This window comes from Myxocyprinus asiaticus, chromosome 36 (genome assembly GCF_019703515.2).
Source record: "Myxocyprinus asiaticus isolate MX2 ecotype Aquarium Trade chromosome 36, UBuf_Myxa_2, whole genome shotgun sequence".
NCBI lineage: Eukaryota > Metazoa > Chordata > Actinopteri > Cypriniformes > Catostomidae > Myxocyprinus > Myxocyprinus asiaticus.
Window position 1 is genome coordinate 34,526,692 of NC_059379.1, and position 144,179 is coordinate 34,670,870.

A 144,179-nucleotide genomic window follows, 5' to 3' on the forward strand; every position below is an offset into this window, starting at 1 on the left:
CAATTTCACTGTAAAAATAGGTGATATTGCATTTTTACAGTAGCTACTGTGTTTTACAGTACTGTAGAGTTACAGTAAAACTACAATTACTGGCTGCTGAGTTGTAGTATTTTTTTAACACTGCAAGCTGCTAGAACTTTGGAAGAGTACTGTAAGTAAGCATTATTTACTGGACCAAAGAATATTTTTACAGCACATTTCTTTACAATAGCAACAATAGCAGTTGCAAGCAACTCCACAAAATAAAGTGGCATATTGTGATGTGAAGTATGACCATATACATATTTGCATAGAGTCTAATCGCTGGAGAACACTAAGTTTGGAGAAGCACCATTGCTCTTTGCCCTTGACTGCTGTGTCGCAGGGAGAGATCAGCTCTGGATGGAGCCACCGTGACGATGTGCTGACGTGGCCATCAGCAGCAGCACACTGTGGAAACCCGTGGGAGAAAGAGAGAGCACCGAGAGAGAGAGAAGAAGAGGTGAAGATCTTTGTCCTGCGGCACTGCAGTTACACTCACTATCGGAATAGCGTTCATTAGAGGCTGAATGATGGAGGTTCCACGCGTGGGGAACAGTGTTATTAGCCCCACGAGCCCGTGTGAGGACATGATGAAGAATCTTAGTTTGGATGCAATCCAGCTTTGTAAGGGAGAAGGTAAGAAGTGTTAGTTTTGCTTTGTTACACTGTCATGGTTCTCCCCTCAAACTGCACATGCTGATTTGGAGAGCTAGTGTTTTATTTAAGTTTTTAGACGTAAATATTATTGAATGAAATGCAAAATGCATTTTTAAGGCGCATGCATTTAAAGACTGACTGATGTCAAATATAGATTTGAGATGCGCGTGAGATCGCTCTGTCATTCTGTCATTTTCCACAGACAGCTGAGCGCGCTGATGTAGAGGAGCAGTGTCAATGCATTTAAGCTCTCTAGACAGGGAACTAGTATTTCAATGCATGCAAAATCAACCACTCCCGTGTGGAGTTTCGTTTTTAAAACGACGATTTAGACTAGCTACTAATTTGACTAATTTGTCAATCAAATGCATTTTTAAAGCGCATGCATCTAAAGACTGCATAATTTAGATTTTAGGTGCGTGTGCGATTGCTTAGTTATTCTTTTCCCATACTGAACGTCATTGCATTTAGGCTTTTTAGACAGGGAAATGTTATTTTAATGCATGCAAACGAACTCATGTGCTGAGTTTCGTTTTTATAATCGACTAATTTGCTACTAGCCTACTCATTTATTGTCTTTGTCAGTCAAATGCGCATGATGCACACTATAGATTTTGGTTGCGCGTGAGATTTTTCCCTTTATTGTGTACCTTTGGATAATATAAAGAGATGCATATGTTGCCAGCGTTATAAGATGATGCTATTGCTTCAATATTCCATGCACTTGCATGCTTGTTTCAGTATGAAGCGCGCGGAATGTTCAGCACCATGGACACGGTCATTCCGCGTGCATCATAGAAACAATACCAGATTGCAGCTGCATGCAACGGAGGCTATACCAGTAAGCAATTCACTCACTCAGCTAGTAATGAAACAGCAAAAAACGTGTAGTCGATCAAGAATATGCAGATTCACCCGGGTGGCATTCTGCTTTTGTCCAACGCGAATGTGGTCTGGTGATTTACTTAATGAATCGTTAATGTTTATGGACAGGGTTTACATGGGTGTATCCCAATGCATGCATTTGTTTCTTTAATCATTAAATTTCAAGAGGAAGCTCTGTGGAGACCATTGTGCACTGTTATAATGTGTAATATCATATGATTAGCACTCTTATGTTGGATGACAAAGCATTTTATATTAAAGCACAAGAAAAAAAATCCAACCATGTTCTGTCCTTTGATATTTTAATGCTACACATACAGAAATCTGATTTATGAACATACAGTGTATATATATATATATATATATATATATATATACACACACACATTTGAACAAACTGTACTTATATGTACTAAAATTCCACTGTTTGGGAAAATATATGTTACATATATAAAAACAGCCTTTTTTGTGTATTTTTTTTTTTTTTTTTGCATGTATGTACAAGTAAGTGACTTTTTATATCAGTGAAAACAATTTCATGTATGCGTTTTGCATATATTGCCATGCAGGCAATCAGATTTCTGTAGAATATTTAGTAATCAGAGCAAAATATAAACCAGGCAGATGAACTGGCTGATATTTGGTCAATTTGAGATTATTGGCATTGTCTGATACTGGTACTGTGCCTGCTTGAGTGTTAAACAGAATTGGTCTTTCTGCCTAGTGTCATTTCCAAACTCTACCAACAACCTTGTTAAAAGATTTTATTTATTTATTTATTTATTTGAACATTATCTGTGTTCACTGTAGCCATATGGCAACACTTAATTTTCTTTCACTTTTCCACGTTTAAGATAAAACTACAACATAATGCATTGTTGGAAATGAAAGGGCAGTCTTTAACCTGTTGATGCTCACTGACCCCACCCATGGATTTGACTTTACTTTGCTTAAATGAGTTCACATTTACCATATAGTGTGCTGTTCAAAATTGTTCATAATGCTGACAAATTATACATCTTTATAATATGTCAACATTATTAACTCTTTTTTGACTAGACTATATAGTAAATGTGAACTAATTTAAGCAAAGTGACATCAGTTCTGGGGGGGGGGATCACTTCATTTGCTGAAGTGATCCACAAATCACATCTTTGATAAGTTAATTACACATTGTTATTAACTGATCAACTTTATCTAACAAAGTTTTACAGAAAATTGAGAAAATATGAACATTGACATATGGCAATGTTGTACCACAATAGAAAATAACTACCGTATGTTTGCTATATAACTCTGTGCTGCAATGGAATATCACTAATGCATTTATTTATTTATTTGAAAGTGTTTACCATGCTATAATTACATTTATGCATAAATAACAAAATTATTATTTGTATTTCTTCTTTTCAGACAAAGATGAACATGGCACTGTTTTATGAAAAGTGCAAGAAAAGTGCACAGTTAGTTCTTCCGAATGACAACAGTAGCGAAGAAGCATTTTATTGACAAGTACATTGCATGATAATGTTTAACTCACTTTAAGTTTATAGGAATTCCAAGTGTATAAATACATCAATTAATTAAATACATATAATTTAATTAAAGGAGAAATTTATTATTTTTAAGAAAAACTAGTTTTTGGACCATTTTCCATTGTGGTACAGAGTTGTCATGAGGCAATGTTTCCCATTTTCTTTTTCTTTTTTCTTTTTTTTGTAAACAGAACTGTCATCAAATCAAATTAGAAAAAAAAAAAAAAAAGAAAAAAAAAATACAACCGCAATTTTGTGTACATTTTATTTGCCATTTTATTATACAGTATATACAGTATACTGGCCATCAGCCACACTGTCTAGTTATCGATATTGGCATTGACCATTAAAAATCAAATCAATCAGCCTCTATTATTTAGTGTTAACAAATGTATCAAAAGGTGACATGAAGATAACAGCATTATATCAAGCCTATGCATTTGCATGAACTTGTTTAAGCAAAGTAAGAACACGCTTTGTGCAAGCTGAAAGAAATTTCCTAAGAGTTCTGTTTTGTATTCTATACCAGCACTGTGTAGAGGAACTTGAAGTCCCTTCAGCCATGCTGTCACAAGACACACACAGAGAGAGAGAGAGAGAGAGAGAGACACACACAAAGAGAGAGAATGTTTTACTGACACGGTTTGTGCAGTGTAGCATCGATGCTGTCACAGTCTTTTGAGTCATATAATGATTACTCACTCTATTGATTTGGTTTCTATTCTTATAAATGATTTACTCATTCAAACATTGTTTAGGAATTTACCATGTGAGATGAAAACATTTGCTGTAAAATACTTGCAAATTGTCTTATAAAATCCATTGAACAGAAAAGATTTCAATTATTAGAATTTCATTTAGATACATCTAATTGTTATTTACTGTATGTGGCAAAACAAATGGATACTACACAGCTTCTGCAGGCCACAGCAGAGAATCTAATCTGATTGGTTAATGGATTGTGGACAATAATTTGCATTCATGACAGTTCAGATCTAGGAGGGAGCGTGACGGGGATATGATACATACTGTATGACTGAGTCACAATGGGTACATTCTGTTCAGAGTCAGACCCATCTGTCCTCTGTGATCCATACACATATCTCACGTAATATAGACCAAAACATCTCTCTCCATTTCTGTTGAAACACAGTGATGGACATCTGTGCCAAGGTTTAGAGGAAAGGTTTACCAGTTCTTCAAAGTTGATGAAATATTCCCACTTTAGGTGGGTCATTCTCAGGAAACATTGCCATTTGTGCAAGAACATTTTTAGACCATTTTTTAATCATTTCATTTGAAAAGGTTAGTACTGCTGAACTTTCAAGTAATCATATTTTCCCATTTCACGTCTTAAAGGGATAGTTCACCCAAAAATGAAAATTCTCTCATGATTTACTCACCCTCCTGGCATCCCAGATATGTATTACTTTCTTTCTTCTGCAGAAAAAGATTTGTAAAAGAATATTTCAGCACAGTAGGTCCTCATAATGGAAATGAATGGGTGCCAACATTTTGAAGCTCCAAAATCCACATAAGGAAAACATAAATGTACTCCAGACAACTCCAGTGGTTAAATAAATGAGAGAATTTTCATTTTTGGGTGAACTGTTCCTATAAGTAGGCCCACAGCCATAGATGTTGGGGGACAACCATAGGGGGATGCATCCCCACAATAATAAAATTAGTTGTTAATAAAATGTATCAGTGTACCTTGTAACAAATCACACCTGCTGCCCTGTTACATTTTACATTACAAAGTTTTGGGGACACTTTGTGGACACAAACTGAAGATTTGTCTAAAAAAATGTAAATTAAGAAATATCATGGCAACACCATAAGGTTCTATTTATTAACGTAATACATTAATTTTCATGAACTAACAATGAACAATATTTTATTACAGCATTTATTAATCTTGATTAATGATAATTTATGGAAATACAATTGTTCACTCTTAGTTCCTGATCATTTATAATGCATTATATAATGTTTACATATACAATTTCTAATTCAAAAATGTTGTAGCATATGTTGCAATTAACATTAACCAAGATGGTGTAAAAATAGGGTTCATTGTTAGTTCATGTTAGCTAATGTAGTTTACTAATGTTAACAAATACAGCCTTAGTGTAGCCTAAGTGTTTAATATTTAGTGTTTAAAATATTTAAAGTCAATATTTCATTTTACCCAGAACAATTTTTTTTTCTGTTTAAAAAAAATAAAAAGGATCATCATGATTCTTTTCCTCATGACAGAGACTACTGAGCTGGACTTGACCAATAAAAGTGTACACATAATATAATACTTTTGTCTGTTTGAATCATCTGGTCAACATAATTTTAATGATAACAAATGGTGGTGATGAAGGCACATGATGACAGAAATTAAAGATTATTCTAAAAGGGGGAAATGTCAGAGCACAACAGAGCTGAACAGAAAATACAGGGGCAACAACAAATTCTGCATCTCATACATATCAGAAATTACACGAAACATGGAAGAGACAGAATAGGAAAACAGGACACATGGACATACTACAAAACTATTTACACCATTATAGTCCATAATTTATTGGTGTATATACTGTAAGTACATGTACTCTTATTCAGTATGTATTCTAGTATTTTAGAGGAAAAAAACACACAAGAAAGTAAGTGAAAGCATGATATTTTAATTCCAATAAAAGCCAAATTTAGTTATAATCAGATTTTTTAATTCTTTGTAACCCATTAATATGTTATGGTGATGAATGGAGACATTGATAAATTGATTCCAATAAAATTAACATTCATTTAAATATAACATACATTCATGGGGACACAAATAGCATCATTCATGAGAATGTCTATAGAAAAGTCTATTGAATATAGTCTATATTCTATAGGTCATGAATAATTAATTCATGACCTTGTTGTGAATACTTGGTACCAACATGGTCTTTGTTCAACTATAGGATTCATTAGAAATTAAATCAGGACCACATTTCCATTATTTAGTTGTTGGAGATTAACTCAAGGGAAGTTTTTGCTTCTGAAACAGAATAATCTAAGGGCATGCATGCATTTTTTAAATGCAAAAAAAAAAAAAAAATAATAATAATACAAAAAAAAAACATAATAATAATGGATGAGCCGCTTCTGTGCTTTGGCACTCTTAGAGAAGCATGCATGCATGGAGGGAGGCCATTCTTCACCCTTGGGGCCGACTCAGATGGGCCAGTCCTTTGTGTGAGCCTGACAGTGCTAGCTCACTACCTCTGTCTCTGAATATACGGCTTTGGCCAGCTGTGTGTGTGGGGACTGGCTCCAGTACAGGGGCCACCATCTGCCAAGCCTGCCTGCTAAATGAAAGAAATGATTTAGCATGGCCATCAATTTGCTAATTATGTCTACTATGCACACAGCGCAGCAAAAAGACAACAAACCAGACATGAATCAGACAGAAATAATAGAGTTGATTCATGATTATTAGCCCATTCTGAGCTCATAGAAACAGCTGTTTAAATGGGTGGAATTTAGAACTTAACTATTAAGGGTTACATCCAGGGTACACTTGTTCATATTCATTGGTATTCGTATAGTAAAGTGTATACATACATTTTCATATGTTTTGGAAGACATTGAAATGTACAGTATCAAATTGGCAGAAACTAAAATGTTGAGATTTTACATATGTACAGATCTGTCTATTAATTTTTACAAATCCCCTGAAGACTGGTTGTAACTGAAATTGCCAAAACCTTTGCAAGGGGTTCCACTGGATGCATAATGTTGTTCGTGCAAGACTTTTCTCTGTGTTTAGATAAAATTGTCTTCAACAAATTACACAAGGAATTACAACTTGGTGTCATGGCACTGAATTTGTAGGTATAAAACATACAGTATATGTGTTAAATGAGTTTGATTACAAATTATAATAGCACTGAGCAGGAATAAGGAAGATTGCAGATGATTATGGATAATAATGAAATGAACACATTAATAAAAATTACACAATTAATCATGCCCCCTGACTTACTATAATACCATAATAAATGTTTGTATTTTTCTACCATCTAAGCAATTCAAGCTTGAAGTATATTTAAAACTACACTATGGAACTTTGTGCTCTCTTGTGCCATCTGTGGTTGAAACTTAAAATTGCAAGCAGCTTACGGAAGAACACTACGTGAGTTGTTTCAACACTGCTACAACTGACAAAAACGAAACTTATAAACACATTGCGATCGGTACACATGAGTAATGTTCGATTCATTAAAGCATGACAACCAATATAAGCTTCAACAACCCTACCAGAAAACATATCGTCCTGGTTACTTTCGTAGCCTCCGTTCCCTGATGGAGGGAACGAGACGTTGTGTGGACGTAGTGACACTAGGGTCACCCTTGAGAGCACCGAAACCGCTGATCTTTGAAAAAAAAGCAATGGGAATTGGCGAGTGGAATTTGCATGCCACTCCCCCGGACATACGGGTGTAAAAGGAGCTGGCTTGCAACCACACATTCAGGTTTTGTGCTGAGGAGCCGAGACAAGGACCCGGCCATTTCAGCGGGTAGTTCAGTTTTGTGGCAAGAGGGACACAACGTCTCGTTCCCTCCATCAGGGAAACGCCACAACGACTGAACTGTTTTACATGGACTGGCAGTGCGAGACGGCCAGACCTCTGTGTGCTTCGTAGCCAGCACACCAGGCCATCACGTAACCTCCCCCGACACTCCTACGAGCATCGAACGGTCCCCTGTACTTTGGGGATAAGTCGACTGCCCAAAAAATGGGGACAGGCTAGCCAAGCCATGGCCTCTTCTCCTCTTTTTCTCCCCAAAAAGAGTGGAAATCCTTTACCGACTGGGGGCCATAAGCGTCCACATCGGGGGGGTGTCACTCCCAAGGGGAAGACACCGTGGAGACCACACCCCACCCGGGGGGAGGGGGGGATTTGAGTGGAAATACGTCACATGGTCTTACCGAGTTTTGTCGGAAGTATGTCATATGGAGAAGTTCCGTGGTAGGTCCTACCCGAGGGGGGAGGAGCTCTACAGATACGGTGACCAGGGGCAAAGGAACCTCTGCCCAAGGAAGACACAGTTTACCAACAGTTAAACCATTTTGCGGAAGATACATCACACGGGATTACCTACGGGGAACCAGCGCATGTGGAGCACCAACCCTAGTACAGGGCCTAGTCAGCACACGTACTGGGCCGGCGGCGAGTTTCTCCGCAAACCCGCCAGCCACAGGGCTAAGGAGGAAAGTCATCCAGGGTCCACAACTTTGTGGACACAACTGGAAGTCAAGGCACACATCTTCAATTGGGGGAGGGGAAAGGCACTATGCGCAAGCAGTACACCCGGCCAGCTGTCCTGGAACCTACCTGTTCCTACCTGAAAACACATGGGGTGAAACTGGCTCAACCCGGAGATTATAGAATCTCGCAAAGGTGTTGGGTGTTGCCCAACCCGCCGCTCTGCAGATGTCTGCTAAAGAGGCACCATTAGTCAGAGCCCAGGAGGCCGCCACACTCCTAGTAGATTGGAATCGTAGCCCCAAGGGGGGCAGCACGTCCTGGGCGTGATATGCCATAGCGATGGTGTCAATGACCCAGTGGGCGATCCTCTGTTTGGAGACAGCGCTCCCTTTCTGCTGTCTGCCAAAGCAGACAAAGTGCTGCTCAGAGCGTCTAGAGCTCTGCACATGATCCCAATAGATGCGCAAAGCACGCAACAATAAGGCTGGGTCTGCCTCCTCCCAGGGCAGCTTCGCTTGGCAGGTTCACCTCCTGATCCCTAAAGGGGGTCTTGGGAACCTTGGGCACATAGCCCGTTTGGGGTCTAAGGATCACATGAAAGCAACCCGGACCGAACTCCAGGCACGTTTTGCTGACAGAGAACACCTGCAGGTCCCCTACCCTCTTGATGGAGGTGAGCACCATCAGGAGGGTAGTCTTCAAAGAGAATGCCTTTAGCTCAGCTGACTCTAGGGGCTCAAATGGGGCTCCACGTTGGCCCAGAAGGACCACGGAGAGGTCCCACGAGGGATGAAACATGATCTGGGGGGGTTTAACCTCCTAGCACCTCTCAGGAACCTGACAATCAATTCGTGCTTCCCCAAATACTTACCGTCTACTGCATCATGATGTGCTGATATAGCAGCTACATATACCCTCAAGGTGGAGGGGTCCTCCAGCCCCTCCTGCAGGAAGGAAAGCACTGATCCAACTGCGCATCTCTGGAGGTCTTTGCGTCAGAAAGAACACCACTTAGCAAACAGACGTCACTCCAAGGCATACAGGCGCCTCGTAGAGGGAGCCCTAGCCTGAGTGATCGCATCTACCACCGCCAGTGGTAGGCCACTTAGGACTTCTGCGTCCCGTCCAAGAGCCAGACGTTGAGATTCCAGAGGTTTGGTGTGGGTGCCAGATGGTGCCCCATTCCTGAGAAAGAAGGTCCTTCCTCAGGGGAATTCAACGGGGGGGGGGGGGGTGGCTGTCGCAAGGAGGGTGAGGTCTGAGAACCAGGTCTGGGTAGGCCAGTAGGGCGCTACTAGGATGACCTGCTCCTTGTCCTCCCTGACCTTGCACAACGTCTGTGCAAGTAGGCTCACTGGGGGGAACGCATACTTGTGTAGCCCCAGGGGCCAGCTGTGTGCCAGCGCATCTGTGCCGAGGGGAGCTTCGGTCAGGAAATACCAGAGCGGGCAGTGGGAGGATTCCCAGGAAGCGAACAGGTTCACCCGCGCTTGACCGAATTGACTCCAGATCAGCTGGACAACCTGAGGGTGGAGTCTCCACTCTCCCCCGAGTGTGACCTGCCGTGACAGCACGTCCGCTGTGCTGTTGAGTTTGCCCGGGATGTGAGTGGCTCGCAACGACTTGAGTCGCTGGTGACTCCAGAGGAGGAGACGGCGGGCGAGTAGCAACATATGACGAGAGCGCACACCGCCTTGGTGGTTGATGTATGCTACCGTTGCCATGTTGTCCATCCGGACCAACACGTGCTTGCCCTGGATCAACGGCAAAAGCCTCCGCAGGGCGAGCAATAATGCTAGCAACTCGAGGCAGTTGATGTGCTAACACAGTCATGGGCCAGCCAAGGACTGGCAACTGCACACCCGTTGTACATGGTGCCCCAGCCATGCTTGGAGGCATCCATCGTAACCACGACGCGCCTGGAGACCTGCTCTAGGGGAACCCCTGCCAGTAGAAATGGCAGGTCGGTCCAAGGGCTGAACAAACGGCAGCAGACCGGTGTGACGAGCACGCGGTGTGTGCCGTGGCGCCATGCCCATCTCGGGACTCGAGTTTGAGGCCTGTGCTGAAGCGGTCTCATATGCATCAAACCGAGCGGCGTGACCACCGCTGAGGATGCCATATGCCCCAGGAGCCTCTGAAATAATTTCAGTGGGACTGACGTTTTCCGCCTGAACTTAGACAGTTCAGCACCGACTGCGCGTGCTCACTCGTGAGGCGCGCCATCATTGAGACTGAGTCTAACTCCATGCCGAGAAAAGAGATGCTCTGAACCGGGGAGAGCTTGCTCTTTTCCCAGTTGACCCGAAGCCCCAACCAGCTGAGGTACCTGAGCACCAGGTCCATGTGCACACACAAAAGTCCTGCAAGTGAACTAGAATCAGCCAGTCATCGAGATAGTTGAGGATGTGAATGCCCACTTCCCTTAACGGGGCAAGGGCTGCCTCTGCGACCTTCGTGAAGGCGCGAGGTGACTGGGACAGACCGAAGGGAAGGACCTTGTACTGGTATGCATGGCCCTCGAAAGCAAACCACAGGAAGAGTCTGTGTCGAGGTAGAACCGAGACGCGGAAGTACGCGTTCTTCAGGTCTACTGGCGCAAACCAATCTTGATGCCAGACGCTCGCCAAAATGCGCTTTGCATCAGCATCTTGAACGGGAGTCTGTGCAAGGCCTGGTTCAGAACTCGCAGGTCCAAGATTGGCCGCAACCCACTGCCTTTAATGGGTACGATGAAGTAGGGGCTGTAAAACCCCTTCTTCATCTCGGCTGGAGTAGCCATGTCGGACGGTCCTGATCAACCACTGCGATGGGTTGGGGAGTGCAAGCCACACCCCCAAGCTCCGAGCGAGGGGGACCAAGGGGACAATCGCATTGGACGTACCAGCAGGTAGGGCCTCGTGACAGGGCGGAGCCTGAGGCGCCACGTCGAGGGGGCTGGAGCTCCAACTTCGTGGCCATGCTGAGTCTGGGAACATCGAAGCACTTGCCTGGCTCCGAATACCCACCATAGGGCCGGTCAGGGAGGGGAGGAAAGTCATCCCCGCAGTCCGTCAGAACCGGCCTGGCATGGGCATGTTTGTGCCACAGCTGGGCGCGCAGGGTCGGGGGGGCCATACCTGTCATAAAGGAACGGTGGCCGGTGGTCATGAAAATGACGGCCGTGAGCACTGGATATGTGACCCAGGGAATGGTCCTTTTCTGAACGTGTAGAAAAGGCCAAGGATTCTCCTCCTGGCCCACCACCGGGGGATGGAGTGGTCTGCTTACCATCTCTAGGCCTGAAGCATGTCTCCACGTGCCTGGGTCACCCATCTCAGGTGCGCTTCAAAGCCTTCCTCGGGTTCTTGGCGGCCGGCCACGAGACAGGTGGCATCTGCTTCCTGATGGTGGATCCACGCCGGGGCCAGGCCACGGGGGTGGGCTGCGGCGGAGCTGGTGTTGTTGCGGCAGGGATACGCCCTTGGCGATGAGCAGACGAGGTGCAAGGTCTTGAACTGCACCGATGCAGGATATGCTGAATAGCCTCCATCTGCTGTTTCACCAGTGAGAACTGCTGGGCAATGTCCTCGATGGTGTCACTGAACAGGCTGACCTGGGAGACGGGGCATCAAGGAACCGTAACTTGTCAGTTTCCCACATCTCAACCAAGTTGAGCCATAGGTGGCGCTCCTGGACCATCAGGTTGGACATCGCCTGCCCGAGAGTCCGTGCCATGACCTTCATCGCCCGGAGAGCGAGGTCAGTCAACGAGCGCAGCTACTGCATCAATCCTGGGTCAGAACTACCTTCGTGCAGTTCTCTTAGCACCTTGGCTTGGTCCACTTGCAGGAGAGCCATGGCGTGCAGGGTGGAGGTGGCCTGTCCAGTGGCACTGCAGGCCTTAGTCACCAGAGAGGACGTAACCCTACAGGCGCTGGACGGGGGTCCCCAAATTGCCCCCAGTGCTAACCAACGTGGCCTCAAACCCGTAGGTAGAAGGACCGAGGCGGGGAGTCGCTGGGGTGGTCATTCCCTCTAACAAAGGAAAAACCGCAACCGCAACGTTGCCATGGTCAAGCTCTCGCAGTGAGAACATGGCCCGTCCATGAACGTAAGACCGCGATCGTGGTCATCGGAAGCGGAGAGATAACGACCGCAACCAGGAAATACACACAAATGGAGAGGCATCTTTAAAAAGATGCTCTCCATTAATGCCACTCTTTTAGAAGGGAAAATATAAAATATACTCTTTCAATAGGAAGAGTATACTCTTTTAGCTGCTGAAGCGCCCAGGGGCGTTCTCTGGACTTCACCAGTGCAAGAGGGGGAGAAGCTGCTGTAATGCGCCATAAATCCAACAGCTTTTCGAGGTGAATGGATCGGCAGAGTAATTCAGCTCGCTGAACACAACCGCTCGGCTCCGAAGAGAAAATCTGAATGAGTGGTTGGGAGCCAGCTCCTTTTATACCCGTATGTCCAGGGGATTGGCATGCAAATTCCACTCACCAATTCCCATTGGCCTTTTTTCAAAGATCAGATGTGTTTGGGGCTCCCAAGGGTGACCTCTAGTGTCACTACATTGACACAACATTGAGTGAGTGACAGATAGGGAACCAAGCATTATAACAGGTAACCACCTTCACCAATCAGTTATAAACATCCATCTAGATTGTTGCAATGCTGTCCTGGGGGTGTATTACAGAAAGATCCTAACTTTAGAATCCAATCTTATCTGTTTGGTAACCATGGCAATTTCAGTTAGGATCTCATTTAGAACAATTGTGTGTGTGTCTATTCCACAAGTGTTCTCCATGCGAGTGGCACATCACGTGGTCAGACGAACATGTGAGCTGCATTCGTTGCCTGGGCCGCGCCCACTCTGAAGCGTTCTGGGGGACGATCCAGCCTCCCGTGCTCTCCCGACTGCCTCCTCTGTGTTTGATCCTGAGGGTTCACACAGGGAGGCATGGCAGGGCCACAAGGTAGAGATGGAAGATTTCGAAGATTTCACGTAATGAGCTCTGGCCCTCAATTGAAGTGCACGGCCTCATTATGTTTGGCAGCTCTGACTATGGTGATGACAGCATCAGGTGAGTGGTCCATGGAGGATGTCGCCGCCCCTTCCCACAGAGAGGAGCGTGCACACCTCACTGATAAGGAGCTTCTTCGAGTCTTTCCGAGGGCGATTGAGGAGCTCGGTCTTGAGTGGTCCCCTTTGGAAAAACCACAAAAATCTCGCCTAGATGAATTGTTCCAGCAAACTGGCCATCACGGCCCGTAGGCATGTGCCATTCCTATGGAGGTCCACATGGAGCTCACGAAGTCCTGGCGTGCACCCTATTCGTCATACATCCAGGTCGGAGAGGCTGCTATCCTCACAACAGTGGATCATGCGGAGGAGCAGGGCTATGCAAAGCTCCCTCACTCCATCTCCTCTAGCAAGCAAATCAATAATCCCGCTGTCCCGCTATGCGGACGCATGACGAGCCCTCACGGGCGTGTCAGATTGGGTGTTAAATATGATCAAACACGGCTATTCAATTCAGTTCGTACGCCAGCCACCATGCTTCAACAGCATTTTATGGCCCATGGTTCTGTCATGGAACACGCCGGTATTGCACACAGAGATCATTCTGAACTGCGATGCCCACAGCGGGTTTTACAGACTTTATTTTATTATTCCAAAGAAAGACTGCAGGTTCCAGCCCATTCTAGATTTGAGACGCTTGAATCGTGTGCTCGCAAAGCACTCATTCAAGATGATAACTCAGAAGCAGACGTTTGAACCCCCTTCGTCCGGCTAAAGTGCCGACTTGGGACTTAAACCTGGTGATGAAAGCACTTACGGGACTGCCATTCGAGCCATTAGAATTAGCTGAGTTGCATGCTTTCTCGCTAAAGACTGCACTCCTGTTGGCTCTGGTGTAATTTAAACGGGTGGGTGACATGCAGGCGCTGTAGGTCAATAGTTCATGTCTGGAGTTCTGACCGGGTCTTTCAAAGGCCACCATTAAACCTAGAAAAGGCTATGTCCCTATGGTTTATCAACACCCTTCAGGGCTCAGGTTGTTCATTTACAAGCCTTTTTTCCCATACCGTTTAATTCAGATGATGAACAATCCATACACTTGTGGATTACACACGTATGTAGAGCATACCTGTCAGTTTAGGCTGTCGGATCAGCTCTTTATTTATTATGGAGGTCCCACAAAAGGCATGTCCATTGACATACAAAGGCTCTCACACTGGATTGTTGATGTGACTGCCCTCGCTTACGAATCACAGGGTGTGAATTGTCCTATGGCGTAAAAGTGCATTCAACTAGAGGCATGACCTCTTCATGGGCATGGACAGATGGTGTGTCCTTACAAGACATATGTCTGGCAGCAGGCTGGTCTTCGCAAAACACGTTCACAAGGTTTTACAACCTAGACATGGCATCTATTAATTCACAAGTCCTCTCAGTATAAAGCGCTCATCCACCTATGTCAGAAGTGAGCCCAAACATTTTTGGGAAGCCTACCTGATAAATATTCATATGGTCACCTGTAGGTAGGCTGTAATTAAATTACCCCAGTCACTAGCACTTCTATATATTTATATCTATATTTATGTTTATTTATATGGCTTGTATAAATCTCCAGATTAGTTTAATTTACATCTGGTATTCACCATGTGGGGTTTTTCTTTATACATGTTTAACAAGTCATCATCCAAGGGACTTGTGACTTCTTATGCACATGCTTTTTGAAGTGTTTTGTCTCTGGGGGTATAACGTCACGTAGTGCGGCATGATGGGACTCTATTCCCCTAGCGATTCACAATGTCAAAGTGAACTGATTTGATAGGAAACGTCTCTAGTTACACATGTAAACTCGGTTCCCTGAGATGAAGGGAACAAGACAATGCGAAAGCTAGCTGCACTACTACTTCAGAGTTTTGAGGTTGGAGCAATGTGCTCTTGTCCCTCAGTCAGAAAATTCTGAAGAAATGGTGTTTGCGCACCCGCTTATATAGGCCAACTGCACGACTAAAGGGCGGGGCTTTGACACCATTGCCAATCACAGGATTGCTATTATTGTACACAGGTTTCAACAAGATTGTTGGGGAAAGAATCCCCTTGCAATTCACAATGTCTTGTTCCCTTCATCTCAGGTAATCTAGAGGTTACATGTGTAACCGGAGACATTTTCTGTAAAACGCCCCTGAACTCTGTGACTGACTGAACAGCGTAGGTTCCCCAGCCAAATACACAAAAGCCAGTACTTCTTTTCATTGTTTACAGACATGACACATAGATGCAAGGAAGAATGACATAAGCATTCAATTTCACACCAAAGCATTGTGCAGCATTGTCAGCACTGGGCAGTCAGCACACCTCACAAGCAGTGCAGCCACAGAATGAGAGACGGTCACACAGGACATGTTCTTGACAGCTTAGTGAAGCACAACAGAATGCATGGGTCCCAAGATGTGATTTTCAAAGTTCCAAATTCAAAAAACAGAATGCAAGTGTGAGAACAGGACAGACTGATGAACTCATTTGTAAAATGGATTGCTGTTGTCTGTACTGTTCAATGTTATTGGATTAAAACAAACAATGTATTGACTTCTAATGCAACATTTTGTATTATCTAATAATCAATATTGCAATATATATTTTAATCTAAATATCTGAATTTTTATTTTTAATATAGGCCCTACATATTATATTTTTAATTATTTAAATTATTATGTATAATTTATATTGAATTTTCTTTATTTGGGGGCCTTTCTCAGCAAATATTGACATATGCAATTAATTGCAATTAATTCAATGAATTAATCGGCATGTCGTGTAATTAATCCGATTTAAAATTTGAATCGATTGACAGCCCTAGTTGTTATATCTACAAAAGCATTATCTAAGACTTCATAACTTGTCTACATAATATACTTGTAGTAAACGAATCTAAGCTGATGGGGTTTAGTACAGTGAAGGGATATATAACTTCTAATAAAAACTCAAGACTGTGCCCTCCCACTGTAAGTTTATGTTTTTCTGTCACCTCAAGTGCAAACATCAATGCAAAAGAAACACCATGCTAGACTTGTTTTTCTCAGATCACATCTCATCTCAGTGGTGTTATATAGCTGGGATCACAGTTCTACACTGTGCATGCGTACTGTGTGTGCTTCTCGCAACTTGTCTGTCTATAAACCAGAGTGTTAAGGCATTTACATGCCACATTGCTGCTCTATTAAGAGATTCGGTCATGTGATCATTCACTCTAAATTTTCCCTTGACAGGTCCATTTTTCACTCATGGATAAAGACTGAACATGAACTGAGTGTACTCAGCTATATACTGTCTATGATGTAGTTTGGAAAATCCTGGCTGTTTTGGGTATTGTTTGCATGTTTCCTTGAAATTGCCCTAGGGTACATTACACAAAACCGCACTTTCACTAGAGGACTCTCATCCAGGGAAAAAGTTTAGAAAATAATGAGAATTATGTATTTTCTCTCCAAACAGATAAAGCTGTTATGATGAGAATAGATGAATAAGTAGATGAATCAAAAAAATATGGCGGACATATTGTCATTGTTCTATAATAGTCAAAGCTGATAATACTAAATATAGTTGCTTGATGATACCATGTCTCAAGAAACATGTTTTAGCAAGTTTGCCATGAGGATTAGTGAAATAAATTAAAAGGCAGGCTGTACAACTTTCTGAAGTTGGCAAGTCAACAAGGAAAGGAATCATGCATCATAGCCTCTTCCTAAATTCATAATTAAAGAATTTAGACAAGAGGTTTTATGTTTCCCAATACAAACTGACAGGCTATCCAACAAGGACTGAAATAAATATGTGAGGATAACCTTTGTGTTGAAGAGACATGTATCAATGCCACTCTGTTAAGACCCCCATGTATAAATTCCCCATGTGTCAATCATGTGTCAGGAGACATGTATAAGTGCTACTTTGTTAACACCCTCATAAACTATAGGGCAAACATAAGTCGGAGAGCTATTGGTGTTTTTATTTTGTTAAATTGACTGTCGGCTCATTATGCAACTTATAACACCACTACTTGACAAATAAATACATAAATGGACATGAAGTATTGATTTGAGTTTAATTATTTTATTAGCCTATATGTAGAGATTGCGGAGTAATACGAGAAGTAGGAAAACCCTCCTTTGACCGCTCTGATATCACTTTATCCCCAGATGTGTGGTTAGAAATATCAGACCGCTTGATTGGATGATTGACCAATCAGAATTAAGTATTCCATAGAGATGTTTAGTAAAATCCATTATAATCCAAAATCCCACCAAACCACCATAGGTATTTATCCCCTCAGTATTCAGATTGGGGGTGGACAGAAATGGGTTTTTCAATGGTTTATCTTTAAATTATTAACCTCTTAAACCTGGACCAGCCGGTTCTGGCCCGAGAGGGGAGGTTTATTGCAACTGAATTTTTTAATGGTATTATTCAACAACCACTTGCATGATCTGCACACATTTCTTGTTTTTTAAACCATAGACTATTATGTTTACAATGAATTTAGCTGATCTAACCAATTTAAATTTGCTGACAAATTAGAACTGTTCCATTTTCATAATTTGCAAATGTACTATCACAACAATCATATTTAGAACCAGTAAAAAGATTACAAATATCACATAGAATGTATTTAATTAATTACATTAAATGTATTTCACCCATAATTTTAGATAAAACTAAACCAAATTGAATGGGCAAATTGAAAATCAAGTAGAAATAAAAACAAAATTAAAATTTGAAATAATAATAACTCTGGTTGTAATGACTTACGCAGCTTTCACTTTCTTTGGTGTATGTTTGAATGGAGGGGGAAAGCAACAAATAATTTAAATGTCAACAGAATGCAACAAGAAGTGTGTTGAAGGACAGTTTTGTCTTCATACACCTAAAGCATATGCTTTTACTCTGAAATCACTTTGAAATTTGTTCAGCAGGATACTAATCATTTGTTTTTTGCATTTATATTGACAAATTGTTTTTCTTAGTTGTGAAGGTTAAAATAAGCTCAAAATATTGATGTTGAGTTTACGGTTACCATTTTAATTCAGAATCTTGAACAGATTCAATCGGACTTGGACTCTGCCCCTTTTGGACTCGAACTCGACTCGGACTCGATTGTTTGAAGACTTGTACTTGACTCAGACTCGACTTAGGTGGACTCGAACCCAACACTACAAATGACATTGACGGGTGGTGTTAGACTACTGTGCATGCTAAAACTTTTTTAAACCATTAAGTTCTTCCTGCAACAACTTAATGACAATTAAACAGCGGTGCATAATGAACTGTATCAGAACAGCAACAAGGATATCAATTATTGGGGGGGACAATCTGGCCATATCTGATTATTGGGGGGGACTTGTCTGCACCCCTGAGTCTTCTCTTTACTGTTGTACATGAAACTAGTGTTGAGCGGGTAGAATTCAATGAAGCTGTCAGCTGAGGACATGTAAGTCATCTATTTCTCAAACTAGAGACCCTGATGTATTTATCCTCTTGTTTAGTTGTACATCTGGCCTTCCACATCTCTTTCTGTCCTTGTTAGAGCCAGTTGTCCTTTGTCTTTAAAGACTGTAGTGTACACCTTTGAAAGAAATCTTCAGTTCCCTATCTGTCACTCACCCGATGTTGTGTCGATGTAGTGACACTAGGGGTCACTCTTGGGAGCCCCAAACACCTCTGCTTTTTGACAATAAGAATTGGCGAGTGGAATTTGCATGCCACTCCCCCGGACATACGGGCATAAAAGGAGCTGGTATGCAAACACTCATTCAGATTTTCTCTTCGGAGCCAAGCGTTTGTATTCAGTGCACTGAATTCAATTGCCTCCAAAGATGCACCTCAAAACTGCTGGATTTACAGCGCATTTCAGCGGTTTCTCCCCCTCTGCACCCGCGGAGTGCAGAGAACACCCCTGGGCACTTCAGCAGAGCGAAAATAAGAGAGCATATTCTAAAAGAGTATACTTTCATTCACAAAAAGAGCGGCACACACGGAACGTCTTTTTAAAGATGGCTTTCCGTTCGTGTGTTATTCCTGGTTGCGGTAGTTATCTCTCCGATTCTGACGGCCACGATCGCCGTCTTACATGTCTGGGCACTGCCCACGTGGAGACATCATTCATAGATGAGTCATGTCCTCATTGCAAGAACATGACCATGGCAACGTTGCGGTCGCTGCTTGCTTTCATAAGAAACGCCCTCAGGTGGTCCAGCTGATTTGGAGTCGATTCGGTCGAGCACAGGTAGACCTGTTTGCTTCCCGGGAATCCTCCCACTGCCCGCTTTGGTACGCCCTGACTGAGGAACCCCTCAGTATAGATGCTCTGGCACACAGCTGGCCTCCTGGACTACGCAAATACGCATTTCCCCCAGTGAGCCTACTTGCACAGACCCTGTGCAAGGTCAGGGAGGACGAGGAGCAGATTGTCCTAGTAGCACCCTAGTTGCCCACCCAGACATGGTTCTCGGATCACAGGCTCCTCGCGACAGCCCCCCTGGCGAATTCCCCTGAGGAAGGACCATCTTTCTCAGGGACGGGACACCATCTGACACCCGCGACCAGACCTCTGGAATCTCCACATCTGGCCCACAAACGAGGTGCCTGTATGCCTTAAAGTGGCGTCTGTTCGCTAAGTGGTGTTCTTCCCGATGCAAAGACCCCAGAGATGCGCAGTCAGATTGGTGCTTTCTTTCCTGCAGGAGAGGCTGGAGGGGCGGCTGTCCCCCTCCACCTTGAAGGTGTATGTAGCTGCTATTTTGGCTCATCACAATGCAGTAGATGGTAAGTACTTGGGGAAGCACGACTTGATCATCAGGTTCCTGAGAGGTGCTAGGAGGTTGAATCCCTCCAGACCACGTCTCGTCCCCTCGTGGGACCTCTCTGTAGTCCTTCGGGGTCTACGGGGAGCTCCCTTTGAACCCTTGGAGTCAGCTGAGCTTAAGGCACTCTCTTTGAAGACTGCCCTCCTGACTGCACTCACTTCCATCAAGAGGGTAGGGGACCTGCAGGTGTTCTCTGTCAGCGAATTGTGCCTGGAGTTCGGTCCAGGTTACTCTCACGTGATCCTGAGACCCCGACCGGGCTATGTGACCAAGGTTCCCACGACCCCATTTAGGGATCAGGTGGTGAACCTGCAAGTGCTGCCCCAGGTGGAGGCAGACCCAGCCTTCGGGTTGCTGTGTCCGGTGCGAGCTTTTTGCATCTATATGGATCGCACGCAGAGTTTTAGTAGCTCCGAGCAGCTCTTTGTCTGCTTTGGTGTACTGCGGAAAGGAAGCGCTGTCTCCAAACAGAGGATCGCCCACTGGGTCATTGACACAATCACGTTGGCTTATCAGGCTCAGGACGTGCCACCCCCTCTGGGGTTACCAGCCCACTCTACCAGGAGTGTGGCGGCCTCCTGGGACCTGGCCAGTGGCGCCTCTTTGGTAGACATCTGCAGAGCAGCGGGCTGGGCAGCACCCAACACATTTGCGAGGTTCTACAATCTCTGGGTTGAGCCGGTCTCGTCCAGTGTATTGGCAGGCACGAGCAGGTAAGTTCCGGGACAGCTGGCCGGGTGTACCGCTTGTGCATAGCGCCTTTCCCCTCCCTTGAGGTGAAGACGTGCACTCTTGACTCCCAGTCGTGTTCACAGACTGTGATCCCTGGATGAATTTCCTCCTTAGCCCTCTGGCAGTTGAGTTTGTGGATAAACTTGCCGCCGGCCCAGTACGTGCGCTAAGGCCCTGTACCGAGGTAGGTGCTCCACATTTGCTGGTTCCCTGAAGGCGACCCCATGTGATATCTTCCGCAAAATCGTTTCCCTTTCGGTAAACTGTGTCTTCCTTGGGCAGAGGCACCTCTGCCCCCGGTCGCCATGCTTTGTAGAAACTCCTTCCCCTTCGGGTAGGACCTACCATGGGACCTCTCCACATGGCATACTTCCGACAAGTCTCGGTAAGACCATGTGGCATATTCCACTCAAAATACCCCCCCCCTTGGGTGGGGTGTGGTCTCCACGGTGTCTTCCCCTTGGGATGGACACCCCCCAACGTAGACACTTATGGCTCCCAGTCGGTTAACAAATTCCACTCTTTTTGGGAAGAAAAGAGAGGAAAGCATGCCTCGGCTGGGCTAGCCTGTCCCTATTGTTGGGCAGTCGACTTGTTCCTGAAGGACCATTCGACACTCATAAGAGCGTTGGGGAGTTTACGTGACGGCCTGGTGCACTGGCTATGAGGCACACAGCGGTCTGCCTGTCACGCACCGCCAGCTCACGTAACACAGTTCAGATAATTGTGCCGTTTTGTATAGGGACCCCTAGTGTCACTACATCGACACAACATCGAGTGAGTGACAGATAGGGAACGTCATGGTTACTTTCGTAACCTCTGTTCCCTGATGGAGGGAATGAGACATTGTGTCCCTCTTGCCACAATGCTGAACTACCCGCTGAAATGGCCGGGACCTGGTCTCGGCTCCTCAGCACAAAACCTGAATGAGTGGTTGCATACCAGCTCCTTTTATACCCGTATGTCCGGGGGAGTGGCATGCAAATTCCACTCGCCAATTCTCATTGGCCTTTTTTCAAAAAAGCAGAGGTGTTTGGGGCTCCCAAGAGTGACCCCTAGTGTCATTACATCGACACAACGTCTCGTTCCCTCCATCAGGGAACGGAGGTTACGAAAGTAACCATGATGTTTTTTTTAGCCTTCAGTCCTCAAGACAATGATTAACTGACGAGTTTCTAGAGAAAGCTGTTTCTTTTTTTTTGTGCCATTTTTGACTTAATATTGACCTTAAGACATGCCAGTCTATTGCATACTGTGGCAACTCAAAAACAAACACAAAGACAATGTTAAGCTTCATTTAATGAACCAAATAGCTTTCAGCTGTGTTTGATATAATGGCAAGTGATTTTCTAGTACCAAATTAGCAATTTAGCATGATTACTCAAGGATAAGGTGTTGGAGTAATGGCTGCTGGAAATGGGGCCTGTCTAGATTTGATCCAAAATTACTTTTTTCAAATAGTGATGGTGCGGTATTTTACATCAGTAATGTCCTGATTATACTTTGTGATCAGTTGAATGCCACTTTGGTGAATTAAAGTACCAATTTCCTTCCGAAACAGCAAAATCTGTACATTATTCCAAACTTTTGGCTGCCAGTGTATAAGACACATAGTATGTCATTTTAATCAAATTATTCAATAAATTAAAATATTTATAAATTGTCCATTACCTGTAGAATCAAATACATTCAACTCATATTTTATGTGATTTCCATTCAAATTGCCTCCATTGTTTAATTTTCTTGGACATTTTGGCCCTGAACCCATGTTACTGTAATTTCTGACCCTGATTCAGACCCATGTACATAGTAAAAAATTAAACTCACTTAAATTAAAAACGTAAGTTTATTTTATGCATTACATTTTTGTGAAATGTGTCTCAGTTGCATTTTCAAAATATTGCTGTGTATGTTTGAGCACCCCAGCCAGGCTGATAAAACAAGATTGGCTCAACTAATGGCATGAGTTTGGGGTATGACCATCTGTTTGTCCTGACAGAAGGGGAGAGTGTTCAGGGAACCTGTTTGAAAACAGTCATTATTTTTGCAAATGTGTTTGGTGATCCAGGTACACAGAAATGACACATTTTTACTAAGAAGTAGTATCAAAGTGGTGCCAAAGATAAAACCTGCAGTGCTAAGTTCATTGCACATTTTTGACCACTTTGAATTACATTACTGATGAAGAAAAATGTGTTTCTGAAGAAAATTCTGAAAACTGAATTATAAAATTTCAGTTGATACTGAACACACTGATAAAAGTTAAATGAATGAACATTTACAGTGTACAGTGTATAAACCAAGATAAATTTTAGCCTCATAATTATGTCTTCTAAACAAAAGATGCTTTCATAAATATCATGAAACTCTGACTAATATCATTACATCAGAGTGCTTTCAAAAATCCTTACAGTTGAGACAGCATTTCCTACAAGAACTATTTATGATTCTTTTGCACATCAAATATCAAAACAGCTCTGTAAAAACCAATATGTCTGCACATTTACCGCTTGTCATTATTTCAATGATGCCTTAGCTTTGGTCTAAAAGCACTGAGAAAAAAGCATGTGTCACCTCTTCTAACACGATGATCCATCTCCCCAGGGATTACTACAGTGGTAATAATCTTCAGGAGCTATTCAAGCAGTTCATTATTAAGTGTTTTGGTTAATTACCATAGCATGAGATCTTTTGAGTCTGGGCAGCTTTGAGAAAATGTGACTTTATGCATTAAACTCAAGGGAAGACAGGCTGCATTTAATGCTGTCATCACAGTTTCTTAATGTTTCAATCTGTCTCAAGAAAACAGCAAGTTCAAATCTATCTATCTATCTATCTATCTATCTATCTATCTATCTATCTATCTATCTATCTATCTATCTATCTGTCTGTCTGTATATCTATCTGTCTGTCTATCTGTCTGTATGTCTGTCTATCTGTCTGTCTGTCTGTCTGTGCCATTCCAGCTCCACCCATGCCAAAACTTCCTCCTCCAGAATGAGCAATATGTCATTAAATTTGCACTGTAAGAGAGTTTGATATTCTCATTTTCTGCAGCATCCCTCCCCTCTGATTCCACACATTAAAGAATGAAATACTGCTCTATTTCTAGTCTTTGGACCAAGAACTGATGAAATATTAATGCACTTCCTCAGACACAAGAGTGGTCCAGTAATACTCTCACCCTGGAGATATTAAACTCCATCATGCATGCATCTTCAGCAAGGAACTCAAACAGGGGAAGTTACATAAACATGGATAGCTACTGCATTGTGGTGAAGAGCTCTGTGTGTGTTTGATTATAGCTAGGTGTTGACTGTATCTTTAAGACATTGCCCATGAGACGCTGGCTTTTTGACTATAAATATAAATTTAAGGTGTTATAATGGATTTGAAATGTTGGTAGATTTGGTTTTGGCACACAAGAGTACATCTACTTGTGCTCAGTGTTTGAATTGAGTCCGAGCTCCCCGGTCCCCTTTCGCAGACTCATCGATGCATAGAGCATGAAAGAGCTATAAATAAGACGTAGCTCATACTGGTATATTACCAAATGCCTTATCAAAATGTTTATATTTTCAGTCATCACTACTATCATTCATCAGCATGGACTGCGTATTTAAAGGTATTAAAGGAGGACCGCTTGTCACAGGTGCAGCACAAAAAATGGATGTGCCGCCCCCGGCAAGACGATACGATATGCATCACAATACTATTGATTTTAAAATGAATTTAAGTCTGTAGTAAAATAGTTGTTTACAGTGAACTATAATTTTGCTCCATTTAAAACACAGTTAGGTTCATAAAGATAAGTGAAGCAAAATAAATAATTCTGTAACCAAAAAGCAAATTACTATTATTGGCATTCTCTTCTTTCTGCTTTTAAGTGTTTTATGCTGTGCTTCCCTTACTATAGATTAAAATATTCAGGTTTAAAAACCAAATCCTGTTTTAAAGTGTGCAACCGGTATGACAAAGCCTCTAGAAATAAATCACAAGTCAAACACATCTCACTTCTCAATGTCTTCACTGATCAATGTCTTCACTGAAGATCTTTGATATTTTCCACACCTCAGTAGAGAACAGGGTATAAAAAATGTTACCAGCCACTTTGATTATTTCTTTTATATTTAAGCAAATTGCACGTGTTTTGGCACATGTGTGCAAAAGCGTAAGTACAATTATCTATAATTTGCACAATAACTAAATGCACATGGCTTGCTGATCAAAACTGATGAGTTGATTCTCAGTGAAATTGACATATTCTTCACAGCTTCTAAACATTCTTTCATCGTTTGAGCCATCACATGCAAAATGATCCATTCAATTATCAAAATCTGTCAGACATACATGTATATTCCATAAATATCTATGACGTGGAATGTTTGTGACAGGATGTCCACCAAGAAGATGGGAACTTGTAGTGTTACGTACTGTGAGGAGGTACAATTTATTGTTTTTTACAGAACTACCAAAGGGGTTTTTTTTTTTTTTTTTTTCATGGATGTCATTTTGTGGCAATTTTCTGTTCACTATATATGACTTTACATGTAAGAAATGTGTAAAAATTGACATGCAAATGTGAATTTGCTGTTTACATTTTGCTACAAAAATAAATTTACTGTATACATACAAATGTGCATATCCTTTTTCTGTGTACTACAGTATTGTACAGTATTGACTTTTCCCAGTAAACTTTTACCTACTGTTGAAATCAGTATCTAAAAAGCTCAGTGTGATACACAATAACATTCAGCTAGACAAAACTGACATTCTTATATAGTACAGTAAGCAGTCAGTGTCAACAAAAAAGGATAACTAAAATTAAATTTGTATATAACAAACATTTCCAGGGTTGACTGCCATGGTGAAAAAACTTCTAAACATTTTGACCAGTACAGCTCACACGATGACAAAAATTATTTTCATTTTGGTGGCACTGGCCAATTTACTGACATAATAACTAGGTTTTGAAGCATGAATTAAATGTTTTGGTGAGTTACTACATTTTGCTCACATGCAATAGAGTTGTGATGTCCCACAAAACAGTTGTGACAATTGCACTTACAGTTTAGAGAATGTTAAGACTGTAAAACTGTAACATCCAACTCGGGAGATACGATCACAAGTGGAAAGCACTATACAGGTGCAAACGTGGTCTGAGATGCACAGGTCGGCAGGAAAATGTGCTTAATTACCTGCATCTGATCAAAAAGTGCCAGCCTTTTGGTTAAATTCATACTCTGGTTGAGAGTAAAAGAAGCACATATGGCCAGCTTTGTGTACAAGTAGATGAAGGTGCATCGTGTTATGAGAACCATACATTATAGCGACCACGAGGAGGTTACCCCATGTGACTCTACCCTCCCTAGCAACCGAGCCAATTTGGTTGCTTAGGAGACCTGGCTGGAGTCACTCAGCATGCCCTGGATTCGAACTCGCGACTCCAGGGGTGGTAGTCAGTGTCAATACTCGCTGAGCTACACAGGCCCCCAATGGGGGCAGTTTTAAATTTCGGTGAGCATATACAGATTTTTGCTAAATAAAAGTCGAGCTACTCTTTCTGATTTCACTGTGAGATCAGGCTGACATTAAAGCTTATACAGACACAGATATCTAGCGGCAGTAGTTAAACTGCTAACTTGTAGTTAGCCTCTAATAAAGCCTATATAAATAAAGCCTAATAAAGCTGCGAATAAGCTATATGCCATACTGATAACACTAAATAATATCATATGTGTAACAAGTTGTAGAGAATCTGATGTAATATGCAACTTACATGCACATTAAAAACATCCAATACGTCACAAAAATCGACTATGTAGTGGGTTAAATCTACTTCGTCATCGCACTACAGTCCGCAGCAAGGACTACTTGGCAAAACGATGTGCTTATTAACTGTGTGCATATTATTTAACCTTTAGCAACAGTTTAATTTTAAGTTAAAAGATGATTTATTGTTAGTAATTTAGGTGTTCCAACAATATGTCAAAGAAGAATTTTATCTCACCATTATTGTGAGGTGAAAATGATGATCCACTCTGCCAGTGTCACTTAGTCACCGTCTGTAAGTTCCTTTAGAAAACAGTGTGTGGCACACTCGGGCGTGTTTAGAATTTTCAGACATAAAAAAAATCTAATTTTGATTATTTACGAAGGCTGGGACAGATAACTGACAATATAGTTTTATGTTTCTAGTATTCTAGTTTTGATGAAACACCAGGGGACCCCCCAAGTTACATTATTTTGGCCTTATGGAGGGTCCCTTAACTCTTATGGATGGTCCAGGACCCCCCAAAACCCCCCTCAATTCGAACATGGCTTGTGCTGCTGCAGAGCAAGTACAAATACTTGCAATTGCTAGAACAAATGCAGACATGCTGTACTGAGCATGTGAAACATAATGCTGCTGCTGCACAATTAGATATACAGTACATACAATCCCCTTGATGAAGATCTAGACAGGTGTTGCTGGGGAGGAGGAGGGTTTCAGAGAAAAAGCTCTCGTAGAGTGATTCAGTGAAACTGTCTTACATTCAAATAATTGAGCAATTTCAGTGAGATTAAATTGGCTAACAGATTACATGTCAAAGGACCTAACAGCTTGGGAAATAGAGTGTGCAAAGTAATAGGCAGTAATGGATAATTTGCAAACTGGCATGATCCAGAGAGATGGTCTAGTTCTGTTGTTCACTGTATTGTAATATCATGTTGTAATTCAATCATCATAAATTTTGTTTTGCATATGTTTTAAGATAATCCACCAATCACCGGCCTTCATGCACCAGCATTGCATAAAGTATGTTACCAAAAACAAGTACTCATAATAAAGAAATTTAATTTTAATCCATGTGCATCTGTAAGGGAATAATGGGGAATAACACATCAATTTCACAATGAAAAATATCAATCATGCAGTTCAACTTTGGCTTTGGATTTCATCCACAAGTGTCTGATGAAAGGTTCTATTTCTGCATCATGTTTCCTGTGTATTATTCATTAGGGTGAATGTAACAAAGCAGCCCCTCTCTGTGTTCATGCTCCAGAGCAGTGGAGAGCTGCTGAGGGTGTTGTTCAGCTCAATGATGGTGTTGTAGGGCTCATAGAGTGGCCCACCAGAGAATGTTGAGCATGAAGATAACCATTGTCTGCAGTCTCATGCGTTCATTGTTGTCTGATCATGTGAGGATTTCAATGGATATCGACATTGTGTGGCCTAATTTTGTATAAGGGCAGAGTCCCTAACTATGCTATATTTGGGTAAATAACATATTAAGTAGTTTTATGCATTATCATCTTCATCTAATATGAATATAGCAAGAATTAACAAGATGCTATTTTGTTGTGGGTTGTTGTGCAGTTGCTGAGGTATTCTAAACAGTTGTAAGCACATTGCTGCAGTATGCGATTGCTAAGGCATTCTGGTTTGTTGCTTGGAGGTTCTGGGGTGTGACAGTTTGAGTCATCATTTATGTCCAAAGCACAAACATGTGGGACAAGTTACATGCTAATGTTTAATCTAGCAACCACCTAGTAATGCCCTAGCAAGGAGCCAGAAGAATTTAGCAACCAATGAGAAAAATTTTGTTTTGAAAACTCATTTTGTGTTTGGTTTCTTTTTTTTTTTTTTTTTTTTTTTTGCAGTATCTTTCACTTAAAACTGTGAGCATGTGTGTCACATTCACAAAACAGATGGATTCCTCTATTCTACTACCCCAACAAAAAAAAAAAAAAAACTCTAATACGCTAAACTCTGACCTACGTTAGACAGTATAAGAATAATGTCATCTTTTGGAAATGTGACAGACAGTACAAAGGAAGGGAGAGGATGGGGGCAGAACTTCACAGAGAGACAGGATATTTTTCCCCTTTCCTAATGGTAATTGTGTTTTGAATTTGGAGACTTGATTACCCAACCAAGACTCATGTCATCCCAGCTCTCACTATCTTTCTCTCTCTCGCTCTCTAATTTCAGTACAGCACTGACCCGCTGTCAGTTACCAAGTCTGTCCACAGCAGGGACTGATGACTTAATCTGGGCTCCTCCTATGGGAGTGTGCTAGGCTTGTAAAACAAACACTAAAGCTGCTCTAAGCCAATAGCGTGCAGCTTGGGCTCAGGGTGCACTGGAGACAGGTCAGTGCCCTTGGGCTGAACAGAAGACCATGTCTCCTAGCCTGAGATCTTGTAGCTACTGCAATACACTCAAAATTGCTGTTTCTGTGTGCGAGACTCCAAGAGAGGACGTGTTCATCTGGCTGGTAAGTGAAGTGGTTTCTCTCTTCGGCTATTTAATCTCCTCCAGGCTTAGCCTCTAGTGTCATCAGTTGTTTTGTATGCTGGTGTGGAGTAAAGATTACATGGAACCGGATGCTGTGAGCAGATGAAAGCCAAAGAGAGTTCTCTGTTTATTAGTGAAATAAATGCTATGACCTTCACTGCAAAACCTCACTTTCTCAATCAGTATTTTTGTTGTTTTCCATAAAAATATCAAAATATCCTTAAAACAAGGACACATTTACTTGAGAAGCAAAACTGTGTAAAATATTAGGACTTGTTTTCAAAAATTATCTTTTGAATTAAGTTTTTTTTTTTTTTTTTTTTTTTTACACTGGCAAGTCAATGTACAGTATCTTGTTTCTCAAGTAAATTTAACTAGATGTTTTTTTTTTTTTAGGATTTTTCTGGATTTTCCCTAGAAAGCAAAAATACTGATTAAGATTTTTTTATTTTAATCAATTTTGCGGTTGTGACTGATCAATAATGAGTCAGTATTAACATATATATTTATACACACACACACACACACACACACACACACACATATATAGTAATCCTCCATTATCATCAAGACCTCAATAATAACATTTTTCGCAAAGTACTGGCAATGGCAGAAAAATGCATATAGGATTATCCTATATGCATTTTTCTGCCATTGCCAGTACATTGTGTAAAATTTATTTATTGAGGTCTTGATGAAAATTGAGTATTAATTTGGGTATTCATTTATGATTATTCATGTCCCCTTATTATAATGTTTTAACTGGATTTTTCATATCATCTTTATGAGCAGTTTATTCATTAAAGGATCATCAATCTACAGATGATATTATTGATGTAACAATAATGGAAAGGGTTAGAGTATAATGAATCATATAGATGGGTAGAATTTTTTTATTTATCACCACACAGGATCATTTACAATAAAGTGAAGGCTGAAAAGGTGGTTAATAATGGTGAAAAAGTTCAAAGAAATAGTGACCAGTCACATAACCTTAGACATTTTTTTAGATAAGATATTTTTTAGATATTTACCTTCCCTCAGACATACAGTGTATGTACATTTTAACCTAAAAAACAAAAAACTAAATGGATATCTTATATGTCAATAACCCAGATGTTTGCTGAGGATTTTATTTACTAAGATAAGCTTCTTAAATTAAGTTAGACTTATGTTACAGAAAGCATCATAAGAACTGATTACCCACAGTCATTCAAGGAGTCTAATCAAGGATGGAGATTTATAGCACACTCCTTTGGGAGAGGAGTCCTCCCCCAAGCATCCATATCACCCCATTCAAATGCCCTTACAAGGAGAAAAGACCAAATTAGATGGATCAGTGTACAGCAACTGAGGCTTTGCTAAGTTATGCTGTGCATGACTGTGTGTCCGGATCAATAATGATGATTCTAGGTGACAAGTTATTAGTGCTGCTTGAGTTGTCATTCACTAATATAGGCCTATACAGTGTACTGTATGGTGTATAATCGATGTACCATTTAAAAGTTTTGACACCTTTGACTGAATTTGACTCTTAATAAACTATGGATCTAAAGGCTTTTGCTTACATGCTTGAAACTTTTTTAGCAGAAAATATAAATTCTGCCATTATATATATAAAAAAGTTTCTTTACATAAATACAATTTTAGTTATGACAATACTCGGAAAGATTTAGCATGTTAATGTGGGTATGATATATTGATAGGATTTTGGTCATGGCAGACTAGAACTGCTATGCTGCTGAGCAAGTATAGAGACTTGCTACTGCTAGAACATACACCGACATACAGAGTTATTCATGTGGATATGTTGCTGCACAATTAGACATACATGCAACCCCCATGTAGACAAATGGAGCTGGGGAGGAGAAGGGTTTCAGAGAAGAAAAAAAATGTTTCAGTGCACTGCAGTGAAACCAGATTGTTAGTTAGACAAGTTAGTCAAGTACCCAAGTTGATTGGCTTTCCGATTGCATGTTAAAGGACCTGTCAGCTTACACCAAGCGAGCCGATTGGCTTAACATATCACATGTGAGCGAGCTGAATGGCTAACAGATAGCAAGTTCAGAAAACCTGTCAGCCATTTTCATGTCTGAACTTAAGTTATTTTAATTTAACAAACATGTAAAAGCAGCCAACAAGTGTCCAGCATACATAGGAACTCCTTCAATACTGTTAAAAAAGCATCACAGGATCCCAGGGCCAGCCCTAGCATTTTGGGGGCCCTAAGCAGATTTTCAAAATGGGGCCCCCTTGCCTTCAAGTACATCTATAAATTATGCAAATAAACAAGTCTATTTATTTAAAAGCTTAACACTTAAAAATGCAAAACTATCAAATGCAGTTTATCAGAACATGGATCACTAATTCAGAATTACAAAAAAGAAAGAAAGTGGTACATAACACTTGCTGTAAATAGTGGCATATGGTATTTGCACCCTGGTGTATAATAAAACAGTATATAATCTAATAAGTAGGCTATTGTGTGGAACTTAACTACATCGCTGGCAGCGGGAAGAAACGCACCTGATGTGTCACATAATGGTACCTCGTCACTGTTGTCTTCAAATGCCGGGAGCGGTTTCTTCAGGTCCAGGAAATGTGTTACCAGACCCTCGTTCCACTGGACCGTGAGATGCCGAGCCACTAGAAAAAGCCACCAACCACACGTTTCATAGCGGGAAAAGGCATGCGTGCGCCCGTCCACCCTCTTCTCTGCACTGCCTATCCTTTAGTGATCGCATGTCTCTCCATGTCTTTTCTTCAACACGTATGCAATATTTTTAATAGTTTTGACAGGTTCCATTAGACTATTGGCATGCATATATCTGGTCTGTGTGCCCAGTGCTATTTCAGTTATTGCAAATAATTACAGTTGTGCTCAAAAGTTTGCATACCCTTGGAGAATTGGTAATATATGTACCATTTTTAAAGAAAACATGAGTGAGAAGGCAAAACACATTTCTATTATTTCTTATGGGATTCATATTCAACTGTAGGTTATAACAGATGGCACAATCATAAAACAAAACATGGCAACAAAGAAAAAAATGAAATTACCCCTGTTCAGAAGTTCTTAATACTGTGTTTTGCCCCCTTTAGCATCAATGAGAGTGTGCAGCCTTTTGTAATAGTTGTCTATGAGGCCCCAAATTCTTGCAGGTGGAATAGATGCCCATTTGTCTTGGCAAAATGCCTCCAGGTCATGCAAAGTCTTTGGTCGTCTTGCATGAACCGCACGTCTGAGATCTTCCCAGAGTGGCTCGATGATATTAAGGTCAGGAGACTGTGATGGCCACTCCAGAACCTTCACCTTTTTCTGCTTTAACCACTGGAGGGTCAACTTGGCCTTGTGCTTAGGGTCATTGTCGTGCTGGAAAGTCCAAGAGCGTCCCATGCCCAGCTTTCATGCAGAAGAATGCAAATTGTCTGCCAGTATTTTCTGATAACATGCTGCATTCATCTTGCCATACATTTTCACAAGATTCCCTGTGCCTTTAGAGCTCACATCCCCCCAAAACATGAGTGAGCCACCGCCATGCTTCACAGTGGGGATGGTATTCTTTTCACTATAGGCCTGTTGACCCCTCTCCAAACATAGCGCTTATGGTTGTGACCATAAAGCTCTATTTTGGTCTCGTCACTCCAAATTACAGTGTGCCAGAAGCTGTGAGGCATTTCAAGGTGTTGTTGGGCATATTGTAACCGGGCTTTTTTGTGGCATTGGTGCAGTAAAGACTTCTTTCTGGCAACTCAACCATGCAGCTAATTTTTGTTCAAGTATCATCGTATTGTGCTCCTTGAAAAAACCACACAGTCTTTTTCCAAAGCAGCCTGTATTTCTCCTGAGGTTACTTGTGGGTTTTTCTTTGTATCCCGACCAATTCTTCTGGCACATTCCCATAAAAACACCCACAGAAAACAAATGAAGATTCTTCTTCATTCACCTCTTTTGTTGCCATATGTGTGTGTGTGTGTGTGTGTGTGTGTGTGTGTGTGATGTGTGTGTGTGCGTATGTGTGTGTGTGTGTGTGTGTGTGTGTGTGTGTGTGTCAGTGTACCATGAGGAATGTCTTGATAAAATAATCAAAAGGCACTGCAGACATGTATTTTATGTTTGTGAATTTTCCTTTGTTCTATGAGCAAACAAATACAAACAAACACTTAGAAGCTGAAATCAACTTAACCATCTTTATTCAACACTCCTTTTCCAAGTTTTACAAGCATCGCATCAGGTTTTCTGGATGACTCTTCCCCTAGAAACCATCATCAAGTACAGAATATATCAAACAATTATTCAATACTCAAGTCTTCACTTTTCTCTGTCTTTTCTTAAATAATATAGTAACTTTACAAGTTGCTTGGAATGCAGCAAGCGGCAGATTGCTAACGTTAGCTAGCTAGCTTTGCTAGCATCACTTACACTTAGCTTACCTTTCTTTATGCTTCCTTTCTAAGTGCCGATAAAAGTTTGATGTGAATTTACATACTGCTGTGTGTTTTCTTTTGGATGCTTTTTTGTAGATGAATTCTTTGTGGTTTAGGTCAGAGTTTCCCAAAAATTTTTCTGCCATGGCACACTTTTTACGATTAAAAAATCCCATGGCACACCACAATCCCACAAAACCTTTAGTTTTCCTTTTCAAGAACGTGTCCATGTTGTCCATGTCTTAGTAGCGTTAACTTGGAATGTTTGAAATTCGACTACGCAAAAAATGCAAGTAACATAGGTACACTGTATAATGAGGTCACAGATGCCAAGAGCGCTAATTGGATAATGAAAAACCAACAAATTTGTGTCTTTTCCAATTTGTAGATTTGTTCTTGCAAATTAATTCTTGCAACGGCACAGCAAATATTTATTTATTTATTTATTTATTTTTATTTATTTACTGTATTTTCCAGAAATAAAGTCGCACCTGACTATAAGTCACACTGGATCAAAATCACGTTGTTGATAGAAAGAAAAAAAAACACAAGTCGCACTGACAGAGGTTGGATCCGGCGGGCACTAGTACCCGGGAACAGCCACCCGGCCTCCATTCACTGGTTCAGATGTCAAATGCGCTCCTTGAAGATTACAGTACCTCAGAATCTACACATCGTATCACTGTGTTTTTGGACTTGTTTAAAACAGGAGTTTTTTGAGAATTTGCCTTTAGTAATCGTATGTAACAGTTTCTCAAATTCTCTTTATGTTTCATAAGAGAAACGCGACAAGTAAGCCACATCTGTTCATAACATCTGTAACTCTATGCTGTGCACAAATAAACAGCTTTTAGTATGTGAGTAAAACAATGCATCTGTTGTATCCTATTCATTTATTCGGTTCACTGACTGAAAGTTTTTACTACAAGTGTGATGATGAAGCATCATTTTGTGGGCATGTGAGGAGTTGCGTTTGACAGCAGACTAGAGTTTTTTAGAACAATAATGTTATGATGGACAAAATATTTAAACTGGTTGCATAAAATAATTTGTAATGGAAAAAATACTGAATTGACAACTTTAAAACTCTTCTACTGTCTCTATGCCTTCACTAAAATACCGGCAAAAATTTTTTATTTATTTATTTTGAGGAATTTGATAATTTTCCATGGCACACCTGACAATCTTTCACGGCACACTAGTGGGCACAGTGGTTGGGAAACACTGGTTTAGGTAGCCAAATTGTATTACAGAAGATTTGGCTGATGTCTCTCAGGCAGCCACAGTTTCTTCTCCTGTCACCCATTCACTTTCTTGGAGTGCATGTGAAGGGGGGTGGGGAGGGGTTACAGCTGTTAACATTTGAAGCAGGAAGTTTTACATAAAATCACAGTAATGATGTTAACAAATAAATCAGACAATGTACAGGCAATTTAGTGATATCCCCATTCAAGGCTCTGATGCTGGCATACAGAACAGTCACTGGGTCTGCTCCAGCATACCTAAAATCATTTATGCAGAGCTACACGCCCACTAGAAGCCTGCGGTTGGCTAAGGAGCGTCGCCTTGTTGTACCAACACAAAGAGGCACCAAAACACTTTCCCAGACTTTCAGCTTCATCATACCACGTTGGTATGGAACGACCTTCCCAACTCCATCCGTGAAGCTGACTCACTCTCTGTCTTCAAAAAACGACAAAAACACATCTTTTCCATGAGCACTTAACCAGTCGTAAAAAAAAAAAAAAAAAAAAAAATCCTGTTGCACTTTATTCTGTTTTGAATACTATTATGATGCTAGTGAAACTTTGTAATACAGCACTTTTCATACCACTGTCTCCTTAAGATGATTCGCTTATGTTTTCCTCTTTTGTAAGTCGCTTTGGATAAAAGCGTCTGCCAAATGAATAAAGGTAAATGTAAATGTAAATGTAAATCCCCACAGTTGTGGTCTTGACCGGTCTTGAAATAAGTCTGGTCTTGAGTCCTCATTGTCTGAGACCAAGACAAGACCGTGTAAAAATGCGGTCGATTCCGAGACCAAGACTGATCTCGAGTACTACAACACTGGTATAGTGTTGCCAAATGTCCTGTATTAGCCAGGACATCCTGTATTTTTTTCGAAAAGAAGATGTCTATTGTCCCATATTTACCATATTTAACCAGCAAAACATTACATTACATTATGTCCGTAAACAATGAAAAGAAGGTCTGATGGCACATATGCTACTTGCTTGCTCAGACAACTATTTTTCGTATGTACTTTACGTCTTGTAGGATTTATTTTCATACCATTAGTGTATTTTGGTGTAGCTAGTCTGATGTGCTCTGATTTGGTTTTCACAACAACCAAGAGTAACCTCAAACAGTCATATTCATCCATGGAGAAAAGCAGTGCTGTGAGGCACACCTGACATAAGAAAACAAAACATTAGTCACTTTTCCACTATCTGGCCAGTGCAAGCCAGGGCCATAAACTGGTCAGCCTCAGACCATCGGGTCACAAGCCCCGCAGCGTTGCCCTAAATCGCACCCTTAATATGCCATCCTGGTGAAAACATCACTGTAAGGAGGAAACGAGAAGCAGCTTTCCTGGTTCAGGTAAGGATTTATTTTCTCTCTGCAGCATAATTGAAGTCTCAGAGTCTTTGTGTTGTTCACTAAATTAATCTATAATCACACACCGCTTCACAAAATAAACTCTCATCATTTGCAATAAGAAATCTCTTTGCTTCTTTTTCGGGTCTGTGGTGCCCAGGCTCTCTCTCCCTTCTACTTGCGGTGTGGCTCTATTTATGCCGCTCTCCCCGTGCTCACTGAAATTAGAGACAGGTGTTAGACATAATTTAGCTCAGGTGTAAGTGCCCTTACCGCTTTCTCTCTCTCCGGAGAGATGCTTGACCATGCCCCCGCTGCCACATATCACCACCGCCCGACTCAGGCCGGGGCGGCATCCGGCCTGCCTACCACTCCCCCCCATTCCTGGAAAGGAAGTCAGCGACAGCCATCAGCACCCCCAGTCTGTGGACCACCTTGAACTTAAACGGCTGAAGAGCCAGGTACCAACGGGTGATCCGGGCATTGGTATCTTTCATGCGGTGGAGCCAGTGGAGTGGGGCGTGATCGGAACAGAGGGTGAAGGCCCGCCCCAACAGGTAGTATCGGAGAGTGAGGACCGCCCACTTGATGGCGAGACACTCCTTTTCTACGGTGCTGTACTTAGTTTCCCTCAAGGAGAGCTTACGGCTAATGTACAACTCCGGGCGCTCCTCCCCCTCCACCACCTGCGAGAGTATGACCCCCAGCCCCCTGTCTGAAGCATCTGTCTGTAAAACAAAAGGGAGAGAGAAGTCAGGTGAATGTAAAAGCGGCCCCCCGCATAGTGCAGCTTTAACTTACGTGAACGCCCGCTGACACTGCTCTGTCCACTGGAGCTGGGAGTCTGGAGCTCCCTTTTTAGTGAGATCAGTCAGTGGGCTGGTGACGTCCGAATAATTAGGCACGAACCTTCTATAATAGCCAGCCAGCCCCAGGAACTGTCTCACCCCCTTTTTGGTCTTGGGTCTCGGGCATGTTGCAATCGCCACTGTCTTGTCAATTTGGGGACGCACCTGCCCGTGGGCCAAGTGGAACCCCAGATACTGTACCTCCACCCGTCCAATCGCGCACTTCTTTGGGTTCGCTGTGAGTCCCGCTCGGCGCAGCGATCTCAGAACCGCTCTCAGATGTTGCATGTGCTGCTGCCAATCATTGCTATAAATGATGATGTCATCTAAATAGGCAGCGGCGTAGGCTGAATGAGGTCTGAGGATTCGGTCCTTGAGACGCTGAAACGTAGCCGGGGCCCCAAACAAACCGAACAGAAGTGTCACAAATTGGTGTAATCCAAACGGTGTGGAGAAGGCGGTTTTCTCATGGGAAATTGGTGTCAAGGGGATCTGCCAATAACCCTTCGTCAAATCCAATTTCGAGTAAAATCGAGCAGTGCCCAACCAATGCAAGGCATTGGATATGCATCAAATTTAGACACTGCGTTGACTTTTCTATAATCCACACAGAATCGCACAGACCCGTCGCTCTTAGGCACTAGAACAACTGGGCTGGACTAATCACTGTGGGATTCTTCTATTACCCCCATATCGAGCATTACATCCAATTCTTCCCAAACAATTTTCTTCTTGAGTTCGGGTAATCGATAGGGGCGGCTACGTACCACGACCCCCGGCTCAGTCTCGATGTGGTGATGGATGAGGTTTGTATGTCCCGGTAGAGGGGAGAACACGTCCGCAAACTCCTGTTGCAACCTAGCAACCTCCGCGAGTTGACTCGGTGAGAGGTGGTCTCCGCAAGTGACCGGGGTGAACTGTTTATGTTTTGAACTCACCACCGGTCCGAGCTCTGCCTTCTCGGGAACTACCGTAGCCAACGTCACGGGAACCGCCTCCCTCCACAATTTCAGGAGATTGAGGTGGTATTTTTGACGTGTGCCCCCTCTATCGGTTCGTTTAACCTCATAATTGAGATCTCCCACTCGTCGTGTGACCTCAAAGGGTCCTTGCCACTTGGCGAGTAATTTAGAGCTCGATGTGGGAAGCAATACAAACACTTTATCTCCCGGTGCAAATTCCCTTAGCTGAGTTCTCCTGTCATACAGTCGGTGCTGTCGTTCTTGGGCTTGGAGCAAATTCTCCTGTATTAGCTGTCCCAAATTGTGGAGTTTTGCTCTAAGATCAAGAACATATTGAATTTCATTTTTGCTGTTTGAAGGTCCCTCCTCCCAGGCCTCTCGCAATACATCAAGCACGCCGCGTGGGCATCGCCCATACAGCAGCTCGAATGGGGAGAAGCCAGTGGAGGCTTGCAGGACCTCTCATACTGCAAATAACAGGGGGTCGAGCCATTTATCCCAATTTCTAGCATCGTCATGCACGAACTTACGAATCATGTTTTTGAGGGTTTTATTAAATCGTTCTACCAGGCCATCTGTTTGAGGATGGTATACGCTGGTGCGAATCGATTTAATATTTAACAACTCGTACAGTTCGCGTAGTGTCCGTGACATAAACGTTGTGCCCTGATCGGTGAGGATTTCTTTCGGAATCCCCACCAGGAAGATTATTTTGAAGAGTGCCCCCACAACACTGCGTGCTGAGATGTTGCGAAGAGGCACTGCTTCCGGATATCGCGTTGCATAGTCCACTAGGACCAATACAAAGCGATGTCCACGTGCTGACCGTTCTAATGGCCTGACGAGATCCATTCCACTTCTCTCAAAGGGGACCTCAATCAAAGGGAGAGGGCGCAATGGCGCTTTTGGGGTGGCCGGTGGGTTAACCAGTTGGCATTCGCGGCATGCCGCACATCGCTGCCAATGCCTGGCCAATAGAAATGGGCTATTAGATGGTTCAGTGTTTTCCTTTCTCCTAGATGACCCACCATGGGATTATAATGAGCCGCCTGGAATACCATTTCCCGACGACTTCTTGGAATCAAAAGTTGGGTTGTATCCTCTTTAGTTTGAGTGTCCTGTGTCACTCTATACAACCGCTCATTTATAATCGCAAAATAGGGGTATGAAAGGGCGATGTCCGGCTGGAGTTGTTGACCATCGATGACTCTCACTTGGTCGAAGGCATGTTTGAGGGTTTCGTCTCGTGACTGCTCCAAAGGGAAATCCCCCTCAGGGAATTCCCTGAGAAGGGGAGGGGTTGCAGCCTCTCCCCCTCTCTCGTCATTATGACGTGGAGCTGTCGAGAACGGCCCCGGCTCTGCCTCCCCTGCCAGAGCATCGCACATTACACATCTCCCTAACTTCATACAGGACCCATCCACGCAAATTCCCTTTAATAAAACTCTAAAATCAGGCCAATCAGTCCCCAAAATCAGCGGATGGGTGAGGCGGGAACTAACCTCAGCCTCCACTCTATGCTTTTTCCCCCGGAATTTAATCGTCAGGGTCACCACTGGATACTTGTGAATATCCCCGTGTACACATTTCACCTTCACCGTTTTAGTTGTGACCAATGCCTCGGGTTGAACCAGGCGTTGGTGGATAGTGGTTTGATTACACCCGGTGTCCACCAATGCGTGGTGAGTACCCCCCTTGACACTTACCGGTATCTGGTATGCTCTGGCCCAGTCGGGGGTAGCCTGTGGGAGGTCAGAGACCCACACCACCATCCCCAGCTCCATCAGAGGGCACTGATCTCAGAAGTGGCTCGGGTCTCCGCACCTCCAGCAGGCCAGCCCAGGTGCTACGCCCGCACTTGCGTTGGCGGGCGCCCGCCCCTGAGGGGGAGAGCGGCGGGGCATTGGAGTAGGGGAAGGTGTCGCCTCCCACACCCGGGGAACTGGTCTCCTCGTCTGCGTGGGGCAGGAACGGGACCTGGAGAGAGAGCAGAACGAGAGGAGAGAGGGGAGGGGGAAGAGACAGAGGGAGGAGAGAAAATGTAGGAGGGCTCTTCCGCCCTCGGGATCGCCGCCATGTGGTCCTCCGCAAGCCGGACAGCTTCCTCCAACGACACCGGGCGGTGGCACTGGACCCACTCCGCCGTCCCTTTTGGCGGTCGATGTGTGAATTGCTCCAGTACTACCTGGTCGATAATTCTATCGATGTCGCGGTCCTCCGCTAGCAGCCATCTTCGGCAGGCGTCACGGAGCCGCTGGGCGAAGGCAAACGGGCGGTCGGAGCTCTCCAACTTCAAGCTCCGGAAGAGTTGACGACTTTCCTCCGGAGTGCGACCAACCCGTTGCAAGATGGCTCTCTTTAAATCTCCGTAGGCCAGGAGGCTCATCGCTGGCAGTTGTTGAGCCGTGAGCTGGGCTTCCCCGGACAATAGTGGGATCAGTCGGGCTGCCCATTGGCCGAGTGGCCAGCCCCAGATCTCGGCGGTCTGCTCAAACAAATCCAGGAAGGCCTCGGGGTCGTCCGCCGCCCCCATTTTCTGTAATGCGGGTGGGGGTAACGGCATGGGAGTGTCCGGGGTCGCGGCTGAGGACGCCTCCTGGCTGAGGAGGCTCCGGATCGCCTGCCGGTCCTCGGCTTGAGCGTGCAGAAGCTCGACAAACCGGCAATCTTGATCTTGTTGGAGCTCAAGCAGTGTCTGCTGGTGGCTCTGATGTAGGCCAGCGAGGGCATGGAGGATCTCCACCAACTGGGAGGACTCTACGGGACGACTTCCATCCATCTTCAACCCAAACTTCAATTCCCGGGTGTCGGCACCAGTGTAAGGAGGAAACAAGAAGCAGCTTTCCTGGTTCAGGTAAGGATTTATTTTCTCTCTGCAGCACAATTGAAGTCTCAGAGTCTTTGCATTATTCACTAAGTTAATCTATAATCACACACCGCTTCACAAAATAAACTCTTATCATTTGCAATAAGAAAACTCTTTGCTTCTTATTCGGGTCTGTGGTGCCCAGGCTCTCTCTCCCTTCTACTTGCGGTGTGGCTCTATTTATGCTACTCTCCCCATGCTCACTGAAATTAGAAACAGGTGTTAGACATAATTTAGCTCAGGTGTAAGCGCCCTTACCGCTTTCTCTCTCTCCGGAGAGATGCTTGACCACGCCCCCGCTGCCACAATCACATACCCCACCCATTTCACGAGCCAAACCAAATATGCATGTTATTTAGTTATCTAGAATACCAAGTAACTGTTGACAACTCACCGACTTTAACTGCCATGGTGTCCCGAGTGGTCTCTCCACTAACAGAGATATGATGTCCCGGCACACCATCCATGATTAGAACTATGGAAAGTTCATCCTTTGGGCACCGCTTTGTCCATTGTGCATTTTAACAGATGTGTAATGTGTCTGCAATGTTTTTTCTCTGAGATGCAGGTGTGTGACATCATACAAACATATCGGCACCAAGAGATGTACAAAGTTAGTGATAAACATTCACTTTTATTAAATTATATCGATCAATGTGTCAAAGTTACTATATCACAAGATATTAAAGTTTGTTTAACAAAAGTTTGCAAAGACAGGTGTACAAAACATGGTAAATTAAACTCCTTTTTGATGATTGTACACCTGTAGCACAAATGCTAGCATAGCAGCATTGTACATCAATTGTGTTGCTAGGAGACATCTCTGATGACAGTCAAACCCGTTAAGCTTACGGCAGCATTGCAATTTTGCTTGTTTAAACATCGTTTTCCAAGCATCTGGCAATGGAATTCCTTTATGGTCAGAGATCTCAGAATTCAAGTAGGAATATCCCTCATCTGACTTGAATGGAATGCAGCATGAGTATCTCGCTAAACTCTGCCTTTGACTTTGACCCTGCTTCAGTCCCCAGTTGGTCTTCTTTGGCCCAAGGGTAATTCAACCGGCCATTGGCCCCGAATAAGCCCTGAGGAGGCAGTATTAAGCCCCGGAAGTGACAGTGGGAATGCAACTGGCCCTGGCACCCACTAGCATGCCCTCATTTGGCCCAACAGTGGAAACGTGGCTATCGTTCCTCTGCAAGTAACTTGCAATTTTATGTTTAAACCACAGATATCAGTAAAGAACCTAGAATTCCACAGTGTAGCTTTAATGAGATATAATTTAAGTTGAAAATGTGCTTATCATTTGTGATGAAAAATATACATTACATGTAAGAGTACAAAATGTTTTAATGGTCCTTAAATTTCTTTATGCAAAATACATTTCTTTAACTATGATGCCAAATGTGTTTTTTATTCACTCTGTTAGTGTGTTAATGTCTATGTGTGTCTTTTTAGTGTTTGCTGTGTGGGTATGTATTAAGTGAGGTGGGCAGCTCTACACTTAATATGTCACTTCCTGCTGTTCCAGCTACTTCATACTGGCAACCTCTACAAACCACCCGCCTGTAATTACACTGATAAAGCAGACTTCCTTATTCTGAAATCTTTCATTCCCTTTGTCTCCGTGACCCTCTGGTTATGAATTAGGCATACTTGTGATCTGAACGTACCATTGTTTTTCTCTTTTATTTTGTAGTTGAAAGTAACAAAGTGTTCCAGAAGTAATTCTCAGCAGACAGCATAGGCCTACCCTTGAGACCCTACTTGGAGTCAGAGTGCTTGATTGATTGCTGGCTCCATCTCTGATCCACTTCCTGTTCCAGTTGCTGCTGGCATGCTGCACGAGTGTTTGTAGCTTGCTAGCCTGCTAAGCGTTGCTTATTCTTACATGTTCATCATTTTATCCTTTGCCATTTTACCATGTGCTTCGGGTTTTTCTGCTTTTATACTGTTTCAACTGTGTGTATTTTAACGCGCACCCTTTTTCTCTTGTCTACATCTCGCGTCTCGACTGCGTGCATTCGTTTTCTACACTGTGTTTTACACTGATTATTGCATCAATCTCAAACATCTACTGATCAGGAACAACATCGATCTCAAACCCTCGCCGCTCAAGAACAACCATAACAACAACAACAAACAAATGCGGTAAGTTATGGCACACACTCATGTTATTTCTTCCTGCATTGCATGCCACATGTTTACTATAGCTTCTTCCATCTGCAGTGAGGGATTCACATGTGATAAATATAAGGAATTAGTCAGGCTGACGGAGAAGGTTAATGAGTTAGAGACACACATCCAGACGCCAGTGGGTGTCAGTGAGAAAGAGAAGCCGATAGATACTGTTTCGGGTGCGGTTAGTACAGTGAGCAACACACACACTTTGGTTCCGGCTGTAGAGCCCCCGCAGCAGGGCGTTGGGTGACGTCTCGGCGGCATACTCGCTCAGCAAAGCAACACCACTCTGCCATTCCTGTTAGGGTTTCCAATCGATTCTCCCACTCAGTGATGCTCCCACTGCGAATCATGTTGAAAGAGCCTTAATAATTGGTGATTCTATTGTAAGGAAAGTGGAAATAGAGACTCCAGCCACCATTGTTAAATGCATTTCCAGGGCTCCAGTGTCTCATATCCGATCAAATTTACAAGTGCTGGCTAATACTAAACGTAGATTTTCTAAAATTGTTATTCATGACAGCACTAAAGATGTCTGGCTTTGCCAGACAGAGATCACTAAAGATCATTTTAAAGAGGAGTGTGAACTTGCAAAAACTATGTCAGACACTGTAATATGCTCTTGCCCCCTCCCTGCTCGTCGTGGTGACAAGGTTTATAGTAGATTAGTGTCACCGAATGGCTGGATGTCTGAGTGGTGTCCGAAGAATAGCATGGGATTTCTAGACAATTGGAAGAGTTTTTGGGGTAGACCTGACCTGCTAAAGAGAGACGGACTCCATCCCTATAGGGAAGGTGCTGCTCTCCTCTCTAATAATTAGGTTTATACTCTTAATAGTGATAGTATTTGACTAATTGGGGCCCAGGTCAGGAAGCAGACAAACTGGTTAATCCGAACACCTGCTAACTGCCTTGAGATGTCACACAGGTCACATAACATACAACACATAGAGACTGTATCACTTAGATATCATATAGAGACTGTGTCTGTTCCCCAAACTACCAAACACAAACCTCTTTCTAAATCATTTAGAAAAAATGTGATTAAGGTCAAACTTGAAAAAAAAAATAATAATAATAATTTGAAGATAAAAATCATATAAAGGTAGGGCTACTAAACATTAGATCTCTTTCTACCAAAACACTAATTGTACATGAAATTATTACAGATCATAGTTTGGATGTGCTCTGTTTGACTGAAACCTGGCTTAAACTGGATTAATATATTAGTTTAAATGAATCTACTCCCTCAGGTTATTGTTATAAACATAAGCCTCTCCTGAAAGTTGGAGGAGGAGGTGTTGCTACTTACAGTGACGTTTTTGGTATTACTCAGAGGATATGTTTAAATCTTTTGAACTAATAATGCTCAATGTGACACCGTCAGATATAAATAAAAAATCTCTGTTGTATTTTGCACTTGCTACAGTATATAGATCACCCAATTTCCTTGATGAATTAGCACATTTTCTATCAGATCTAGTAGTTAATATAGATAGAGCTTTAATTGTTGGTGACATCAACATTCACATAGATAATGAAAATGATACATTGGGATTAGCATTTATCGTTCCCTATCTGTCACTCACTCGACGTTGTGTCGATGTAGTGACACTAGGGGTCACTCTTGGGAGCCTGAGACACATCTGGTTTTTGATAAAAGGCCAATGAAAATTGGTGAGTGGTATTTGCATGCCACTCCCCCGGACGTACTGGTATAAAAGGAGCTGGTATGCAACCACTCATTCAGATTTTCTCTTCGGAGCTGAACGGTCATGCTCACTGAGCTGAATACTACTGTTCATTCAACTCTGCTGGATCTGACGGTGCATTTCAGCGGCTTCTCCCCCCTCTGCACTGGTGCACTGCAGAAAATGCCCCTGGGCGCTTCGGCAGAAATAAAAGAGTATATTTCTCTAAAAGAGTATATTTCTCTAAAAGAGCGGCACACACGGAACATCTTTTTAAAGACGCGTCTTTTTAAAGATGCTTTTCTGATTGTGTGTTATTCCTGGTTGCGCTCGTTATCTCTCGCCTTCTGACGGTCACGATCACTGTCTTTCGTGTCTGGGCACTGCTCACGCGGAGACAGCGTTCGTGGATGGTCATGTTCTCATTGCAAGAATATGTCCATGGCAATGTTGCGGTCGCGGCTCGCCTTCGTAAGAAAGCAAGCCACCCCAGAGGCTCCCGCCTCGGTCCTTTTACCCACGGGTATGAGGCCAGCGCGGGTAGCACTGGGGGTGATTTGGGGACCCCAATGGGACCGCCTCCGCCAGGTATCCCCCCGCGGACCTCCCATTCCCCAGCACGCTCGTCTGCCCCGATCGGGCTTCTGGATGAGTCCGCAGGCTCGTCTCATGCCGAGTTCGACCTCTTATTCGGAGCCCGCGGAAGTGATGAGCTCTCGAGCGCAGCATCGGACAGCAGGCTCGTCCAGTCGGAAGCCTCAGCTGGGCTCCTCCCTTTGGGGTCAATTGCCCAGTCACAGGCTGACGCGGAGATGACGACATGCTTTCCCGGGCAGCCTCGAGCATCGGCTAGAGTGGAACTCACTGCTCTTCCCTGAACCCTCACGGCTCGGTGATTGGTTCCTGGGCTCGCGGCGCCGCTCAAAGCCACGCCCCGCCCCCGTAACTTTCTTCCCGGAAGTGCATGAAGAGCTGACAAGGTCACAGGAGGCACTTTTTACTGCCCGGTCCCAATCTTTTCAGCTTCCCCACCCTCACTACCCTCGATGGTGGGGCAGCTAAGGGCTATTCAGCAATCCCCCAGTGGATAAAGGGGCTCGCGGTGCACCTATGCCCACAGAGCGCCGCCACCTGGCGCGGGTGCCCAAAGCCCCCGTCCAAGGCCTGTAGGTTTACGTTGTCTCTGACGGCCAAGGCCTATGGTGCCGCCGGACAAGCCACCTCTGCCTTGCACGCCATGGCTCTCCTGCAAGTCCACCAATGTGCTAACGGAACTGCACGAGGGTAGTTCCGCCCCGGGATTGATGCAGGAACTACGCTCGGCGACCGACCTCGCTCTCCGAGCGACGGAGGTCACGGCACGGTCTCTCGGGCGGACGATGGCCACACTAGTGGTCCAGGAGCACCACCTTTGGCTCAACCTGGTTGAGATGGGTGGGGCCGACAAGACACGATTCCTTGCTGCCCCCATTTCCCAGGTGGGCCTATTCGGCGACACCATCAAAGACTTTGCCCAGCAGTTCTCAATGGTAGAGCAGTAGATGGATGCTAGCCCGCATATCCTGCCCCGGCGCGGCTCAAGATCCCGCACCACGTCTACTCATTGCCAAGGGCGTCCCCCTGCGGTGACTGCACCGGCTCCGCCGCAGCCCGCCCACGGCAGGAAGGCGTGGAGCCCACCACAGGAAGCAGACGCCACCCGTCTCATGGCCGCCCAGAACCCGTGAAAAGCTTCAAAGCGCCCTTGAGACGGGCGACCCAGGGAGAACGAAACCCGCTGCTCTGGAGCTAGTAAGCAGATCTCCATCTTTTTGTTACCTTTGCATTTAATTGCGCTGCATGCCCAAGTGGCTGCAGTACTCAAGAGCTCAGCAAGAGCGGTTTCCTTTTTCCCTGGGTCACGTATCCGGTGTGCACGGCCATCATCACAACCACCATCCACCACTCTATTTGGCAGGTTTGGCGCTCCAGCGGCGGTCTCCCGCCCCTGAGCACCCAGCTGTGGCACAAATCCACCCCTGATGTGACAGTCTCCATGGGTCACGAGGACAGGCCTCTTCCTCCCCCGTCCCAGTGCTTCGATGTCCTTAGACTCAGCACGGCCACGACGTGGGCCCACCTGCCGGTACGTCCGATGATATTGTCCCTTTGGTCCCCCTTGCGCGGAACTTGGACGCATGCCTTGTGCTTTCCAGTCCGTCGCGAGGGCTGGTCCGGACCGTCCGACTCGGCTGCGCGATTCACTTTGCTGGGCATCCGCCCAGGTTCAGCGGTGTCCACTTCACCTGGGTGAAGGACGAAAACGCTGCTACCTTGCGCGGAGATCGCTACCCTCCTACAGAAGGGCACGATAGAACCTGTCCCTCCAGCCGAGATGAAGAAGGGGTTTTTCAACCGCTACTTCGTCGTACCAAAAAAAGGTGGTGGGTTGCGGCCAATCTTGGACCTGTGAGTTCTGAACTAGGCTTTACACAAACTCCCGTTCAAGATGCTGACGCAAAAACGCATCCTGGCGAGCGTCTGGCATCAAGATTGGTTCGCGGCGGTAGACCTGAAGGATGCGTACTTCCACGTCTCGATCCTTCCTCGACACAGACCCTTCCTGCGGTTTGCGTCCCAGTGTCAGGCGTATCAGTACAAAGTCCTCCCTTTCGGCCTGTCCCTGTCTCCTCGCGTCTTTACGGAGGTCACAGAGGCTGCCCTTGCCCCATTAAGGGAGGTGGGCATTTGTGTTCTCAACTATCTTGATGACTGGCTAATCCTAGCTCATTCTTGAGACGTGTTGTGCGCACACAGGGACCTGGTGCTCTCACACCTCAGCTGACTAGGGCTTCGGGTCAACTAGGAAAAGAGCAAGCTCCTCCCAGTTCAGAGCATCTCTTTTCTCGGTTTGGAGTGGGACTCAGTCTCCTTGATGGCGTGCCTTACGAACGAGCGCGCCCAGTCGGTGCTGGCCTGTTTGAAGGCGTTCAAACAGAAAACAGCGGTTCCACTGAAACTTTTTCAGAGGCTCCTGGGGCATATGGCATCCTCGGCGGTGGCCACCCTGCTCGGGTTGATGCATATGAGACCGCTTCAGCACTGGCTCCAGACTCGAGTCCCGAGATGGGCATGGCGCCACGTGGTCATCACGCCAGTCTGTCACCGTCTTTTCAGCCCTTGGACCGACCTCTCATGTCTACGAGCAGGTGTTCCTCTAGAACTGGTCTCCAGGCACGTCGTGGTCACAACAGACGCCTCCAAAATGGGCTGGGGCGCTGTTTGCAACGGGCACGCACCCGCCGGCCTCTGGACAGGTTCGCGACTGCATTGGCACATAAACTGCCTCGAGTTGTTGGCAATTCTGCTCGCCCTGCGTAGGTTTTGGCCATTGATCCAGGGCAAGCATGTGTTAGTTAGACAGACAACACGACAACGGTAGCATATGTCAACCGCCAAGGTGGTTTGCACTCTCGTTGTATGTCACAACCCGCCCGCCGTCTCCTCCTCTGGAGTCAGCAGCACTTCAAGTCACTGCAAGCCACTCACATCCCGGGCAACCTCAACACTACAGCGGATGCACTGTCACGACAGGTTACCCTCAGGGGAGAGTGGAGACTCCACCCTCAGGTGGTCCAGCTGATTTGGAGTCGATTCGACAGGCACAGGTGCACCTGTTCGCCTCCCAAGAATCCTCCCCACTGCCCGCTCTGGTACGCCCTGACCGAGGCCCCCCTCGGCATAGATGCGCTGGCACACAGCTGGCCCCCTGGCATGCGCAAATATGCGTTTCCCCAGTGAGCCTGCTTGCACAGACCCTGTGCAAGGTCAGGGAGGATGAGGAGCAGGTCATTCTGGTAGCACCCTACTGGCCCGCCCAGACGTGGTGCTCGGACCTCACGCTCCTCGCGACAGCTCCCCCCTGGCGAATTCCCCTGAGGAAGGACCTTCTTTCTCAGGGACGGGGCACTATCTGGCACCCACGCCCAGACCTCTGGAATCTCCATGTCTGGCCCCTGGACGGGATGCGGAAGACCTAAGCGGTCTACCATCTGCGGTGGTCCTTAGGGAAGCACGACCTGATCATCAGATTCCTAAGAGGAGCCAGGAGGCTGAATCTCTCCAGACCGCACCTCGTTCCCTCATCGGACCTCTGTAGTTCTTCAGGTTCTACAGAGAGCCCCCTTGAGCCTTTGCAGTCAGCCGAGCTTAAGGCACTCTCCTTGAAGACTGCCCTCCAGACTGCGCTCACTTCCATCAAGAGGGTAGGTGACCTGCAAGCGTTCTCTGTCAGCGAAACGTGACTGGAGTTCGGTCCAGGTTACACTCACATGATCCTGAGACCCTGACCGGGCTATGTGCCCAAGGTTCCCATCACCCTTTAGGGACCAGGTGGTGAACCTGCAAGCGCTGCCCCAGGAGGAGGCAGACCCAGCCCTGTCGTCGCTGTGTCCGGTGCGCGCTTTACGCATCTATTTGGATCACACACAGAGCTTTAGAATCTCTGAGCAGCTCTTTGTCTGCTTTGGTGCACAGCGGAAAGGAAGCGCTGTCTCCAAGCAGAGGATCGCCCACTGGCTCATTGACGCCATAACTATGGCATATGTCGCCTAGGACCAGCCCATTCTACCAGGGGTGTAGCGGCTCCCTGGGCCCTGGCCAGGGGTGCCTCTTTAACAGACATTTGCAGAGCAGCGGGCTGGGCAACACCCAACACCTGTGCAAGGTTCTACAACCTCCGGGTGGATCCGGCTTCGTCCCAGGTAGTGGCACGCAACACAGGCGGTTAAGCCTGGGATAGCTGGCTGGGTGTATCACTTGCACATAGTGCCTTCCACCTCCCTTGGAGCTGAAGACATGCGGCATTAATTCTCAGTGGTGTTCACAAACTTTGTTCCCTGGTTGACTTCCTCCGAGCCCTGTGGCAGTCGAGTTTTCGGAGAGACTCGCTGCTGGCCCAGTACAAGCACTAACTAAGAGCCCTGTTCTGGGATAGGTGCTCCGCAGGTGGCGGTTTCCTGTAAGGCTATCCCATGCGATATATATCTTCCGCTAGTTCGTTTTCCTGCTGACAAACTGTGTCTTCCTTGGGCAGAACCCCTCTGCCCCAGTCTCCATGTTTGTAGTAACTCCTCCCCCATTGGGCAGGATCTACCTTGAAGGCTCTCCACATGGTTGGAAAGACCATGTGACGTATTCTTCCACTTAAATATCCCCCCTCTTTTTGGCAAGGTGTGGTCTCCGCAGTGTCTTCTCCTTGGGAGGGACACCCCCCGACTAGACCTGGCGGCCCAGTCGGATAATCCCCCTTCTTTTTTAGGGAGTGGAAATAGAGAAGGGGAAAAGAGGCCGCGAATGGGTTAAGCCTGTCTCTATTTTTGGGTAGTCGACTTGTCCCCAAAAAGGGCCGTTCGACACTCATAACTATGTTGAGGGAGGTTACGTGTCGACTTGGTGCGCTGGCTATTAGACACACAGCAGTCTGCCCACCACACACCGCCAGTTCACGTAACACAGTTCAGCCAATTGTGGCGTTTCGTATAGGGACCCCTAGTGTCACTACATCGACACAACGTCGAGTGAGTGACAGATAGGGAACATCATGGTTACTGGTGTAACCTCCGTTCCCTGATGGAAGGAACGAGACGTTGTGTCCCTCGTGCCACAACGCTGAACTACCCGCTGAAACGGCCGGACCTTATATCGGCTCCTCAGCATAAAACCTGAATGAGTGGTTGCATATCAGCTCCTTTTATACCCGTATGTCCGGGGGAGTGGCATGCAAATACCACTCGCCAATTTTCATTGGCCTTTTATCAAAGACCAGAGGTGTCTCGGGCTCCCAAGAGTGACCCCTAGTGTCACTACATCGACACAACATCTCGTTCCCTCCATCAGGAAATGGAGGTTACACCAGTAACCATGATGATTTTCTCAACTCTCTTGGAGTCAGACAAAGTGTGACAGGACCAACTCATTGCCATAATCATACGCTATATTTAATTCTGTCATATGGAGTTGATGTTGATACTATAGATATGCAGAGCAATGACATCTCAGATCATTACCTCATCTCTTAATTTGCTGCAATCAGCTAATGTCACTCAGTCTACACCATGCTATCGTTCTGGTAGAACTATTCTTTTGACCACTAAAGATAGCTCCACTAATAATCTTCCAGAATTGTCTCATATACTCAGTAAGCAAAAAAGTCTAGAAGAACTTGATGTAATAACAGAAAATATAAATACAGTTTTCTCTAGCACTCTTGATAGTGTCGCCCTCCTTCGATTAAAGAAAAAAGTCCTGCACCATGGTACAATGATCACACTCATGCTCTCAAGAGAGCAGCTTGGAAAATAGAGCACAAGTGGAATAATACAAAATTAGAGGTATTTTGCAGTGCATGGAAGGATGGTGTCTGTAGCTACAGACAGGCACTAAAAGCTGCCAAGTCAGCATATTTTAGTAAACTCATAGAAAATAACCACATCAGTCCTAGGTGTTTATTCAGTACTGTGGCTAAATTGGTTAGGAATAAAGCATGGACTGAACCAGATATTCCGTCACAGCAAAATAGTAATGACTTCATGAATTTCTTTACTGATAAAATTGAAATAATCAGAAATAAAATTGGAGCTATGCCATCAACTGTCATAGCACCTCAGAAAACAGTGTCTCATAATTTTCTTCAGGAGCAACTTCAATCTTTCACTGTCACAGGTCATGAAGAGCTAACAAAACTTATCAAAAAATCAAAAGCCACTACATACATGTTAGATCCAATACCAACTAAGCTCTTAAAAGAGGTATTCCCTGTAATCTCAGAAACTCGTATTAATATTATTAACTCCTCGCTATCCACAGCTTGATCCTGGAGAATTGGCTAATTACAGAATGATTTCAAATCTACCATTTATGTCGAAAATACTAAAAAAGGTAGTGTCCTCCCAACTATGTTCATTTCTACAGAGAAATGGTATATATGAACAATTAAAGTCAGGATTTAGGCCCTATCACAGTACAGAGACTACACTTATCAGAGTTACAAATGACTTGCTCTTATCATCTGATTGCAGCTGAATTTCTCTTCTAGTGCTTTTAGCTCTTAGTGCTGCCTTCGACATGATAAATCATTCTCTTGAATAGGCAGCAGAAATATGTTGGCATTAGTGGACTTGCATTTTCATGGTTTAGGTCCTATTTATCAGACCGCTACCACTTTATATGTGTAAATGAGGAATTGTCAAATCAAAAAAAGTTAAGTATGGAATGCCACAGGGATCAGTTTTAGGGCCTCTGCTTTTGTCCTTATACATGCTTCCCCTAGGAGATATTATCAGGAATCATGGAATAAGTTTCCACTGTTATGCCGACGATACCCAACTTTATATTTCTTCTAAACCCAACGAAAATTCACAATTCTCAAAGTTACGTCATCTTCTACAGCAAAAAAATTGGGTGTTATATTTGATACCAATCTGTCCTTTGAAAATCAAATTTCCAATGTTTGTAGAACAGCATTCTTCCACCTCAGAAATAATGCTAAGTTACGACACATGCTCTCTGTTGTTGATGGTGAAAAACTAATTCATACGTTCATGACCTCAAGACTAGATTATTGTAATGCATTACTGGGAGGATGTCCAGCAAGTTCAATAAATAAACTTCAAATGGTTCAAAATGCAGCTGCCAGAGTGCTGACTAGAACCAAGAAATATGATCATATTATCCCCATTTTATTGTCGTTACATTGGCTACCTGTTAAATTTTGTATTCATTTTAAAATTCTGTTAATTACATACAAAGCTTTGAATGGTCTAGCTCCACAGTACATAAGTTACCTGACACGCTATATTCCATCACGTTCATTACGATCACAAAATTCTGGCTTGTTAATAGTTCCTAGAATATCAAAATCCACAAAAGGATGATCCTTTTCCTATTTGGCTCCTAAACTATGGAATAGTCTCCCTAACACTGTTCGGGATGCAGACACACTCACTCAGTTTAAGTCTAGACTAAAGACTCATCTATTTAGCCAGGCATACACCTAATTTATCCATCAACTCACAATTAGGCTGATTTAGTTAGGTCTGCTGGAACCAGAAACATCTATCATGATCTATAACTCTGCATAAAATTGAATGACATCTATGCTAATATTATTCTATTTGTTTCCATGTCTCAACCATGATATTCATATCCCAAGGTTATCAGAGCCGGCCAGATCCAGCTCCATTCCTGCTTGGTGTCGGACTCCACTGCTATGTGTCTCTGAGTGATGATGACTAAATGCAGCCGGTGCTAGCCAGACATCACTTCAGTATTTTACGATGGACTTCAGAGGATGAACTGATGCCAACTCCAAGTGTAAGACATCAGATACTTCATATGCCACTGCCTGAACCTTGGATTTAGGATGGACCCCACCGAACCTCACCGAAATGACCTGCTGGTTGAAATTACTGAGTATGTGAACCTCATTGATCTCTGCCTGCATCACCTTTGTCTATTGATGGACTACACTCTTAAAATGGAATACATAGACTATAATTTAATTGCCAACAAAGCCTTCATCAGCCAACTAACAAAGGACAATGCATCTATGTGAACTTCTGCAGTTAATCCAGGATGGACTTCAAAGACGTTAGTCATAAATCTTTCAGTTCATAAAAAAATCTTTTTTTTTTTTTTTAAACACTGGACCTTATATCTTAAACCATGACCTGCACTGCACATAAATAACTAATATTGGCATTATATTCATGCTGGTTAGCCAGATGGGAACTGGCCTGCACAGTGAGCCTGGTTTCTCCCAAGGTTATTTTTCTCAATTAACCAACATCTTATGGAGTTTTGTGTTCCTTGCCACAGTAGCCTTCAGCTTGCTCACAGGGGTTCTAAATACAGATATTATTTAATTATTTAATTATTATACACAATATACAATCATATTTAATCAAACTACACAATGATTACTCTGACTTTATATTACAGTTTAATTTTTTTGTTAATGCATGATTTTCTGTAAAGCTGCTTTGAAACGATATGTGTTGTTAAAAGCGCTATACAAATAAAAATGACTTGACTCCTCCTTTACGTAGGCGGTCACTTGTTATCCCGAGTCTTTGTTCTGAGAACGCATACTGCAGGCAAGAGATAAAACAAGAAATGATTCAGCACTGGGAAACTGGATTCAGCACAAGAGCCTGGTGATGAATCATTTATTCAGGCCCTCTCTGATGGTTGAGAGGAAACCGCTCACCCACAACACTTCATCTGAAAAGACTCAGGAGGATATCTCCCATATGGTGCTTCACCAACTCTCACTAAATTCCCTTCATCTCTCTTTTTCCTGCGTGTCTTTGCACAGAGATTTTAGCTGACTGGGCAGGTAATGTGTCTGTTTTCAGCTCCCCAAGACATTTTCTGTCTTTTCCCTCTCTTTTTCTGCTCTCTCTCTCTCTTTCAAGTTCATTCATTGCATTTCCCTTTAGAGCTGTGGTAATTAGACAGGGCCACCTTGGCATCAGGACAGAGAGGGTTTAGGCATAGCATTTTTTCGCATAATCAGACCTTTGACTGAACAGCAAAAGGTTTTGTTCCACATTGTAGCTTATGCTTGCCAAAAATCACCCACTTAGACAGCAAGAACTGTCTGACTGACCTGAAAAGTGACCAATGCATTTTGGGGTGGGTTTCTGAATACAACAATAATAGATAGGCATGAAAAACATCTTCAGAAAATGGTCCTATAGTGAAAAAAGTTATGTGACATCCTCGAAAATCATGAACACTATGCAAGGTAAAAGAAAATACTCATCCAGAGGTGTATTTGCAACAGGGATAAAGATGGTTTGTGCTGACCACAATGTGTTTTGTGCTGTGAAATATTGCATGTCCAGAACATAAAAGAGACATTTAAAACCAAAATTATCCAACCCGTTCTCATGAGAAGTCACAATTATAGTTTGAGATAACTAAATCATAAGAAATCGTACATAAACGTTGGCTTGCACATACTGTAAACATTTGACTTTTTCAACTCCTTACCCAAACTAAATTTGGGTCCGGAAGTAAATTCAGTTGAGAACCACTGCTGTGGAGTGTGCAAAGGTGTTTTTATTTCGTGTTGCAAGCTTTTTTGCTGATTTAACCTTTCACGGGTCTAAATGATGACTGTGTTTTCATATGATTTATTTCAGGGCTGAAAGGAATGTGCTTTGAGGTGGGCTTTGTAGGTTCTACTTATTGTTTAGATCAGTGTTACTATCAGAAATTATTAATAATAATTTCTTTAGTTATTAATTAATATTTAAATTAAATAATAGAATCTAACTAATTAAAGCCTCACACGGGGCACCAATTATTATGTAGGTTCAACTGGTTGTTTAGATCAGTGTTACTATCAGAAATAATTAATAATTATTTCTTTAGTTATTAATTAATATTTAAATTAAATAATAGAATCTAACTCATTAAAGCCTCATACGGGGAGCCAGTAAATGTGGTGCGCTACGTTCAGGAGCGGGTTTGGTTATTAGCAATAATGAATAATTATCAAAGATAATTATCAGTTATTAAAATCAATAGAACATTGATTTGAATCAATGTTAGCTCTTTTAATCCTTCACATCAACAAAGATAACCATCAAATTAAATATAATATTAATTATCATCAAAGATAATCATTAATTATTAAAATCAGTGGAACATTGATTAGAATTAACACTAGCTTATTGATCCTTCAATAATTATCAATTATCAAAATCAATAGAATATTAATATGGATTAATATCACCGGGGCACCACCCTGGAATCAGGGACTAATAACCAGACAGTATAACAGTCTCAATATTAGATCGCTCTCTTAAGAAAATCGACATTCAAAAGGAAACAATGAAGGCTTGAATCCGAGCACTGACATACCCTGCCAGCATTTGACACAGGTGTATGCAAAACAAACCAAAATACTTCTCTTTGGAATATAACAAAGTTTATTTATGCAGTAATATCAATTAATAATCAGTACAATGCAGTCAATAAACTTCCGACTTACAACTACAAACTAAACAGTGACATGATTAGATATGGTAACCAAAATAAGCCTATAACATATGAGAGCAAGGTAGGTTTGTGTGTGTGTGAGTGTGAATGTGTGTGTGTGTGTGTGTGTGTGTGTGTGTGTGTGTGTGTGTAAGGTGTGATGTGCACAAAATGGCGGACGTAACTCTCGTGGAGAGTACGTCACACGAGAGTTCCGGCCAGAGAATATGGGCGTGAATGTGGGTGGAGAGAAGCTGGTTAATGGCGTCTGCCCGTTTACCGCGTATCTCCGCTTGTACGATAACTTAGGGACAAAGCTGAGCTTTATCACGAAGTTATCTACTAGCCAAAAGTGTGTGCGAGAATGTTTGTGAGGGGTCGCGTGTGTGTGTGTGGTTAGTACGAGAGAGAGAGAATAAAGTGGCGGCACTAAAGCCGGTTTCGCGATCATGGGAGAGAAAGCAGCTGTTAGTTTATCACTCAGAGACGCGGTGGACGGCTCGTAAACCATCCTGCGTTCTTTGGTTCTGTAATGGATAAACTCAATGTGCCGGTCTCACCCGCGATTGCGGAAATACACAACAGTCCAATGTGGTTGGACTACAACACAGCAGATCTCATTCGTGATAACAGTACATTACAGTAATACCTTGAGTATTATTAGCAGCAATGAGCGGACTCGGCGGTCCGTAAACTGTACAAGCAATAACCTTGATACACAAGAATAACACACTATAATATTCTATCTCTGCCCAGACGTAAACCTCTTACTTGAATCATATGAGGACACAGGTAGAATGTGTGTTCATCCGTCCTTCAACTCTGACTCGGTTTCTCGAGGCTCGGGTGATGACGGGAGACTCTTAACATAAGGGGTTTCTTGCAACTGGCTGCATAATATCATAGAGACTTGGGGGTGGGCTCTTTTGCATTAGGCCACCAAAAACATACTAGCACCACTCTGCCAACCACCAAGAACACCCTGACATCATGGCGATGAGTTTTGCATGCGCAAGCATCACTCACATATTTTTACTTTCATTGCATTTCCATTGCCACTCATCATAGGAGAAATGACCCAGTTCTCTAAAAACACACATTGACGTATTTCCCTGTGGCACATCCTACGAGTCAATACTTGTACTGTTTGCTAGTATTTTGCACATGTTGGAGGGACCTCTTTTTTATGCTGTAGTAATGGGCCAGAAGTCATATACTGTTTAAATTCTGCATACTAATACTCACTGCTGACCTTGAAAAAGGAGGACAAACTCATGAAAACATTGTTTTGTAGCAAATTTGTCCTTAGCTTTATTCTAAATATCAAATATCTTAAAAACCCATGAAATGGCTTCATGAGAACAGTTTTGTCCTGTGTTGACGTGTTTCCTTTTCAAACAGGAAGCATTTTTTTTAATACATTTGGATACACCTCTGAGTGCAAGATGAGTCACCAATAAGTTTGGTCTATTTTCCCAGAGGAGAAAAACTGTCAATTTTAAGTTTGTATATATTTTCTGATTTGTCAACTTTTTGGAGTACACTAACATATAGACCTCAAAGCTAATAGACATGGGCTGAGTTCGAATGGCATACTACCCATGTTACTCTTATTACTTCTAACATATATAAAAGTATGGTTGTAAGTAGTATGATAGTATGCCATTGCGAACTTAGCCATGGACTAAAAGCCATAAAAGTCCAACTTTGATTTCTTGGGGTCTTTAAAGAACAGGAAGTTTGGGCAGAACATATAATGGTCTCGTCCCCTTTGTAGATAGCCCATAGGCATTAGTTACGGCCATGAACTGATTTGTTACTTGCTAACTGGTTGCAGGTGGTATTAGAGAGAGGGACATTTTCATTCTACTGAGCATTTGATTGGACAAAAATGTGTGTACAATCCTGAGTCAAGATGTCAATGTTTATGTCAGGAGTACACTAACATATAGATGCCCTCAAGGCTAACAAATGTGGACTGAAAGCTACATACCTCCTATTTTGATTTCATGGGTCTTTAAAATGTTTTAGTTTGAGACAGGGCCGGTACTAGGATGCAAACTTTGGCAGGACACATGTATGTTTGGGGGGGCAAGATTGATCATTTCGCTGTCAGACGGGGGGCGAAGTGCCCCTTTATTTTTTGCTGTCAGTCAAGGTGGGGGAATGCCCCATCCCCCCCGGCCTCCCCTTAGACCCGGACATGGTTTGAGAACTTCTAAAATGTCTAGATATTGTGCTGGAATCCAGATACATTTTAAATAAGGTAAATAGCATCCTCCACAAAGAGTTTCCTCAGACTTTTCATCTGTTTTCTCTCCCACTCTTGCTTCCTCTCTCTCCATCTCTCAGGAAATAAGTCCCTCGACAGTGGCATCGCAGAGATGGAGGACCTTCCTGTTCCCCAGAACATCAAAATCAGCAACATCACATGCGACTCCTTTAAGATCTGCTGGGACATGGACTCCAGAGCAAAGGAGCGGATCACACACTACTTCATCGACCTCAACAAGAAAGAAAACAAGAATGCCAACAAGTTCAAACACAAGGTGTGTGCTTACAGACTCTGGGTACATTCTTTTCTCTCTTTTGAGCCTCATTTGACCTATGATGTTAATATCTTGGATATCAAGATAAATTTACTGTAGTGTCACCATAAGTTGGCGATAAACAAATTTTTTTTTTAAGGGATATTATCTGTATTAGTTTTGATTTATCTATTTTTCTAAATAAATAAATGTAAAAAAAATTCTCTGTTTGATAGATGTTGTGGAAGATTGTATGATGGTCATTGATTATGATATAATAATTAAGCACAATTTCTTCCCAGTGCTATCATTTACCCTTACACAATAGAGTAAACATAATAAACTCATCTATGTTTCTTTTTTCTCTGTGCATTGCTGTCCACTATTACTGGTGTTTAGTCAATTTACCAATGACAGTATACTATAAATATTGCTATATTATCCTTTTCTAAACAAATAACTCAACAATCTAGTGAAGACAACCACCAGTACCTTCAGACCAATGAGTTGGTCCAAAATCATCCAAATACCACTCAAGCCCACCCAATGCCAAACATTTTTATTGCAAAACAGCACAACAGTGACCACCAGCCACTTTTTCATTGCCCTTGGTTCTGAAAGTACAACCCCAATTCCAAAAATGTTGGGACGGTATGCAAAATGCCAAATAAAAACAAGGAGTGATTTGTAAATTCTATTCACCCCATGCAAAATTGAAAGCACTACAACAACACATTATTTAATGTTTTACCTTGTGAATTCAATAGTTGTTTTGAAAATGTACACTCATTTCGAATCACATAATTGCAACGTACTCCAAATAAATTGGGACAGTCGGGTGTTTACCACTGTGTAACATCACCATTTCCTCTAACACTTATTAAGCTTTTGGGCACTGAAGACTTAAGTTTGTTAAGTTTAGCAAGTGGAATTTTCCCCCAGTCATCAATTATGCAGGTTTTCAGCTGTGCAATTGTACAGGGCCTTCATTGCCATATTTACTTTTGTTTTTATTGGCATTTTGCATACTGTCCCAATTTTTTTTTTTTTTTTTTTTACTGGGGTTGTATTTTTACATAAATTTTCTCCTTAGAGATTTCAGTAACTTCTTCAATACAGAGCTCTAAACCTTGAACCAAACCAAACAGCTCTGAGATTAATCACAATGTTAGAAACTTTTGATTCACAGCAAAAAAGTACGTGAACATCTGAAAATAAGACACTGGTACAAGAGTGTCTTTAAAATACTTGGTAATAACTACAATGAAGCGTAGCAAATGACGAATCAGAAACAATTTGGTCAAAAGTAATGAAATAGTTGTTTCAGAGTGTAATGTTATTCATAATGCTTTATGGAAGTGGATGGTCACTTTTGGCTCAATTCCCATTTTGGTGGTAATGTTGCGTTCCATTTGTCTCGGAAGTTGGAGCTCAGGACTCGGATCGACGTCATATCCGTTAAAAAAAACAAGAAAACAAGAAATCCGAGTTGGATGCGTTCCATTACACACAACACAACAAGTCGGTAAAAAAGATGGACGCCTCCAGGAAAGTAATTGTTGCACTAGCTCTTTTGGAGTAAAGAGAGCTACAAAATAAGTATGCCCTTCACCTAAGAGACCTCGAGGAAGATGACAGAAAGCGGAGAAGGTATGTTAATGTTTCCGCATATTTGATTGTATCAAAACATGTTAACCACGTTTTAATCGAACCAGCGGTGTAAACAAAGGGCAATGCCCTATGGAAGTACAAACGTATATTTGCAATATAAATTTGCCTAAAAACCGTAAACGGTTTTACTGTTTGTAACGTTAGGCAGTGTTGTTGTAGCAACATTGACCATTGCTCTTGTAGCAGCAGAGACCATTGTTGTTGTTAGCAGCAGTGACCTAGCCAATTTTAGCTGTACCAGTTTATAAACAACACATTACGCGGTAATTCACGCATAACAGGATCGTAGCAACATGCCTATAGGCAACGGTAATACAGTATTGTGTATATGACTTACTAAATTGGACACAAAAAAGACAAAAGTGCTAAAAAAAAAACTTTAAACCCACAGCATACTACAGTCAATGCTCTTCGCAGCCATCTTGCTTTCTGAACTCAGGGTCCTCTGAGTTCGTCCGACTTTCCGAGTAGGAATTCCGACATCGGGGGGCGTTCCATTTGTCAGTTCCGGTCTCGGAACTCGGAAAATAACTCTGAGCTCCGACTTCCAAGACAAATGGAACGCACGATTAATTCTCTGATTGGTGGATCTCTCTTCAGGATTATGAGTAGTGTAGTTCTTTACTGGGAATTCAGCAATTAAACTTTAATAAAAAACAAAGTTGAAATCACTCTTCACACACTATATGGAGAAAATTAATAAGAATTTTATTTCTAGAACCCTACTGTGGCACTTTATTCCCAATTTTAATTTTATTACAAAATTTGCCTATAGACCCACCTATTTTTTTGAAGGCCCCCCAAATACAAGAACAGAACAAATGAAGCTTCTTACGTGTTCATCAATGTTGTCCATTATGTGGCCCCTCCAGGACGTTCCGACTAAGCTGGTAGCAAAAGCAGTTCCTCTACCTATGACAGTTCGAGGACACTGGTTCCTGAGTCCACGCACTGAGTACACTGTGGCTGTTCAGACCGCGTCCAAACAGGGTGATGGAGACTACGCTGTGTCAGAATGGAGTGAGATCATTGAATTCTGTACAGCCGGTAAGATGCACATTCATGCTATCTCAGTCATGACTGGAATTTCTAGTTTAAACTAAAGAATAGTGATAGTTTTTAGGTGAAGCAATATTTTTTTTGTTCCCTGAAGAATTAAGTGTTGCTATGGCTTCCATTGATCGAGCCATGTTATTGGCTCATAATGTCTCCTGTCCACTTAATTTAATTAATTTTCTGTGCCCACAGATTATTCCACTGTTCATCTCACACAATTGTTGGAGAAAGCTGAGGTCATCTCTGGTAGAATGCTGCGGTTTTCTGTCTTTTACCGAAACCAGCAAAAAGAGTACTTTGACCATGCAAGGTATGTGTTTCTCTGTGGTAACCAACACCAGATTCTTAATGTAAGTATTAGAAGAACATTCACAAATGACTTAAATGTTTTACATAAGAACACATTGCAAAATTCATTTAAATTTCAGTCTTGTGTGGAACACAAAAGATGTTTGGAGGTTAGCATTTAAAAGTGAATAGTGACTGAGGCTTTCAGTCCCTAACATTCTGCAGAATATTTTATTTTGAGTTTCACAGAAGACAAAAAGTCGTATGGGTTTGGAACAACATGAGGGTGAGTAAAATATGACAGCATTTTCATTTTTGGGTGAACTTTTCCTATAAAACCAGATAAATTTACTTCAGAAGTAAAATTGTATGCGATAATACACAAACTGTTTTTACTAATTTTAAACATTAGTGAGGTTTATGCTTAAAACAAGAAATACAATTTTTCCAATGTGGTTATAAAAACAGATATACTGTATACTCTGAAAACAGGTTTTACAGTTTTGCTTCTCAAGTAAATTTATCTTGTTTTAAAGATATTGTTACTTGAAAACAAGACAAAAACACAGATTGAGAAAATGATTTTGCTCAGTGCATTTTAGACAACACATTCAAAATCCATGAAGGTTTTTGATTCAAATATTTTATTTTTCTTTATTGCAAATCATTTTTCTTTCCATCTTTAAATTCATTAGGCCATATTTTATTTTGGATGAATTAATTTAGAGGCTAATAAAATTTCCTTTATTGAAAGTAATATTTTATTATGATTGTGGTTTATTGGGAGTCTGTTGCTGGAGACAAATAATTAACTCTCAGTACACAAAAAGCAAATATGTTTTAGTAACCCTAGGGATTTAAAACTCTTCTTTTTTAATCTAACACTTCTATATTAGCTGAACAAGTCTTTTATTGTGTATGAAAACACTCATCAAAACTGTCTTTATTTGAGAACAGTTACAATTTGTTCTGTTAAAGGGGAAATGTGTACAGCAATATTTTGACATTGAAATACATTCTCTTATCCTGGCTTAATGTACTAAAACAAATAAGTAAGCCATTTGTAGCCATTGCTGTGCAAAGAATGTGGCTCTGTGGGATATATTAGTCCAACCAACTTTCAAACCAATGGTCTGAAGCAGTTATTATTTTTCGAAATCAGTTTGGTGACATTATAGTGGTGCAGAAATTACACACTTCACCTTAAATTTATTTGACTTTTGTGATATACTCATTCATATTTATAAAATGAATCAGATTTCAGATGCAGAATTTGTATTAGAATCTAATTAAATCCACCTGAAAAGGCCAGCTGCAGGGCAAAGAAATAACAGGGTTGAGAGAGGGCATTAATTTCACTTCAGAAATTATATTTTTCTGAATATAGCTCTTCATGTTCATGTAGCTATAGCATATCATGTTCTGAATATTGCTCTTCATCTTTCTTCAGTGAGATGCAGTATTCATCACCTTTTCTTTATTCATGAGTCATTAAATCCCATTTCACATCAGTGAATTACAGTAAAGCCTATCAGTGCTGTTCTTGTCCCATGCAAAAACTGAACTGATTCACTGATTTGGATTCTAATTATTGTGTTAATTACAGTGGCTATTTTGTTAACAAACCTGGTCTGTCTGTCTGTCTGTCTGTCTGTCTGTCTGTCTGTCTATCTATCTAAGATAAATTTGATTTTGTAACATTTAATTTATTTTAATACTTCTTAATGACAGCTGTCATTTGTCATTTACAGTAAAGTTCCCTCTATTCTTGTTACAGGGAGTCGCAAAACAACAAGATGTTGCCATCAGTAAAGGACAACAGCGGCAGCCATGGCTCGCCCATCAGTGGGAAGCTAGAGGGCATCTTCTTCAGCTGTAATACTGAATTCAACACGGGCAAACCCCCACAGGACTCACCGTATGGCCGCTACCGCTTCCAGCTAGTAGCCGAAATGCTCTTCAACCCCGAGACAAACCTGTATTTCGCCGACTTTTACTGCATGTATACGGCCTATCACTACGTCATTCTGGTGATCGCTCCGAAGGGCTCGGCAGGAGATGAATTCTGCAAGCAGCGTCTTCCGGCACTGGATATCGGCAACAACCGCTTTCTGACCTGCACAGAGGGTGAAGACAGACAGCTGGTGTTCCACCATGCCCAGGACGTTATCCTGGAGGTGATCTACACCGATCCTGTGGATCTGAGCCTGGGAACGGTAGCTGAGATCAGCGGTCATCAGCTCATGAGCTTGTCAACAGTCAATGCCAAGAAAGACCCAAGCTGCAAGACCTGCAACATCAGTGTGGGACGTTAACTCTTCAACTGGATCCTTCTGCTGCCTTGAACAGCTGCCTTCTCCTGTCGCCGTCCCATAATCCTCCTGTTGAACTTACCCATAATTTCCTTCTGATGTCTTAAAGGCTTTGTTCAGACAGGCAGAAAAATCCGATTTTTGTCATATGCGACTCAAATCTGTCCAGTTATTTGCAGTGTGAACATCAGATGTTTTTGTAACCGATCCAAATCCACAGGAATTCGGGAAGCAATAGTTATGGGTTCCCTCACAATACCTTTATCCATCCTTTACAAAAATTAACCATGGTTTTACTACAGTAAATATAGTCCAACTATGCTATTTGTAGTAAAAACATAACCACAAAGTTTACAATGGTTTTCCTACAGTAACCATTATATTTGTATAATGGTTAAAATTATGTATATATATAATTTATTGGTCATGGTTACTGCAGTTTTTAGGAACATGCACCACAGATTAACTATGGTGTTACTAGACTAAAATTCTAGTTACCATGTTTTTTCTTTTTCTGCAATTACCATAGTTATGGTTATACTACAAATACCGAATACTGTAGTTAAACTGTGAGAAAATCCAAAATAGTTGTAAGGGAACATAAAACTCTTGCGAGGGATCGCAAAATTTATTGTGAGAGTACACAAAACTATTTTGAGGAAATGCAAAACTTTAAGAGAATAAATTCCCACCCTATCATCTAAGAGGCTCTGTACTTTTCGCACTGAAAGCTTTGCTCAGTTGTTGAATGATACCAAGTCTCATGGTATCATGCTGACAGTTACATTATTATTATAGCAACTGATGTGGATACACTGGATACTGACAACTCTGTTTGAACAAACAAAACAGATTTCCTCACTTACAGAATGAGAGTGTGAAGAGTCAGGGCACTATTTTAAGAGTGCTAGCGCTAGGTGCAGTGCTAGTGCTTTAAACCTGAAGTATGTAATTTCTGTGACACTAGTGCCACCGAACGGAATTGCAAAAATAAACAATGGTTTCAATACAGCTTTCCGAAAATGCCCTCTTCTGCTGTTGTTTGAACCATCCCCAACTCACACCAAGCGGGTCTAAGCGGGTCGCTTTAAACAAACACTGGAATTTTATAGTGCCACAGAGACAAAGTGTTTACAGTTTTCGAGAAAATTAACCTCTGAATGACTTTCTCATAGATGTCTCTGCATATTAAGCTGGGATAGAAGGAAGTATTTTAACACTGAAAAAGTTACATACTTCAGCTTAAAGCCATACGAGCAAAGTCAATGGGCATTGCAATGAAGTTTTGATATTTTCGTGCCAGCATGCGTTAAGTCTAGGCGCAAGTGGGTTTGGTGAAATTGCACATGCAAAATGCAAATAGGCTGGGCCAAGTGCAATTTCATTCTGAAGTTCTTCTCCGGTTATTCCACTGTCTGCATCCTATTATATATATATTTCATTTCTGTGAAGCACCAGGGATATAAACAATGCCAGCACATTCATAAGAAGTTGGTAGTGTAAATGGGCTGTATGCAATGAATTAGAATAATAGAAATATGGACGTACGTTCTTTTGTGCATTAACAAGAATCCTCTGACATGCTTGTTGAATGTCAGCCATATTTCTATGAAAGTGACACTCCTTTTATACGCATGGAAAATGTGGTTCCGATCAGGATTTGTAGGCTCCGTTAATTTATAGAGAATGAAAGTATTATTAATCATATTGATCAAGTGACAAATCGTGGCTAATATTAACACTGATTGTATCGGCCTTCCAGGTCAGGCTGTGGATCGAGGGATTTTTTTTTTCCACGCACTTCACTTCTAGCAGTAAGTTTGCTTTAATATTTTAATTCATTTATTGAAACATGTAAAACTTAAACCAGAATATTTCTGAATTGAAATTACACTTGGTCAAAAAACTGTATAAAACGAGCTCCCCAAATCCAAACATTTTACCCTCTTCAACTTCTTCCACCGGCCCCTTTTGCAGTTAAAAATTACAATAAATACAAATAATAATAATAAAAAAATACAATACTTAAAAATCACTCTACAACAACAGGTGGAAAATTACTAATACAAATTAGATCATAAATACAATTGTAAAAAATCTACATAGTGATAATAATAATAATAATAATAATAATAATAATAACCATGACCTCTAGAATGTTTAACACAAATCTAACAAGTTTTATTTCATAATTTGATGATGCTTCACTATATTTTCAGAATTTGGACAAGAACTTTATTACCACCTGCTGGTGGAATCTCCAAACTGCAAATACAGAAACAGATTTTAGACTTTGCGCTGAGATTAGACGCAGTTCTCAAACGTCTTAGCGCAATTACCTTTCTCAGGAAAATAGCAAATTGAGCTTTGCACCACTTCATTAAAGGTGCACACAGTAATTTATTTCCTCATTTAAAACTCCTAAATTTTACTCCTAAAGAAATGAATTGTAATTTTCAAACATATGTATAAAATTATGACCACTCACATGAGATGAGGACTCATACTCATATCAGTCATATCAGAAACCTTATAAAAACTGTTTTATTCTACATGGGGCAGGGGCGCCCTCATGGGGGCTGCCATTTTAGAATCACATGCCCAGATAAATACTACTCGCTTGATCTCAGTAACCATCTTGTTATTGGACACTTTCACTCTTGGATTAAATTAATCATGGCTGATTGTGACAAGTGAATTTCTACAATGGCATCTGTAACTGAAAACTATTTATTTTGAATGATGCTGCATACACACCAATAGCTGTCACTGTAAGTACAAGATGACACAAGCAAAAAGTTACTGAGTGCACCTTTAACATACAATACACCCACAGTTTGCACATATACAAACACAGATAGCGCAAACACTCCCACGCATGGCCACTTGCGCTTAGCGCTGTCACGAAAATGAGATAAAACGTAGGCTATAGCACACGGTCGTTGTGCGTAGCACTGGCTTAGTGCAGCTACAAAAATAGAGCCTTAGAGTCTTAAAGATCGTATTTGAATTTATGGATTTTTTTGGATTTATGTGCAGTGTGAACAAAGCCAAAGGCTCCTCCGCACCATGTATCTTACTGCTTTTGACAAAATGCCCTTTTCTTTTAATAGCTTGTCAAACCTGACCAGGGTTGGGTTAGATACTGTATGTCATGCTCCTATTTTTCTATCTGTGTTGGGATGTTGACTCAATCGCCCCTGTCAATCAAACTGCTACTTTAACCCTATTGGCTGTCACCTTTAATGATGTCCCCTCCCATTAGAATGCAGCACTGTAACATTTACCAAAGTTTAACACAAATTCTCATAGCAGTCAGGCAAGACAACCATTTTGATGAGGCATTATGAATGTGATAATGTAAGAATTACGATATTGTGTGAGTTCATGGATATCTAAAAAAAAAACTAAGCATGATTGCAATTAAAAAAAACACACACACACACATTGACATAAGCACTTCCATGACTGTTCTTCAGCAGTGTTTCAAGTTATTTATTCCAACCCCTCAAGTATACTGTGATTTAACATATAATATATGTGATGAGACGTGTAGATAGACAAAATATTTATTTTTTAACTGGTGAATAGAAAATGGACAGAACCAGAAGTGCACAATACAGAAGACTTTGGCGATGGGAAAGAATAGGTTCACGGTAAAGTAAATATATAGAGATTATATATTTACTTTATAAACCAAAGTAGAATTTACGTGCACTATAGCTAACATTCAAAAGATACATTTGTCATTGTGGATGTGTATAGCAAATAAAGTCTGGGACAAAGATAACATGACACAGAATAACCACACCTGATTGTAGCACAGTTCAACAGTTTACGCTGGTTGGCATGCAAAGACACAACACAAAGATTGTTATAGTTCATTGCAGTAGAGCCGTCGGAGAAAGAAAGATGTTGATTGTTTCATTTTGAGTAGCTACTTGAGCAGAATTGCACTTCAAGCACTCATCTGCTTCTTATGAACATATCTTCTGCTTTGGGCTTCAGTATTGTTTTTAGCTTAAAATGTGATTTGACAGTGTTCAATAGTCATTTTAACCACTGACTTAAAATATCATGACTTATTTTTCATGTATAGGAGGAAAACTGTGCTCTGTGATGGCCATGTTCCTTACTTTAACACAATTTTAAACTGAGTAGATTTACTAGTGATATCTTTTAAAATACAGTCCTTGGCTTTCTTTCTACCTTTACTATCCAGAAAATTTTCGGGGAGAACATTTCGTACTTCTCATTTCATGCTCCAGTTATAAAATATCAATTTTCTTTTTCATACTAGAGACAAATATATGAGAAATAAACACAATTACTTGTGTTAGTTCATACAATGCATAAAATTATGATTGGTCTCTGCATGTCTATGCGAGGGAAATCACTGAAATTTGCATAAAATTATTATTTTAAGTGCTCTGGGTTGTTTTGCCATAGCTCCTAGCCCCAGAGAATCATGGATCCTCATTAGTGTGCATACTGTCACCATGTTCCTAATTAGAATCATAAACTACCTTCAAATAAGAGCAGGAAAATTTGAAAATTGCATATGATTTAGACTTTGGTTAAAAAAATCTCCTCCAAAAATAAAGTGCCATATTCCTTAATCATAGATGAATACTCTATATTTCCTTTTCACCCACTGAAATATGAAATTTGTATAGATCCATCTCACTCTGTACACAGCACAGAGATTGCACACTGCGTTTATGTTACAGTAGCCACCAAAAAAGGCCTTGCCCAGCCTTGAGTCTAGTACTTCCAGTGTGGTCAATTCAACACAGAAATAATAATAAAGTGCATTTTAGCATCTTTATGGCACAAATATGTCAAATGTAAAAAGTCTATTTGGTCCAAACATTGGGTGAATACTGAAAGGCAGAACAAATCTCATTGACTCAAATAGTCTTTGTGGTTTCCTGTTTGCTGAGCAACACTTCCAGTAAGCGTAATTTGGCTTTGAGACTTTTGTACTCCTGGTACTCCTCAGCCATAGGGATTCGATCATCTTTTTGTGCCGTTCTTCATTATTTTTGTAGAGGGGGAAAAGAAAACAACAGATGCAACATAAAACAAATGACTTTGTGAAAGTACCTTACCATTAAAACACATTTATCCCTTGAGTTGCCTTACTGAAACAGTTTTGTACATCAGTGGATAGCAGAAAAAAGGAAATGTATTTTATTTTCAAAAAATGCATACATTGTGTACAGAAACATTGTGTGTCATTGATTAGATGTGCATTATGGTAACTATGCTGAACTGTTTTGGATCTTGATTTTCCTGTTTCCTTCTTATCCATGTTAAAAAAGACAAATGTAACATAAACTATCATTAAAATGTGTTAACGCAGTAATATATCTGTGTTTTACCTTCCCATCTGTCTCAAGAATTGCTCTTCAAACTCTCTGATGGCTTTACGTCGTCTCTTTTTCTCTGCTCGAGTCTCCCTCAAACACTCCAGCAACTCAGACCTGCAATTAAATTGCACTCCGCTCTTTATTTTTGTCTAATTTCTATCTGGGTCCTTTTCTAACTTTTATGCATTGATGTTACTCTATGGGAGTAGCATCAGTTACATACAGTATGTCAATTTACTTTGTAAATTATTTGTACTTTTTGTGACCTAAAGACAAAACATCAAAAAGAAAAAAACACAGGTGTAAATAGCATCTGCCACACAGCGCAGCTATTTGCACCCTAATAGTCTGATGGAACCACAGAAATATACGACAAACTAACCAATAGATGTCGCTGCAGTGGCGTGGGGTGTAAAGACGGTGTGAGAATGTGTACTGTTGTCCTAGCGACCGCGGTTCGAATCCATGTCTTGTCCCACTCTTTTCCCCATCGTATTTCCTGTTTCCACTCTTAATATTTCCTTTAATGCTACTTAAAATAATATATAAAAATGAATATAAATGTTGATTTCATCACAGTGATTTGGTCACGGTGAATGTCGGGGAGTGCAGAGAAGGGTTTGATCCAGAGGCAGGGTCTGTCGATCGCACTCGTTCCCGTGTGAAATCATAGTTACGGTAGTAAAACCAAGGTTATTTTTTTTTTTCTAAGATAAGGATAAAGTTAGGTTTATGGGTAGAGGTTAATGTAGTGTGTCTATGGGACTATACTGCAGTAATGCCCATACTGAATGTTAGTATTTAAATATGGGTGCAAATAGTCTCTGAAACTATTTGCACCAGGGTGCAATTACTATCTACCATTATTTGCACCAGGCTTGGGTGCAAATAATATCTACCACTATTTGCACTTGGTTGTAAATAGTATAAAGGCTACCATTATTTGCACCAGGGTGCAAATAGCATCTGTCAAAAAAACACAAAAACAAACAAAACAAAAAACAGTGGCAAAAGTTGAACCTACATATTAATTTATAAATAAAATATACAGTATAGAGAGAGAATATATAAGAGTATGTATATAGAAAAAAATAACCAAGGAAAAAATACAAAAATATGAGTGCATATTTTTAAACACTATGCATTATAAAATATTATTTTGTCATCTGTCATGTTTGCCAGTGACCGAGATGTGTACCTGGAGGCCTCGTGAAGGCTGGACATGGTAATGGCTGACTGTCTCACTGTCTTGATCTCGTCCAGCGGGGACACAAACGCTGGATCACTGTCTCCCTCCTCCTCCCCACAGCCTCTCCTTTCTGTGAGACACATGGGGGGAGGTGTGTACCGAACAGAGTCTTCATCTGACCCTTCTTCTTCTTCCTGTGAAACAATTAAAACAAACAGCGTTTTACCATTTATATTATTTCTTACGGTCAATACTGTTTTAAGAAAAATAAAAAATAATGCTGTTTTCTTTGTGCTAAAAATAATAGAAAAAGTAGAGGGGGCCAAAGGGGGAATCAGATTTTCCTTGATCATTTGAGATAAAACAGTTAATTTAACTATAAAAACATACTGTAACTTAAGGGCTCAAACATTTCTCCCCAGTGAAAAAAGAGCATTTATCAAAATTCAGCTGCAAAAACAACTCATTCTGAACTTCTACTACTTACTGATGTCAGACAGATTTGAAAACATGGGCGGGAAAGGAGGAAGGATGACGGATACTATTATTCCTAAACACCACAATAACGAACAATAAGTGTAAAATATGGGAAAATCTGTCAAACCGTATGCTGTTCTGGCTGTGTGCATGCAGCTCTGCACATCCTTCTTAAGAATCCTAACATTAGAAATGAGTGCCTGAAGTTTTTTTAACAAGTTCTCTGATAATTTCAGTCTGATCTGAACAGTTGGAGCAGCACATTCCAGCATTGGTTTGTGAACATGTAATGTGGTTTTGCAAAGAGACTATTATTGAAAGATGACACAGAGCAAACTATATTGGACAGCAAACCCGCAGCCTGTGTGTGAGCACAGCAAAGTGCTGTTTTGCATTTCTCATGTGAAGAGGCTGTTTACATAAAATTGTTACAGCAACAAAGAAACTAAAGATAGACTAAATGATTACTTTTTTTGCCAAAAAGATTAAAAAAAAAAATATAGTTGGGGGCCTGGGTAGCTCAGTGAGTAAAGACGCCAACTACCACCCCTGGAGTCGCAAGTTCAAATCCAGGGCGTGCTGAGTGACTCCAGCCAGGTCTCCTAAGCAACCAAATTGGCCCGGTTGCTAGGGAGGGTAGAGTCACATGGGGTAACCTCCTCATGGTCGCTATAATGAGGTTCTCGCTCTCAGTGGGGCGCGTGGTGAGTTGTGCGTGGATGCTTCATAAATCCTCCACACGCTACATCTCCGCGGTAACATGCTCAACAAGCCACGTGATAAGATGTGCGGGTTGATGGTCTCAGACGCGGAGGCAACTGAGATTCTTCCTCCATCACCCGGATTGAGGCGAGTCACTATGCCACCACGAGGACTTAGAGCGCATTGGGAATTGAGCATTCCAAATTGGGGAGAAAAAAAATTAAATAAAAATATATCTATATATATATATATATATATATATATTTTATATAAAAAAAATTACAAAAAATAATAAAATAATATAAAATAATACTGGCAGCCAAAAGTTTAGAATAATGTACAGATTTTGCTCTTTCGGAAGGATATTGTTACTTTAATTCACCAAAGTGGCATTCAACTGATCACAAAGTATAGCCAGGACATTACTGATGTAAAAAACTGCACCATCACTATTTGAAAAAAGTCATTTTTGATCAAATCTAGACAGACCCCATTTCCAGCAGCCATCACTCCAACACCTTATCCTTGTGTAATCATGCTAAATTGATAATTTGGTACTAGAAATCCACTTGCCATTATATTAAACACTGCTGAAAGCTATTTGGTTCGTTAAATGAAGCTTAACATTGTCTTTGTGTTTGTTTTTGAGTTACCACAGTATGCAATAGACTGGCATGTCTTAAGGTCAATATTAGGTCAAAAATGGCAAAAAAGAAACAGCTTTCTCTAGAAACTCGTCAGTCAATCATTGTTTTGAGGAATGAAGGCTATACAATGCTTGAAATTGCCAAAAAACTGAAGATTTATTTCAAAGGTGTACAATAAAGTCTTCAAAGACAAAGGACAACTGGCCCTAACAAGGACAGAAAGAGATGTGGAAGACCAGATGTACAACTAAACAAGAGGATAAGTACATCAGAGTCTCTAGTTTGAGAAATAGACGCCTCACATGTCCTCAGCTGACAGCTTCATTGAATTCTACCCGCTCAACACCAGTTTCATGTACAACAGTAAAGAGAAGACTCAGGGGTGCAGGCCTTATGGGAAGAATTGCAAAGAAAAAGACACTTTTGAAACAGAAAAACAAAAAGAAAATGTTAGAGTGGGCAAAGAAACACAGACATTGGACAACAGATAATTGGAAAAGAGTGTTATGGATCTTAACCCCATTGAGCATTTGTGGGATCAGCTAGACTGTAAGGTGCGTGAAAAGTGCCCGACAAGACAGCCACATCTATGGCAAGTGCTGCAGGAAGTGTGGGGTGAAATGTCACCTGAGTATCTGGACAAACTGACAGCTAGAATGCCAAGGATCTGCAAAGCTGTCATTGCTGCATGTGGAGGATTTTTTGATGAAAACTCTTTGAAGTAGTTTAAGAAGTTCTGAACATTTTTTAAATTGTAATAGTAATTGTTCATGTTATTAATGTCCTGACTATACACTGTGATCAGTTGAATGCCACTTTGGTGAATAAAAGTACCAATTTCTTTCCATAAGAGCCAGTGATATATATACATATATATAATTACATAATAAGAAAAAAGATGATATGATATGACCCTTTAAGGACACTGTGGAGCTACAACGAAGAAATTTCAAATATGTCATGTTTTAAGGAGTAAAAGGTTGCTTCTGAGCTGATGGATCTGTATATATAATCACACTTACTATGGTTGTGATGGTGGGAGTGGCACACAGGATTTGTTTTACCATCTGGTATCTGTCGTAGAGAGGTTTCACCAGGTTTCTCTCTTGTTTGGTGCCCTAAGGAGTACAGCCACAGTAACAAAAATATTTTATTAATGTAACTTTTTTTTTTTTTTATCAGATATTAATGGCATATTTCTAATCTATGCCAAATTAACTGGAACATTTCTGTATTTAAATGTGAAAAATCCTCTTACGGGACGACCGTGCAAGCTCTCAAAATACAGCAGACATTTCTGCAGAGTGATTTTCTCCAGGGCCATTTGTCTCTGGGTCATCTCCTGCAGACAGCAGAATGTTAGTTAAGTTAATTAAAACAAACCCTGGATACAAGTGTTGCAACGTTCAATTATCAGGGGTGGCGCTAGAGGTGGGCATACTGGGCTTAAGCCCCGAATGTTTTAGGAAAAGCTCAGAGTGTGCACTGTAAAATAAAATAAAATCCTTTAGAACTGCAATTCTGCTCTCTGCACACAGTGTATCCTTTTATGTTCATTGACTCCTGACAAGAACCGCCCACTCAGATGAGAAGTACTGACTGACTTATAATTAATTATAACTGGCTTCAACAAGTGTGTGTGTGTGTGTGTGTGTCTGTGCATGCGTTCTTGTGTGTGTGTGTGTGTGTGTGTGTGTGTGTGTATTATGTATCTACATGTTTGTGTATATAATAAGAATAGGTTATATAAAATGTTATATGTGCTTGATGAATGAGTAAAGAAACTTTCCTTATTATAAAGAAACTTTACTTATGTATGTGTTTATTTATTCTCACAAAAATGGCTTCTAAAACTTCAATAGCCAGAAAAAAGTTGGGATTCACTGTCAACATAATATGAAAAAGGAATGAACTGACTTTCCTGTCATCAATGACTGCAGCAGTGCAGGTATTCTCATTTTGTGGTCATGCATTTTTGTTGGTGAATATGAAATAATTTGTGGATGCTCTGTTGCCAAGTTCCTAGTTACACAAGAAATAACAGCTTGGTGTCATGGCTCTGGATTTGTAGGTTTTAAACATATATGTGTTCAATACATTTTATTACAAATTATATATCATTGAGCGGTATTAAGGAGGATTGCAGATGATGTTCTTTAGTGGTGGAACAAAGTAGTTGGTAGATCTGAAGTGTTCAATTCCAGTCATTTTAGGCTATGGCATAAATTGTGTTCTTTAACAAACTATTTTGAAAGATGCTTTGTTTAAAAATGGACTCTTCGCCAATGTAACTTTAAAACACATATTTTAGTGTATCCCGTGTATTATGATGCATACACAGATTTCTCTAGGCTAAGCCCCAGATATCCACTGACACTAATTTTTTAGTGATTAACATTTTTTATTGATTCAACCATTAAATATCAATAGCAGAACACACATATACAGAATCAATATATAACCCCCACTATAAACCCCACCTGATCTATATGTATAAGAGATGTCATAACTTTACTTAATCGATTAGCCAGAATTTTTGACAAAATTTTTACATCAGGGAATCAGGGAAATTGGACGGTAACTTTTACACTCGCTTGGATCTTTGTCCTTTTTAAGAATCAGACTGATCCAGGCTTGTGTCATGTTTGGCGGAAGCTTTCTATTCTTTAATGATTCAGTATAAACTTCTAGCAAAAGTGGAGCCAGTTCTGTAGCATAAGATTTGAAAAACTCAGCAGCAAAGCCATCAGGCCCCGGAGCCTTGCCTGTAGGTAAGGCCTTAATAACCTCACCAAGCTCCTCCAAGGTTATCTCAGAATCAAGATAATTTTTTTTGCTCAGTCATCAGTTTAGGGAGATCTAATAGATTCTAATATCTTCATCAGTAGACGAAGACATGGAACTATAGAGATCAAAGTAGAATTCTTTAAAAGCATTATTAATGGCCGAGGTAAATATTTCACCACCAGCAGATTTCACCAAGGGAATGATAGAAAGAGACTCTCTCTGCTTTATGTATCTAGCCAAAAGCTTCCCTGCTTTGTCCCCATGACTGTCTTGCCCTGAATAACCAAAACTCCACTTTCCGTGACAAAATAATATTATATCTGTATTTCAATCGAGTCAATTCTCTGAGGCCATCGGATGACAAACGGCGCTTCAGCTCTGCTTCGGCATTTTTAATATTTCCTTCCAACTCCACGAGTTCTCATGCTTTGGATTTTTTGATGAATGGGGCATACTGTATGATCCGACCCCTAAGAACCGCCTTAAATGCCTCCCAAGCCACGCCCACAGTGGATACTGAGGACCAATTGGTCTCCAAATAAACACTGATTTCAGTCTTTAACATTTGTTGGAATTCAGGATTTTGCAAAAGGGACACATTAAGGCGCCAACTATATGATTTCTTTTTCTCCGTATGTGGCACCACCTCTAAACTCACCAGGGCATGATCTGAGACTAAGATATTTCCAATTGAGCAATCCACAACAGATGAAATGAGGGATTTGGATATAAAAAAAAAATCTATTCTAGAATAAATCTTATAGACTGATGAAAAAAATGTATAGTCTCTACCAGATGGGTTCAAAAGTCTCCAAATATCTGTAAGACCAATATTTTTACACATCCTGTGAAGCGTCAATGTTGCTCTAGGGGGTTCACACACTTTTGCTTCACTGTGATCAAGGACTGAATCCATCAAAAGATTAAAGTCTCCTCCCAAAATTATATCATGAGGGGTGCCAGCAACTTGCAACATCCCTTCAATATCTATAAAAAGCCCTGATCATCAGCATTAGGTGCATAAATATTAGCCTAAATCAACCTTTGCCCCTGAATTTTAGCTAAAACAATAATGGCTCTTCCTAATTTATCTTTAGTCTGTTTGAGACATTTGAATTGTAGATGTTTATTTACCAATATAATGACTCCCTTGCTCTTACTTGAGCCAACACTAAAGAAAACATGTCCACCCCATATCTTCCCAATTTTTTCAGCTTCCTGCGGGGAAAGATGTGTTTCTTGAAGAAACACTATATCATATTTCTTACGTTTAAGAAAAGAAATAACTTTCCTTCTTTTTATGGGGTGCCCCAACCTATTCACATTCCATGTGGAGAGAGATAGTACACTCATATTAACAACTGACATATTGATATAATAAAAAAAAATAAACTGTGTGTCAAAAACAAAATTATACAGACCACATTCCCCATTAGTGAAACAATCAAACCCCGAACTTCCCCCCGAACAAAATAAACGGAAAAAAAGAAAAACGTGCGCATTAACCCCGCGCACGAGAGCGCCAACCGGCGACAATCCCTCTAAACTCAAAAGGTCCATGAACGCCCACGAGCCCCCACGACAACTTTGCCGTCGGATCGCTTAATTTTGCCTCACAAATTTGTGAGGCAAAATTACATAACAAAAAATACTTAAAATAACCCCCAGCCAAAAGGAAGACTGAACACAAAGAACATGTAGATTAATTCACAGAAATGTTTTAAAGGTGTGATCCTCCACAAAACAAATTTCAGCTGATATAAAACAGTTTCACGGATAGACAAACGAATGTTCAGTGAGCCAGATGAGTTCAGCGGATGACATAACCATTCCAGTGTCCCGTAAACGGAACAAGCTCCAGCCGCTAGGCGGAGACAACACAAAAAGAAACAAAACCGACATCCCAGTTCTCCGGATGGTCAAGTCAATTCACTCGGGGGCCGCATAAAAGTATATACCATGACTTACTCAATCCGTCAACTTTATAAAAGACATCCTTTGTGTGAGCATGTAGATATTTTGCGGTCATCCGTAGTGTCCACTCTCAAACTGGCCGGGAACTTCCATGCAAAAGTAATCTTCCGTCAATGCAAAAGCTTCTTTAAGGAAAGTGTTATTCACAAAACAAGCTCCAGCCGCTCGGCGGAGCCAATGCAAAAAGAAACCAAAATGACGCCCAGCTTCCTCAAAAGCCAGAGTAAGTACAGCGAGTCAGACCCACTCATATGAGAAACATCCAATGGTTTACTCACCCACTGATTCAATAAAAGACATTGCCTGATTGGGAGATGTAAATACTTTGTGACCGTCCTTCGTTTCTATTCTCAGTTTGGCCGGAAACATTAGAGCAAAAGTGATCTTTCGCTGATGTAAGAGTTTCTTACATTCCTTGAACCGATTGCATTTCTCTCTTGTCGAACTCGCAAAGTCCGGGAACAAGAAAATATTATGATTCCTCCAAGAAAGCTTCCCTTTGCACTAATTAAATTTTCATTTATTTTATTTATTTATTTTTCAATAAACATTAATCAAACATCTTATTAAATGTGTCATATTTAGCCAGTGGCTAATTTTCATCTGCTGTCCCTGGGCAGGTTGATGTCAAAGGTCAAAATTACACTCAAAATACATCATTTTAAATATAGAAAATTACACGTTATACAAAATTTTAAAATGACCATAACAATCAAAACCCTAGAACCACCACTGTCAATTATTATAAGCTACTTTTTTTCATAAAGTTACTAGGTTGCGTTCTTGGGCTTGCTTGTGCACGGCCCTCATAGCACAATAAATATAATTTGTTATATGTTGTACATATATACATATATGTGTATACTATATATATATATATATATACACACACACACACACACTGGCGACCAAAAATTTTGGAATAATGTACAGATTTTGCTCTTATGGAAAGAAATTGATACTTTTATTCACCAAAGTGGCATTCAACTGATCACAATATATAGTCTGGACATTAATAATGTGAACAATTACTATTACAATTTAAAAAATGTTCAGAACATTTAAACTAAACTACTTCAAAGAGTTCTCATCAAAAAATCCTCCACGTGCAGCAATGACAGCTTTGCAGATCCTTGGCATTCTAGCTGTCAGTTTGTCCAGATACTCAGGTGACATTTCACCCCACGCTTCCTGCAGCACTTGCCATAGATGTGGCTGTCTTGTCGGGCACTTCTCACACACCTTACAGTCTAGCTGATCCCACAAAAGCTCAATGGGGTTAAGATCCATAACACTCTTTTCCAATTATCTGTTGTCCAATGTCTGTGTTTCTTTGCCCACTCTAACCTTTTCTTTTTGTTTTTCTGTTTCAAAAGTGTCTTTTTCTTTGCAATTCTTCCCATAAGGCCTGCACCTGAGTCTTCTCTTTACTGTTGTACATGAAACTGGTGTTGAGTGGGTAGAATTCAATGAAGCTGTCAGCTGAGGACATGTGAGGCATCTATTTCTCAAACTAGAGACTCTGATGTACTTATCCTCTTGTTTAGTTGTACATCTGGCCTTCCACATCTCTTTCTGTCCTTGTTAGAGCCAGTTGTCCTTTGTCTTTGAAGACTGTATTGTACACCTTTGAAATAAATCTTCAGTTTTTTGGCAATTTCAAGCACTGTATAGCCTTCATTCCTCAAAACAATGATTGACTGACGAGTTTCTAGAGAAAGCTGTTTCTTTTTTGCCATTTTTGACCTAATATTGATCTTAAGACATGCCAGTCTATTGCATACTGTGGTAACTCAAAAACAAACACAAAGACAATGTTAAGCTTCATTTAACGAACCAAATAGCTTTCAGCAGTGTTTAATATAATGGCAAGTGGATTTCTAGTACCAAATGATCAATTTAGCATGATTACTCAAGGATAAGGTGTTGGAGTGATGGTTGCTGGAAATGGGTCCTGTCTAGATTTGATCAAAAATGACTTTTTTCAAATAGTGATGGTGCTGTTTTTTACATCAGTAATGTCCTGACAATACTTTGTGATCAGTTGAATGCCACTTTGTTGAATTCAAGTAACAATTTCCTTCAGAAACAGCAAAATTTGTACATTATTCCAAACTTTTGGCCGCCATATATATATAGTAGTGTTTTCAGTAATTCAGATATACAGTAAATATATATGTTCCATTTGTTGACACTTGTTAATGCATTAGGTATCATGAACAAACAATTAACAATATATTTTTACATTATGTTAGTTAATAAAAATACAATTGTTCAACATTAGTTCATGTTAGTTAACAGTGCATTAATTAACATTAACTAAGATTAATAAATGCTGTAAAAGTATTGTTCATTGTTAGTTCATGTTAAAGGAATAGTTCACTCAAAAATGAAAATTCTCTCATTATTCACTTACCCTGATGCCATCCAAGATGTGTATGATTGTTTTTCTTCAGCAGAACACAAATGAATATTTTTAGAAGAAGATCTGAGCTCTGTCAGGTCCTTATAATGCAAGTAAATGGGTGCCAGCACTTTGACGGTCCATAAGTCACATTTAGGCAGCATAAAAGTAATCCAGACGACTCCAGTCGATCAATGAATGTCTTCTGAAGCAAATCGATACACTTGTGTAAAAAATAAATCGATAATTAAAATGTTATTAACTTTTAAAAAGCGCTTCCTGCCAGCAGTTGACGCATCACGTAGCTGTCGCGTGATGTAAGCACGTCGGCAAGTTCATGCGTGAATTCAGAAGCGCCGCTTATTTACAACAGAAGAACGAATGTCACGCGAGAGTTTGGCTATTTCAAACAGCATCAGAGCCCTGGACGGAAGCGGCGATTTAAAGTTAAAAACATTTTAATTATCGACTTGTTTCTTACATAAATCTATCGATTCGCTTCAGAAGACATTCATTGATTGACTGGAGTCGTGTGGATTACTTTTATGCTGCCTTAATGTGACTTTTGGACCATCAAAGTGCTGGCACCCGTTTACTTTCCCATCTATGTTCTTCTAAAAATCTTTATTTGTGTTCTGCTGAAGAAAGACAGCCATACACATACACTTACAGGAGTAAGTGAATAATGAGAGAATTTTCATTTTTGGGTGAACTATTCCTTTAACTGATGTTGTTAAAGCTGCACTATGTATGATTTTTTGGTTAAAAATTTACAAATTGCCATTATTGATTGAGTACATAAACAATCAGTGTTCAAACCAATGTTCTTAACTTACCCTGATTCACTAAGGTAAGCCTATAAAAATGATTTGTATTTTGAGCTGTCGGGTTCGATTTGGCGCAAAATCACTGGCTTATGAGGTACATCCTTGCATCATTGTGTCATGTCCGTGAACATAGGACAGAAGAACCGGCTGTCTTTTTCCCATGTAAACAGTAGATGGCGGTAATGAACTGTTTTCGTTTGCGATTAGCCATTAAATAGAAGAAAGAAACTACAGTTCAGTTAGTCACACTCACAGTTCAGGACAGCAATCTGGATGGATTTTTATCGTTTGGCGAAGTTTACCTGCTATAATGCTTAGATTTGTTGTCTGGTAGGGTTGTTGAAGCTAATATTGCTTGTATGAATCGAACATTTCTCGTGAGTTAACCGATCGCGATGTATCTACGTTGTCCGGTGAAGTTACTGTGACAGGTTTACTAATATTTATGACTTCTGAAATTGACTGTTAACTGTTATATTGCATTTTTAAGCATATTATTTTAATGTTTAATAAAGTATATTTTATCCCCATCATTATTGAATCCTTGTTTTATGTTTTTAGTTTACGGTATTATTGTGTGCATTGCATAGACATTCTATTGTAATATTACGGTTCACTTGCATTATCAACTGAGACTGTACAATATAATATAAAAATAATAAAGTCTTCAATTGAACTTGTATCAGCCATATCATGAGTATCACCTCTTAAATTGATAAGTGTAGTACAATACAAACATTAATAGTAGATAAAACACTTGAAAAAATATATTAAAATATACTGGTAGTGATTGAGGTGATTGAGTCTCCTCTCTTCTATGTAAAAGCGCTTTGAATATAGTGTCAGAAAACTGCTATAAGTGTAAAATTAATTAATTCAAAATATGTAATAGCAAGTAATATTTCAGTTTTAAATGTTTAATCATATAACATTATAATATCAACATGAAAATAGCACGTTATGACTCCGGCTCTGAATATCTCCAGTCATGATCACACACAGGCGATGTCCAGGTAAACTCAAATTATGAGATTCATCCACCAGAAGAGCAGTGCCGAAAGACGAATCACGTTTGGTGTTCTTCTGCAAATTGCTTGCAATTTTAAGTTTCAACCACAGATGTCGCTAGAGAGCGCAAAGTTACGTAGTGCAGCTTTAACTAATGTTAACACATGGAAACTTATTGTAAAGTGTTACCGAATTATTAAGTATTACTTATATTAAATTATCTTTGAGGACCTTTTTCAGCAAATATTGATATGTGATTAGATTAGATTAATTATATCGACATTAGAGCCCGACCGATATGGGATTTTTGAGACCGATACCAATTTTAGAGGGGGAAAATTCACCGATTATCGATATGGTGGCCGATATAGTTCATTTTTGAGCTAGAATGAAAACAGACCTTTTCTATATGGATTGTTCACAGATTTTGCACCGATATTACTGTGCAAAGGTACTCAGAAGGCTGCTTTTTAACCTGTTGATGCTCATTGATCCCACCCATGGGTTTGTCTTTACTTTGCTTAAATGAGTTCACATTTACTATATAGTGTGCTGTTCAGAATTGTTCATAATGTTGACAAATTATATTTATAATTTGTCAAAATTATTAACTCTTTTTTGACTAGACTATATAGTAAATGTGAACTAATTTAAACAAAGTGACGTCAGTTCTGGGGGGGGGGGGGCATGCACATCAACAGGTTAAACAAATATTTTTATCAAAGAATATTTGACATTATTATTATACATTGTCAACAAATTCTAGAAATGAACAATGAGAAAATAAAGAATAAATAAAAATACAATAAATAGCTTAAAAAACATCAGTACTGTTTTGTATCAGTCAAATGCTGACCATTAAAATAAAGAATAAATAAAAATACAATAAAAGACATGTCATGTGATGAATTAGATTAAACAGTTTAATCCATTGACAGCCCTAGATTTTTTTATCTTTTATTTTATTTTTAGATGTCTTTTTAATTTTTGTTAAAATTTGAATTTTGAATTTAGATGTCTTTTTAATGTTTTTTTTTTTTCTTTTTTTTTCTGTGTTATCAATCAAATCAAGCAATTTTCCTTTCTCCATACCCCATAAACCCTGTTACAACGCAGGTCGCTTATTATGGGCTTGTTTTGTCAGACCAGGTTACTTGTTTTCCTTGCAAGATCTGGTAACACTGCAAAAAACACACATTAAACTGCCACCTACTAGAACAGAATGCCTGTGCAGATGGCCTTACCTTCATGTTGTCTGGGAGGCCGAGGGTCTGCCGTTTCTCCCGCAGCCGTCTGAGGAGCGAGTCCACAGTTTCCTCTAGAGAGGGTTTGTGCTGCTGAGTCTGCTGCTCTGGCGCCTCCTGCTGGCTGTTCGTGTACCTGCAGATCTCTGTGGACTCAATACCGTCTTGTCTTTGGGATTGCTCAAATGACTGTCTCAGCTTTAAAGCTGGGGAGAGGGTTGAACCAAAAGGCTGAATGAGATGTTAAGACATTTGTTTTTTGCGTGAAATGATTTATTTCAAGATGGACAAAAACAAACATGTTAAATCGACCTCTCTGTATAGTGGAAGTTAGACACATCCAGTTTAACTTTAAATCTGGTTATGGTAGGCTATTATGGATATATTATTATAATAACCATCTGTAGATGCTAATTAACCAGCTTAACTGCTTTATAATGTATTTAATTTACTTTTTCAGACTGTTGTATGTAAGTAGCCTATATATATATATATATATATATATATATATATATATATATATATATATATATACTCTTTAGTAAGTAATACATTCCTTAAATGCCATATAACTCATTGCAGATGAAAGCATTACTAATTTAATTTCTGTTTGAACAAGTTCTATTTTGATATGTAGTATATCAGTCATAACTTGATCAATACTTGATGAAGTACAAAAAGGCTTAATGTACAGTGATCCGGTCATTAGCACAAAATAAACCCTGACGGTTTAAGATTAAATGATTTTATTTAGTAAGAACATAAAGATATGAATTGTACGAGAGACATGAATCTAAAAAAAAAGCTTCATAGTAATTGAATGCCAATGATTGGGCAATGGTCAATCATACTGTGTAGAATGCTGTGATTGACCAATCACAATCGAGTATTCTAGAGCCATAATAAATAATACATGTACATTGTGATGTAGGCAAGTAAGAAATGCTATAAACAGATCATTGTTGCTATTGTTTGTAATAAATAAATTAATAATAATAAGCTTATAACTGACTTGCCTTATATTATGGTCTGGCAATCTTACCTTTGAGTTGTTTGCGAGATCTGGCAAGTTCGCTCATGAGCTTGAAAATCTCTGGATTGGCTGATTTATCATTATGTGAAGGCTGTTGGTGAGAAGAGAGACAAATTAGCATAAACCTGCTGATCTGGATAATACAGCATTAGCACAGCAGTACTAATCACCACCAGCAGAGGGGGCAGTAAACTGCATAGCTGAATGACAGTTTTTCATTAGAGACTGATAGTTTGTTTGTGCTAACTTGATAATCTAGAGCAGGGGTTTCCCAAACGTTTTAGTCTCATGAAGTCCAATAGCCCCATCATTAAGACTCAGATACCTCTTCATCAACAGCAAACCAAAACACGTTCCTTTTAAGTCATATTATACTGAATATTGTTTAGGATTATCATCAATATAAATAAAGTCAGTATTAAAGTCAGTAAAAGACACACACACACACACACACACACACACACACACACACATGTTGGTGCGGCTATCCTTATGAGGACTGCCACAGACATAATGATTTTTATATTGTACAAACTATAGATTCTGTCCCCTAACACTAACCCTAACCCTACCCCTAAACCTCACAAAAAACTTTCTACATTTTTACATTTTCAAAAAAACATAATTTAGTATGTTTTTTAAGCAATTTGAATTATGGGGACACTAGAAATGTCCTCATAAACCACATTTATAGCATATTACCCTTGTAATTACCAGTTTGTAACCTAAAAATATGTCCTCATAAACCACCCAAACCCGCAGTTTGTCTGAAAGAGCACAACACGTTCAGATGTCTTACGCACGATTTACACATGGTCAGGAGCACGTGTACATTTTGTTCGTACCTACTAATGTTTTGAAAATACGAAAAGATTTATGCCAGAATGGTTTTACGAACAATTTACACAAAAATGTGTTCTGCTTGTGTTTCACAAATGAGGCCCATTGGGTTTTTAAATAAGTGTTCTCTTAATTGTTGAATTATGTCTGTAATCCAATGTTGTAACTTAATTATCACAAGTTATACATTTGGATATATATATTTAGGCATTCTAAAAGGCAATTACTTGTCAAAGTGTGACATTTTTTTAAACCACTTGCTCTGAATATTCAGTTTTTATGTAGTGCTCAATTTACAGTCAAACCTAACCACGGTGTTACAAAGAGAATACTTAGAAAAAGTGTTTTGTTATCTAACACTTATTTTGCAAACATCATTCAATAATATCATTCAATAAACACAAAGTTGTGGTAAAACTGTTTTGCATAGGAATTTAAGTATTATATAAAAATATAAGCTGTCTAAAACAAACAAACAAACAAAAAATGCAATGTTTTGTTTAAAGGGTAAACTCTTCCCAAAGTGGGTTTGGACGGTTAGTTCTGTAAGCGTGTGTTGATGTGTGTATGTCACTTCACTTCACATCATACTTTATTGTCCCCTTAGGGAATTTTCTTCTTGGACTCTGCAGCTGCAGTATGTACAGTATAACATACACAACATATATATAACTTAGACAATAACAATGTCTGTGTGAAGATGTGTGTGATGGTGTGTGTGTTTGTGTGTGTGTGAACATGAACATGGAGGGAAACATGAAATCACATGACCAGGGGACCACATGACAAGATCACATGACAGGAACAAACATGGCATGGAACAAAACACATACAACCCTGACATATCCCCCCCTCTAGGGGCGGCTCCTGATGCCCCAAAACAAAAATACAAAGTTCAAGAGGGAGCTGGTAACCACTTGACATGGTTATGTGGCAGGACATGGAAACATGGTGAAACAAGGTGTGGGGTGTGGTCTGGTGAAAACACGGCATGGAGCATGAGACCAGGACGGAGCCCATGGGGGGTGGAGCCATTAGAGGCTCGAGGGGCGGAGCCATGGAAGGCGGAGCCGTGAGAGGCTCGAGGGGTGAAACCATGGAGAACTGGATACCCAGAGAGTAGCCGAAGACTCAAAGGGCCAGGGTGGAGCCAGAGGCATGGAGGACCAAGGCGGCGCCGGAGGTTCAGAGGAGCAAGGCGGGGCTGAGGGATCGGAAGACTGAGGTGGAGCCGGTGGGGCTGAGGACCATGGCGAAGCTGTAGGGAAGGAGGTCCCTGGTGGAGCTGAAGGATCGGAGAGACGAGGCGTAGCCAGAGGATTGGAGAGCCAAGGCGGAGCCAGGTGACCGACAGACCAAGGAGGAGCTGGAGGGATGAGGGACCCCGGTAAAGCCAACAGGCTGAAGGACCGCGGTGGAGCCGAGGGAACGTAGAGCCAAGGTGATGTCGAGGGATCGACAGGCCAAGGTAGAGTCCAGGGCTCGAAGGGTCTAGGCGGAGTCAGAGGTTTGAAAGTTCTCCGTATCTGGGATATCTCAGAGGGCGATGATCGAGCCGGTGGCTTGGGGGGCACCGGCTGATCAGGAGAACTCAGGGTGGTCACAAGGGCGGGAACCAATTCCAACTCAAATAGCCCAGTGAGAGATGGCTCTGGAACGGACGAGGTTTGCAACGCTGGCTCTGGGACGGACGAGGCTTGCAACGCTGGAAAGTTGTACGTGGCAGAAGTGGGCATTGGCTCGTTGACTGTGGCAGGCTTGGGCATTGGCTCGTTGACCAGAGGTGAGCCTGAGACATTGCATGGAGCAGACTGAAGCTTGGCTGTGACATGGCATGGAGCAGTCTCAGGCGTGGCTGTAACTTGGCATGGAGTAGACTGAGTCATGGCTGTGACATGGCATGGAGCAGACTGAGTCGTGGCTGTGACATGGCATGGAGCAGACTGAGGCATGGCTGTGACATGGCATGGAGCAGGCTCAGGCATGGCTGTGACATGGCATGGAGCAGGCTCAGGCGCGGCTGTGACATGGCATGGAGCAGGCTCAGGCGTGGCTGTGACATAGCATGGAGCAGACTCAGGCGCGGCTGTGACATGGCATGGAGCAGGCTCAGGCGCAGCTGTGACATAGCATGGAGCAGGCTCAGGATCCGGGGCAAAAGATGGTGCTAGCTAAGCAACCATGACGAGGAAATCTGGCTTGGCGTACATGACGTGGGACTCTGGCTTGGCGTCCATGACGTGGGACTCTGGCTTGGCGGCCATGGCGTGGGACTCTGGCTTGGCGGCCATGGCGTGGGACTCTGGCTTGGAGGCCATGGCGTGGGACTCTGGCTTGGCGGCCATGGCGTGGGACTCTGGCTTGGCGGCCATGGCGTGGGACTCTGGCTTGGCGGCCATGGCGTGGGACTCTGGTTTGGCGTCCACCTCCCCCACAGTGAACGATGAACCACATATTAGTAGGGCAAGGTCGATATACTGTGCCAGGCTGTGGGTACTCTGACCGCCTGGCATCAGGGAAGAGATTGGCTCATTCAGTCCAAAGCGAAAACAGTCCTTGAGGGCAATCTCATTAAAATCGACAAGGTAGCAAAGACCACAAAACTCCATGACATAATCCTCCAAGGGACGATTCCCCTGGCGTAAACGAAGAAGCTGGATTGCTGGGTTCATTTTGGTCGTCAGGTATTCTGTAACGCTGCTGCTGGCAATGACAAAGACGATGAAGACGATGATGTGTGATGAACTCAAGTGCAGTTTATTATCAATTGTGAAATCCAAAACCCGTAACTCCAAACGTGAACAAAATACAAAAACATGAACTTGATGTGACTTGACTTAACATGACTAAACTTGACATCACATGAACAATCCTACAATGTTACATTCACAATACCTGACAATGGACAATGACAAACATGAGGCTTAAATACATGGACAAGGGAGAAACATGACAATGATAACCAATGAAAAGACAGAACTGATAACAAGGTAACAAGACAATAAACCAATGAAAACAAGAGACATGAACATGGAGGGAAACATGAAATCACATGACCAGGGGACCACATGACAAGATCACATGACAGGAACAAACATGGCATGGAACAAAACACATACAACCCTGACACAGGAACAGTACTAGTGTGATTTTTTTTATTATTATTTTTTTATTTATTTAAAGCCACATTAATCTGTTTAAATCTTTTCAGGATTTTTTAATTTTATTAATGGTATTTCTTTTATTTTATTTTTTGCATTTAGATGGTAAAAAGAGGAAAGGTCACAAAGAGCCACACCACTCAGATGAAGGATCCAATTTTATATTTAACAGATCAAATCGGACAGATATGTCCAAAAATGTTTTGGGCCCTTGAGCAAGGCCCTTGACCCTATCTGCTCCAGGGGTGCCGTATGATGGCTGACCCTGCACTCTGACCCCAGCTTAGCTGGGATATGTGAAAAAAAGAATTTCACTGTATATGTGCAAACGTATAATGTGTGATAAATAAATAAAATTAATTAATTAAATTAATTAAAACAAAAAATGAAAAAGAACATAAGGGTTAAATAGGCTTAACAAAGCAAAACCAAAATTTTTCTAAGTACCCCTGCAATGTGCTGAAGTACCCTGTGAGGTACACTTACCCCTGGTTGGGAATAACTGATCTAGGAAAGAGTAATGAACTTTCCTTATGGTAACAGGACAAAGTTAAGCTTTTTATACAGCTGTCTGTCAGAAAAAAGGGCATTTGTGCAATAATCAAAGAAAAAGTGATTTGCTCGTTCTAAGAATTCCACATTAATTAGCTGTACTCAGCATATCGGGCCAAAGAGTTTGCTGATTTTGACAATGGACAAAACAGAACTTATTAAAAAGTAAAAAGTATCATGGTATTATGATGGTGTTATGGACATGTTACAATGGTAATACCACTGTTTTTGAAAGTTATTCTCACCTTATAGTTCATTTCCTGTTCAAAGTGCTCCTCAAATTTCCTTATTTTCCTTTTGAGTGTCTGGATGTGTTTGGTGAGAAGGGGAATAGAAGCGACTTCTTTAGCGTCTCCAGAAACCTCCGTTCTAACAACCTCACGAGCCCTAAAGAGAGGAAACAACACAGACTGTATATAAATATAAAAAAAATATATAAATATTTAAACACTCCCTCATATAGTATATAGACAATGATTGATCGTTATATCGGCCAGGCCAACCAATCACCCGCTTGGCCAATAAACATAAGTGTTACATTCCCCTTGTGCTAATTCCAAAATCTACTGCCAATTTTATATAGTTTTTACTTTTTGAAAAAATATTGTGTAAATTAAAAGTTAATTAAAGGGATAGTTCACCCAAAAAAATTTACTCACCCTCATAATATCCCAAGTGTGTATAACTTTATTTCTTCACCAGAACACATTTGAAGAAAAATATCTTTAAAATGCAAGTGAATGGAGATTTCTCTTTTGGAGCTCCAAAAATCACAGGCAGTCAGCATAAACTTCATCCTTACGACACCAGCTGTTAAATTAATGTCTTCTAAAGTGACATGATTGCTTTTGGTTCGAAAAAAGATCAATATTTAATAACTTTTTTAACTCTAAATCATGCTTCTGGTGCGCAGCGGTACACGCGTGTGACATAATCGTGTTGGCATTTGAAATCCGCGAGAACTGACGCACGTGCATCACAGCCGGAAGAGCAGTGCTGTTTACAAGTGAGAAGGAGGAATGCTGTACAGTATCTTGGTTGGTATTGGTTTATATCTGCACTGATCTGTTTCTTTACTCACAATGGTGCGTTTGTGTGCTCATCCTGGATGTCTCAACTGAGTGGAGAACATGAGATTACATCTGTATCCATGGCAACATGAATACGTCACATGAAAGACCGCTTGGACTCCACCCTCTTGTGAAGCATTGGATTATAGTTATAAGTACTTAAATATTGATATTTTTTCGCACCAAAAGCGATCGTGTTGCTTTAGAAGACATTAATTTAACCGCTGGAGTCGTATCGATGACGTTTATGTTGACTGTCTGTGATTTTTGGAGCTTCAAAAGAGAAATCTCCATTCACTTGCATTTTAAGGACCTACTGAGCTAAGAGATTTTTCTATTTTTATTCAAATGTCTTCTGGTGAAGAAAGAAAGTCATACACACCTTGGATATCATGAGGGTGAATAAATAATGAGAGAATTTTCATTTTTGGGTGAACTATCCCTTTAATTTCTGCACTTTTGTAATCTATACCTACAGTATATACACATTATGCACTAGCTAATGTGCTGGAATGGAAGACATGCATAATAACATGTACAGAAAGGTCTGTGTCTATTGCCTATTACAGAATATACACACACAGCCGCACACAGAGTGGTACACATACATTATCTCAATATGAAGCTCATGTTAAGAATGAGAAAAGATAGAAGTGGGTCACTGTGCTACTAGCTGCAGCTTAATGGTTCAGTGACCTGCTGTCCAGCAAATAAACAAGGAGGCATTTCCATCTGAAAAAGCTGTGTGTGTGTGTTCGTACATAAAGAGATGCTGTGCGCAGGGTGGAGACGGGGCAGACTCTGGGTCTGTGTTGAAGCGTTGGCTCTGGCTGAGGCTGGAGCAGCGCGGGGAGAGCAGGGGGCTGTTGTCATCTGTGATGTGCTGGATGAGTCGACTGGGCCCCGGGCTCTGCTGAACATCACTGCTACAGTCACCCTCTGCCAGCCTGTAGTCTGCACAAACACACACACAGGCACATCAGAACCCTGCATAGAGATAAAAGCAGTGTGATCTACTGCTACGAGCACTGAGACTGCTATTCAATGTAAGCACTTCTTTTGGAAAAGACACTGATGCAATATTTTACAAGATGAATGTAGTCAATACATTCTTTATACTAGCTTGCCACCACAATGGTGGTTTAGGGTGGTTGCCAGGGCATTGCCATGCGGTTCCTAATGTGTTCTAAGTGGTTGTTAGTGCGTTGCTATGTGGTTGCTTGGTGTTCTGGGTGTTTTTAGGGCATTGCTATGCTGTTGCTAGGGTGTTGTGGGTAGTTGCTAGGGTGTTAAATGTGGTTGCCAGGGCATTGCCATGTGGATCCAAAGGTGTTCTAACTGGTTGTTAACGTGTTGCTATGTGATTGCTTGGGTGTTTTCTGTGGATGCTAGGGCATTGCTATGCTGTTTCTAGGGTATTATAGGTAGTTGCTAGGGTGTTGAGAATGGTTGCCAGGGTATTGCCATGTGGTTCCTATGGTATTCTAAGCGGTGGTTTGTGTGCTGCTATGTGGTTGCTAGAGTGTTCTTAATGGTTTCTATGGCATTGCTCTACTGTTGCTAGTGCATTGTCAGTGGTTGCCAGGGCATAGCTGTGCAGTTCCTAAAGTGTTCTAAGTGGTTATTAGGGCGTTGCTATGTGTTTGCTTGGGTGTTCTGGGTGTTTTTAGGGCATTGCTACAGTATGCTGTTGATAGGGTGTTGTGGGTGGTTTTAAAGCATTTCTATAAAGTTACTATGGTGTTCTGGGTAGTTGTCAGGGCATTGCCATGCGGTTCCAAAGGTGTTCTAAGTGGATGCAAGGGCATTGCTATGTGGTTGCTAGGGTGCTCTGGGTGGTTGCAAGGGCTTTGTTATGCAGTTGTTAGGGTGTTTTGGGTGGTTTCTAGGGCATTGCTATGCTATTGAAAGGGTATTATGGGTGGTTGCTAGGGTGTTAATGGGGGTTGCCAGAGCATTGGAGTGTGGTTCCAGAGTGGCTGCTCGCACATTACTATGTGGTTGCTGGGGTGTTGAGGGTGGATGCAAGGGCAGTGCTATTTGGTTTCTAGGGTGTTCTGGGTGGTTCTAAAGGCATTGCTATGCTTTTGCTAGGGTGTTGAGGGTGGTTGTCAGGTCATTGCAATGCAGATTCTAAGATGTTCTAAGTAGTTGTTAGTGCATTGCTGTGTTGTTGATATGGTGTTCTGAGAGGTTTCTAGGGCATTGCTCCTCTGTTGCTAGGGTGTAGTGGGTGGTTGATAGAGTTTTGCTAAGTGCTTACTAGGGTGTTCTGGATGGTTGTAAGGGTGTTTTCTGTGGATGCCAGGGCATTTCAATGTGGTTGCTATGGTACTCTGGGTGGTTGCAAAGGGCTTTCTTATGATGTTGTGGGTAGTTGTAAATGCGTTGCTATGTGGCTGCTTGGGTGTTCTAGGTGTTTTTAGGGCATAGCTACAGTATGCTGTTGATAGGGTGTTGTGGGTGGTTTTAAAGCATTTCTATAAAGTTACTAGGGTGTTCTGGGTAGTTCTCAGGGCATTGCCATGCGGTTCCAAAGGTGTTCTAAGTGGATGCAAGGGCATTGCTATGTGGTTGCTATGGTGCTCTGGGTGGTTGCAAGGGCTTTATTATGCAGTTGTTAGAGTGTTTTGGGTGGTTTCTAGGGCATTGCTATGCTGTTGAAAGGGTATTGTGGGTGGTTGCTAGGGTGTTAATTGGGGTTGCCAGAGCATTGGAATGTGGTTCCAGAGTGGCTGCTCGCACATTACTATGTGGTTGCTGGGGTGTTGAGGGTGGATGCAAGGGCAGTGCTATTTGGTTTCTAGGGTGTTCTGGGTGGTTCTAAAGGCATTGCTATGCTTTTGCTAGGGTGTTGAGGGTGGTTGTCAGGTCATTGCAATGCAGATTCTAAGATGTTCTAAGTAGTTGTTAGTGCATTGCTTTGTGGTTGCTATGGTGTTCTGAGAAGTTTCTAGGGCATTGCTCCTCTGTTGCTAGGGTGAGGTTGGTGGTTGATAGAGTTTTGCTAAATGCTTAATAAGGTGTTCTGGGTGGTTGTAAGGGTGTTTTCTGTGAATGTCAGGGCATTTCAATGTGGTTGCTATGGTACTCTGGGTGGTTGCAAAGGGCTTTGTTATGATGTTGTGAGTAGTTGTAAATGCATTGCTATGTGGCCGCTAGAGTGTTCTGGGTGGTTTTTAGGGCATTTCTATTGAGTTACTAGGGTGCTGTATGTAGTTGCCAGGGCATTGCCACGCAGTTCCTTAAGGTGTTCTAAGTGGATGCTAGGGCATTACTATGTGGTTGCTATGGTGCTCTGGGTAGTTGCAAAGGCTTTGTTATGCAGTTGTTAGGGTGTTTTGGGTGGTTGTAAGGTATTGCTATACTGTTGCTAGGATTTTGTGGGTGATTGCTAGTGTGTTGAGGGTGGTTGCTGGGTCATTGTTATGTAGGTCATAAGGTGTTCTAAGTGGTTGTTAATGTGTTTCTAAGTGGTCACTAGTGTGTTCTTGATGGTTTTTAGGGCATTGCTTTGCTGTTGCAAGGGTTATGTGGATGGTTCCCAGGGTGTTCTAAGTGGTTGTTGGTGTATTGCTATGTGGTTGCAAGGGTGGTGTTCTGAGTTTCTAGAGCATTGGCTATATTTACATGTAACCTTATAATAAATCTAATAATCCGTTAATAATCTGGTTGATAACTCAGTCGGACTGATAAATCTTCATGTAGCCCCCTCAGTCGATCCAATTGAAATAATCTGTTAAAGAGAAGAAATGTAACCATATAAACTTTGAATCCGACTACTTTCTCAATGTGATTAAAAATACCTTTTGATGGTTAAGCCAGTCAGGATGCTGCTGCTCCTAATTCTCTATGTTTGACAAGTAAATTCAGTAACATAAGAAGAAAGCTATTCTGGCATATATTAAGATATGTCAACAAAGCAAAAACGGCAATTACAGACTTCAGTGCCACGGTCACCATGGATTTCCGATATTCTCCATTTCATCAGAAAGCAACGATTAGCACTCTTCGCATGCACAGAAGTTTTGTTCAAGAATACATGTAATAAGCATGTAAATTAATATATTTGGATTGGATTGCAAAGTTTAAGGTACATATAAACAGTACTGCATTTGGTTTTAATTCGGAGTTACAAAAATAAGTGCATGTATACATAATCGTTGCTATGCTGTTGCAGTTGCTAGGGTGTTGAGAGCAGTTGCCATGTCATTGCTATGCAGCCCCTGTGGTTGATAGCAGGTTGCTATGTGGTTTCCAGAGCATTTCTATTCTAGGGTTGGGCCCAATATGCTGAGCACAGCTAGGGTTTTCTGAGTGTTTTTTTTTTTTCTCCCCTTTTTCTCCCCAATTTGGAATGCCCAATTCCCAATGTGCTCTAAGTCCTTGTAGTGGCGTAGTGACTTGCCTCAATCTGGGTGGCGGAGGACGAATCTCAGTTGCCTCTGCGTCTGAGACAGTCACTCCATGCATCTTATCACGTGGCTTGTTGAGCGTGTTACCGTGGAGACCACACGCTATTCTCCGTGGCATCCACGCACAACTTACCACACGCCCCACCGAGAGCGAGAACCACATTATAGCGACCATGAGGAGGTTAACCCAAAGTGACTCTACCCACCCTAGCAACCAGGGCAATTGGTTGCTTAGGAAGCCTGACTGGAGTCATTCAGCACGCCCTGGATTCGAACTTGCGACTCCAGGTGTGGTAGTCAGAGTATTTACTTGCTGAGCTACCCAGGCCCCCTGGGTATCATTTTTATCTAAAAATGTATCATTTTTATCTAAATACTATCTTTCTTCTTCTTCTTCTTTTGCAGTTTACTAAGGTGTACTGGGTGGTTTCCAGGGCATTGCTACATGATTGCTATGATGTTCTGGTTGGTAGGTTGTCAGGATTATTATCCCAAGTCAAAAGAGTCCACTTCATAGTCTCTTTGATATTCTGGTTTCGATAGATTGGGTCCCTCCTCATATGCCAGGAGGCAACATCTTTAGATCGCTTAGAAAAGGTTTAGCACGCTGTTCATCAATACGCCACATAATTTGAGGTATCATTCCTGTTCATAGCACAAATGATGAGGAATGAATAATGCACTTTTTGATATTTAGGGTTGGGGTCTGTTCAGATTTCTAACTCTAAACTGGGCAATAGTAATAGTGATGCTTGTCTTAGGAAACTACTAATTATTTATTACGACCAATGCCATTATCAACCTGCATTAGCATAAGTGAGATAAATCACCTTAATTTGCAACACAAAGAAGCAGCAAAGAAGATACTTATTTTCTAGAAAGATCTGTAAATGTTGTATATCTTCATGGTTTCCTGTACAGAAGACTCAATTTTATAACTCAGATATAGACAATACATTTCAATTATGGTCAATACAGGAAATTGTGAGCACAGCTGTCTGTGAAATTAGATACTGCTTTAACCTGTATGAGGAAATACTGAGGCTTCTTAATTCAAATCTGTTCAATTCAATTCAAGAGCTTTATTTTTCTGTTAGGAACTTAATATGTGAAAGTTTTCAGTGCATACTACACATTAAGAAAAAAAAAGACATTCACAACATAAATTAAAAGTTAATAAGATTCATATCCAATATAAACGTCTTTATGACTTTAATAAAATCAATACACAGCTTACGTATATTGACTCAAGCAAACTTCAGTTTCCCACACTTCTCTAGAATTAACAGATCTAGTAGACACAAAGGAAAACAATGATGCATAATCAGAGAAATGGGAAAAATTCTAATGAGTGGAGTGAATAAAAACAAGCTGATGAGATTCAAACACACACAAAACACACGGTCAGCTCTGATTCAGCATAAACTCTCTGACCCACAGCTAAAATTATGAAAAAATCTCCAGACAATCGAGAGACTTACAGTGGCCCCAAAAAGTATTAGGACACTTCAGTCACATTCACTTCAATGAATGTCATTGCATTAGATAACAGAATATTAAAGCAAGTGACATTTCTTTTAAAACTGAAGTGTGTAACTTTTTTGGTGTTAAAATACTTGCTCCTAACTTAGCTTAATATGCATAGACAACAATAATTAAGCTATTTGTAGGTTAATTTCCTCGAAAACTCAAAACACTGTGGCCCTGTGGCATTATAAAAATTGCTCTGTTTGTTTTGAGCAACTCGATCAGCCTGACACAACAACATTGACTCAACCAATGGCATGAGATGGGGATGGAACTATCTTTGTTTGATCAACAGTAAACAGGAGGATTGTTCAAAAAAGCTGTTTGAAAACAAAACTAAATTAACATTTAATAAACAAATAAATAAATAAATGGATAAATAAATGAGAATATTAAATACAACTTATTTATATTTATATAAAACTTAGATTTATTTTAAAATTAAAAGTTTATTTTCTTGTTTACCATAAAAAACATCTAAACATCCTTTAAACAAGATTAATTTAAGACTTGGTTAAAGAGAACATATCTTGAATTAAGTTTATTTTTCTTACCACATTGGCAAATTGCTTTTTGAAAAGAAACCTAACTACATTTTTACATGCTTAATACAAAAGAAAACAATTTGCTAATGGAGTAAACAACAACAACAACAACAACAACAAACGTAATTCAAGATACATTCTCTAAAAACAAGTATTTATATCTTATGCTAATTTTGACAGCAAACAGGGGGATTGTTCGAAAAATCACTTAACTAACATTTACTAAACAAACAAATAGATTAATTTAATTAATTTAATTAAATGGAATAAAATGAAATAAAAAAATATTGAAGTATAAAATAAAATTTTAACATTTTATTTTAAAATTAAATGTTTATTGTCTTGTTTTTCATTAAACACATGTAAACATCCTTAAAATAAGATAAATATATATATTTTTTAATTATTTAAGACTTGGTTCAAAGGAACCTAACCTAACTACATTTTGTTGGATGTATGCTTACAAAGGAAAATACTTTTGCAAATTAATTCAAGATGCATTCTCTAAAAACATGTATGTATATCTTATGCAAACTTTGATTTTGTTTTAAGGATGTTTAGATTTTTGCATTGGAAAACAAGTCAAAGAAAATGATTTTGATGCTGTGCACTTTCTGGTCGTCAAACATCAGTGAACATATTTAGAGTTAAAGGAATATTCCGGGTTCAATACAAGTTAAGCTCAATCGACAGCATTTGTGGCATAATATTGATTACCACAAAAATGTATTTCGACGACTCCCTCCTTTTCTTAAAAAAAAAGCACAAATCTAGGTTAGTGTGAGGCATTTACAATGGAAGTAAATGGGGCCAATTTTTTAAAGCTAATATACTTATAAAAGTTTAGACACAAGACATAAAGGATATGCATGTAAACATGATTTTAGTGTGATAAAATTGCTTATTACACGGCTCTCTGGAATACTCGATTCTGACTGGTTAATGGTGCCACTGTAATACTGCTCTGTAATAACCGCACATCCAGGGATTTAGGCGCATCAGACCGCTCATCCGGGTTCTGCGAGCCATCTCACCTGCTTCTTGGATCACTGTGCAATCTCTACAAGCAAGCTAATAAAATATTTTAAACTCAAATCAATGTTTCATGTGCATTTATTTATTTATTTGGCAAGTAGTCTTGTAAAATGCTGAATAATGAGGAGTCAGACGGTCACTTTTACAAAATAAACACCAACAGAACTCCAACACAAACCGGAAGTTGATTCCAGCTGTTCAGCGATATATTTCCTCTCAAATTACATAATTTCAATGCAAATCAACATTTTATGTCAATGTATTTATTTATTTGGTCAGTCGCCATGTAATAAGTGGGATAATGTACAGTCAGCCAGTTGTTACTGCAAAATAAACCCCTTCAGGGTGATACAAGACTCTGATCACCCTGTCAGGGATTATTGTGCAATAACAACCGGCTGACTGTACATTATCCCTTAATTATTAACTTTTTCTGTGTAAAGTTATAGCCAATTTTACAATTTCGTTACCATGACGATGTAATTTCAACAAACCCTAAAACCCTCAAATGAATGTAAGAGTGATGATTTAAACAAATTTACAGCTCAAATAAAATACATAAAGTTCTAACAGAAGAATTAATGCAAAAGTGTTTTTATAAAATTATAAGCTTCACATTTCTGTTTAAAACCTCCAAAATTGGCCACATTCACTTCCATTTTAAGTGCCTCACTGTACCCTAAATATTTGTATTATAAATATTGTATTAAATATTATATATATATATATATATATATATTTTTTTTTTTTTTTTTTTTTTTTTTTTTTGCAGACACTTGTTTTGATATTGTATCTAATGAAATGACTTTCAGGTATTTATAAGTGTGACTGAAGTGTCCAAATACTTTTTGGGGCTCCAAGAGGAGGAGCACCGGAGAAAGTAGGAAGAAAAAGGTGTAGGATGCATGCTATACGTGTATGCATGTGTGCGAGTCGTGCTGAGTGGAGGTGCCTGCGATCTCAGCGCCTCTCCAACACCCTCTGTTATTAATAGATTCCAGTGTGAAGCGCGGCGACCAAGTGACTCACATATCCCAAAAAACAAGAGATAACAAGAGCCATCTTTTTCACAAACACGTAAACAAACAAGCCCAGCTCTTACAGTCAAGATCAGACTTGTCAATCAGTCAGTGAGTTTTGAGATCAGCATCCCATTCATTCATGAGCCCACTACTTAGTTTCGCCATCAGGCATCACCAATTACCCATCCAAAGTCTAGTAAAGACTCTGTCAGTACCAATGTAGCTTCAGTTGTCTTACCTAGTGGGCTGTTTTCTTCTTCCACGCCATTGCATGACGGAGCCTGGATCTCCTCTTTGAATCCCAGGATGGGTGGACTGTCTTCGGGAGAGGGTTCTGAAGATGGGCTGGAATCTCCTTCCAGAGCCTGGAGCTTCAACAGCGAGCTCTGCAGGCAGAAGCAGAACATGCCGGATTCAGCGTTTGGAGCGCAGGAGGTAGAGGAAGCAGCTGTGCCGTCGCTCCGCACGCGTCGAATGGAGGGATGCAAGAAGAAGGATGCAACTGCAGTCTCACACGCCCCTTTGCTCTGCCTCCATCAGTCCTGCTCACGATACACGCACGCACGCGCGCGTGTGTGTGTGTACGTGCACAAGCGAGCCTCGCGATTACGTCGTTCTCTGCTGCAGTTCTTTATCTGGCATGGATTATTCATGCCACTCTTTTAGTGGCGGAAAAAGAAAGAGAGAGAAGAAGGGAGGGGTGTGTTCTGGCGTCAGCAAGCCCCTCGGCAGACTGGCTGAAGCTGGTTCTTCTGATTGGAGAACAGGTGTGGTTGGAGGGATGGAAGGAGGGGGCATTCGGGTGCATGTAGATGGATGCATGGAAGGGTGCGTGGGATATGTAGGTGGGGAGTGGGGGGATTCTCAGATTCAGCTTGGCGGTTATGAAGGCTTTTCCCGCATCTGGGAGTGGGAGGGTGGGAGGTTCTCACTCGCAATATTGACATCCCCGCCCCTTCCAGCATCCATTCATAAAATGGAGAGCAGCCCAAAACAGCTGCAGGGGCACAGAATCGTGCAGCCTTGAGAATACAGATGCAAACTGCACGTAGACCAGGTGGAAATCAGCCTTTTTATTGAGGGTCCATGTTTGCACCCTGGAATTGGTTTTGAGGGGTAATTTTAGCTTTTTGAGGGCATTACCTTTTGGGCTTTCCCTTTATGTCAAATATTTTAATTGATTCAGTTAATTGAAATTGTAATCATGGTGTCAATATCCATGACTAAGTTATATTGCCTGTGTTTGCAGCGTTCCAGACAGGTTACTACACTGTCCGTGTTTACATGCACAGTTATAATCAATCTACAGCAGGTTTTTGCGTAGTCGAATCCTCATCTGTCTAAGTATACGTAACACAATGCTTAATCAGATATTTAAAGGAAGTGTTAAATACATGCCAATTGTGGTCCGATTAATGTGTACACATGCTGGACGAAGCAAAGCTACAATCATTTTATCTAGGCCTACTTTTCAGCCATCTGAGTTATGGATGTACTTTTCCCATTCATTTTTTTACCCTAAGCTTTTCATAAAATCCTTCTTAAAAGAGAGCCATAAACCAAACCAACCAGCTTCGAGGTAAATTGCAACATTACAAACGTTGATTTCAAACAAAAAGTATTTGAAAATTGGACAAAAAGACAAATGTACAAAGGCACAAACAGTTTCACAAAGTTCTGCTATCCTAGGATCGGCGACAGTATGCCAACTCACTGGCATGGGACATTTCCCACCCGACATTTTTGCATTGGTTTCAGTGTGTTTACCTTCCCACGTGGCTCAACCGGCAGCGTGTTGCGTTAGCAGCATGAAACACATAGATTCGTATCCACGTTGAAACCAGGAAGTAATCGCGGTCACTTGATCAGTGAAGAGTGTGATTCGGAGGTTGCACTTTTCCCCCTAACATTTCACTTTTACTCCACTAAATAATGGTTAGGTTTAGGTTTGGGTTTGGGGTTAGAGTCCACAAAATATGCATTCCTTATCACTGTATTACATCCTGTACAGCTGAAAGGAACGTGCTTCACAACAAGCTTTTGGCGACCTCTCCTGGACATAAATGGAGCTGACATGTGCCTATACGCCCTACAACACTTAGCGCTTTGACCACTGGGGTCAGTGTTTTAAATTTCGGTATGCATATACCGATTTCTGCTAAAGAAAAGACAACCTACTCTTTCCGACTCTTTTCCGTGAGATCAGGCTGAAGTACAATCCCATGAAGCACTGCAAATTACGTAATCAATTAAGAAACTATAGAAATATAAAAATATATAGAAATATGAAACTATTAACTTTACATTTTTGATTATAAGTATAGAAACAATTTATTTTACTGCAAAATATTTTGATACATACAAATATATATTTAGTTTGAGGGTGTAGGGAGACTCGATTGCGTCATTCACAGTGTGTCATGGCAGTGTGCGGTCATTGCTGGACTTGTTTGGCAGGCTTTGTTGGCCATGGTTCTCTGATTGGTGGATCTTTCTCTGCTGGACCATGGGTAGTGTAGTTGTTCAGAATTCCATTATTAAACATGATTTTTTTAACAAACATAAAGAACCTCGGAGCTCACGGTAGGTCTGGTTTATAAGTTATCACTGAAAATCTATTTGTCTATGGAAAAAATACATTTGTTTTATTTTTTATTATTACTTCTGGAACCAGACTGTTGGTAGTAGCTTATCAATCAGGATGCAAGATTGAGCGCAACAGAATGGAACAGAATGTGTGCAGGGAGTTCGAGACGTGTTTTTCCAGATTGAAGTGACCTGCTTTTATTTTCCTAATGCAGCGCTTTATAGTTCAGTGCATTGCTTATGCTGCAAAACGCTGATAAAAGTGCAAGATGCAAGACCTCCACTTCAGTCAACGTCAGTGCTCGACACCTCCAAAATTTGAAACTACTTTTGAATACAAATGTGCATTTTTACATTCAATTCGACGAATGTTCGAATTTCGAATTTTAGACTTAGTGAGTCAATTTGTGAGTCAGTGTTGTTTGAAACTCTTTTTGTTTGCAGAGAAAAAATAGACTTGTTGTGTCTAAAATATAAGTTATTTAATATTAACTTCTCAACAGTGCTGTTGTACAAAATTTTAGCACAGCTGTGACTACCTGCGGCCTCATGCTTATACAGCTGAATCAGAGCCATTCTGATATTCAGAACAACAGCACTCTAGCTCATGTAATAATGCTTAAAGGAGTGACTTTTTGCACTAGGTGTAAATAGCACCTGCCACACAACACGGCTATTTGCACTCCAATAGTCTGGTGGTAACACAGAAACTGAAAACAAACTGTGCACCCCAAGAGTCGCTGCAGTGGAATGGGGTGTAACGATGGAGTGGATGTGCTTTTTTTGATGCAGACGACCAGGGTTCGATTCTGCCTTTTGTTCCACTTTTCCCATTCTGTTTCTTGTCTCCACTCTTAATTTTTTCCTTTAATACTACTTATAATAATAAATAAAAAATAATATAAAGGTTGATGTCCTCACAGTGATTTGGTCACGGTGAAGATTAGGGAGTAAAGGTTTGATCCGGGTAAAATTAAAAGGATAATTCACCCAAAAATTTTAATTCATCATCATTCATCATACTTTACTCACCATCATGTTATCCCATATGTGTATGAATTTCTTCTGCAAAACACAAATGAAGAAATTTAGAAGATTATTTCAGCACTGTAGGTCCATATAATGCAACTAAATGGTGACCAGAACTTTTAAGCTCCAAAAAAGGCAATAAGGCAGCATATAAGTAATCCATATAACTCCAGTGGTTAAATCCATGTCTTCAGAAGTGATATGATAAGTGTGGGTGAGAAACAGATCAATACTGAAGTCCTTTTTTACTATAAATCTAAACTTTCACTTTTACGCCCACATTATGATGTGGAAGTGACTTTCGCTTTTACACTCAGCCACCAATTGGTTGGGGCAGGTCAAAGGTTGAGATTTTTAGTAAAAAAGGACTTAAATATTGATCTGTTTCTCAACCACACCTATCATATTGCTTTTCTAAAGATATGGATTTAAACACAGGAGTCATGTGGATTACTTTTATGCTGCCTTTATGTCCTTTGTGGACCTTCTGAGTTTTGGTCACCATTCACTTGCATTGTGAGGACCAAAAGATCTGAGATATTCTTCTAAAAAGCTTTGTTTGTGTTCTGCAGAAGAAAGAAAGTCATACACATCTGGCTTGACATGAGGGTGAGTAAATGAAGAGAGAATTTTCATTTTTGAGGAAACTATCCCTTTAACTTTAGTATTGCTATAGTAATATTGTAGTAACCATGTTTTTTGGCGGAAGCCATAGTTTTCATACAATTAACCATGGTTCTACTACAGTAAAACAGTGTTAATATAGTAACCATGTTAAATTTTTTTTGTGTGTGTGAAAATTAGATTTGACCTCAAATATCTTAGAGCATTTTCACCCCGAGCCCTGGTTCATTTCTGACCTTGACATACATTGTGAGCGAATCACATACCAGTACTGTTTTGCCACATCATTGTCTCTCAACGCTGCTGTAGCTGAATATTCTCATCTTCCATTTCTCCTTGTTTTCTACTTTTTTCTATCTCTTGTCTCACAGGTGGTTGGTTCTCAATAAATGCTGGTCTGAGGGTTAAGACATTAATGCATAGCTCCTCTCACGGAGTGTGAGTCATCCCCCTCTCTCCTGCCCCCTCCCTTCCTCTCCTCCATCCATCTTTCCCCCGCTTATCCACTCTTTTCCGGGGGGAATAGATTGCATGGTTATGTGGAAAGGGTAACACCCCCGAGCACCGCTGATGCTCATCAAACCCACTGCATTGGCGTATGTGAGGAAAGAAACGCTTATGTAAAACAGGAACAATCAAACTGATATGACCAATGAGGAGATCATTATCAAAAATATGACATTTTTCTGGAATGCAATGAGTCATCGGAGAGGACATCATTGTTACAATCTGATGTTTTAGTTGAGCATGCTTAAAGTGCAACAGTGGCTGTCCACCTCTTCAGTGGCCATAGTTTCTGAAGAAGCAGTAGTTTTCATTTTCATTTTTTCATTCAGATTCCAGCGTTCTGCAGCCTCCTTTCTAGACGGTTAATAAAGTTATTTTAAAAATGACAGTACTCTGTGCTAATGGTGGGTCATATAGGCCTACCAGTTGCAGTGTTTCCAGATCTCACAAGAGAAACAAGACTCCTGTTTTGGAAAAACTAACTCAAAATAAGGGATTTGCCTCACCCAAAATGAGCAATTAAATTATTTTTATTTTTTCCCCACATGGGGGTATTTTCAGGATAGAAATTGTAACAAGCATAGTATACAGTAGCCTATATAAGTAATGTATTTTCAAGTAATCCATTCTTAGTATTAAACACATGCCCCAAAATATGTAAAACATTTAAAATATTAATTTGGCCAGCTAAAATCAATTAATATCCTAAATCTGTCTCCTCCATGCATGCACACACTGCGTGAGCGTGTATGGGTTAATCGACATCTTATATTGGCCAAATGATTTTTTTCTTTTTTTAACATTGCTTTGTGAACTAGCGGTGTCCTTCAGAATCAAAGTGCATGCTTATGTTCTACTAAAAAGAGAGAAGCCTCATTTTCTCGGGCAACAGGATATGGTGTAAATCTGAAAATGTACTGTGATAAACACTTTGGTCTTTGGATTCATGAAAAAATGATTGGAACGAAATTAACTGTTTTTATTAACAGGTAACCAGCATTTAAAAACAATGTTTTTACTCCGGAACAATTGAAAGGGATTGCGTTCTCTTTTTGGTTATGTTCTGCATTTCTGCATTTCGTTCTGAATTTTGTTTTCGTCCATTTTTAGTACCTGTTTTTAACATCCATTTTCTTAAAAGGCATTTTAAAAGTTCTTTAATAAAGAGTTCTAAGCCGTTAATCAAACCAACCAGCTCTGCGATTTGATTTGAAGCCAAAAAAAAATATTTGAAAATTGAAAATCAGACAAAAAGACAAAACGTTGCACTTTTTTTATGATGGAGCAAACTACTCAACAAGCTTTGCGAATGATGCAATTGAATCAGAAAAGGTTCAATATAAAACTATTGACTGTAAATAATTAAGTATAAGATAAAATACTATTTGAAAAATGTTGAAGTATATTTAAGCAATATCACACGAGCAAAAGTGCGATTTGGCCCTACATCAGCACTGCTGTGATTCAGCCGCAGGTAATCACAGCAGTGCTGATTTAGGGCCATGTAGCATGATTGCGAGTGTGATATTGCTTATATACAACAGTGCAATGAACAAGTAAAATGTAAAAAAAAATTAAAAACTGAGTATGGTCATAAAAACTCATTTGTGCATGGAACTACTTTCTTACACAACGGATCAGAATCTGCCGTTGCTGGTTCAAACCAAATGATGTGTCCAAGCCTTCGTTAGTAATTCAAAAATGTCACTTCAGAAATAGTATCACGGCTTATGCTGTTTCTACCAAGTTATTGGATAAACAAGGATAGATGTGCGTGTGTGTGTGTGTGTGAGAGAGAGAGAGAGAGAGAGAGAGAGACAGAGCATGTGCGATCACCTGTTGCCACTCCCAAACAGAGATGCTGTCAGCTTTCTGAAGATCAGCTTTCTCAGTGGAAAAATAGCATCCAAGCGGTGGTATTTCTCCCTATTTCGCAGTAGCCAGTGCGCAAGAGTCATTCATTATAGAAACCGCAATGTCCTCCACCATTTTAAACAGAACATCCTCTCCAATGTGGAAACTCCGGTAAGAGGTAAGCGCTTTGAGTTGTGTAATTAATCAGTCTGTTGTGTCTCTCAGCTGTGATGAGCCGTAATGCTGAAGTTGTTCATTTAAATCCGTTTAAAGCTATTTCCTGGCTTTAGTAGTGTAGTAGTAATACAAGCGATCATTGAGTACTGTTGTATGTAAACACTGACTGACGCGGACTCACTTCACGTCACCTAACTGCCTCATATTACACACAAAAATGATCTTTTGCCAGCGCCTGCTGGCTAACATATGTAATGTAAAAAAATAAAAATACATGTAAAAAGAGACACATACAGTAGCTCTTAACACATATGCACTGCTCTTACACTTTAGTTTAGAACAGCACGAACACAAGCGGACTGATACACACAGTGAAGCGTCCGAGTGCTGATGGTGTGAGACCATCAGTACTCATGGAACGTCTCTCGTCCAATCAGATTTGAGGACTGGAAGTAACTGTTCAGTGTTCAGTTATACAGTTGTGCTCAAAAGTTTGCATACCCTTGGAGAATTGGTAATATATGTACCATTTTTAAAGAAAACATGAGTGAGCAGGCAAAACACATTTCTTTTATTTCTTATGGGATTCATATTCAACTGTAGGTTATAACAGAATGGCACAATCATAAAACAAAACATGGCAACAAAGAAAAAAATGAAATGACCCCCGTTCAAATGTCTGCATACCCTTAGTTCTTAATACTGTGTATTGCCTCCTTTAGCATCAATGACAGGGTGCAGTCTTTGTAATAGTTGTCTATGAGGCCCCAAATTCTTGCAGGTGGTATAGCTGCCCATTCGTCTTGGCAAAATGCCTCCAAGTCATTCAAAGTCTTTGGTCGTCTTGCATGAACCGCACATTTGAGATGTCCCCAGAGTGGCTCGATGATATTAAGGTCAGGAGACTGTGATGGACACTCCAGAACCTTCACCTTTTTCTGCTGTAACCACTGGAGGGTCAACTTGGCCTTGTGCTTAAGGTCATTGTCATGCTGGAAAGTCCAAGAGCGTCCCATGCGCAGCTTTCGTGCAGAAGAATGCAAATTGTCTGCCAGTATTTTCTGATAACATGCTGCATTCATCTTGCCATCAACTTTCACAAGATTCCCCGTGCCTTTAGAGCTCACACACCCCCAAAACATCAGTGAGCCACCACCATGCTTCACAGTGGGGATGGTATTCTTTTCACTATAGGCCTTGTTGACCTCTCTCCAAACATAGCACTTATGGTTGTGACCATAAAGCTCTATTTTGGTCTCGTCACTCCAAATTACAGTGTGCCAGAAGACCTGCATGAAGTTGGCCCCCCACCCAATGCAAAACGTTGGCAAAATAGTTTGTGTATTTGTGCTGTAAAAATTTTCGTTTGTGCTGCTTCGGTTTTTTAGATATTAAAATAATATTTATAGGTAATTCTGAGGTCACTCAGCATCCCCCCCCCCCCCCCCACATGCTCCAAATTCACCCCAAATAGTCTCGTTTGTTTGTGCTTCGTTTGTGCTGGTTTGTGCCGGTAAAAGTTTCATTTGTGCTGCTTATTTTGGGTTTGTCATTTCAATCTCTTACCAAAATGTTGGATGAAGATGTTTTAATACAACAACAACTCCTTCTTATCAGCGTATTGGTGTTCAGACAGCAGCAGCTCAATATTCATCTGGTGTCTGTCAGACTCTTTTTCTGTCACTCATTTTCGCTCAGCTCTGGGCACAAGAACAAAAGCGCAAATCTCCTTGATGTGAACACACTTTTAGAGTCGAATTGCCGAAGACTTTCTGTCAAGACTAATCATCACATCATTTGTTCAATAAACAATTATCTTTACTTCATTCACTGGTCTTTCCTGATTGAACTTTTTATTTATTTACATGGATTTCATCTGCTACACTTCACTGCCACCACTAGGCGCAAGTGACACTTCTGTTCAAGATGCTCTTGTGGAAATTAGTATAGAGTTAGTAGAGAAAAAGTCGATATAAATCAAACTACAAAAGTCGTTACTAAATCAAATTTCTGGTTAATGTAAGTACAATGTTTTAACACTGTCAGTTACAATATTATTTGTTAACTTCAAGAATAATGGTACAACATTCAAGAGAGCTAAGATTGTCAATGTTTATTGAACAGAAAACTCATTGCTAATACTAATATATGCTAATTACAGTTGCACATGTGACCCATGTTAGTTTTTTGAATATGTTGTGCATCTAGGGGTCAACATTACCATATTGGTCCTAATATAAGATATATTATCCTTATATATTATTACTATATTATATTATTGTGGCAGTGGGGGCGTGGTCAAGCATCTCTCTGGAGAGAGAGAAAGCGGTAAGGGCGCTTACACCTGAGCTAAATTATGTCTAACACCTGTCTCTAATTTCAGTGAGCACCGGGAGAGCGGCATAAATAGAGCGACACAGCACTTAGTCGAGAGAGAGACTGGATACGACAGAGCCGAGCCAGAGCAAGGATTTTTCTAATAGTGAAAGTTTATTTGTGAAAGCAGTGTGTGTTAATGTTTAGTTTAGTGCATAAAGGAAAACTGTAAAGTGGTGTCGAGGAAGAGGGGAAATAAAGCCTCACCTTAAGAAGGAAAAACTGCTTCTCGCTTCATCTTTTACAATTATCCTTATATTCAGACCAATACAGTAATACATGAAAAGAAGTTTATACTGAGCATGTCAGGATTATTTAAGTGGGTAATTATGTTTTGCTTATGCCAGATGCCCAAGAAACCAGCAGTCGACAGAGATTCCATTTTCACAGTCCTGTGTTCATCAAAAGAGGCCATAGTCCGAAATGGCAACATAGCTACTCCTAATTAAAAACATTTAAAAATCTTAATGTTTCCAAACTTTTGACCTGTACTGTATAGGCCCACACACACACACACACACACACACACACACAGACAGCCTATGTATGTATAAACACAGAGCTACAGCAAACAGATTATGGTGCCTGTATTTATGACAATGTTAATATTACTACTGTTATTCACATAACTACATACAGTAACAAGTAAAAACACTTACCTTGGAGTTTGTGTTACATTCCACACATCCTGTGATCCGCTGTGTCCGTTAAAAGTTGAAAAGGCACAGTGGATAGGTAACAGTTAAGTGAATGCGACTATTTATGTGATTTGGTTTGCCATTTGGATCTTACCTTGTTACTTCAACTGTATTGTTAAAAAAAAGACAGTCGCAAAAATGAAACTTTTACTGGCACAAACCAGCACAAACGAAGCACAAACGATTGAGCTTATTTTGGGTGAATTTAGAGCATGTGGGGGGGCTGGTGACGTCATTGTCTATAACTCAATGTCTAATACTTTAAAAACCGAAGCAGCACAAACGAAACTTTTACCGGCACAAACCAGCACAAACGAAGCACAAACAAACGAGACTATTTGGGGTGAATTTGGAGCGTGTGTGTGGTGGGGGGGGGGGCTGAGTGACCTCAGAATGACCTATAAATATTCTTTTAATATCTAAAAATCCGAAGCAGCACAAACAGAAATTTTACCAGCACAAACCAGCACAAACGATTGGTGACGACATCGCCTATAATTCAATGTCTAATACTTTAAAAACTGAAGCAGCACAAACGAAACTTTTACCGGCACAAACCAGCACAAACGATGCACAAACAAACAAGACAATTTGGGGTGAATTTGGAGCATGCGGGGGGGGGGGGGGGGGGGATGAGTGACCTCAGAATGACCTATAAATATTACTTTAATATCTAAAAAACTGAAGCAGCACACACGAAAATTTTTACAGCACAAACCAGCACAAACGGAGCACAAACGATTGAGACTATTTTGCCGACATTTTGCATTGTGTGGGGGGCCAACTTCACGCACACTGCCAGAAGCTGTGAGGCGTGTCAAGGTGTTGTTGGGCATATTGTAACCAGGCTTTTTTGTGGCATTGGCACGTAAAGGCTTCTTTCTGGCAACTCAACCATGCAGCTCAATTTTGTTCAAGTATCGTCATAATGTGCTCCTTGAAACAACCACACCGTCTTTTTCCAGAGCAGCCTGTATTTCTCCTGAGGTTACCTGTGGCTTTTTCTTTGTATCCTGAACAATTCTTCTGGCAGTTGTGGCTGAAATCTTTCTTGGTCTATCTGACCTTGGCTTGGTATCAAGAGATCCCCGAATTTTCCACTTCTTAATAAGTGATTGAACAGAACTGACTGGCATTTTCAAGGCTTTGGATATCTTTTTATATCCTTTTCCATCTTTATAAATTTCCATTACTTTGTTACGCAAGTCTTTTGACAGTTCTTTTCTGCTCCCCATGACTCAGTATCTAGCATGCTCAGTGCATCCACGTGAGAGCTAACAAACTCATTGACTATTTATACACAGACACTAATTGCAATTTAAAAAGCCACAGGTGTGGGAAATTAACCTTTAATTGCCATTTAAACCTGTGTGTGTCACCTTGTGTGTCTGTAACAAGGCCAAACATTCAAGGGTATGTAAACCTTTGATCAGGGCCATTTGGGTGATTTCTGTTATCATTATGATTTAAAAAGGAGCTAAACAACTTTGTGATAATAAATGGCTTCATATGATCACTATCCTTAAATAAAAGACAGATTTTTTGCATGATCAGTCATATTTTCAAAATCGATGCCAAAATTTCACAATTTCTGCCAAGGTATGCAAACCTTTGAGCACAACTGTACATATATCCAGTAGTTAATTCGGAGTGTTTATGAAGACCAATTCGATGTACGTCATTCACAATGTTTTATAGGAGTGGGCAATTGTTACTGAGCTCTTTGGTGTGATTTCTTGTTTCCATGGGAACAGTATCTTCTCTGATTGGATCTCTTTTCAGAATTATGGGTAGTCAGTGTTAGTTAGTAGTGGGCTACAAGTAAACTGGATTACATAATCAGATTTTAAAAAATCAAGTATTGCAATCTGACTACATTTCACTTTTAAATGTGCTAACTCAGATTAAAATTCCTTTTTATGGATGTGGATTATATTACCTATCAGCCCTGAATTTAGCAAGTTGTGGTGTGATTCATGTTTGCTAATGTTTAATGGAAGGACTGAAAACACTGAAAAATAACTGTTTTCATTAAAACATGCAATAAGTAATCCAAAAGTAATCAGATTAGTTTAAAAGACTATGTTACCGATTACAATTTTAGTTTTTAGAACCAGATTACATTTCAGAAGAAATCTACTTAACAACTGAAGTTTGAAGATGGCTTCTACAGAAGCATACAGTATACCATCACTAAAAATCCTCAGAGCTCATTTAAGTCTGTCTTAAAAAGTTTATACATTACACTAAAAATCCATTTCTCTATTCAGAAAATAAAGTGGATATTTACTTCTGGAACCCTGTTTTATTGTGCAGTTCTCTTCTCTATGATAATGATTTGAACAGGGTTAAAATCCTTGGCATCTCTTCCTTGTTCCATGGGAAGGGGTTAATTTCTGGAGTTTGATTCGGTCTGTGGCATCAGTGGTGACCTGATGCTGTTCCTTGCCATTTGTCATGCAAACTCAGAATGACATCACATGAGAGTAGGTGGTCTAAAATTTCTCTCTGAGGGAACAGCATTCAGTGACTGTTCACAACACTATAATTTTACATCCTGACAGATGTCCATGACCCTTGTGTACCCCCGATATAAATACATCTTTGGATGGATTTATTTTTCAACAACAACATTTTGCATATGTTTACAATATAGGGAGTCCATGCAGTTTGGAGATAATCAGGTTTGGATGTGGGTTAACTAATAACCAGCATTTTGACAGTAAATATTGGGTTACTTATACATAATATATTATCACTGATCAAATTAGTATCAATCAATACTGTGATTTTGTTTCTGTCACATTTTATGCACTTTGCATTGGTCAGTATTGGAGGCTGATATTAAAAGCACTTGCTTGTTTTTTAAGTTTAACACTGTGCCCTGTTGTGCCCCAATAAAGTGACAAGCGATACAAACTCTCTTTTATGAAATTTTTTCATTTTTGTCCTTTGCTAGCAGCAACCACAATGAGCGGCAGGACATTTTGAGCCGCTTGGTTTCTATTTCCGCGGTGTCACACTTGGTAGCCCCGCCCCCAGTAAAATCTGATTGGTGCAAAATCCTGCTTCACATTACTGTATTTCAAACATCAATAATGTTCTAACTGACTTAAATTTTAGTGTGTCACCGTAAGCTTGGTCGCATCACGCTTGGTTAGTACATGTGTAATAGTAGACATTTTCTAAATCAAATTAAAAAATAAATCTATATCAGTGCATCCTTAATTTATTAACATATGTTAAATAAGCAGATGATTACATCTAAAACTATATTAAAATAATAGCTTTAAGGGTGCTAAATTAAAAATGAAGAAATAAAAATATGTTTTGCTGTTTTAGAAGGAACTCAAAGTTTGTTTTACCAAAGACGACGTTTGATGTTTGTCTTGATCCTCTCTCAGTAAAAATGTCAGGCTGCAGGAGAAGAAAGAAGTCTTTGTAAACGGGTATAAACTGGTCTGAGAAATACAATATTATACTTGTATTGACTGCAGAATATCTAAACTTTTGATCATTTCATCAGCTTGCAACTAGATTAAGTTGACTTGATTTATTAGAATGAATCTCTTTGTTTCAGTACTGGCATTCTGTGTCTTTCTTACCTCATATTGGGTAGAGTGACACAGAACCGGTTCGTCCAATCTGCATGTAATCTGACAAACCCATGTAATCCTGAAACTCGCTCTTCACGCACAGTCTCCATCTCTCACAAAACAAGTGTACAGAGACACAGTCACATTAGCACCTGATCACAATATGTTACTGTTCCATGTACTGTATGTATGCTCTATAAATATGCTCAGTTCATTTCAACTGATATTTTAAAATTCATGCACACCTGATCATTTCTTTTAATTAATTAATTGTCTTAAAGACCCCATGAAATGGCTTGAAAAATGCCATTTTCTTTCCTGTGTTGACTAGTGTACTTCTGAAACAAGACGTGGAAGCCTTTATTGATGTCATGTGAACCATGGTTTGCTACTTGCAAATGCTAAGCTGTAGGTGGTACTAGGAGGAGGGACATTTTCATTGTAAGATAATTTTATTGGACCAACTTTGGAAATGCCCATGAGTGCAAAATTAGTCATCAGTATTTTTGGTCTGTTTTCTCAAAACGGAAAGATTGTACATTTTAAATAGGGATATATGTTGGTTAATTTTTATCAACTTTTGGTTCATTTTATCCTGCCGATGTGGACAAAATCCTGCTAATTTCCTCCTTTGAATTCTTCTCAGAACTCTCCCATGAGAACCAGAGAGTGACCACAGTACTCCTATTATGTAAACCCTGTGCTTGCGTACACATGCACCTAATAAACTCAGCCACCTAAGAGATAATGAATAATGAATCTAATTAATAAACTACAGGTTTCCATAGACAACAACAAACTAATCAACTTTAGCAGGTCTACTGGAACATGATATTGAGAGCTTAGCTTCAATAATGGGTCACTAAGGGTTACTACACAAACAATGTATTACTTTTCATTGTTATTTGATGACTTTGGTCTAAACCCATTGGGGGAAAATAATCATAAATGAGATCGCTTTGATTTACCAATTGTTTCTGCTATACAGAACTGAGATTAAATAAAGAGCAAATGGTGACTTTTGTTAAATTCCTGTTCCTCCGATGATTCTCCTGAGCAAAGACACCTGTAATTTCACACAAGTCTCCTTTAGATTTTCTGAAGAGATCTCAGTGTCTCACACTACTTAGAATGGCCAAGAAAATAATGTCTGCAAAAGTCCGAATTTTAAATAAGATCTCAAACATTTCTAAACAAATTCTTCCAAGACAAAATTATCTGAGCTATGCAATCTACATTTTTATGTATTTATGTCTTTCAGTTATGTCTTATTTGTTTCTACTTTCATTTGTCCAAAGGAATTTTAGGTGAAAATAATAATTGAAACTGAAAATGATAAAGTATGTCTTTGAAACACAAACTTACCAAACCTCTGAAAAACTATTACCATCAGAACTGAGATAAAATCAGTATCCTTTGAGCAATTAGCCCTTACCTCAGTGAAGGATGACACATTTCAGTGTCAATTGGAAGGTCATTTGATGCAGGGTTTTATTCTTTTTTTTTTTTTCTTTTTTTTTTTTAAATCCTCATATATTGATTGTTTCAGGCCACTCTTGTTTGCATGGTGCTGATATCCTACTGTAGGTTTTATGTGGCTAGCACTGAAAAGCATGACACAGACACAGAGTGTTCGATATTGTGTGATGAGTTTTGACAGATCTGGTGCACTAGGGCTCACGTTTAGATATGGTGACCCATACCTACTGGCAGAATCAGGGTATATTGTGGGACTACATCCAGGCCAGAGCTGTGAGCGTGTGACCAGTCAAGCATGTACTTTGTTTTGCTAAGTCAACAATAGCATAAGAAACTATAATTATTGTTATTATTATTGGTCTTTGGTCCATTATTTGCCCCCTGGAATTTATTTTTCACCTGCATTTTAACCTATGTATTGAGATTTTTTATAACAGGAACCATACAAAAACACACAGGGAGAATTCACTAAGAATGAATTGCACATGCTGATAGTGTTGTTTATTTGCACATGCTATCTGCATTGTTTAAGCACCTGATTCACTAAGGGAATTTTGCAGGCAATTCCACAAACACTCTCACAAAAACACAAGCTAACTGGTTAGCCTACTAGATTTGCATGCCACTTGCCAATTAACCTGCTGTCTAAGCAAACTGCAAACTGATTAGCTTGCTTGCCAGAACAGTAGTCACTAAACAGATTGTTTTCCTATTTATATTTCTCTCTTTTGTCTCTTCATGTTTGCCATGAAGGGATAAGGCATTATGATTGTATTCACTCAAACTTTTTGTCCAGTATATTTAATAATTTTACATTACAAACTTTTTATTTTTTATCCCTGTGATTAGGAGTGGAGTTAAACTTCTGCATTAAGACTCCATGAATCATCTTTTGAACCTGATTTTCTATATGAATATCGAAAACAAAACGATTCACAAAAATGTATCGAACTTCCCAATACTTCATACAAATGAAAGATGAAAGGAGAGCTTTATCTTCATCAGTACTGCTGTACAGCATCACTCCACTACTGTAACACTGTGGAAAAACTGGAAAAAAGGAATTTGGTAAATTATCTTAGTAAATTGTACATGATCAAATTTTGCTCGTTATACATTTAAAAAAATATATAAACATTTTACTCAATAATAATATGTTGTTTTAAATGTATATTCTGTGTTTTGATCAAACTTATTTTAATTATTTTAGGACAATTCGAAAAAACTGAGGGAGGGATTCAGTAAAAATGAATTGTACCCGGTAAAAGCGGCGGTTATTTGTGCGCACTGTCTATGCTGGTTTAGCACCCGAATCACTAAAGGAATTATGCAGATCAGGCAATGGCGTAAGCACGCCTGTGTTGGGCCTCATGTATTCAGATAGTAGACAAAGGCAGGCCTAACAGTCAAAAACATAACTCAGCCCCCACCTTCTAAGTCGTAAATCTTACTGATAAAAATCGCGCCAAAATCAAACAAAGGGAGTCCAAAACAGACTACAAATCCATGAAGCCTTGCTCACTAAAGGATCGAACTCTCAACTCCTATTGGATGAGGCACACAACAGAACGTCCCTCAAGCATGACATCATCAGGAGTTGAAATACCTCTGAAATGTTTCGTGAGTTGCTTCCAGCGACTTCGTTCACCGAATATAGACGTAGCTTTTTTTGCTGCTCTCCGGTGCAACCTCGTGGCACAAGGAAGTAATGTCCGACTTGAAACTGTAGCCATACAATCTCCATCTCGCTGGACGAGTTGAGATTACTCTGTGTTCAACCAAACACTCTAACGGATCCGAAGGAGTCCGCCGAGCAAATTCGCATCTTCATCCGTTTGCCTACAGAAGTGAAGAGATTAAAGATTTCTCTTCCATCTTCAATCAAGTTGACATTTCTGAGTTCTCCGCCAGCCCGCCGAGAATCAACAGCCGTACCGCCCGCCGACAATCAACAGCCGTACCGCCCGCCGACAGAGCAAGGAAACGGCCTCCCGTCATCACCCGAGCCTCAAGGAACCAAGTCAAAGTTAAAGGACGGAGGAAAACACAATCTACCTGTGTCCTCATGCGATTCAAGTAAGAGGTTTACGTCTGGGCAGAGATAGAATATTATAGTGTGTTATTCTTGTGTTTCAAGGTTTTTGCTTGTACAGTTTACGGACCGCCATGTCCGCTCATTATTAATACTCAGGGTATTAATTATCACAAATTTGTTTTGCTGTATTGTGGTCCAACCAAATTGGATTGTGCAATTTCGCCATCGCGGGTGAGACAGAAACTGAGTTCATCCATTAAAGAGTCAAATAACGCAGGACTTTTACGAGCCCCGTAAAATCGATATTCTTCGGATGTCGATTTTCCTAAGAAAACAATCTAATATTGAGACTGTTTTACTATTCGGTTATTAGTCCCTGATTTCAGGGTGGTGCCCCGTCAATGTTAATCCTTATTAATATTCTATTGATTTTTGATTATTGATAATTATCTTTGATGATTGAATTTGAATGATCAATAAGCTAGTGTTAATTTTAATTAATGTTTCATCGATGTTAACAATTAACGATTATCTTTGATAATTGTTGATTTAATGGATTAAAAAAAGCTAACATTGATTCTCATCAATGTTCTATTGATTTTAATAATTAATAATTATCTTTGATAATTATTAATTATTGCTAATAACCAAACTTGCTCCTAAACGTAGCACACTACATTTACTGGAGCCCCATATGAGGTTTTAATGAGTTAGATTCAATTAATTAATTTAAATATTAATTAATAACTACAGAAATAATTATTAATTATTTCTGATAGTAACACTGATCTAAACAACCAGTAAAGCCCTACACCTGCAAAATAGCTGCTGAATGCAATTTGCACGCGCAGTTTGCATGACTATACTAATCTTACATGTTGATTCGGCGCTATATAACGGAGGATACATCAGACCACTGTTATCTGACAAAATTTGGCAGGACTATCCAGAATCATTCTGTGATCCAGTCACCTGAATCATTCCGACAATGCGCTTGACCACAGTGTGTATCTAGATATATGCCAGGTTACGCTCTTCTCCATCATTTTGATAAATTACTACAGATCGATAGAAAATGTACACAAAAATGTTTTTTTAAATAAAATTCATTTGGCTTTCATCTGGCAGTAATAGCGCAATGTAAATGGCCCCAGCTAATTTTTGTGAATAAAACTAATCTATCTATAACCTATGATAAACCTAATTTACATAGAAAGGAGGTGTGTTTGTAGCTCATATTATTGAGTTATAAAATGATTAAATTAATTCTAATGTATGAATTTAAATTCAGAATGAATGTTATTAGTTCTCATGAAATTTAGCCTATTCACTTTACTCAATATAATTGAGCTGTTTGAACAAAAAAATAAAGATAAAGATATTAACTCTATATTTAAATTGTAGATAAATCAATTTATGCAAACACTTACTTAAAAAAAATGGAAAAGTCATTTTTTTTAAGTGCAGTAAGTAGGGGTGTAATGGTACACAGAAGTCACGGTTTGGTACATACCTCGGTTTTGGGGTCACGGTTCGATACAAGTTTGGTACAACAGGAAAAAGCAACAAATCCCAAATGCTAGGTTTCTTTTCATTTATTTTGAACAGACAGTAGTGCAAATTACAGTTTGTTCCACCTAGTGGCATTTAGTACCCCCTGAGATAGTTGGTACAGTACAGCCTCCTTTAGGGTGTGTTCACACTTGTAGTTCGGTTCCCTTGGTCCTCTTGGTCCGGACCAAAAAAGAAAATTATACATTTAGTCCTGGTTCACTTAGCATTCACACTAGCATTTTTAACACCGAACCTAACGATACAAAACCAAAGTCATCAGGAAAAAGTCACAACCTGATTGGACAGCTTTTATGACATATATTTTTTGACGGAACTTGCCGATCATCCAAAACAATGCTGGCTGCTGGGCGAAATGCGCTCGTTAGATTTATATATTTATATATGGTGGTATTTTTACTAGCTGAGAACAAACGAAGAGCTAATAAAATATGTAAAGGAGTCAAAACAGCACCAGGATTTCCTCCATTGCACACACAAATGAAGATATGCTGCAAGGACGGCTGACGGCGGTTCCGACACCTGTACCGAACTGTAATGGGCAACATAGCTCCTATGATGAGAAGAACCAGGTATGCTTGAGGTCAGTATTAGGCAAATTACTTCCTATTTTTGGTCCGTTTAGACGCCTTTGGTCCATGTTGCATTCATATATCAGTTGAACCGCACCAGAGTTCGTTTGGAAGCAGACCGAAACCCACTTTTCAGGCGGTCTGGGTCCGCTTGTTTGGTGCGCACCAAGGTTCGGGTGACAGCGTTCACACTTGTTCAAATGAACCGCACTAACAGAGCAATCGCACCAGAGTTCATATTAATCGAACCATACCTGCCAAGTGTGAACACACCCTTAGTGTATTAAGCACTAAGCAGTAAACAGAATGCACTCTTGCATAGGCCATATTTTTTTGTAGGGTTGATAAAAAAACAAAAGGTATTTGGTCACAATCAGCTACAAAACTGAAAAGCATCTCTTGTGTTATAAAAGTACAAAATAAATAGAAAAATAAAACGTGCATTAGAAGCCATTCTTGTTTTGGGTTGGTGCATAGATGGTCTCTTCTTCTTCTGCTCTTTTTACTGTTGAGGTGGTTAGCAAACAGCATTGCATTACTGCGCGCGCCCCCTTCTGGATTAGAGTGTGGATCGCCTGTGACTGACTCAGACGTATTCCTCATCTGACTGCATGCACCGAACCATGACGTCAGTATCGTGACGGTTCGGGACGAATACATGTACTGTTACACCCCTAGCAGTAAGCAATGCTAATTGCGCAAAGTTATGTAAATAAAATGTAATCTACAATTAGCCTTTTTTGACATATAGAGTTGGCATGCTAGCACTGAAAAGTAATTTGAATTGAAATGCAGTGCTAACACTGGCTGGACCTAGTCAAATTGTATTGCAGGTGGTCAGTGAATAAGAAAAATTTGGTATTTCAGTGAATTAGGGATGTTACCTATAATATTAAATGAAGAAGAATCAATATGTACAAGATATCGTAACACAATAAACTACATTTTAAATAACTGGCCAGTCCCTGTATATACACCTCTTTGCCCTGAGCCCCTGGTAAATTTCTAACCCAGCAGTAAACACAGGACAAACTGTGTTGACGTGTTGAAGATATCATGATTCCCAGTTCAGGAACAGGTTGAGTTATTCAGCTTAATAACTTTATTATTCTCATAATGAAATGGTGGGATGAATCATAGCACATACGTATGTGCCAAGAGGAAGAGTGGGAGGTGTAAAGAAGATTTAGAAACAGTAAAACAACATGGCATTATGCCAAAATCAACCCCTACTCCTAATCAACCCCTGCGCTTGTGACATGAAAATAACCATCTGTTACTTACTGGCCAATCAACAACACCAACTATTCTTGGAAAAGTTCACCCCAAAATTAAAATTATTTCATCATTTACCGATTTACTTATTATCATTTAATGGCTTTCTTCTTCTGTACAATACAAAAGGAGATGTGGCAGCAGATTATTGGGAACTGACAGCGTCTGACAGCCCTATTCTCTTTCTTTATATGGAAAGGTGACTGAGGTCATGTCTGATCAGATGTTTGACATGCAGTCATGCCATTTTCTGCACAGATCAGCAACAAAAGCATAACTTGAGTCAAGTCCGGTAAAATAAGAATAAGATTTAGTGTGTACCTCACTGTGTGTATATATACACAGTGACTGTGGTGTATTTCAGCAACACAGAGTACATTTTGCCTGGAGCATCAGGTAGGTCTGTCTGCTGATTTTAAAGTCAGTGCACTAGCAGAGCTGTCCATTACACTCACTCTGAGAGTTTTGTTTGTGTGCGATTCTTCAATTCAGGCCACTTTTGCCTGGTGACCGAGATTTTGCAAAGACATGTTCCTTATCAACATCCTTGTAGGTCCTGGTACAACATTTTTTATCAGCCAATCAGATGTTAGGAATAGACAAATGGGTATGTTTAGGGCTAGGCTTTGGGCTGGGGTGGTGGTTTTAACAATGTTTCAATAATGATTTTAGAGTTAGTTAATGGTTTGGATTGGGGTAAAGGTAAGGACTATTACTGTAAAATAATAATAAATAAATAAATAAGTTACATTTACAATTAAATCCTGGCAGCTGTGGTTGCCAAACATTCACCGTAAAAAGTACTGTGGCAATATTTCAGATTGTAAATGCATAATATTTACATCAATTTTTTCTAACTGAAATTTTATATAATTTGAAACTACAGTATGTCTCATCTATGTTCAAACATTTATCTCATTCCCTATATTAAAATGTTTAAATTAAAAATAAAATACTGACTGGTTTGGTAATGACATCATCTAATGAAGCTACTGAAACGTCTGAAAATTAATTATATTTCTAATGTTTAAACTGTAACTCTGCTACTCTGTCAGAGATGTGTTCCTTGTCACTTCTCATTTCCATCAGATAAAATAATAGTAATAATAAAAAATAAAAATAAAAACTTTATTGGAGAAACTCAATTATTCCCTAAAATGCTTGGCAGGATGGTAATGACACCAGTATTAGGGGCAGTGATTATTTGTTTAAAAAAACAAAACAAATGGCACACATAAATACCAAATGGATGGCACATTTTTAAGTCTTTTTAACTTCTTATGAAAAAGTGCAAAGTAGAACTTTCCTGATTTAAATAAACAAATAAATAAAACAGATTTATTAAGGAGGGGAAATGAAAATGTTTGAATGGACTAGGGACAAGACCAAAAGACACTTTAAACTTAGAAAAAAATATTTAAAAGAGACATAATAAAAAGTTTAAGACTATTTTAATCTATAATACTTTAAAGGGGTCATGACGTGAGGAATAAAACTTTCCTTGATATTTTGACATAAGATGTTATTGCACTATAAATACATACTATAAGTTTTAGAACTCAAAGCTTACTCTCCAGTCCAAAAAGAGCATTGATCATTTCCACCTTGCAAAAAACTTGTTTTGAAATCAGCTACATTGTTATGTCACAGTGCAGTGTCATTTGCATAGTATCCGCCACCACAACATAAGTAATCATCATGGTAAATTGACAGAGAGAGAAAGCGGCAGGGGTACTGCAACACTGAAAGTGGTACTATTGTAACTGTAGTTAGCTTTTAACCAGCGAATAGAGTTAGCCCCCCAGAGGTTAGGCCCCAGATGTTGTTGCGTTCCTGGTTGTGGAAAATCTGTAACTCATAGCATAGCCTTCTATAGGATCCCAACATTAGGAATGTGTGGCTAATTCAAACAAAGTTTGGATTTGAATGTTTGGATTATTTGGATTCATGGATTAAATTATTCTTCTGAGAACCAAGGATTCAGCCTTTGCAAAGAAACTTGTATTGAAAGTTGTAGCAGTGGAAACAATATTGGATATGACAGTAATGCCGTTAAGTAACAAATATAATTGTAATATTTCATCTGCCTGTGTTTGTTTGATATGTAAGGAATTGTATAGTCAGGAATTTTATAGGGCTGCCTGCTTTCTTATCTGTCTTGTTATATCCATAATGTCCCACATTTTGGCCGAAATGAACACATCGGGATGTCCATTTTCACGAATTTAAGTGACCCCCTGCCCCGGTCGACTGCTGAATCAGAAGCGCCAATAGACCACTTGTAGTAATTCCGTAAACCAATTATCAAAGTGATGCAATAAAAAGCATACCGAAGTTTGGAGGATTGTGCTCATCTGTGTTTGGCTGGAAGACAATAAAGGTCAGAACTTCCGGTTTCATTTTCCATGTTTTGATTTTCACTCTTGACACGTTTAATAAAATCGTACTGTTGTAACTTTGCGATCGTCAAAATCTCTTTAAAATGTCAAATCTTGAAACCCAGATCTCAGATATGAGGGCAGTCCTACACACCATCATAAAGCCTGACTGAGGCCTATAGGAACACTCAAAGCTTGATAACACAGAATTGGACACCAAAATCAAATAAAGGGAGTCTAAACCGCCGAGCACTCCGCGTCTCACCCTTTTGCCTGCAGAAGTGAAGAAAGAAGATTTCTCTTCCTTCTTCAACTGAGTCAACTTCGCTGATATCTCCGCCAACCCGCCGAGGATCAGCCGGCATACCACCCGACGACAGAGCGAGGAAACAGTCTCCCGTCATCACCCGAGCTTCCAGGAACAAAGTCGGAGTCAAACGATGGACGAACACACATTCTATCTGCCTCCTCATACAATTCAAGTAAGAGATTAATGTCTGGGCAGAGATAGATTATAGTGTGTTTTTCTTGTGTATCAAGGTTATTGCTTGTACAGTTTATGGATCACCGAGTCTGCTCATTGCTGCTAATAATACTCAAGGTATTACTGTAACTCACTGTTACCACAAATGAGATTTGCTGTGTTGTCGTCCAACCACGTTGGGCTGTTGGTGCATTTCCGCCATCGTGGATGAGACTGGCACACTGAGTTTATCCATTAAAGAACCAATGACCGCAGTGGACGCACAGATTATGAGCCGTTCACCGCGTCTGAATGATAAAATTAACAGTTGCTGTCTCTCCCACAATCCCTAAACTGGCTTCGGTGCCGTAGCCCTGTTCTCTCTCTCTCGTACTAACCACACACACACACACACACACACACACGACCCCTCACAAACATACCCGCACACACATTTGGTGAACAGATAACATGGCGATGGAGCCCAGCTTTGTCCCTAAGTTATCGTACCAGTGGAAACACTCGTTAAATGGGCAGACGCCATTAACTAGTCTCTCCGCACACATTCGCGGCCACATTCTCTGGCCGGAAACCTCGCGTGGCGTACTCTCCACGAGAGCCATGTCCGCCATTTTGTGCACTCCTTCTCTCCTTACACACACACACACACACACATTCACACACACCTACCCTCCTCTCATGTATTATAGGCTTATCTGTTACCATATCTAATCATGTTACTGTTTAGTTTGTAGTTGGAAGTCAGGCGTTCATCGACTGCATTGTATTGATTATTAATTCATATTACTGCATCAATAAACTTTGTTATACTTTAAAGAGGAATGTTTTGGTATTGTTCTGCATGCACCTGTGTCAAGGGCTGGCAGGGGATGTCAGTGCTCGGATTCAAGCCTTCATTGTTTTCCTTTTGAATGTCGATGTTCTCCGGACGTCGACTTTCCTAAGAGAACAATCCTATATTGAGACTGCTTTACTGTCTGGTTATTAGTCCCTGATTCCAGGTGGTGCCCCAGCAATATTAATCCTTATTAATAGTCTATTGATTTTGATCATTGATAGTTATCTTTGATGATTGTTGATTTGAAGATTTAATAGCTAATGTTGATTCTAATCAATGTTGATGCATGTGGCTAGAGTCTTTTCTATATTTTATATTTTTGCTTATTGATATTATGTTTGAAATCAACTATAATCAGAAGCTATGCAATCATATTCATATATTCACATTTATATTAATTTATATCATCACTGTATAACTATCATTATATTCATGCTTGATGCCTTATGTATCCAATTTTGCAGTGAGAACTAAATGCATGCGTGAGACCAAATGTATATATTTGGTCCTCTAATATATGAGCTTGTTACCCTTTTGACCTCATGAGGCTTCAGAACTAGAATGAGAGAGCATAGTTTATGTTATTGTTCTAAGAAATGTGCAGACATAGTACAGACACAGACCTAGTACACAACAGGAGATGTTTTGAGACACCTGTACTTATATCTCACTGAGATAGGTACATTTACAAGTCGTATGCATAAATAAATGTACGAGTGGGGCTATAGTTTATCTTTCCATTCAAACCGCAATTTTCACAATTCTATAAGTCATAACCTGACACTTAGAGTTATTGCATGATTGTGCAGAACTCTCTGTACCTAAAAAGGAAATGCCTGCTGGCACAGATTCAAGAGGGTATAAAGACCTTAATGAATATCTGGGTGTCAGACTAACACCTCAGCTCTCTAGCTCTTCGCATCTGATCTCCAACTTTGAGGCCTCATCTCGCCTCATCTCGACTCATCTCTGTACTTTAACTTTTTTCCATTTACTTAGTTCATTAGACAAAGACAAGACTTTGTGTTGTTAGGTTTATTCCAGGACTTGGTCCCTTGGATAGATCTTTAAGATATCTACTTAACATTTATAATCGGAGCCACATGACACCATGCGAAGGGTAGATGTGAGAGACAGCTCTGCACACTTTGCTAATTTGTTTAATTATTTTCATGATATAATCCGGTGAAATTCGATACACCCAGTTACACATTTGCTGTTTGAGGTAAACATGGCAAAGAAGTCAAAATCCTCGGGCTCTGGAGACATTAAAAGACACTTACAGGTTCAAGATGAAAGCCCAGACAGGCCTGTGGACCGGGGACTCGATTTGGATGGTGCGGCGGGAGAAGGAATCCAGTGTCAACTGTCCAACATGTCGGTGATGTTGACAGAGGTACTTGCGGACTTGGAGGATCTCGCTGTATTACATCGATCGATTACGGTGATGGAAAAAAATGATCTGAGTTAGTCACAAGGGTGACAGATGTTGAGAAACGAATCGATTGTTTCGAGTCATCAGAGAGGGAATTAGCCGCTAATCCGCCTGTGACCAAAGTTGATTTGGAATGTGTTCTTGAAAAGCTTGAAGATCTTGAGAATAGAAGCCGCAGGGATAACATTTGAATTGTTGGAATTCCTGAGCATGAGGAGGGCAGAGATATGGTGAAATTCCTAGACGAGCTTTTCCCAAGTCTGCTCGACATAACAGGCCACAAGCTGGAAATCGAGCGAGCTCACAGAGTCCCAGCTCACAGATCTGCTGAGGGAGAAAGGCCCTGATCAATTCTGGCCAAATTTTTTAGATCATCCAACAAAGATCTTGTGTTGCGCCTGGCGAGGAGCAAAGGAAAGCTTTCTTGGAAAAATTACAATATTTTCTTGTTCCCGGACTTTGCGAACTCGACAAGAGAGAAACACGATCAGTTTAAGGAATGCAAGAAACTCTTACATCAGTGGAAGATCACTTTTGCTCTGATGTTTCCGGCCAGACTGAGAATAAACACCAAGGACGGCAGCAAAGTATTTACATGTCCCAATCAGGCAATGTCTTTTATTGAAACAATGGGTGAGTAACCATTGGGTGTTTTTCTTATGAGTGGATTGACTCACTGTACATACTCTGGCTTTCGGAGGAAGCTGGGTGGCATTTTTGTTTCTTTTTGCATTGGCTCTGCCAAGCGGCTGGAGTTTGTTTTATTTTGTGGATTAACACTTTTCCTTAAAGAAACTTTTGCTTTGAAGTTCCCGGGCAGATTGAGAATAGACACTACGGATGACCGCTTTATTAAAGGATGTCTTTTATAAAGTTGGCGGACTGTGTAAATCATGGGATATACTTTTATGCGGCCTCCGAGTGAATTGACTCTTGACCATCCGAGGAACCGGGATGCGTGTTTCGTTTCCTTCTGTGCTGGTTCCGCCTAGCGGTTGGAGCTTGATTTGTTAAATAACACTACTTCGGGACAGTTACGGATGAATCTGTCAGTTGCTTGTGCTTATGCCTCCTGTTGGCTGGAGTATGATTTGTGGAGTATTTTCGTGGGACATTGGAATGATTACGTCATCTGCTGCACTCATCAACTGGCTCACTGAAGATTCTTTTGTCTGTCTGAGGAAAATGAATGGCTTTATATTGGCTGGAATTTGTTTTGTGAAGGAACACACCTTCGAGACAGTTATGTGAATGAGTCTACACATTCTTTGTGTTTATTCTGCCTATTGGCTGGGGTTTGTTTTACAAAATATTTGATGTTATGTAATTTTTTCCTTACAAATTTGTGAGGCAAAATTGAGCAATCCGATGGCAAAGTTGTCGCGGGGGCTGTCGTAGGCGTAAACTCTTTGAGTTTAAAGGGATTGACACTGGTTGGCACTTTCGTGCGTGGGGTTAATGCACATGCTATTCTTTTTTCTTTTTGTTTTGTTTGGGGGGAAGTTCGGGGTTTTATTGTTGCATTAATGTTGAAATGTAGTCTTCATAATTTTGTTTTTGGCACACAATTTATTTTTTCTATTACATCAAAATGTCAAATGTTAATATGAGTGTACTATCTCTCTCCACATGTAATGTGAATGGGTTGGGGCACCCCATAAAAAGAAGGAAGGTTATTTCTTTTCTTAAACGTAAGAAATATGATATAGTGTTTCTTCAAGAAATGCATCTTTCCCCGCAGGAAGCTGAAAAATTTGGGAAGATATGGGGTGGACATATTTTCTTTAGTGTTGGCTCAAGTAAGAGCAAGGGAGTCATTATACTGGTTAATAAACATTTACAATTCAAATGTCTCAAACAGTTTAATGATAAATTAGGAAGAGTTATTATTGTTTTAGCAGAAATTCAGGGGCAAAGTCTGATTTTGGCTAATATTTACGCACCTAACGCTGATGATCGGGGCTTTTTTATAGATCTTTAATGGATGTTGCAACCCATCTGGTAGAGACTATACATTTTTTTCATCAGTCCATAAGATTTATTCTAGAATAGATTTTTTTTTTTTTTTTTTATATCCAAATCCCTCATTTCATCTGTTGTTGATTGCTCAATTGGAAACATTTTAGTCTCTGATCACACCCTGGTGAGTTTAGAGGTGTTGCCACATATAGAGAAAAAGAAATCATATAGTTGGCACCTTAATGTATCCCTTTTGCAAAATCCTGATTTCCAATGTTAAAGACTGAAATCAGTGTTTATATGGAGACCTCGGTATCCTCTGTGGGCGTGGCTTGGGAGGCACTTAAGAAGGTTCTTAGGGGTCGGATCATACAGCCTCATTCATCAAAAAATCCAAAGCATGAGAACTCGTGGAGTTGGAAGGAAATATTAAAAGTGCAGAGGCAGAGCTGAAGCGCCATATGTCATCTGATGGCCTCAGAGAACTGACCCAATTGAAATATAGATATAATACTATTTTGTCGCAGAAAGTGGAGTTTTGGTTATTCAGGGCAAGACAGTCATACTTTGAGTCGGGTGACAAAGCAGGGAAGCTTTTGGCTAAATATATAAAGCAGAGAGAGTCTCTTTCTATCATTTCCTCAGTGAAATCTGCTGGTTGTGAAATTATTACCTCAGCCATTGATATTAATAATGCCTTTAAAGAGTTCTATCTTTATCTTTATAGTTCCACGTCTTCGTCTACTAATGAAGATATTACAAACTTTGTGGAACCATTAGATCTTCCTAAACTGAAGACTGAGCAAAAAAAACTCTCTTGATTTTGAGATATCCTTGGAGGAGCTTGACGAGGTAATTAAGTACCTACCTACTGGCAAGGCTCCAGGGCCAGATGGTTTTGCCGCATAATTTTTTAGATTCTATGCTACAGAACTGGCTCCACTTTTGTTAGAAGTTTATACTGAATCATTAAAGAATGGAAAGCTTCCTCCAACCATGACACAAGCCCGGATCAGTTTGATTCTTAAAAAGGACAAAAATCCAAGCGAGTGTAAAAGTTACCGTCCAATCTCCCTGATCCAACTAGATGTAAACATTTTGTCAAAAATTTTGGCTAACCGATTAAGTAAGGTTATGACATCTCTTATACATATAGATCAGTTGGGATTTATTCGGGGCCGCAGCTCTTCTGATAACATCAGGCATCTCATCAGTATCATGTGGTCAGTAGCAAATGATCAGTCTCTGGTCGCTGCCATCTCACTTGATGCCGAAAAGGCGTTTGATATGGTAGAATGGGATTATCTTTTTAAGATTTTGGAAATGTATGGGTTCGGGAGTACATTTATTGGTTGGATTAAGTTACACTATAGACACCCTGTAGCAGCGGTACAAACAAATTGATTAATTTCAGATTATTTTACTCTGGATAGGGGCACTCATCAGGGTTGCCCTCTTTCCCCATTATTGTTCTGTCTTGCCCTGGAACCATTAGCAGCCGCGATAAGAAGGGAGGATGATTTTCCAGGTGTGGTTGCGGGAGGTGTGGCGCATAAGCTTCTGCTTTACGCAGATGAAATTTTATTATTTGTCTCTGAACCTACTAGATCTATGCCTTGCCTCCACAGAATTATTCATTAATTTTCCAAGTTCTCAGGATACAAAGTCAATTGGTCTAAATCTGAAGCTTTGGCTCTGACAGCGTACTGTCCTGTAATGGCTTTCCAGCCGGGCGCCTTCCAGTGGCCCAAACAGGGCATTAAGTATTTGGGGATTTTATTCCCAGCAAATTTGTCTGATTTAGTTCGTGTTAATTTTGACCCTTTAATAAAAAGGTTTTCGAGCGATGTGGGCAGGTGGGCTTCATTATATTTATCGATTATTGGGAAGGTTAATGTTATTAAAATGAATTGTATTCCAAAACTTAACTACCTGCTACAATCTCTCCCTGTAGATGTCCCCCTCTCTTATTTCAAGCAATTTGATAGTATAGCGAAGTCCTTCATTTGGAATGGTAAACATCTCAGATTGCATTTTAATAAGTTACATAGGCCGATAGACAAAGGTGGGCTAGGCCTACCAAAGATTTTGTTTTATCACTATGCGTTCAGTCTCAGACATTTGGCTCATTGGTCACTTCCACATGAGAGAGCCCCTCCCTGGTTTGTTATTGAACAGGCAGTTCTTGCCCCTATTTCACCATTACAAAGCATCTCTATCAAACTAATCGGAAAAGTTAAGTTACACCCCGTTATTTTGCATTTACACTCGGTATGGACAAAAGTGTCCAGATTATTTAAATTGGACACTTATTTAAATGTTGTCTCGAGCATATGGCAGAACCCAAGATTGTGTATTGGCAAGTCTCCTATCTGCTGGTCAGAGTGGATTGTGAGGGGGGTTGCTACACTCGGTGACCTATATGAAAGTGGAGTGTTGAGATCATTTGAAAACTTGGTCCAACATTTTGGGATCCCCAGACCTCAGTTTTATAGGTATTTACAACTGCACCACCTGCTTTGTACTATTTTTGGGAGTAGCACACACCCCCCTAAGGAAGCAGATGCTTTGGGAGAGGTGATTGCGGCTTTTGGAAAAGGTCATGAGGCAACAGTGTACTACTCCCTGTTAATTCAGAGTCTGGGGGACGGAGCCTTAACTTCTCTCAAGAGAGTATGGGAGAAACATTTCAACTTGGCATTGGAGGAAGGAGTGTGGGCTAAGATTCTTAAAAATGTTAAGTCTGCATCTAGAGATGCAAGGGTGCGTCTTATACGATTCAAATTTTTGCATAGATTTTATTGGACCCCCTCTAGACTGTATAGGCTTGGTCTTAAAGACACACCCACCTGCTGGAGATGCAAATCGGAGGATGGAGACATGGCCCATATTTTTTGGTGGTGTGTCAAGATCAAGAAATTCTGGTTGAAGGTTCAGAATTTTGTGTGCGACGTGGTGGGCACTCAGGTTTTGTTTTGACCCAGACTTTGTGTTCTGGGCGATGGGGCGGTCATCAATGTGGGGGATGGCCATATTGAGAACTGGGTTCTGACCTGTGTGATAATTGCCAGGCAGGTTATTTTGAGGGGTTGGAGGTCAGCTGGTGTGCCCCCATATCCAGAGTGGTGCACAGAGATGGGGAGGGTAGCGGCTTATGAGGAGGTGTCATTGGGAAGATGGGGTGATTTAGATTTGTTTGTCCGGAAATGGGGCAGGTATCTGGAATTTTTGGGGGGCTCTCGGGTGGGGTATGGAGAGAGTATTGTAGTATAGTTTTTAAGTGAGTATGATTATTATGTGTGTATATGTATGTGTATTTGTGTGTATGTGTATGTATATATTTACTTATGTGTGACCACAGGATTGTTTTTTGGGGAGGCGGGGTTGGGGGTTGGGGTGGTGGTTGTGGGGTTTAAATGTTGTGTGTGTGTATATATATATATATATATATATATATATATATATATATATATATATATGTGTATTTCTTGTTATTATAAGACTTAATAAAAAATGTTAATAAAAAAAAAACATTTATAATCAAACATTTGTTTTCTTTATTATCGCATTTATTTTCAGTATTCATTATTTAATATTTATTCATTTATTAATTTTTACAAATTAAAGTTGTTATTCCTTCTACAAATCATCTGATTTATTGAAGTAATTTCCATCTGCTGGATCTCACTGCATCAATGTTCTATTGATTTTAATAATTAATAATTATTGCTACATTGATACATTGGATGTCAATATTTGTTTACAATTTCACAGTTTAAACATGCATTAAACAAATAAAATGTAAATAAATACGTAAGTGGGTCATTTTTGACCCACCTGTCATTAAGAGGTTAAACAACATTATTTTATCACCAAATGTTGTATGCCCGTTAAGTATTAGAGAGACGATTTTGTTCAGTTTTCTATTGTTATTTCAGTCCAATAACTGTTGTAGTAGTATTGGGTTCGAGTCCACCTTAGTCGAGTCTGAGTCAAGTCCGAGTTTTTAAACAATCGAGTCCAAGTAGAGTCTGAATGAATCTGAAAATTGTAACCGTACACTCAAGATCAATATTTTAAGCTTATTTTAACCTTCACAATTAAGAAAAACAATGACAATATATAAATGTAACAAAAACTTGACAAAAACAAACAGACTAAAGAGAAACTTGTGTTAGTCATTACAACCTGGGTTTTTAATGATTCAAATTTTAATTTAGTTTTTATTTCTACTACATTTTCAATTTTTCCTTTCAATTTAGTTTAGTTTTATCTAAAATTATCCCTATCTAAAGAAATAATAGTCTATAATGAGATTTCTTTCTGAGTCTCTATCTGCTGACTGGTTTGGGAAAACATACAATTGAGTCAACACAGTAATAATTAGCACTCGCTGAGAAGTTACATCTCACGATTTGACTGCAAATGTTACATCCAAAAACACTGGAAAAGCCCACTACTAATAACACAGACACAGTTCTGCGTGCTGCTCGTGCACCTAAAACCCTGATGCATCCATGTGCATCTAGCAGTAGCTGACGCTGAAGGTAAAAAATATTTGATAGCGGCAGCCACGTTATTCTACAATCATTATGAAATCTTTAAATACCAACCAAAGAATTTCACTTAGGTCTAATTTAACTGCAAAAACATGAAAAATAATAATATTGAGTCTTAAATTTAACAGAGGTATATGCTAAAAACAATATGTGCATAGGTTACCCGGTGGTAAAAAAAAACTTTAAAATAAAAAAAAAACTAAATTCAACTCGTTACATGAAGTAGCTTCGTACACAAACTCTGCCATCAAATAATACATTTTATAGTGTATGCTTTGAATGCTTTGAAAATAGTAAATCAATAATAATTAGGTGCTGTTTATCTGTTTAGAGTTGCTTTAGCAATATCGATTTTTTTTTGACAACATACAAATTAACACAGTTAATTCATCTAGATATTATGGACCATTTCAAGCTGACAACAAGAGGGGTACTACAGCTGCATGCAGAAAGAGATGTGTTCATTTATTTCTGTTTTTTTTTATTTTTTTTTTTTTTTATTATTGCATCACAAATGTCATGGACTTGGCTGGAAAAATATCCCGAGTCCCAAAGGCTCGAGTCCAAGTCAAGTCTAAGTAAAAATGCATCCGAGTCCGTGACAAGTCCAAGTCCATTAAAATTGGACTCAGACTCGAGTCCAAACTCGAGTACCCCAAATCTATGTTGTAGTTTGATTTTGTGCTTTACATAAACTGGGAAATATGTTCATCTGTTCATATCAAAGATTGCCTAGACTGAGTGCTTTTAGGGGATTTTATAAATTGCTTGTAAGTTTTTAATCTTTCATTCTTGGAAAATACAGTTCCACACTGTAAATGGCAGAGAGTGTTTGCTTTTCAACAATGTAAGCCAATCATAACAGTGGGCATGTCTTAAAGGTAACGTTTCAGAATGAGGGTCAAAGACAGGGTAGAAAAAGGTCAAGTAATACTACATTATTTTTATATGTGCGAGGAAGAAAAAAAATCCATGACATTATTAAATTACAAATTAAATGATTGCTTTTTTATAAAATATACTATCTTTAAAATCATCCTAGGGGATAGAAAAGAGTCCCCTAAGAATTTGTAGTAACTGTGAAAACTAAGTTAAGCAACCATGTTTTTTGGCAGAAATTATGGTTCCCTTTCAAGTCAGTCACTCGACGTTACATCAATGCTGACGCTAGGGGTCGCTCCAGAGTCCCTGATCTCTCTGAACGTGATTTCATTGGCAGCTGTCTTTCGAAGTCCTGCCATCCATGCTCAGCGAGCATGCAGTATATAAGGCAGGCCGAAAGACAGCTTCCTCAGAACATCTCCTTCAGAGTCCAGATCAGATCTCTCTCTGTGGATCACACCTTCGCTGTGAGTTTCGCACAGAGTTCAGAGGACTGTGATATCTCCCTTCCTGGCTAGCAAGGTTCAACAAGAAGACCTGGCTTCGGATGGATCACAGGTGAGTGGTGCGCGAAGCACAGACATTGAGCATGGAAGAGCTGATGAAGGTCTCCCGCCAGCACAAGCTATGTGTGCCCCCTACACTCAGTTGTGGTGAACATCAGTTAAGATGTCATTCCAGGGACCAGTTTTTGGCAGGTTCCCTCTCTAACTGCTGGTGTAGAAGATGTACCTCACTGTGACTGGATCCTTGGTGAATGAACAAACAAATGTTCAGCAACATCAGATAAGATGCTAAGACAACTGCCAGACATCTCTTACAGGGCAGGAATGGGGACCTTCTGCACACACCAAACTCGTTCCTAAGGTTTAAGCAAGAACTGCCATAAATTCCTTCAGGACCTCCCGGATGCAGCAGCAGTGGAGGGCCACAGAAATCTATTCTATTGATCTATAGGTTTGGAGGCCTTAAATTAATATAAACTGCACCACTCCATCTTCATGCAAAGCACAGTTTATGTTAATGGTTATTGACTGTTAACACAACAGTTCACGGGACAGACCTATTAACAGATAAACGAATGCATGGACGATGACTTAACCATTTCTTATCGTGTTTGGTCTCTATCTGTTTCATATGATGCCTTTAATATTTGAAAGAGGTTTGATAAAGAAATAATGCATGGGTAAAACTTTAAAGACACTGTTTTAACACTGTACTTTATGCTATGCAAATGAGTTCCACACTAGGGTGGGCAACACCGTGGCTATTTCAGACACCAGTGGCCAATCACCCTCCAGGAACAGAAAGGCGCCAGATTTTGGTCTCCTCCTCATCAGAAAGGGATAAATATGTCCCCCGGATAGACACACCCTTATCCTGCATTTCTAACTCGACGGGGAAGGAGACATTAGCAGACACACCGCGTCCTGAGTTTCTGACCTGACGAGGAAAGAGGCTACAAGATAGTTGAGATTAAGCTTTTGCATGCAAAACGTTTATATTGCTTTATTGCTATATTGCTGCACTCTAGCTGAAAAAGGGCCTCAGCATTGAGGGACCTTATCTGACCCTCATGTCCCCTCCAGCAGCGCAGCCCATTTCACAAAGGACATCTGCATTGGCAGACATTGCCTGTCCCACACGGCTCCTCAGTGACGCAGCCAGCCTGCAAAGGACCCTGTGAAGATTCAACTGACCCAGTTGCCCAGTCCACTCTTTAAGGACCCACTTGGCGCAACCGAAGTTCAGCATCCTCCTGCCCGGCGTGACAACAACTACTGGATTGCAACTCTGCACCCTTTCCACATCACCAGTGGAAGATGTCTCTATTGCCGGACTGATCACCCGACTGTGTGGAACGTAAATATAAACTTAACAAACCTCTTTCTAGAGACCTTGGCATTAGTTTATACCTGCAGCATATGTTTTTCTAACTTGCTTAGATACCAGTTAACTGGGGTCAGCTTGTTTCAAATAATAGGTATATTATTTGTTTAATGATAAATAAGCATTATTTATCACCATTTTGCTAGAGCCATTAGGTGGTTTCCCATAAGGAGAATTCCCATACAATTCTCTCCCATTGCTACATTCAGTTTAAAAGCATTGCATTTATCCACTCTGTGTTCAAATAATTTATTTGTTTTATTGTTTAATTTAGTACTTTCCTTTATGGTTATTCATTTATTATCCTTTAGCAGTGCATATTCATTATTAGCATTATTAATCATTGTGGTATTTACTCTTGCATATTTATTGTTAATACATTTCATTAATTTTATTACAACTGTGTCTTCATTGTGTTGATGATCAAAGACTCTACTAGTTGTCCAGACTCTCACAAATCCTTCAGATAAATCAGCTGACCAACTCCCTCTAGTTTACATTCATTCTAAATTATCGAACAGCTCTTTTAGGAGTGTTCTTAAATTGTTAAGATAGTATTCTTAACTGGTGCCCCATATTGCAAAGGGGGAGGGGTCATCTGATACACTCATAACCACACCTTAAGTGACATGTGATAAAAAATCACTACATCTTCGGTGAATTGAGTAGAAATCACTACACGGTCAACAGCATTGGATAATGCCAGTGGTAATCTCTGTCCCTCCGTTTCCGTGAGCGAGAAGACTGGTTGACCTTGCATTTTTTAAAGAATTCCTTGATGAATCCGAAGCCCCTTTTAAGTCATTAAAGTCACGCTGCGCGCTACCAAGATTACCACCCAGGCAATTGGAAGATCGATGGGCAGTATGGTAGCACTCGAGCGGCATCTTTGGTTAAACCTCTCAGAGATGCGCAAGGTGGATAAGGTGAGACTTCTGGACACACCAGTGTCACAGTCGGACTTGTTCAGAGACATGATTGAAGCTTTCTCTGAAAAGCTTCAGACTGCAGTGAAGCACTCTCAAGCAATGAAGCATTTCTTGTCAACTCATGCTCCAGCCGCTGAGAAGCCATCTTAGAAATGATCTTCATCAGGACCGCACCCTACCAAAACCAGCACTCCTATGGCTTCAGCCATGTCAAGCAGCGCCGAGCCAGCAGAGAGATCAAAGCGCCCATGGCTGAGATGCAAGATGTTGCTGCAAGGGCCTCGATAAGGTGGGAAGAACAACCCAAGCCAGCAAAAGCATTCCTAATGGTGTTAGTCCAGCAAAGAGGAAGCCAGAGCTCTAGTCTCTGTTTGCCCCAGCTCAGAAGAAGGTTCGGTTTACATCTCTTCTCCTGCTTCGCTGCTTAAATTAGCCTTCGAGGGGATCTCAAAGTCCTCCCATTCAGGTTGTCCTTGACCCCACGTACATTCACGAAATGTGCAGATGCAGTACTTTCCCCATCAAAATCCAGGGTATATGCATATTTACCTGGACAACTGGCTAATTTTAGGACAGTCAAAGGCACAGTGTTACAAGCACAAATACATTTTGCCTACACATCTGCAGCACTTGGGGCTGAGAGTCAACTGGGTAAAAGTTTACTCACAACCACTCAGAATATCTCCTACTTTGAAATGGAGATAGACTCGATCACAATGCGAACACATTAGGTCAAGTGATCAGATGCAAGGTAGTCACCACTACTAACTGGGGAGCCCTGTGCACAGAACGTCCAGCCTTCAGCACCTGGACAGGTGCAAGGCGGAAATGGCATATAAATTGCCTATAAATTGCCTATAATTACTGGCTATATTTCTGGCTCTGAAAGCATTTAATCCAGAACTCCGGTATCATCAAGTGTTGGTCTGGATGGAAAACATATCAGTGATGGCTTATATAAACCATCAAGGAGGACCTCATCGTGTCAGATTTAGAAATTGACACACCATCTTCTTCTGTGGTGTCAGAAACTCCTCAAATAAATCTGTGCGACTCACATTCCTGGCAGATTGAATTACATGGCCGATTTGCTCTCAGGTCAGAGCATTCACCCCAGAGAATGGAGGCTCCATCCTCAGGTGGTCCTGATAATCTGGGAGCTATTTGGGAGAGCAGAAGTGGATCTGTTTGCCTCCCAGGAGACCACACATTGTCAGATGGAGGGTAACGACTTAAAAGGGGCTTCGGAATCATCAAGAAAGTATGAAATGTAGCAGGAACAGCCAGACACAAACTTGCACTGCAGCAGCAGCTCAGACAAGAAAGATACAGAGCCACCACAGTGCTACTGAATCCACTTTTGTGGAGGATCACCAAGAAGAACAGTACCGTCAGCAGGACAAGTCATGCCCACGAGGTGAGCAACAAGAGGATACAACTTTTAACCCACAGACAAAAGGCAGAAGGCAAGACAATGAAAAGGAGCCAGGGAGAAGGAAACTAATTGGCCAAAATCTAACGATAATAAAGTCTGGAGCAGACTAGACCAAGGCCTGTGCTCCACCTTGGAGAATGTGCTCAGCAGAAGGGTGGAGGCCAAGCTTAATATGTTTATCGACATTGTTTATGAAGAATGTATAGGTAGATTTGAGGTAGAAGCATCAGTGAAGAAGTGTGGTCCCAGGTTGATAGGTAGGAGAGATAAGCAAATACTTCAGCTGGTGAAAGATCAGATGAGCATGAGGAGGAGGACTTAAAAGGTATTATGGGATGGTATAAGGACTAGGTTGTTGATTTTGAGGAGGGCAGAGAGAATTTGACAGCGGAGAAGGAAGGAGCATGAGAGGATGAAATTCGTCAAGGATCCTTTTAAATTTACCAAAATCTTCTTGAAGAGAAGAGGAGTGGAAAGCTGGTTATGTCGAAGCAAGATCTAGAAGATCACTTGTAAGAATAACTAGGGGATCCCCATAAAGACAGTCGCTAGGCTCACCTGGATATGTCCCATAGCCAGCGGAGCCAGTAGTGGGATTTGATTTAGCTCCACCAAAGCTGAGTGAGATCAGGCAAGAGTTAAAAAAGCCAGGGCAACTTCAGCCTCAGGCCCGAACGGGGTCCCTTATAGGTTGTATAAGCGATGCGAAGCATTTTTTAAACTGTTATAAAGACTACTGAGAGTTGCCTTGAAGAAGCAATGCATACCCCTGGAATGGCAAAGGGCAGTTGCCATCTTTATACCCAAAGAACATGAATCCACCAACATATGTCCGTTTAGGAGTATTGCTCTACTGAATGTGGAAGGAAAGATTTTCTTTTCAGTGGTAGCAAGGAGGATGTCTGATTACCTCCTAAAGAATGGATACATAGACACAAGCTTCCAGAAAGCAGGCGTACCAGGTTTTTCCTGGTTGTATGAAGCATGCGTCAGTAATATGGGAGCAGATCCAGTCTGCTATGAGGGACAAGACCACCATGTAGTCTGGCTGGACCTGGCAATTGCCTTTGGATCAGTTCCACACCTGCTCATCATTTACATTTAAATTTATTCATTTGGCAGATGCTTTTATCCAAAGTGACTTACAAAAGAGGAAAACATAAGCGAATCATCTTAAGGAGACAAAGTTTCAGTAGCATCAGAATAGTATTCAAAACAGATTAAAGTGCAACAAGAATCTTTTTTTTTTTTTTTAAGTGACTGGTTAAGTGCTCATGGAAAAGATGTGTTTTTAGTCATTTTTTTAAAGACGAGGAGGGAGTCACGGATGGAGTTGGGAAGGTCATTCCACCAACATGGTATGATGAAGCTGAAAGTCCGGGAATGTGTTTTGGTGCCTCTTTGTGTTGGTCCAACAAGGCGACGTTCCTTAGCCGACCACAGGCATCTAGTGGGCACGTAGCTCTGCAGAAATGATTTTAGCAGACCCAATGACTGTTCTGTATGCCAGCATCAGAGCCTTGAATTTGATACATGCATCAACCGGCAGCCAGTGGAGAGACAAGAAGTGGTGTAACATGTGCTCTCTTTGGTTCATTAAAGACCAGACGTGCTGCTGCATTCTGGATCATTTGCAGGGGTCTAATTGCACATGCAGGGAGGCCTGCAATGAGAGCATTACAGTAGTCCAGTCTAGTTATGACAAGTGACTGAACAAGCAGTTGTGTGGCATGTTCAGAGAGGAAGGGTCTTCCTGATATCGTAGAGTGTAAATTTACATGATCTTGTGGTCTTTGAGATGTGGTCTGTGAAATTTAGTTTGTTATCGATGGTTACCCCTAGATTTCTGACCATTTTGGAAGGCGTTACTGTAGTTGCACCCAGCTGCAGGGTGATGTTGTGTTCAACAGCAGGGTTGGCTGGAAAGACAAGGAGTTCAGTCTTGGCTGGGTTGAGTTGCAGGTGGTGTTCCTTCATCCAGGCCAAGATGTCTGCCAGGCAGGCAGAGATTCGAGCAGTCACTGTGGTGTCATTGGGCTGGAAAGACAAGTAGAGTTGCGTGTCATCAGCGTAGCAGTGGTAAGAGAAACAATGTGCCTGAATGATGGCTCCCAGTGATGTTGTGTATATAGCGAAGAGAAGTGCATCAGCTATGCATCAGCTACGCACTGGGGTTTTCCATGTACCAAAGTGTATTAAGAGCTTGGTAGATAGTTACTATGGGAACCTGAAAATACTGTATGTCATGCAACACAGGAGTACATAACTGGATGGCAGCAACTGGAAAAAGGGATTGCTATGGGATGTTCAATCTTTCCCATCCTGTTCACAGCTGCATTCAAGATCATCCTTATTGGTGCCAGACAGATGTCCCGAGGAATCTGTGCACAATCTGGGGTGAGATTGCCAGCACTGCACAGCTAAATGGATGATGTCAAAAGTATCCACCAGACTGCTGCATGTACAAACAGACTCTTAAAAAGGCTGGAAGAGCTTTTGGCATGGGCCAGGATGAAGATCAAGCCAGCAAAGTCACATAGCCTTTCTATTCATAAGGGGATTAGAAGTGACCAGATATCATTTGAGGTGGATGGTGAAAGAATCCCAGTACTGGTAGAGCAGCCCATTCAAAGTTTAGGGAGAAAATACACAGCAGATCTGTCAGATAAACACATGGCAGGGTTGGATAGAGGGCTTGGATAAGATAGACTATTGTCATCTCCCAGGCAAATACAAGGTCTGGTGTTACCAATTTACATTGTATCATCACCTGACGTGGCCGTTAAAGATGCATGAGATCACTGCAGCATCAGTGTTGAGGATGGACACCAAGGCCAACAGTTACATCAGGAAGTGGCTGGGTTTGCCGCATTGTCTTTCAGACATAGCATTGTTTGGAAGAAATGCCTTACAACTGCCATTAAAGTCCATCACTCTGGGTTACTAGCAGGATAAGACCAGGCTGTTCTTAGAACTAAGGGAATCAACAGACCAGTCAGTGAGGGCTTGTCAAGCCCAGGTCTGAACAGGTCAAGCCTGGAAATCAGAGGAAGTTGTAAACAGGGCGGTTTCAAGACTGAAGCAACAAGAGTTTGTTGGAAGAACCCAATCAGGAAGAGCAGGCCTTGGACAGAGTATGGCTCCCAAGTTGTGATCAGCAGCCTCTAAAAAAACAGAAGAAAGTGAAGGTAGTGACAGAAGTAACTAAGATGGAAAAGGGAGGGTATATGATTCGAGCAGTCAGCCAGCAGCAGCAAGGGCGCTGGACAGTGTTGGAAAGGTGAATCTAGTAGAGTTTTAGGATGGGCTGACCTGTGGAAGATACCCCAGGCCAGGCTAAGTTTTCTAATAAGATCCACCTATGACACTCTTCCAAGCCCTGGAAATTTGTCTCTGTGGTATGGTAAAGAGGAGAGTTGGCCCCTCTGCAAGACCCCAAGAGAAAATCTGCAGCATATGTTGGCTGGGTGCAAGACTGCCTTGGTACAAGGTACAGGTGGCAGCATGATTAGGTTCTGCGAAAGCTGGCAGGGATCCTTGAGGCGTGTAGAATAAAAGCTAACAAAGGCCACCATGCTTCTCACAGGAAATACATTGAGTTTGTTAAAAAGGGAGGTGCCGCATAAGGCACAGCACGGAGGGAGGAAAGGTCAATCCTGGCAGATGGAAGTTATTGGTCAATGGTGGTTGACCTTGGCCAGCAAATACAATTTCCTTTTGAGATTGCCATTACTCCTTGAGGCCGGACATAGTGTTATGGATGGCATCAGCTAGGAAAGTCGTAATGATTGAACTTACTATCCCATGTGAAGAGGGACTGGAGACAGCCTATGAGAGATAGAAGCTAAAATATACTGAACTGGTCACTGAGTGCAGGGAAAATGGATGGAGGGCTGCCACTTACCCTATGGAGGTTGGGTGTCGAGGGTTTATTGGAACATAAATGCAGCACCTGTTGAAAAACATTGGTATCTTTGGATCAGTGTTGAAGAAGTCTCTGAAGGCAATGGCAGAAGTAGTAGAAAAAGGGAGTTTCTGGCTATGGTTAAGAAGGAAGTATGAACAGTGAGGTGTGCAGAAGTGAGAAAGAAGGAATAGGGAACAATTACAATATGTGGTCTTGAACCCTGGTTGTATGGTTTGTCTCAACGAGAAAGGAGGAATGTCTAAATGGGAAAGCAAGAACAAAAGGCAATTGAAAGGATCCAGTGTCCAGCTGCCATACCTACCATGGTATTTGTAATATTTGTATTTGTAAAACCATAACCACCAAATTATGATTTTTATTACAAACTTTTTCCAGTATTATTACAGTGGTTTTACTATGAATATCAAGGTTAAAATATGGTTACTGTAGCAAAACCATGGTAAATTTTTTGCGAGGGCACACAAAAATTATTGCAAGGGCATGCAAACTATTGCGTGGGAACGTAAAACTTATTCTAAGGGCACGCAAAACTATTTCAGAAAAAGAATTCCCACCCCGTCATCTAAAGGGCTCCGTAGAATTGTTATTTTCTAGGTAAAAACTGGACATCAGACACATGCAATGTGATTAGTTCTTGTGACAACAATATATTACTGTTTAATATGTTCATTGTGGAATAATGGCTACTGATAACTCACTATTTAAAAAAAATAATATGCAGTATACAGTGTTTACTGTGCATTATTCAGTAAGTAGTAAGCTAGCATAACATTTCATTCTACACAGAGCCTACTTTCCAAGTGTTCCTCTGTTCGACTGAGTTACGTGAACCTTCTGTCATCTCCAACTTTTACATCTAATGCAGATCAACTGTCTAATAATGTCAGTATACCAGATCTGAATAAACTTAAGGCTCTTTATTTTGATTATTCACTTATCATGCTCTCCAAAGATCCTTCTAATGCTTTCAGGGTTGTAAATGTCCTAAAGAAGAAATATGCTCATTTTGGTGCATTATAATGTGAAGTCGTCACAGCAGGCCACGTTAGTCCTGCTGAAAGGACATAACACAAACATAATGTATAGCTGGAGGAAATGAGACACAGAAAGAGAGAGAGAGAGATTGCCCGGCTTATAGTGAAGTCAAGAGAGCGTCTAGCCTGCACAAAAGAATAGGGTCACTGCAAAACAGCTGGCAGGCTAAAGCATAATAAGTGAAAGGCCTCAGTTGAAAAAAAGGATTGCAGTTTTTGTTTTTCATACACACAATCTGAGTCTGAGAAGAAGGGAATATACATTTCTAGATATGTATTTTAGAAGCAAAGCGTTTTATCGTGCTATCTAGTGGAGGGAAAAAAATTAACTGACCAAGTAGGGAGATGGTTGAAAGAAATGGCAATTAACATTTCATTGTCATACAGTATATACATACACATATATACAGTATATAATATATTTCTGAAATGAAAAACTGACAATTTTAACTTCATTTTTGTCTTTCTCTAATCTGAATATTTCCAACAAAAAATGTCTTCTTGGGAAAATCAGGTAATCAGTTTTATAGGTATTATGTGTCCTCAACATTAATTTTCACCCTGTTAGTCTTAATTTTTTTTGTAATAACAAAAGCCAGTTCCTTAATGGCATATATATTTTGGAAGAAGTAGTAATGCATGTTATAAATTATGTTATGTTGTTTTGTTATATTATCTCAGTCTAAAACATTTTTTTTTTTTAGTTTGCTTTGATAATATCAAAATGTCAAATAATAATAATAATAAAAAAATAAAAGTTGATAACCTCATGTAAGTTAACTTTTAATCCTTCACTGAGCAATGGATAACTTTAGCTCTTTGTTTACATCCTGTCAGGCATCCTGCTGATTTTCTTGAAATAATATCAAGTTATTTAAATAATAAAGTTATAATTAATAAAGTTTAAGTGCCTGAGCTTGACCAAAGTATATTTCTGTAAGTTTGGCATACCCTTTTGTAGAAATCCTTCCTAAATTACAACGCAAGAATATTCAGCTTCCCTTTCAAGGAAACATCAATGTTGCATAATGACACAGTTGGGACTACGTCAGTGGTCTCACGTGATCTGAAGCCTGTATACAATCACGGCAATTTATTGGCTGATGGTGCTTAAGTGACACCCATAGGGAGCCACGTCACGGGCTCTATATAGGCGAGCGCTTGGCACCATCTTGCCAGATTTTCTTTCTTCAGTGCATGAATTTGTCTAAGCCCATGTTGGTTGCTAGCAACTCACACCTAAACAAAGACTATGTTCTCCCTTTTGAGTGACAACACGTGAGGACGTTGTTGGAAATGAGCGATTCATGTGCAGATTCAACCGCATTGTTAAACAGGCGCAATGGTGCTTCATCAACTCTCTGTCAAACCATGGTCTTTGAAAGGAGCCATATGAGCCTTGAGGCTCCGGCTCTTGTCGTAAGAAGGATTGAGGATGGGCACTGGACTTTTCTTTGTGTTTGTCTCTCCCTCTGGAGGGATGCACCGTTCTTGCCGTTGAGACATGCTCCTTTATCTGGCGCGCGGCCTAGTTTGGTGCATCACGAAGGCCATTTTCCATCAAGGAAACGATGGTTTGGAGGTGTTTCATCGCAGGAATAATGGAAAAGGTAGGCACTTGTTTAAAACATTACCAAATTTCTTCTATTTTGTCACCCTAGAGAGTTCACAGAAACTCTCTTTCTCTCTCATTTTTCGAGCGCTGTTGCGTGGAGGGTGAGCACCCGCATGATCGGTGCTCAGGCCCGAGGACTTAAGAGGCTAAAAAAAAGAGCTTTCTCCAATACAATATTGTGAACTGATGTGTGGGATTCTTCGGAGTTACTATTCTCCCTGAGTCCCATCAGTAGATGGTGAGTATTTGAAACGTCATGGTTACTGGTGTAACCTCCGTTCCCTGATGGAGGTCCCTTGGTGTCGATGTAGTGACACTAGGAGTCACTCTTGGGAGCCCGAGACACCTCTGGTCTTTGATAAAAGGCCAATGAAAATTGGCGAGTGGTATTTGCATGCCACTCCCCCGAACATTCGGGTATAAAAGGAGCTGGTATGCAACCACTCATTCAAGTTTCACGCTGAGGAGCCGATATAAGGTCCGGCCATTTCAGCGGGTAGTTCAGCGTTGTGGCAGGAGGGACCAATGTCTCGTTCCCTCCATCAGGGAACGGAGGTTACACCAGTAACCATGACGTTCCCTATCTGCCACTCACTCGATGTTGGTGTCGATGTAGTGACACTAGGGGTCCCTATACAAAACGCTACAAGGCTGAACTGTGTTACGTGAACTGGCGGTGTGTGGTGGGCAGACTTGCTGTGTGCCTCATAGCCAGCACACCAGGTCGACACGTAACCTCCCCCAACACAGTTATGAGTGTCGAACGGCCCTTTTTGGGGACAAGTCGACTACCCAGAGATAGAGACAGGCTTAACCCAGTCGTGGCTTCTTTCCCTTCTCTTTTTCCACTCCCTAAAAAAGAAGGGGGATTATCCGACTGGGCCGCCAGGTCTAGTCGGGGGGTGTCCCTCCCAAGGGGAGGACACCGCGGAGACCACACCTCACCCCAAGAGAGGGGGGAATATTTAAGTGGAAGAATACATCACATGGTCTTTCCAACCATGTGGAGAGCCTTCAAGGTAGATCCTGCCCAATGGGGGAGGAGTTACTACAACATGGAGACTGGGGCAGAGAGGCTCTGCCCAAGGAAGATGCAGTTTGCCAGCAGGGAAATGAATTAGCAGAAGATATAGATCGCATGGGATTAGCCTTACAGGGAACCGCCACATGCGGAGCACCTACCCCAGAACCGGGCTCTTAGTTAGCGCGTGTACTGGGCCAGCAGTGAGTCTCTCCGAAAACTCGACTGCCACAGGGCTCGGAGGAAGTCAACCAGGGAACAACTTTTGTGAACACTACTGGGAATTAACAGCACACGTCTTCAGCTCAAAAGGAGGTGGAAGGCGCTATGTGCAAGCGATACACCCGGCCAGCTATCCCGGGCTAATCCGCTTGTGTTGCGTGCCACTACCTGGGATGAAACCGGTTCCACCCGGAGGTTGTAGAACCTTGCAAAGGTGTTGGGTGTTGCCCAGCCCGCTGCTCTGCAAATGTCTGTTAGAGAGGCACCTCTGGCCAGGGCCCAAGAAGCCGCTACACCACGGGTAGAATGGGCTCGTAGCCCTACCGGGGGCGGCATGTTTTGGGCAAGATATGCCATAGTTATGGCGTCAATGAGCCAGTGGGCGATCCTCTGCTTGGAGACAGCGCTTCCTTTCCGCTGTGCACCAAAGCAGACAAAGAGCTGCTCAGAGACTCTAAAGTTCTGCGTGCGATCCAAATAGATGCGTAAAGTGCGCACCGGACATAGCAACGACAGGGCTGGGTCTGCCTCCACCTTGGGCAGTGCTTGCAGGTTCACCACCTGGTCCCTAAAAGGAGTGGTGGGAACCTTGGGCACATAGCCCAGTCGGGATCTCAGGATCACGTGAGAATAGCCCGGACCGAACTCCAGGCACATTTCGCTGACAGAGAACGCTTGCGGGTCACCTACCCTCTTGATGGAAGTGAGTGCAGTCAGGAGGGCAGTCTTCAAGGAGAGTGCCTTAAGCTCGGCTGACTGCAAAGCTCAAAGGGGGCTCTCTGTAGACCCTGAAAAACTACAGAGGTCCGATGAGGGAACAAGGTGTGGCCTGAAGGGATTCAGCCTCCTGGTGCCTCTTAGGAACCTGATGATCAGATCATGCTTCCCTAAGGACTTACCGTCAACTGCATCGTGGTGTGCTGCTATGGCAGCAACGTACACCTTCAAGGTGGAAGGGGACAGCCTCCATTCCAACCTCTCTTGCAGGAAGGAAAGCACTGATCTGACTGCGCATCTCTGGGGGTCTTCCCGACCACCACTTAGCGAACAGACGCCACTTAAAGGCATACAGGCGCCTCGTAGAGGGAGCCCTAGCCTGAGTGAATGTGTCTACCATCGCAGGTGGGAGACAGCTTAGGTCTTCCACGTCCTGTCCAGGGGCCAGACATGGAGATTCCAGAGATCTGGGCGTGGGTGCCGGATGGTGCCCCTTCCCTGAGAAAGAAGGTCCTACCTCAGGGGAATTTGCCCAGGTGGAGCTGTCGCGAGGAGCGTGATGTCCGAGCACCACGTCTGGGTGGCCAGTAGGGTGCTTACCAGGACGACCTTCTCCTCGTCCTCCCTGACCTTGCACAGGGTCTGTGCAAGCAGGCTCACTGGGGGAAAACGCATATTTTTGCGAATACCAGGGGACCAGCTGTGTGCCAGCGCGTCTATGCCGAGGAAGGCCTCGGTCAGGGCGTACCAGAGCGGGCGGTGGGGAGGATTCTTGGGAGGCAAACAGGTGCACCTGTGCCTGTCGAATCGACTCCAAATCAGCTGGACCACCTGAAGGTGGAGTCTCCACTCTCCCTTGAGGGTAACCTGTTGTGACGGCGTGTCCGCCGAAGTGTTGAGGTTGCCCAGGATGTGAGTGGCTTGCAGCGACTTGAGGTGCTGCTGACTCCGTTGGAGGAGACA

The 144,179-nt window shown here is 40.9% G+C and overlaps 2 protein-coding genes across 3 annotated transcripts; one reads left to right on the forward strand and one right to left on the reverse strand.

Annotated features, from left to right (window-relative positions):
- The first annotated feature begins 478 nt into the window (after window positions 1–478).
- Window positions 479–69,049, forward strand: LOC127426751 (phytanoyl-CoA hydroxylase-interacting protein-like). 2 transcript variants are annotated; one of them, XM_051673762.1, is made up of 5 exons: window positions 479–657; window positions 58,177–58,373; window positions 60,896–61,070; window positions 61,272–61,389; window positions 63,145–69,049. In XM_051673762.1, exons 1-5 carry the CDS (start codon window positions 549–551, stop codon window positions 63,680–63,682), a joined length of 1,137 nt encoding a protein of 378 aa, XP_051529722.1. In that variant the 5' UTR covers window positions 479–548; the 3' UTR covers window positions 63,683–69,049. The 2 variants fall into 2 exon arrangements, with proteins under 2 accessions (XP_051529722.1, XP_051529723.1); XM_051673763.1 differs by lacking the exon at window positions 479–657 and adding an exon at window positions 29,063–29,202.
- LOC127426768 (protein FAM13C-like) lies at window positions 67,235–98,061 on the reverse strand. Its single transcript, XM_051673789.1, has 10 exons — window positions 97,749–98,061; window positions 89,728–89,920; window positions 88,142–88,283; window positions 83,353–83,434; window positions 82,311–82,516; window positions 73,325–73,408; window positions 73,089–73,184; window positions 70,250–70,434; window positions 69,064–69,165; window positions 67,235–68,713 (listed from the first exon to the last, which is right to left on the reverse strand). The coding sequence occupies exons 1-10, from the start codon at window positions 97,915–97,917 to the stop codon at window positions 68,590–68,592; spliced, it is 1,383 nt and encodes a 460-aa protein (XP_051529749.1). The 5' UTR covers window positions 97,918–98,061; the 3' UTR covers window positions 67,235–68,589.
- Between the last annotated feature and the right edge of the window lie 46,118 nt (window positions 98,062–144,179).

Excerpts from the sequence above, each read along its gene's own strand:
- LOC127426751 (XM_051673762.1), top strand. The coding sequence starts at position 549 with ATGATGGAGGTTCCACGCGTGGGGAACAGTGTTATTAGCCCCACGAGC. Across the intron at positions 58,374-60,895 it reads CCAACAAGTTCAAACACAAG|GACGTTCCGACTAAGCTGGT; the intron begins GTGTGTGCTTAC and ends TGGCCCCTCCAG. Across the intron at positions 61,071-61,271 it reads CATTGAATTCTGTACAGCCG|ATTATTCCACTGTTCATCTC; the intron begins GTAAGATGCACA and ends CTGTGCCCACAG.
- LOC127426768 (XM_051673789.1), bottom strand. The coding sequence starts at position 97,917 with ATGTTCTGCTTCTGCCTGCAGAGCTCGCTGTTGAAGCTCCAGGCTCTG. Across the intron at positions 88,284-89,727 it reads TGCGCACAGCATCTCTTTAT|GGCTCGTGAGGTTGTTAGAA; the intron begins GTACGAACACAC and ends TCCTCTCTTTAG. Across the intron at positions 70,435-73,088 it reads CTCCCACCATCACAACCATA|GAAGAAGAAGAAGGGTCAGA; the intron begins GTAAGTGTGATT and ends ATTGTTTCACAG.